Source organism: Odontesthes bonariensis, chromosome 5 (assembly GCF_027942865.1).
Source record: "Odontesthes bonariensis isolate fOdoBon6 chromosome 5, fOdoBon6.hap1, whole genome shotgun sequence".
NCBI classification, from domain to species: domain Eukaryota; kingdom Metazoa; phylum Chordata; class Actinopteri; order Atheriniformes; family Atherinopsidae; genus Odontesthes; species Odontesthes bonariensis.
Window position 1 is genome coordinate 7,499,492 of NC_134510.1, and position 127,163 is coordinate 7,626,654.

The 127,163-nt window shown below is 40.5% G+C and overlaps 4 protein-coding genes and 1 long non-coding RNA gene across 8 annotated transcripts; 2 read left to right on the forward strand and 3 right to left on the reverse strand.

Moving 5' to 3' along the window:
* Nucleotides 1-3,912: 3,912 nt before the first annotated feature.
* Nucleotides 3,913-45,825, reverse strand: taf2 (TAF2 RNA polymerase II, TATA box binding protein (TBP)-associated factor). Of its 2 annotated transcripts, none has more exons than XM_075464724.1 (28): nucleotides 45,466-45,825; nucleotides 45,211-45,384; nucleotides 44,920-44,974; nucleotides 44,222-44,382; nucleotides 42,508-42,626; nucleotides 41,949-42,090; nucleotides 41,626-41,857; nucleotides 38,494-38,678; nucleotides 38,287-38,400; nucleotides 34,139-34,238; nucleotides 33,838-33,923; nucleotides 33,609-33,744; nucleotides 33,341-33,495; nucleotides 32,829-32,943; nucleotides 31,315-31,424; nucleotides 30,992-31,057; nucleotides 30,682-30,808; nucleotides 30,179-30,304; nucleotides 23,718-23,858; nucleotides 21,568-21,678; nucleotides 20,529-20,722; nucleotides 18,192-18,331; nucleotides 17,502-17,571; nucleotides 17,120-17,229; nucleotides 10,452-10,681; nucleotides 9,235-9,399; nucleotides 8,928-9,030; nucleotides 3,913-5,184 (listed from the first exon to the last, which is right to left on the reverse strand). In XM_075464724.1, the coding sequence occupies exons 2-28, from the start codon at nucleotides 45,258-45,260 to the stop codon at nucleotides 4,889-4,891; spliced, it is 3,639 nt and encodes a 1,212-aa protein (XP_075320839.1). In that variant the 5' UTR covers nucleotides 45,261-45,384; nucleotides 45,466-45,825; the 3' UTR covers nucleotides 3,913-4,888. The 2 variants fall into 2 exon arrangements, with proteins under 2 accessions (XP_075320839.1, XP_075320842.1); XM_075464727.1 differs by having other exon boundaries at nucleotides 45,462-45,825.
* A 1,942-nt stretch (nucleotides 45,826-47,767) lies between these two features.
* On the forward strand, nucleotides 47,768-65,804 carry LOC142379651 (dysbindin-A-like). Of its 3 annotated transcripts, XM_075464729.1 has the most exons (11): nucleotides 47,768-47,907; nucleotides 48,119-48,163; nucleotides 53,534-53,587; nucleotides 54,535-54,585; nucleotides 54,795-54,855; nucleotides 55,471-55,603; nucleotides 57,310-57,442; nucleotides 58,555-58,577; nucleotides 60,299-60,445; nucleotides 62,084-62,212; nucleotides 64,127-65,804. In XM_075464729.1, exons 2-11 carry the CDS (start codon nucleotides 48,156-48,158, stop codon nucleotides 64,384-64,386), a joined length of 999 nt encoding a protein of 332 aa, XP_075320844.1. In that variant the 5' UTR covers nucleotides 47,768-47,907; nucleotides 48,119-48,155; the 3' UTR covers nucleotides 64,387-65,804. The 3 variants fall into 3 exon arrangements, with proteins under 3 accessions (XP_075320844.1, XP_075320845.1, XP_075320843.1); XM_075464730.1 differs by lacking the exon at nucleotides 48,119-48,163 and having other exon boundaries at nucleotides 47,769-47,907; XM_075464728.1 differs by lacking the exons at nucleotides 47,768-47,907; nucleotides 48,119-48,163 and adding an exon at nucleotides 50,481-50,659.
* Nucleotides 65,805-68,767: 2,963 nt separating this feature from the next.
* Nucleotides 68,768-106,185, forward strand: LOC142379652 (aldehyde dehydrogenase, mitochondrial-like). The gene is made up of 13 exons (XM_075464732.1): nucleotides 68,768-69,081; nucleotides 83,594-83,698; nucleotides 84,605-84,745; nucleotides 85,925-86,004; nucleotides 88,167-88,278; nucleotides 91,272-91,400; nucleotides 91,637-91,750; nucleotides 92,131-92,233; nucleotides 92,957-93,141; nucleotides 93,269-93,433; nucleotides 99,196-99,353; nucleotides 102,434-102,548; nucleotides 105,761-106,185. Exons 1-13 carry the CDS (start codon nucleotides 68,959-68,961, stop codon nucleotides 105,791-105,793), a joined length of 1,563 nt encoding a protein of 520 aa, XP_075320847.1. The 5' UTR covers nucleotides 68,768-68,958; the 3' UTR covers nucleotides 105,794-106,185.
* A 5,556-nt stretch (nucleotides 106,186-111,741) lies between these two features.
* LOC142380646 (uncharacterized) lies at nucleotides 111,742-118,652 on the reverse strand. The gene is made up of 4 exons (XM_075466549.1): nucleotides 118,591-118,652; nucleotides 114,630-114,715; nucleotides 113,843-113,913; nucleotides 111,742-113,613 (listed from the first exon to the last, which is right to left on the reverse strand). The coding sequence occupies exons 1-4, from the start codon at nucleotides 118,621-118,623 to the stop codon at nucleotides 112,274-112,276; spliced, it is 1,530 nt and encodes a 509-aa protein (XP_075322664.1). The 5' UTR covers nucleotides 118,624-118,652; the 3' UTR covers nucleotides 111,742-112,273.
* A 517-nt stretch (nucleotides 118,653-119,169) lies between these two features.
* LOC142380647 (uncharacterized) lies at nucleotides 119,170-123,310 on the reverse strand. Its single transcript, XR_012769851.1, has 3 exons — nucleotides 123,171-123,310; nucleotides 120,881-120,993; nucleotides 119,170-119,229 (listed from the first exon to the last, which is right to left on the reverse strand). It is a non-coding gene; the product is annotated as an uncharacterized LOC142380647 (long non-coding RNA).
* Between the last annotated feature and the right edge of the window lie 3,853 nt (nucleotides 123,311-127,163).

Below are 127,163 nucleotides of genomic sequence, written 5' to 3' on the forward strand. Positions count from 1 at the left end.
CTGTGAATCTTTCCATGAATGGCAACACGTGGCACCGTCTCTCTCACATGAACTGAAACACACATTTTGTCAATGTAATGTGTGGTCTACTGTTGCTGCTGCTGAAGCAGCACATCTGTGTCTGCTGGCTTTTTCGCCCATGTCAAAGCAATGGTCTTTGTCTTTCAATGTGTTCGTGTCATGTCTCTTTTTGTATACAATAAAATATAATATTTTTCCAAGACTTTAGTCACTGGAAATCAGCACAAAGTGACAAAACAGTTGTATCCTGATGGAAGTGGTCTCATTCAGTCCGTCAGGGCTTCCAACCATGAGACACAAGGGTTCTCTCAAGTATTTGATGAGCGTGAAAATGATGTGAACTGCATGCTGCATTATCACATGTACAGCAAGTTCACCAGCACAGGACATGCACACATATGGATGCACCAAGCCATAAGGACACCTTCCTTCCGCCATTTGAACAGGTAGTTTAGGGTCTGGATTCCAGACAAAGCTGATCAGGAAAGAGAAAGCACATCCCCTCACGTCCCATCTCTTAAAACTTTCCACAGTGGCTGTGGCAAAGCTGTGTTGGTGGTGATCCACCAACTGGAGGATCAGGGGTTTGATCCCCTGTCCGTCCACATTTCAATGTGTTCTTGACCAAGGCAATGAACCCCACATCTGTGTATGTGACTGATTGAGGCAAAAAAAAACAACAAACAACCCATAAAACTACCAAAACAGTATTTAAATTTATGGATGAAAAAAGAATACATCATTAATCATTTTGTAGAACCTAGCAAACGTGGGTGCTGTATACAGGAAGTGTGCATCATTTAGCACAGAGGGGCTTTTAATTAAGCAGTAGATTCTAGAGCATCCTGCTGCCAGTCATGAGTTAGCCATCTTTGATTTAGCTGGTAGATAATCTTCCAACCAGAGTAATGCTGCAAGTATGGCTTCTGTGACTGAAGCCCTGTGGTGTTGGTAACTGTTGGTAACAGTCTTTCCATTAAGACCAAGTCTGAGGGAGTGAGCGGCTTCATGATGCGACAGGAGCTGTGATGGTGACCCCTGGAAAAACAAAGTATAACAAAATACTACACACACACGTTGTTTGTATTTCAACCTACTGAATAAGGGAATTGGTGCAATTCTTCTTTCAACGGTCATGGTTTCAGAGAAAGATTCTGCTGCTTTTTAACCTGGGTCTCATTTTTTCAACCTCAAAATGTGCAAAACCAGCCGAAAATTGATCCGGAAAGTTTCAGGTTTCATCAACCATTAATTGGCTGCAATGTACCGATTGTGGCAAGGCTAAATTTATTATTCTACATGCCTGACATTATGGATGGGATTCAGCAGAGACAGGGAATAGTAGCAGATCAGTTGTTAAGGAAAGAACTAGAGGAGGACTGATGCAGAATGGGGAGTCGAAGCTGATCCACCGCTGTTACGCCGTTGTTACGCCGTTGTTACGCCGTTGTTACGCCGCTGTTACACAGCTGTTACGCCGCTGATCCACCGCTGTTACGCTGTTGTTACACCGCTGATCCACAGCTGTTACACAGCTGTTACGTCGCCGTTACACCGCTGTTACACCGCCGTTACGCTGTTGTTACACCGCCGATCCACAGCTGTTACACAGCTGCTGCAGTTTTCGGATCATTTTAATTTTTTAATTCAGTTAAAAGAGGTGAAGGTTTGAAGCCCCCGGCATCAACAGTCTCTGCCCTCTTCTTTGCCTATACGTATCTGTCCCGTAGCTTCTTCCACACATTCTTACAGAACTCTCCCTCTTTCCCCAAAGTTCTGCCCATCTCTGTGCACCAGATTTGGGGAGTTTACGTGCTCCCTGTACTGTTTCACTGCAGTTTCGTACAGCTGCCTGTACAAACGCACCTCCTCACTGAGCCTGGTCTCACATCGGTCCATCCGGTTCGTTGTGCTTGGCGCTGCCAAGTTACAAAAATCGACTGGAGCACGACAACGCGCTGCGCCGTCTTTTCAAGGGAAGCGCCAGGCCTGATCTGTCATTTTGACGTCACGGTGCGACACCGCCGTGACAGACGCGGCAACCATGCTACCGCCTTTACACAGCTGTTACTCCGCTGTTACGCAGCCGTTACGCTGTTGTTACACCGCTGTTACGCCGCCGTTACACTGCTGATCCACAGCTGTTACGCCGCTGATCCACCACTGTTACGCAGCTGTTACGCTGTTGTTACACCGCAGATACACAGCTGTTACACAGCCGTTACGCTGTTGTTACACCGCTGTTACACCGCTGATCCACCGCCGTTGCGCCGCCGTTACGCCACCGTTACGCCGCTGATCCACAGCTGTTACTCCGCTGTTACGCCGCTGTTACTCCGCTGTTACGCTGCAGATCAGCCGCTGTTACGCAGCTGTTACCCCGCCGATACACCGCCGATACACTGCTGTTACACTGCCGTTACACCGCTGTACCAGCAAGGGAGGTGGTAACAGTGGTGAAACGATGCTGCCTCATGTGTGCCACTCTACCAGCGGTGCTGCCGTCATAGGATTCTGTAAGACCAGCGTCATGTGCGAAAGGGCAGCGATGAGGGCCTGACATGCCTCTTTATGGCACGTGTGAATTATGAGGAGGAACAGCAACGATAAGGCAGAACCCATGTGTGAAAAAGGCTGAAGGGAGCAGGGAGCAGTATCCTCATAGCTTGAGTACAGGAAGTTCAGTTGTGTGAAAGATTTGGGGGGGGGGGTCAGACAAAACATGGTTTGTGCTCCTCTGAACGGTGGCAACAAAACGGTGCCATGCATTAAAAAGCTTTCACAGAGAGCTTTCAGAGGACTGAGAGGTGGAAGAACACTTCTGTCTGCAGATAATATTCCATCATGATGCAGTGACCCATATGTTCTGGTCCTGTAATAAACCATTTAATTTTTGGACTACAATATTTCGAACGTTATCTGAAGCTTTTAACAGAGATATCCAACCCAGTGCTGAAATGGCTATATTTGGAGTCCCAGGGGAGGGTATACCAATGACAAATACAATTAAAAATGTGCTTTTTCAACTCTCCTTGCCCGGAGAAGAATCCTACTTGAGTGAAAATCTGCACATCCACCCAAAGCCTCCTCCTGGTTGAAAGGCCTGATTCTATTCCTTAAGTTAGAAAATATCAAATATTGCATTAGAGGATCGATCTAAAAATCCCATGAAACTTGGACCCCACTTTTATCTTATTTTGAGAAGCTTGAAGCCCTCCCACATGACTGAAAAGTAAACGGGAATGAAGACTCAGAGACAGGTCTTCTCCTCAGAAGACCTGTGTAATGACAATTAAAGAAAGCAAATAGCCTACTGGTACTGTCCTGAATATCCACCTTTTCTTTATTTTATTTTCTATTATTTTTAATTTGTATCATTATCGTCTTTTTTTAAAAATTATTTTAATCTTGTATATTTTCATGTCTGGAACTTTTTTCTAGTGTAACATTTGGGGTGTACTTTTCACTCGCTATGTTTATTTTTATTATTGAGCTTTTTTTTTGTATAGGCAGCATGGTGGGGTGGGGGGGAATAAGAATTATATTTATGTTGAATAACTCTGATCAATGCTCATTCTCTCAAATAAAAGAAAGTTTAAAAAAAAAAATTGATTGCAGTGACAACGATCACCAACACCCATACTGTCAGCGAAACAATAAAAATAACTCCAACAGCACCTTCTACTGCAGAGGAGACCTGCAGCTGACACAGTTGGGTCTTTTTATTGAAGCTACTTACTGGACCTGGAATCAGAAGGAGAATGCTCTTTAAGTGGGTTATTGGAAAGCCTCGTGAGAAACCAGACTTCTATGAAGCTCAAATGTGACAACCAAAATATTTGACAAAGCATAAATACATTTGCCTTCTGTACAAAAATAGAACAGGAGATCTTATTGATTTATCTCACAATCTATTATATATTTAGAAACCAAAACTGCGAAATAGAAAATATTATACACATAAATGACAATGCATCCCCATGACGGGTGTTTTCTGCAACAATTGTCTTGTAGCTTTACTACAAGCAGCAGAGTGATAGGATTTCAACATTTAAGCAACAGTTTGTTCACAACCTCCAAACACACAAAAGTCTAAAGTTCCAAGAATAAATCTCTGTGGGATGAATATTGAATTCTGCTGGTTCTTCTCATTGTTTAAAACCACCTAATTAAAGCTAAGAAACTCTGCCAGAGTAAAATCAGCCAGAGACAGGAACGGATCTGGACCCAAGCTAGTTCAAATAATTTGCTGACACGAAGGCCTCTTATATCAATGATGACAACTGGAAACAAAAGTATTTTTAAAAAAACACAGGTATTATTGGGGTTTTAGTTGGTTACAGTTTGATTCCATTCTGTGAGCATGAGGCTCACCAGAGGTTGAGCCCACATAATCCTCACCACTATCCATCGTGTTTGCCACCAGAAGCCGCTCACTGAATGTTGGGGTTGAACTGTGGGCATGAGGCACACCAGAGTGGTGTCTCTGCACGGAGAAAAGTGCACGAGCCTGGCTGAGACTGTATTTGACTGTTTGTGGAGAGAAGTGTATGTGGCTGCATGCCTGAGACGCTCCACTGCCGGGTCCGTGTGCGAGGACACAGAGAAGTCTTTGAAGGTTCGACTTAATGATGCTTCAGCCTCAGTTAAGTTTGCTTCTCCTGCGAGCCAACATGCACTGTCGGTTCTGTTCATCTCTCTGATGATTAAACTCAAATAACAGCCATTCTGTCCACACTGGTCAGAAAATACTGCAGAATAATGAAAACTAGACTATTCTAATGAACATGGAAACATACATGTGTCTGTGTCCTCCTGTGGGACAGAAGCTAACCCTGCAGGAAGCTGAACCCTTCGCTCCAGCTCCTCAGTCGGACAGGGAGGGCGAGCGCAGGGACCGGCCGCTGGCTGGGCTGTTGCTGTAGACGTGCGAGTTGTCCCGGTCTCGTTCCTTCTCCTTGTCCTTGCTTTCGTGTTTGTGCTTATGCTTGTGTTTGTGCTTGTGCTTTTTCTTCTTCTTCTTGTGCTCATGGTGGTGGTGGTGGTGATGGCTGTGGTCACCTCCGTGCTTAGAAGACGAGGAGGTGGTCTCTTTGGAGAAGGAGGGCAACGGTGTGGCAGGCATGGAGAGCAGGGCCTGTTCGACTAATGGTGGCTCTTTACCTGAGACGAGGAAGAGGATGTGTGCGTTAGCAAAGATCAAACGCATTCAGATATGAGCCAGAAAAAGGAACTGTTGTGCATCTTTGTCCAAAAATAAACACACAAATTTGACAAATTATGTGAAAGGAGAAATGGAAAATAGAAGTGGAAAATACTTCCTGTGATACTGACTGATAGAAGTTTGTTATATGGCACAGTATGCATCCTCAGAATTTATGAAATAGATAAATAAATGTCAATTTCACAAGTACAGCAATTTCAAAACACGTTTCCCAAAAAATGGTCTGCACAACAGGGCAGTAAAATAACCTCCCATAAAAACACTGTGAAATTGAAATGGGTGATCAATAAAACACAGACTAAAAGAAGTAAAGAGTGTTCAATGCAAACACAGTGTCAAGCGCTGCCTGAATTGAATGCCAAATAAGAAGTAGCTGCGCTTCAACGGCATCTTAAAAGTTTCTATGGTCTGAGCAGTTCTATGAATCTGTAAGTTGCTCCACAAGCCATTCCAATACATTCCCCTTCAAGGTAGAACTGATGTGCCTGTAACAGAGAGCCAGCATCGCCGAATACGAAGCTCCTACCAACTGCACCCACTCAGTGGGGTCACATGGCACTGAAAGGATCGGATAATTGGCTACATTATAATAAGAATGAGCTGAGCAAGGGTAATTAATTGGATATTGGATATATGGCGGTGAATGAATGGGATCAGAGGCACAAAGCATGTCATACTCCGGTACGATAGGTGGCGCTGTACCCATTTCAACTATTGCTAATAGAGCCACTTCCGGTTGACCCCTTCAACACCAAACTCAGGCATTCGAGAAAATGGCGAATGAAGAGCAAGATGAAGCTACGTCCCTCTATATTTCGTTTGTGATGAGCTGCTTGTTGCACAAACGCGATGCACAACGGCGCATTCTCCATCACGTTGTTTCTTTCTGACAGCGACAACAACAGTAATATCGTCTCTTCCGACTTCTGGTTCCCGACTCTGGGAAAAAATCTTGAGCATGCGCAGAACACAAAGTCTAATTCACCACGTGCTTCACCATCTGCAAACACGTTTAATTTGACTTTCCGATCGCGAGTAACTCGATTCGATCCAATTTCTGGTCAGATTAAGGGTCTACATGCACTTATTAACTCAATCTTATTGTAATTTAGCCAATTATCTGATCCTTTCAGTGCCATGTAACCCCACTGAGTGATGTGTGCCAGCACACACAGAGGCTGCTTCTGTTTGCTCAGGGGCAGCCACTGAAAAGGTACAATTACCTCAGTTTTTCTGATCAGATCTTATGATATGCAAGAGCATGTGGTTGGTGGACCTCAGTGTTCTTTGAGTATGGGGATGTAAAAGTAAACCTGGTCTGAGGTGCTTTGAACAGGAAAACTCCAGAAACTCCAGTGTTCTCTGAACTCCAGTGTTCAGGTTCTCTGAATGATCGAGTCCTAGTTTGGCAAGCTTCAAGTGGAGTGGTTTTTCATCTAGACCTGGTCCCTTTTTGTGTTCTTGCATCAGTTTTGTTGTAACAGATACATGTCCGATAGGTGCTTGTCCTGATGGACACTGATGCTTTGCGGTAAGACGTATTGCATCACTTCCTTGTTTGTGTTCTGTGGAACTTCTTGCTCCTGTTGGATTCATAAAAATCACTCAATTTCTTCTAATTAGTTACACATCGTTTCATAGTTAACTCTATCGCGTACTTGTTCTATTCTAACGCTCACTCCTATAGATCTTTGGTGTTTATTTTCACTTTTTAGCCGTGTGTCTGGTTCTCTAGGTTAGCAAATGTGGGCTTCAAAGATAATTGGCTATCTTTCTGGAGAAAACATGGTCTGATGAGGAGAGACGGCATCCATCCCACTTTGGAAGGAGCAGCTCTCATTTCTAGAAATATGGACGAATTTATTTGTCCCCCTAAAACATGACAACCCAGGGTTAAGACCAGGATGCAGAGTTGTAGTCTTACACACTTCTCTGCGGCTTCCCGTGAACAGTTAACGGTGTTCCCTCATAAGCCGGTCTTATTTGACCATTTTTTGATAACCTTTGAGTTTACATTACTTGACTACACAGTTTCTGAGAAGAAATTTACGTATAGAAGGTGTCTATCAGAGGATGCTGTAACCAGATTTAAAGAATTAATTCCATCATCCTTTTCTTCACTGCCATGTGCAGATATGGCAGACGACAGCTACCTTAACTTTACTCCTGTTGACAGGATGTGTGCCTCAGACTTTTAAGGTTGCTGTAATTAAACCTTTACTTAAAAAAACCTACTCTTGATTCAGGAGTGTTAGCTAATTATCGACCTATATCCAATCTCCCTTAGCGGACTCCTGTCTGTGCTTGTCCTGTTGGATCTCAGTGCTGCATTTGATACGGTCGATCACAGTATCTTATTACACAGACTTGAACATGTTATTGGGATTAAAGGAACTCCATTAGGCTGGTTTAAGTCATATTTATCTGATAGATTTCAGTTTGTTCTTGTAAATGAAGAATCTTCCTCACACACCAGAGTAAGTCATGGAGTTCCCCAGGGTTCTGTGCTTGGACCGATTCTTTTCACTTTACACATGCTTCCATTAGGTAACAGTATTAGACAGCATGGCTTAAATTTCCATTGCTATGCTGATGATACTCAACTATACTTATCTATGAAACCAGATGAAACCAATGAGCTGGTTAGACTACCAATTAATCAATCAATCAATTGAATTGACAACTGAAGGCTCTGCCTCCCATTCTACTTTTAGAAACCCTAGGAACCATAAACTGCAGTTTGGATCAGCTGGTGGGTTTCAGAAAATTTGTGGGACAGCCCAATAATAAAGAATTATCAGTAATCCAAAACAGCTGCCAGTTTGGGTTGAGGAACTAGACATGCTCTCTAACTTTAAGACTAGGCTTAAAACTTTACTTTAAACTTAAAACCTTTTTTATAAAGCTTATAGTTGGGGATGGCTCAGGTGACCCTGAAACATCCCATAGTTAAGCTGCTATAGGTCTAGACTGCTGGGGGGCCTCCTGTGATGCACCTCTCCTCACTCTGCTCTTTTTACCCCCCTTTTATTTCCTCATATGACATTGTGAACATTTGGCATTATTGTGGTCATTAACATGTGTTTCCCTGTTCCAACAGGTATCCTTTGAATGGTTTTACGGTGTTTGTTGTCCCCTCTTTTCTGTCTTCTCAAACCCCAGCTGGTCGAGGCAGATGGCCACCCTTCCTGAGTCTGGTTCTGCCAGAGGTTTCTTCCAGAGGTTTCTTACCGTTTCTCTCCACAGTCACCTCAGGCATGCTCAGGACGGGAGATTGGACCGAGGAGAAGTTTCGGTGCAATCTGTTGGTTTCCTTGGGAAATTGTTTTTGATCTGGCTCTATATGAATTGGACTAATTTTGAATTTAATCAATTGGATTTGCTAGGATTATGATTACAATGAATTGGACTGTATTCATTGAAGTGCCTCAAGATGACATTTGTTGTGATTTGGTGCTATATAAATAAACTGAATTGAATGGAATGTTTTTACAGTCAGTGTGTAGACTGGCCTTCTGTGTCAATCATTAAATTTTAGATTGAAGATTCTGTTCAATATTAACATAGAGCTGAGGGTAGTATGCTACAGAATGTAATATATCATTGAAGAGTCCCAACACGAAGACAAGATTGTGTGTGTGTGTGCATGTGGGCGTGTGTGTGTGTGTGTGTGTGCGCGTACCTGGCGTAGAGGGCCTCTCTAACAAGTTGAGATGGTGATGAATGAATGCCTGACTATCATGAACCGTCTCCATATCAATATCTTCCTCTTCCATTGTGTTGAACTGGAACAGAACACAAGTAATTTATAACACTTTAGAAAGAAATGAAAATGACTCGTCTTATTTTCCAGTAGAATCAAATTGTCTGTGGACAACAGTTGTTTCATAACAAAACATTGCAGATGTTAGCAATAAAACAGTCTACAGTTAGGGTCTGAATAAAAACCACAACTTAAAAGGAAGCATGTTGGCAAAGCAGTGTCTCACCCTGATCTTGTAGCGTCCCCCTCTTCCATCATCATCCTGTTGCTGCAGCACCTGTCCTGGCTCTGGAGGAGACCCCAGTGGGGTCTCAGCCTTCCTCTTCAGCCCCTGGGGGGGCTGCCCGACCCCACACACACCCAGTGAAACAGGATCTGGCTCTTCATCCATCTAACACACAAAGACACCTTATTAAGCAGGATTATTCAAGATTCAAAAAGCTTCATTTATCCCGAGGGAAACTGCTGTGCAACAGTTAAGGTACAAGAGGGAAAGTACTAAAGTAAAATTAAATAAAATTTAAAAAAAGCTAACATAAAATAACATAAGTAAATGAATACAATATGTGCAATGTGCAAATTCAGCAGCCTCAATAAAAAAAAACAATATATACAAATCAAAGTGATCTTGAGAAAGTAGCTGGGCTGGTTTTTGTCTTCAGCATCTTTTAATCTCAGTGTTTTGTGTTTACAACAGTCACATTGTGAACATTAAAATATTGAGAACATTTCATTTTAAGCATAATTATCAAAAATAATTTTCTATTACTGAGAAACTATCACCAGTGTGCTGGTCAGCCGTAGAACAAAACAGCACGATGGTGTTATTTTCTGATCCTGAGGATGAGGTACAGTCAAATGCTGTTAACTGGCAAATGAATTGTACTTATATCGTGCCTCTTAGTGTATTTGACCACTCAGAGTGCTTTCACACTACAAGCCACATTCACGCACACTCATACAGCACTTCTAAGACTTTTTTCTCCATCATACACATTTACACACCGATAGCTGCATCGAAGGCAACTTCGGGTTCTGTGTCTTGCCACAAGACAATTTGACATGCGGAGCAGGAGTCAAAACCAACAACCAACTGGCAGATGACTGCTCTTTCTCCTGAGCTTTAGCTGCCTTCTGTTGGCAGCACTAACCTGTAGTAGCCATAATCACATAGATCCAATCTGAGAAAAAACAGCTTTTATGGAGCATGTGTCTTCCTTTGGATGTGTCATCTGTATAAATCAGATAATCAAAGTAAAGGATACAAATACCAAGAAGCCTGCTGCTTACCTCATCACTGCCATAATAACCAATGAAAAGTGGCACATTAAACCAACATTGTGACTTATTAGAATACATTACTCTGTTACTGGAGATGCAAGTGTCCTCCGAGCCTCCTCTCAATACTAGTTTTTGTGATCCGACTGTTAAATGACCACTTACAGTTGTGTAGCTCATCCCCACGCCATGGATGCCAATACTGGCAGGTGAGTCCATGACAGCGCTAACTCCCAGCTCAGGCTTGATGGTGGGGTTAAGGACAGCTTTCTTCTCCTTCAGGTTGAGTACCAGACCCAGCTCTGGTAGAGGCAGGCATGAGGGCCGAGTCAGACCAAACAATGTGTAGTAAAGATTCACAGCGTCGCAGCGCAGCCGCCAGTCATGGGAGGTACCTGGAAAAAGGGACAGGAAAAGAGCCAGAGAGGTGTCACTCTGCTGTGATTTAATGGGTTGTAAGGCTCATTCTGTCACTTTGTAACTGGTATATATGTGCAATGACAAGATAAACAACACATGGTGAAATCCCCTCACCCGCAAAACAAACAGCTACTAATGTGAGCTGGATGAGACAAAGACATTGGCTGACCAATCTGACAGTTTCTGTCCAAAAGAGATGGCCCTGCTCTGTGAGTGGTTGGGAGTTGGTGTGTAAGTAACTTCATATGAAAATCTCTCTCAAGCTCATTTACTTATCATTTTTTTTGCAAATGCAACACTGAACATCTTGGAATAAAGAAAAAGTGGCTCCATATTATTAATTTTGTCCCAGCTCTATGTCGGGAGGCAATTAAGCCATTCACAGAAGCTAACAGCAGTTTAGCTGGCAGATATAGCAACGATACACAGAGCTTTTTATAAAGTAACCGCCAGCAATTAGTCTTAAACTCTGTGCTCTTCAACAACATATCCAACTGGATAATCTTGGACAATACAACCACAAATAAACAGAAGACTATCAACTGTCAGTCACACAACTGAATGCATCATTATGCGAGTCATTTGAGTAGTTGGACTTGGAATGAATCAAACATCAAATCTTGCTGAAGCTGACAATCCAAAGACCAGGCGCCGAACAATGGGGGGGGGCAGACTGTGGCTTTAGAAAGACGGTTGAAATAAATTCAGACCAGCTACGGAAAGTGTTTTGGGTTGTTTTCGTAAAGAATTGACCTTCAGCTGGTGAAATATTGAGTGAGAGTGTGTGTGTGTTTAACACTTGGGGGTCTAGAGAATGCAGAGGAGGGGACCACAACAACTAGCACATCTTAATAACAGTGTTTAAGGCTACCACACTGGTCACTATGTATTTAGAATGGCAGCACTGTCCAGGAGCTCACCACAGAAACATGGCCAACAAATAGGAGTTCAGTGGAAATAATAATCACCAGCATGTCTGTCCATCCTCCTTGCTTGTAAATCACAAAAATAAATAACATGCTGGTCATCAGGAATCTGAAGCTGTGAACATATACTTGTATTTGGCTTTTGAGGTGGAGGGTATTTGGACTGGCAGACTACAATTTTATGACCTGGTTAGGTAGCTGAAAGGCACATAGGACCCCCTGAAAGAAAAATAATGAAACCCGAGGACACAATCGAAGGCAGAACTTTGTGCGCAGGAGGCGCTTCACCACAAAGTAGACCCTTTTTCAGTTAATGAAAGATGGAAACGGTCATAGAATAATGACAGAAAGACTGGAAACTTATCTAACCTGAATCACACATTTAGCCAGTCTCTTCAATTAGAACATAATGGTTCCTCATACCCAAGTTCTTTAGCTCTTACTGTATCTGACAAGAAAATGAACCATCTCAGATCTACATGACCATAAGCATGAGGGGAAGTAGTTAATAGGCACACCAAATGGCCTTGCTTTATGCCATCGTGTACTCTAAAGGAACCTTGCATGCTTTTAATGGAACCACTGAATGCCAACGAAGAGGACGTACACAAAGGTTGAAGAATTTCTTCTGCAGCCTTAGGTGTCATTGAGGTCATTTTCATTTGGGTGGTAGCACTAAAATACTCACACAATAGTAAGGAAAATGCATCAGTGTCTGAGTAAAGCAAAAAAATGGATGCCCATCAAAGAACTTATCTTTTCTCTGGAAAAGACTACAAAACATGGGAAAACCAATGTTGACAAGAAATCAACATAATAGCCCTTCTTTCAACAATACATTTATAAAGTCTTATGAGTGAAAGGCTCCATATTCAGTCGTGGAAGCTTTTGATGGCAACTTTTCAATGCAAAATACTTGTTTCTCACATCATTTTAGAAACTCACCATACCAATTCCACCTACAGTTTTTACATTAGTTGTACCTGTGGAACAGAGCTAAACAGAGAGCCAGTAGCTACTGTGGTGGACATCCACAAGAAGAAAATGGAGAGAGCTCTTCTTCAGGTATTACTTTAATCTCTGGGAATATTTGGGGTATTATATCACATCTGGGAAGATGTCAGTCAGTTGCTGATTCTGTTGCGAGTCCGATAAGAGCAGAAATGGCTGGTGGGTCACGTTATTTTAATCTTTGCAGGTCAGATAAGATCAGGCCTTAGATGTCACTCCAGCTGAGTTTAGTTCATGCTTTCTCCCTGGCCATTTTCTAATAAACTGTAATTACATAAGTCAGTTTGTGCTGAAGAAGCATCTAAAGAGCTGCATTCTGTTAACTCTATTTATCCTTGAGATGTTTACAACTTACAGTCCACATTTAGTAAACTGAATAACTTGGACAGAGTTAAGGAAGATGTGCAGCTTTTTAAGATCCCATATTTCACTATAAAGTCTAATGGACAACCTTTCTCAGGGTATCACAGTTTGCAGCGCAGCATTAAAACTGCCAAACTAGATGCTCCCAACTACAATGCTCCTGTTGCGACCCTCTGTTCTACATGGGGAGAGTTTGTTCAAGAGGAAATGGTTACTTTAAAACGAACACAAAAACAACACATAATGAAGTAACTGTTAGAGGTAGGGTAGCTGTAGTAGGTGTAGGGGATGTTCTGTTGACTCACAGAACCACACAAAGGCACAGTGAAAGTGTGTGGTAGATTCAATGGGAATGAGTGTCCAGACCAGAGGTCAACACTACCTTTTTTCCCCCCCACTAGTAGCACAGGTGATCCCACAGGTGATTTTTATTTGAACACATTTTGTATCTTGACTGCATTATTGATAAATTACTCAATTTTTATAAACAGAAAATACGCTAAAATGATCAAAGTTTTAGTCCAAAAATATCACAAAGTACTGCTTTGAGGATAAAAAAAAAATAATTAACTATTCAAACTGTTTTTTTTTTTTTTTAAACATAGATGCCACAATTTAATCTCTTGTCTCAAAATAAAAGACAGTCGGTTTTTTCTAAATTGTTCGTTTATTTCCAAAACATTTATCAAGAATACCGATTAGATGGAATAAATATGAATGCATTGAGCTGAATATCTACTGAATAAGTGGTTGATACATTGGTGTCACAACCAATGAACTACACAAGTGTCGTTTCTGAAAGTCACGTCCACTGTAGTGAAAAGGCAGTTCTTGCTATGGGCCGACAACATAGTTGGATGTACTAACTTTTACTGATTAGCTGATTCCTTCTGATCAAACGCTACCGTGAGACGCACATTTCCCCCTTAAATACAAGTATGCAACACGCTTATCGCAGCTCCTTACAAGTGTTTCATTTTTAAAGTTTGTGCTCAAGTTGGCAATAAATGCTGGTCTGTGGGAGCAGTATGCGACATGCATTTCCTTCTTCAGAATACTGAAAAATATTTTAAATAGAGATCATCAGCTGATTTAATGTGTGATCTTAATCCGAAATGTGGAGCTGTCGTGTAAGATGACGGTCTACCTGATCTTTTGTTTGTTTGTTTGTGTGGTGTTGTTTTTTTTTGTTTTTTTTTTTTACACTTAACATAAGCTTCACTCAGCTGGGCAAATGGTAGCAAGAGTAAGCGGTGCACCAGATGCACGATGGGTACACCCTGGACGGGTCACCAGTCCATCATGGGGCCACACAGAGACAAATGAGACACACAACCGTGCACGCTCACTCACTCCAAGGGTCAATTAACCTGACAAGCATGTTTTTGGAAGGTGGCACGAAGTTGGAATACCCGGAGGGAACTCAACTAAACCCAACTTTATTGATATAGCACCTTTTAAGGCAGAGGACAGCTACCAGAGAAAAAGAGTAAAGATGGAGATAATAAAGTAAATGGCGGACGATTGATTCAGTGTCTGGTGGTCTCAATTTGGACATTTTGTTAGCACACTTGTCGATGTGGGTGAGCCAGGTGACTCAAATTCTTAAGCTGGTGTCCGATGTACAGAGGCTAATATTCCTCAACACAGTCACTTACTAAAAATACATTTCACCACTAAAGTCGCTCTAACGGAGGCATTTCTTGGCAACTATGTACAACTTGTCAGACCTCTGGCAACACACCTCTGATGATTTAAATATCACAAATATACATTAAAAAAATGTTTTTAAAAACCCACAAATGTTAATGCCTAATAAAACCAGCCAGTTAGTTAGACTACAAGCATGTCTCAAATATTTAAAGACCAGGATGACCACATGTTTCTGCTGCTAAATTCAGACCAAACCGAAGTTGTTGTCTTTGGACCTGAGAGCTTCAGGAAGAAACTGTCGAGCTATATAGTTACTTCAGAAGGCATTTCAACTTCAACTTTATTGACATAGCATCTTTTTAACCCAAAGTGCTTTACAAGGTAAAAACTAAATCAAGACAAAACTGACTCCAAGGTTCCTCACAGTAGAACTACAAGCCAAGGCAATGCCATCAAGAGAAATTATATTGCTGTACAGAGTCTCTCTAAGGTTTTCAGGACTGATAACTATTACCTCTGTATTGCCTGAATTTGTATCACCAGATTTCATTGATGGATACAGCTGGGTGTCAAATTTATACTGTGTTTCCAAATGATACTGCCCAAAGGTAGCATGTGTAAGGAGAATAGAATTGGTCCATTCAAGAACCTTGTGGAACACAATAACAGACTGGTATGAGGAGAGGACACGCCATTTGCATGTACAAAATAGAATCTGTTAGATAGATGTGACCTAAACCAGGCCATAGCAGTACCCGTGATCCCAATAACATTTTCAAGTCTATGCAACAAGCTGCTATGGTCAGTGGTATCAAAATCTGCACTGAGGTCAAACAGGAACAACAAAGAGACTAAACCGGGAGAGGATCCACACATGCACGGGGAAAACTTGAGTTTAGAATTTAGCATTTCAAAGAAACATACACATCTGTGGGTGAAAGCAAATTTGGTATAGCAACAATGGAGCAAGTGACTAACATCCTTAAATATCAACTATCAAATATCAACTTTGCAAATTGGCAAAAAGAACACTAAATTGACTGTACTTGTATCGTGCTTTTCTAATGTAACTGACCACTCAATTCACCATTAGAGCACGTCTTAGTCTATAACTATGTGCTTTCCACTCACACACACGCATACACCGTTCAGTCTCTTGCCCAAGGACGCTTCCACATGTGGCTCGGCGAAGCCAGAGTCGAACCACAACTTCCGATTGGTGGGCGACTGCTCTTCCCCCTGAGCTACAGCCGCCCACACTAAAGGAGGCTGTGTTCGAAACCGCAAACTTCTCCTTCTGCCTGCCGACAGCCACGCCTGTTTCACGGTTTAGACCGTGCAGACCGAAGTGCAGACCGAGCAGTAAACACCGTGAAACAGGCGCAGCTGTCGGCAGGCGGCAGTAGGCAGTGATACGAAGGGAGAGAAAATAGCGCCAAGCGATTGTGAGGTCTGACTTTTTCCTGGATAACGATTTTGTGATGCAAATGTATTACTCTTTTGAACTCATATTGTTTTGAGAAGCAAAACGCTTTATTTTTTAAACCCCAGCTAACTAGCCGGACTACCTTCGTCAACCCCAAAACGAGGCGAGCTATCCCTTTAAGAGACATGGATGGTTGTGTCATAACTAGCCACAGACTCCTCGTCCAACCTGAAATATCACAACCCCTATCAAGAACTATAAAAGTTGCTTTGAGTTTTCTGTCCCGACTCTTCCTTGGTTGACCCTTTTACAATCATCCCATTTTGTTTGTTCTTGCTCAAAATTTCGGACACAGCTGACTGGGTTTAGCTGAGTTTTATAACTCTTTCCAATGTTCCACTGACAGCTTTTTAGATGGAGCCATGTTTCCTATATTTCATATGTATATTTGGAAAGCGTTTTAAAAATGTAAATTACAAGGTCATTCCATAGTTATTTTATTCTCAAGTTGTTCTAAATTTAAAAAAAAATAATAATTTGAATTTGCCATGAATTACAACAAGAGAACAAGGTAAGAGTAAACTCTAGCTGGTCATCACCATTTGCATTGAGTAGTTGAAAAAGTCATGTGCTGTTCCCAGCTGTCTCACTCCATCACCACAGTCCCTCAACATTAAGATTAAGATCAGATTTATTGTCATGCATACATACATGCATACACACACATGCAAATGGTCACACACTCATAGATACAGATGCCATACACTGGAGCGGTGGGCAGACATTCACATCCACGGCTGCCCTTTTGGATCTCAGCTCATTGTTAGGTTAGAACAACAGTTTGTCAGCATTAACAGAGCAGGCCAACTGCAGTATGACTGACTGACTTCTTGTCCAAAACCAGCTAACGACCGAACAAAGTTCAGTCTTTGCAATTATTCAAAACTTCCAAGGTTTAATTCCATGAAGGATTTGGATTTGAAATCTTGTCTCGTATTAACAGTGCAGGTAGTGTGTGTGTGTGTGTGTGTCACCTGAGTTCATTAGCTTCCACAGCTGATCAACCAGAGCTTCATTACACAGAGCTGAGTCGGCCGTCTTAGTGAACGGCGGGTTCTTACAGAGCAGACCCAGGATCATATGTCTGGTTGGACAACAAAAAGAAAAGACACATGTTGACTGTCTGTCTATCAACACTAATTATATAATAATGGAAAACATAGAAGTTCTGTAATTGTTTGATAAATACATGTATTTATCAACATTTATATTCCATTTTTTGTACTTCTGTGTTGTAAATATATTTCCCTTTAATGAGCATCACACCCCGGCTCTCTGCAATATATTTCCAGCTTCTCTTCTCGCATGGATGCACACTTTGTGAGGAAACTAGACGTATGTGTGGTGTTAGCTGACCTGACATGGGGAACAGGGTCATTTTGAGCCATGTTGAGCAGCCATTGCAGTTCTGCTGAGTTCCTTTCAACTGCAGAAAACAAAGAAAAGATATTAAACAAAAAGAGAGAAAAAAGGACATTATGGTTAAAAACAGGTTAAAACATTTCTCTTTCGGTGTGCTTATGGTTGAGTTCCTTTAAATAATTTTAAAGCATAATGCTATAAATCCTCTTAATTGTTTTATATTTTTCTTTTTCCCCTCTTCTTTGATTGCTTTTAACTGTGCGTTTTAATTTTTATTCTATTTTTTTATTCTCTTTAAATTGCTTGTTTTTATGCTGCTTTATGCTGTTTGTTTTAAATGCTTCGTCTTTATGTAAAAAGAACATTGAGTTGCTGTGGTATGAAATGTGCTATATAAATAAAGATGCCTTGCCTTGGAACATTATGTTCATGCAAAAAACGTGCCTAAATATAACAAGTATAACCAAACAGTGTTCAAACAATTGATTTGTGGAGTAATTCTACACTTCTTGGTATCCTAACCGTGACCCACATTAGCACCCAAAAGAGTTTTAACTGAAAAAAAGCTCTAAAAACAAGGATTGTATCAGATGTGAGAGCCATAGTAGTATGTATCCATTTTTTAGCTTTAGTTCAATGCTAGAAAATCATATAAACAGTGAGCCACTGTTTCATGCGTCATACCTCTAGTGTAGTCGATCAAAGCTTCCAGCGCAGCGACACGAACATCTACAAAGTGTCCGTACTCAGCGTAGGACTTAAAGAGTGACGGGTCACTGGGAATATGACCATTCCGCTGTAGCTGACGAATAGCTCTCAGACAGCTGCAGAGAGAGGACACATGTTACTCCAGCTGTGTCAGATCAATTTAGAAAGATCGCCAACAAAAAATTACTTTCCTAGCCTAAATAACAATTAAATATGAAAATGAAAGTTCTACAGCCTTCAGCAATCTGCCCGCTGTGATAATCCAACAAGCACGTAAAAAAAAGAATACTTTTAAGTAGGGCTGGGCGAGTTAATTCGTTAATTATCTAACGTCGATAAATATTTTTATCGCGCATTAACGCAGGTTTTTATTTATATAAAAAAATCTTTTTACAAAAATTACAAAATAAAAATTTGGGGGGGCTTTTGTGCCTTTAATGGATAGGAAAGTTCAGAGAGACAGGAAGCAGGGGGCAGAGAGAGGGGGAACGACATGCAGCACAGGACCGTCCGTTGAAGAACTCGACCGGGGCCAGCTGCAGCGAGGACCATAGCCTCTGTAGATGGGGCGCCTGCTCAACCCACTACCCACCCTTGTTTTATTATTTATTTTATTATTGTAAAAGTCTGTTGCTCACAGGCTTTTATGTTGTAAAAGTCTGTAGCTGTCTGCTGCTGAACCAGAAAAGAAAGTTATTGGCGGATCCACCAAACATGGAGAAGGGTACGGAACTTTTACTCGGCCATTTTCATTTTAAAGTTCTTCCAGACGGCGGAGTCGACAGAATCAAAGTCATCTGTAAACACCGCCAAGTTGAATCGTCTTATCACCGTAGTAGTTCCAGTCTAAAATATCACTTAAAGGCAAAACACACAACTGATAGCAGCAAGTCATTCAAGGAAACCGACAGTGGAGCGAGGCTTCTACATAAAAACTACAGAAAGATGCTGATGTTAAAAGTGTGTTTGCACAACAAATGTTTTGGCACTTTCATTCATATGGCAGCACATTTAAAATAAAACTAAATGCTAAAAGCTATACACTACTTTTGAATTCATTTTTGGATTTTGCGTACAAATGCGATTAATCGTGATTAATCAGGGAAATCATGTGATTAATTAGATTAAAAATGTTAATCGTTGCCCAGCCCTAATTTTTAAGTGATATTTCTACACTGAGTGAACAGAAAGCTTTCCAAATAAGAACAATAATATTTTGTATTTTATGCTTGATGATATGCATTTCTCTACAATCACATAATAGTAACGAGCAACTAGTTACTATTAACTAGTAACTCTTATCAGGTTAATTGGTACATTTAATGCAGAGGACTGATATGACTAATTCAACTTTCCTACTGGTGCATTTCAAACAGGTCTCGATCAAAATGTTGTAACAATGTTTCCTTGTGACAGTCGAAAGTAGTACACAGAGCTCATTTAACTATTCCTAGATTGCAAAATATTGATCCAAACAATGAACCATCATGCCCCCGATGTAGAGGCCAGCCAGCAGATTTATTACATGTGTTTTGGCGATGCCCAACTTTCCCTTATTTGTCCAGATATCTTTTACTGAGATGTTCGGCATACAACTTGACCCTGACCCTGTTTGGGATCGTTTTGCTTTAAAGGGATAGTTCGCCTCTTTTGACATGAAGCTGTATGACAACTAGCCGGACTCCCTTTGTCAATGCCAAAACGAGGCTGGAACTCGGCTCACAGGACGCAGCAGGGGGTAAGTCAATGTTCATAAATGATATTGCTAATATGGGATGTCATACAGCTTCATGTCAAAAGAGGCGAACTATCCCTTTAAGTGAAGGTGAAGTCCTGTGATATTCTACCAAATAAAGCTGATGGAGCTTTCACTACACTCCTTGCAAGGCGTTTGATTCTTTCCAAATGGAAGCAACACCCTTAACACTGTGTTTGGCCACAGAACTCCTCACAGTTAAAATTCTGTACCTATTGTGTAAATAGGATTAAAGTCAAATATATGTTTTATTTTTCTTTGTGGGGTGAAAAACACTTCCTTATTATACTGACGAGTTACTGTGATAGAACCCATCACATGTACACTTGAAGCTATGTTCCTGAGAGGATGAATGGCCCCAGTGGTAGAAGATAAAATCACTCTAAGAAAATGTGTCCACAAGATTTAAAGCTTGCAACTCTTTGACATTAAGACATAAAATGTACTTTTTAAAAAAAATAAAATAAATCCCATTGCCCAGGAAAACTGCAAAAAAGAGTTACCAGCAGACATGAATGTTAGTAGAACATTGCTAACATCCACTCTCCACTCTGTACCTGACAGTGATGGTGTTCCTGAAGCTCGGCAGCAGCTTCTCCATGTTTAGGAATCGTGTGATCTCCTCCAAGATGAGACGGACGTCAGCATTTAAATTATCTACTGTCCGCACCTCATTGCTGATGCTGATGGCTGGAGTCAGAGAGTTGGTCAGTGCTTCGATTAGATCTGCACGATAGTAGTTATCTGAAAACTGCAGACAGAACAAGCCAAAAGGAAGAAAAAAAAAAGGAGAAATTCAAACCCGTTTGCCCAACAGACTGAAGGAAAATAAACTGTCATACTGCTTCCTCACATGAGCTCAGCTTGATTAAACTGCACCAACATACTAGATTATTAGCACCTATATGTGCTGCTGTGGAAAAAAAAAAAAATAAAAATAAAAATAAAAATCAGCCTGAAGGCCGTTAGATAAAATGGGATAGGTAATGATTCACTCGCCTGACTGATAAAACTGAGGATTTCTCAAAGGTTTTGTTCAAATGATCTAAAATTATGGTGAGTTAATAAGGTTGTAAAGACTCTGAACTTTAATAGCCTCATACAACACGAAAAAAAGAAAAGCAGAAATGTATATTCATATGATAGGACGTTTGTCTGATCGTTACAGTTTGAGTAATCTGTATTCAGATTACTCAGTTACAGGATTAAATAAATACAAAAAAGATTCCCACTATCTACGACTTTTTACAAATGTATTACTTTCATGTTACACAACTATTTTCTCTCTGGTCACACAACAGAACAGTGCAACAAATTCACGGTTTTAAATCTGGAAAATAACTTGATTTAAATATATCAAATAAGAGTTTTTAAGTATTCGGGCTTGTGACACCACTATAGAAACCATTTGTACCATTCATTTGTCAGGGATGAAAAACATATGCGAGAAAAGCTGTGTGATTTCAATCAGCAAACCCTGAGCCATTACACAAAGCACTAATATAAACAAAAATAATTTAAAAAATGTGGCCTACTTGCATCACCAACACCCTAGAATATTCCATCATCTAGATATGATAACTGAGAAGACTTTACTTTGTTTTTTCGGTTGTCATTATACTTGATGAGGTCAAGTATAAAGTTGAGGACATCTCTGGGACAGAGGTTCTGCACATCTCTGAGTAATGCCATTGCAACAGGCATCGTCTGAAACACATACACAAAAAAGACATGAAATATCCCTTCAAAAACAGATGGAGAAACTTAATTTGACAATGTGCTTGTGTGAAGTATGTGGCATGGTCATCTTGCCCTATTGATAACAGAATTAACATGCTGTACATCATCATTCAATATTTAGCAGAATGTCCCCGCCCTAGAGACAGGCAGCCTGCGGCAGCAGCTCTGGACATAGTGCGTCTTTCTTTGCATCTTTTTGGGATTTTCCACTGAGAGTTCTTAAGTGAAAACACAGATTTCTGAAACATTTTTCTGTACTCCTTTGCATGCTGTGCTGCTGGAAGGACTTCTGCTGGGAATTCATTTTCTTACATCTGTTATGATGCATAACCATGGCAACAGGATAATTGTTAACCTATTGGAGCAGCTAACAGATTTCCAAAGTCAAAGTAATGCCAAATCAAGAGGAGTTGAATAAGACACATCTGGGTTGCAGAGCAGTAACATTATGGAGAAAAAGGTGAAAAAATGGACAAGGTTTGACCCCTTATGAGGAGACAGCAGGAATATCAGCATGACAATAATTCTTTCATCGAGGCCTGGCTGTAGGAACAACTAACAGCTCTCTGCTGAGACTGCAGTAAGGTGGAAACAGTAAAGGAGGAGGATCGCAGAGCTTGGCAACAACAGACGGTGTAATCCTGGACGTGTCACTGAGAAGGAGCGTCTCTGCACCCCACATGTTGAACTGTTGGCTGTGAGTTTCTGTCCATGTTGTCTACTGAGAGAGTTCACCTGTGTTACCTGCTGACGCTGTGTGACATCATCAGATATAAATTTTAGTTTGTTATACATCTATAACCATAGCATACTGTATATACAACTATAATAATTCAGGGGAAATAGAATTTCACTACAGGGATTAATAAAGTATAATTGAACTGAATACTGGAGCTTTTAAAGTTGACAAATAGAACAGAATAATACTTTATTATAAATAAAATATATAACTAGAAAGCTGCAAGCAGCTGTATGCGGGACTGAGATGTGCGTACGTTGGGGCATGTGCTGGACGTCGTAATCGTGCAGCTCTGCCCACACGCACGATACCCTCTGCGTACGTACGAGCACATAATAACCCCAATGCAGAGGGGTTTTTGAAAATTTCTAGGGGGCGCCACTGAGCCATTTTGCTCCGCCCACACACGATACCCTTTACATACGTACGATGTCGACAGGGTGGGCGTGTGTGCCAAGTTTCATGGCCTTTCGATGATGATAAGGCTTTCAAATCACAAACGCCATCACACGATTTTCACTGCCTGGCCACGCCCACACCGTTCAGAGTTTGAAAAAGTTTCTCCATGATTCTTTCCCCCCCATGTCTTAAGAGTAACCTGGCAGAGTTTGAAGCTTGTAGCATTAAATATGTAGGCGGAGTTCGATCAAATGCGAGGTCTGGAAAAAAAAAAATACTTTAAGCCGAATGATGAATGAACGCGTACTGTTGCACTGTTAGCTCAGAGCTGCCGTGTTGTTGTTATTGGAGCTATCTGGGGGCTTATAGGAAGCTTTCTACACACGCGTCTCGTGGGATGACATCATCGAGGCGCGCCACTGCAGCACAGCTTATTTACTCCGTGCTCTGTGACGGTCGGCTATTTTAACACGGAGTTAGTTGCTAGTTTTGTGCAACATGGCAGGATATGTATCAGATTTTGACGACGTGGACGACGACTTTGAGTATGATGGAGGGAATGAGCTGTGCTTATTTAAAAAAAATAAATAAATTCTAAAGCCTCCTCAAGTTTCAGGTTGAAGGAGAACACAAAGATGTAGCCATTGTCAGTCCTGAGCTGGTACAGTAGAAAAAGTAAGCCCACAATTTAGCACTAGTAGTAGCAAAGCCACGAGGAGTTTTAAAAAAAAAAATACTAACACAAAAGGTAGGCAGAACAGGGCTAATGTGGTCTCTAAATCCACTCTGGATTTGAATTGTCAAGACATGATGTATGAACTGAAAAAAAAGAAGTGAAGGAGGGTTTTGTTTCATTTGTTTGATGTACCTTCTGCAGGAAGTAGCTCTGGAAGTTGATGAAGTTGTTGGTCTTGATGATGTTGGGGCAGCTCTTACAGCAGAACATTCTGGTGAAAAGCGACTTCATAGCTGGTGGACCCTGCCATGTGCTCACCATGGCGTTGGCTATCTGCAAAGTCAACATGAGAACCATTGTACTCGAGTTTCTTTACTGAGGAGCCGTCAGATGTGCTCCATCTGCAGCCATCACAGTAAAATAACAAGTGGAAAAAAGAAAACACTGGAGATTACTGTAAACAAGATCAGAAATCAAAAACAGAATAAGACTCATTTAGAAGTTGTAGCTACTATTTGAGAACCACCAAAAGTGAAGAATGCTGTGGCCTTTCATTCGATGTTTATTTATTAATTTTTTTTTTGTACACATGAACAGCACATGAGGTTTCTGTGGATATGAAGAGCAGAGGCTCCAGTGGTCTTTGAGCTCCAACAGGATATTGGGGAATTTATGTTAATGTCGTAATACAGGGCCAAGGGCCACTGACACAGGATGTTGTCATTTGGTTAGATACATATCGGAGGGCATGCACACCTGATGTGTGTTTGGATGAATTCATGAACAGATTAGTATATTTTGTGTGTTTTGAATGTGCATTCATTTTTTAGTTTTTCTGTTGGCCTTCATACCCTTATTCCCCAGAACATGCAACCAAAAGTGATCCCAACCAATCACAATGCAGTACGTTAATGAGAGGATTGAAGTATGTTGAAGTGTGCCGTACTGCATTCTGTGGTCAGTGTCAGTCAAAGTCTGTGACTGCATGTGTGTGTGCGTGTGTGTGAGAGAGAGAGTGTGAGCCTGCATGTCCATGTGCATGTGTGGACAATGTACACTAAACGCCATAGCAGTATGCTGGAGTTCTGTGGCCAAACACAGTAACTTAATGACATGAAGTGCAGCCATTTCCACCCCCACTCAGTCTATCGCGCTGTGAAAATATTGATTCAGGTGGAACCTGAGGGGTGGAAAATCGGTGGGGTTCACGTTGGAGCAGATCAAATCCAGAGAATAGAGAATTTCCTGCAGCCACAGAATGGGATAATTCAGTCAACTGAGCTTCAGCTTAGCACGAATTAAAATGATGGGTGGCCTTGCTGGCTGGAAACTCATGTTTTTCTTTTCCTGTAGCCCCTTTTGCTAGATTTTCTTTTCTTTTTTTTACTGGATAATTAAACTAATAAACATCTAATAAAACATCTTTGCTGAAACACTAACAGGACAGAGGTAAGAATGTGTAGGAAATACAAAAAAGATTTTTTTTATGTTTTACCGGAAATTATAAGATCACAAAATATCTAATCAAAGAAAGTCCTGTTGTAAACCTTTCTATTCATTTAATTTATAACCGCCTCGATGAATAACTCATTCAGACCTTCCACTCTTCATTCATAAAACTACCCCAATTAATTTGTTTCTCATTTGTTTCCTAAATTTCTTTAATCTATCTATCTTTAAAAGGTTGCCACATTACTCATCAAAAAAACAAATTCAATCATTTTCACGATTAACACTTCTGAGCAAAATTCTTCTCTTGTCCTAATTGCAGCCACATTGTTGTGTTGGGGACCTAACATCATGAAATACTTCATTTGTGGGCTAAACTAGACTTTTACTCTAAAATATCAAGATCGTCTTTCCAGTTAGCCACTCCCCCAACTCGAAACATAGGATCCCCAGAACCTTACACCCTTTCTTTTTCCTGCCAGACCTTCCCTGGGGACAGTAACACCAGCTCACTCCCTGTAGCCTCTACGGGAGTCAGCGAGTCCCCCTCTTCAACACCTCTTCACACCAGCGGAGAGGACAAAACCTGCTAAGTTCAAATTGCCCTTGAAAGCCTTCAGGATCGGTGTGGTCTGGTAGGTCTCTCCCTCTTGCAGTGGCAATACAAAGCTTGCACAGACTCTCGTCAGCTGATCAAATCACAGCTGAGATTTTTTAGAGAAGAGATGACACGAAGTTAGCACTCATGCCAACTCCACCAGAAAAGGAGTTTTGAGTTTATTTCATGACCTGGCAGGCAAACTAGCCATCCTCCATTGCTTAACCTAGCCCCTTAAACACAAATGGCACATAAACATTTGTAGTGATGTCTTGACTAGAACTGGACCTACAAACAGGGATTTAAACATCCCGCTCTACTTTGTCATACTGGACCACGTGTCCTGAAGCTTGCACATGCTAAAAGAGCCAATAATCGGCAGTCAACATGAGGACTACATATCCTTCGTTTTCTTTTTATCAGATCACAGTTTTCACTCTTCACAGAAACTACTATTGTAGTGGCTTGTGTATTTTGTACATAGCGTGGTAGCAAAGTAGACTATAGAGTTTTTTATTCAAAGTTTCATGAATTAAACGGTAATGCTAACTTTATTAAATTCTGTTGTGCTATTTTAACTGAGAAGTTGTTTGCTGTCATTATGGATGACGTTTCTCTCCACAGTCGCCTCAGGCACGCTCAGGACGGGAGATTGGACCGAAAAACAAAAAGTTTTCAGTGCAATCTGTTGGTTTTCTTAGCTAGGAAATTGTTTTTGAATTGGCTCTATATGAACGAATTGGATTATTTTATGAATTATGATTATTATTAATTAATTGAATTCCAATTGGCTTGAATTGGACTTACTATCTAAGTGCCTTGAGATGACATTTGTTGTATTTGGCACTATATAAATAAAAATGAATTGAATTGAATTGAATATTGTAATAACTGCTGATTGCTGGTCAGTGCTCAGATTCATAGCCTTCGGGGTGGTCGGTGGCGTAGTGGGTTAAGCAGACGCCCCATGTACAGAGGCTACAGTTCTCGCTTTAATTAATTCTATGCTTCTTGCATCAGTCCCATATGTTCCTTCACTCAAACAACTATGCACGCTGACAACAAATCCATTCATAAAACACACTTAGAAATTGTGGTCTGATTTACGTACAAAGACCCAAAGCAGTCAACCCTTATATAACCTTACTCCCTTTCATGCAAACCCTTTTCTACTAAAGGTCCTAAGAGATCACCCAAGTATGGTTTACAAAGGGCATTAGGACATTCGGGGACTTATACAAAAATGGAATCCTGGAGTCATTTGAAAACCTTACAGCTAAATACAACCTTGATAAGAGGCACTTCTTCAAATTCCTGCAACTCAAGCATTATATTAGAACGGAACAGGGGGGCAGACTTTTACCAGTTATAAAACAACCCTTGGATGATATATTGGGTAGTAAAAAAGAACTCAAGGGGTTTATATCTTGCATGTATACTGGCATTAACAATCTGTTAGAAAAAGAGGGGCTTAAGGTTAGGGAAAAATGGGAGGCCGACTTGCTTCATAATTTTGAAGATGCTGATTGGACTGAGCTATGTGAACAGGCCCAACGCTTTTCCTTTAATAGTAAACATATATTAACCCAGTATAATCTGATACATAGAGTCTATCACACCCCCGAAAGATTACACAAAATAAAATCAGAAAACCTCTCAATACTGTCCAGGGTGCAAATCTGAAGTTGGCTCTCTTCTTCTTTATACGTTCTGGTCCTGTTCACAACTGTCCAATTACTGGGAAACAATACTTAGAACCATATCCAAGATAACAAAAACAAATATTCCTCTTGAACCAAGGCTAACTCTATTAGGGGACACGTCGATGCTGCCTGTAAGGGACAACAAAATCAGATTCACAAGGATAGCTTTGACAACAGCCAACAAATGCATAGCTCTTAAATGGAACAATGAACAACCACCCCCACCCTCTCTTTAGCCGCATTCGGACAGAGCCGTTCTAAGAACGTTGTTCTTATTAAACACGTGCAGGTTGTGTCTGTGTGGTATGAGGAAACATTTCAGACGTGACAGCATGACAAGGGGCGTAGCTACCAACCACCAAACACCTTCATCAGATGTGTTCCTATAGAACCCAGAAAAGACCCAGCCTCGGAGAAGGAGCTGAAATGGTTCCAGGAACTGAGGGAGATGGCCCCGAGTTTCTGTACGTGCGAATGCGGGAAAAAACGGCCCCGTTCCTGAAAAGGTTATAGGAACTGCCAAAGGTTCCTACAGTGGGAATGCGGCTTTAGGCTTAGTGAACTGACCTCTTGTATCCCTAACGAGACAATAATGTACAATCTAAAACAAAGACCAGATAAATTTGAGGGAATATGGGGTAATCTGATTGAGCATCTGAAAAAAGTAGACATAGTGAAGGGCCACACCAAAACCAGATATAGCTGCTAACTAGAGAAACTATTTTTATTTTATTTGTCTTTTCTTTTACATATTTATCTATGTATTTTCACTATGTACTTCTCTTCGTGTGTTTTATTATATTATTTATTTTTTTGTTTTTGTTTGCCTATTTTATGTTATGATCCTATTGTATTATAATTTGTATTTAAGTACATTTCTGTAGACTTATATACCAGTAATGGGAAATGGGGGGAGGGAGTGGGAGGGGGGCTTGGGTTGAAAATATGTTCACAATGAGTTATTCAAATACTTGTCTTGAATACGGAAAAATCCAATAAACAGAATGTTCAAAAAAAAAATGTTTTTATCAATTCCAGTTCCATTATCGATATCGAATCTCTTATCGGTTCTCATCCGGTTATATATGGTACAAATGCCTTTGGTTGCAGTAACACTTTAATCTCAAGTATACACCAACATTTTATCTATTTTTGCCTCTGTCATTTTACTTTTCCCTGCCTCGATGAAAGGGATAGCTACAGGGAGCCTGCCTCTGAGCCTGCCTCTGAGCCTGCCTCTGAGCCTGCCTCTGAGCCTGCCTCTGAGCCTGCCTCTGAGCCTGCCTCTGAGCCTGCCTCTGAGCCTGCCTCTGAGCCTGCCTCTGAGCCTGCCTCTGAGCCTGCCTCTGAGCCTGCCTCTGAGCCTGCCTCTGAGCCTGCCTCTTGCAGTCCTCGTCAACTAAATGTTAATATCAGATGGAAATTATTCATACAGTATGTTGCTAACATTATCACAATCAACAGGACCTGGGAGTTTTACGTTACAGGGCTCTCAAGTTTTGAATGCAGGAAAGAGTGACATCTCTCCCCCTTTAAAATGTTGCACGAAAGTAAAAGACTTTACATTTGTGCAAAGTAACTGCATGCTGTGTGGTCGAATGTTTCAGCATGTTGGAGGTATTTCCTCCCTTTGATGTGATCAAAGTTCTGCACATGTTGCAACTGGCCCTAGTATTGTCCTTTTTGGTGAAATATAACCAAACTTTGAAGCGCTTCTGTCTCGACGCCATGTTGGAAAGATTCTGAGCCAAAATACGAAGCGTGCACAGGCGGATTAACGATTACACGGAATCTAACTACAGGGAGCCGGTTCCGGAAGAGATCGATTCCCACCCCGACAGATGATGAAAACAGGAAGTGTGGACTGTAAATGGACTGTACTTGTATAGCTCTTTTATAGTCTAGCTGATCACTCAAAGCGCTTTGACACTACATGCCATATTCACCCATTTATTCACACACTCATACAGCATGTCTTAGGCTGTGCTCAAAACCGCATACTTATCCTACTACTCCCACTACTCATATTAACTTTTTGAGTTAGTATGCAAGTTTGAGTAAGCGAGAAGTTCCCGGATGCATACTAGATTCGCCGAAATGTTGAGTATGCATCATGAGGTTACTACTCATACTCAAACTACCCAAGATGCAACGTAACGTGACGTCGCTGATCGTCATTTCCTGTCAAAACGGCAGTTTCAAGCTAGCTACAACGAGGGTAGGTTCACTTCCCGTTTCCAAAACAAAAGCACCAATTGTATCGTAATGGCTTTCCCTATGATAAAAGGCAATGGTATTTAATTTTGTGAAACTAACCGGAAGTGTGTTGCTCACTGCGGCTAGCTTTAGTAGCGCCGAATTTGTCCGAACAAAATTGTAAATAGCAGGTATTTTGTCAGATTTTCAACACGTTGGGGATCTAAACGACTACTTTCTCGCCTGAAAATGTTTCAAATGTTGCTAAAGTTTACAGAGTTTAGAGCTTAAGAGAAATCAGCTTCAGGCCGGCTGATTTTGGGTCGGGCAAGAGCGAAATGCATTGTGGGTAAACGCTCTGCATACTGTCTGATCGATGAGTATGCAGTATGCAGTATGTAGTATGCGGTTTCGAACACAGCCTTAGTCTATATATGTTCAGTGGCTTGCCCAGGGGCACGTAGCAAGGAGAAGCCAGGAGTCAACCACCGACCTTCCAATTGGTAGGCGACAGCTCTTCCTCCTGAGCTACAGCAGCCCCAGTGTGCGACACTTGTCCCTGCTACTCAAATAGTGGTGAACTTAATGTGACTCACTGCAGCACAACTATCAGAGCAAGCTGCTGCCCAGATGTTTCATTTTGTTAAAATGACGTTTCGAAAACCATAACGCTTCAATTTAGCTGAAACCAAAACAGCAACACATACCTTAGCCAAGCAGAAGCAGGCCTGCATGCGGACTTTGTAGAAACACTGTTCTTGCTCTAGTATATCAGTCAAAGCCAATCTAGAGGCAGGAGTTGAAAATTTTTCCAGTGCTGAGATGGCCTCCTCCTACACAAAAGATATAGTCACCATCAGAGTTATTCACACCAATTAAGTTTTTAAGCTATTTAAGTTATTCAGAATTTTGAAAAATGACATTTGTATGAGCTGAGCGATATCACTAAACTAATAATGTAAATGTGTAAGACAGTATTCCAGAGTAACAGAATCCTTTCTTCATAGTTGTTTCCAAGTCTATAAAATTAATGCAAAACACAATGAAGCATTTAGGCAGCTTCAGCAGAGATACAGATTTTTTTTTAAGTTGAGCCATCTCAAAAACTAAAAGAAAAACTTTTTTTCCCTACACTATGAAGGCAAAAGTTTTCAACAAGACAGCTTCACTTTCTAACAGCAGAATTAGATCTGCAGGAACATTATCATACCTGTGCAACCACATCCCTCTCATAGCGTAGCTGATACTGCCACATAAAGTCTGCTTGTTCAAACTCCACTTTCCTCAGAATGGACATGTCCGGATCAATTCGGATCCAGAGGAGAGGAGAGTCAGCACTGCAGAGGAAAGAAGCGATGGAGACATGTTGACACACATCTAAAGTATACAATCTGTGAATCGTTTGGTTATGGGAATTTGATGCCAGACTAATGATATGACAGACTGTAGTCCACTTTTAGAAACTGTAGCTTAAATACGACAGATTTAAGCGGAGAAGCATTCACAAAATAAAATCTTACTCCATTGCTGATAAATCCATGTCAACTTCCTCTCCATTCATCAGAGGAATTTTCTTTTTCTTGTTTCTGGAAAAAAAAAAACTTCAGTTTTTAAAAACTCTTATGACCGTTCTGTTCCACTGAGGACAGAAATAAAGATGGAATAAAGATTTTACATATTAGCACAATATGAACCAGTTATTAAGAAAGTTTACCTATGAAATTAATTCAAAGACGGTGGCTGACAGATAAATACACTTTATGCTGCAACTTCAGTAGTTCCAATATCACAGCACAAAAACTGACAAGTACCTAAAAGAAATAAGCAGTGTGCTTCTCTGTACCTTCTGCTCTTTGAGTGGCAGGGAATGTCATGCTTGAGGCTGTTCTCCTCTATCTGCAGAGTGTGATTGAAGGACCCGTCCAGTTCTTGTACCGTCACCTTGATGGGACCCTGCAGGGAAATGTTCATAAGACAAGAAGAGACCATAGTCCTGGTCTTAGTGTAGGGATCTAATACGTTGGATTTGGGTTCTAAACATGCAGCAACGTCAAGGTAGTGATTAACACCGTCACCTCACAGCAAGAAAGCTCTGAGCTTGAATATTCTTGTCTGCTGGAGTCTTTCTGTGTAAAGTCTGACTGTTTCTCCGGTGCTGTTCTTTTCCAGGAGCTATGGTCTCCTCTCACAGTCCATAGCTATGTATGACAGGTTCATTTGTGACTTTATATTGATCAGTGAGAGGGTGCGACATTATCCATTCCATCATGGACTGGCTCCCTGCCCAAAGTGTTCCCTGCCTCTTACCCAGCGTTAGCTGGGAAAGGCTCCAGCACCTCCAGTTGACTGACTTACGTCACTAATTACATCACTAATATGCAAGCAGGTGTTCCAGAATTCCACATATATGGAGAAACTAACTTTGTCAATTTGTGGCCTATGACAAATTTTTGATTTGAAAGATTTTCCTGCAGAAAGTGAATTTGATTTTCAAAAATAACCACTATTATGTCCAATAGATTCAGATTTATTCAAACCTATTCAGAATTAAGCTACAAGGGGTGGTCCGTGGCGTAGTGGGTACGAGTCCCGCATCGGACGGCCCTTTGCTGCATGTCGTTCCCCCTCTCTCTACCCCCTGCTTCCTGTCTCTCTAAACTGTCCTATCCATTAAAGCCATAAAAGCCCAAAAAAAGAAAAATTCAGCTACAAAAGATTTAGACAATATAACAAAGAGACAGGCAGGTCCATCTGCTCCAGCTGCCCACAACCAGTTTATGAAAGTGGATTGATGAGAATGGTTGTAGCCTTTTTTAACACATGGAATGCGCTTTATTGCTAACTTAAAGGGATAGTTTGCCTCTTTTGACATGAAGGTGTATGACATCCCATACTAGCACTGCGTGCTGCTACCTGCCGACAGCCGCACCTGTGGTACAGTGTTTGCTGCTCGGAAGCAGGGGACTGCTCGGTCTGCACAGTCTACACAGCAGGCATTGATACGAAGGGAGAGAAAATAGTGCCAAGCGATTGTGAGGTCTGACTTTTTCCTGGAGAACGATTTTGTGATACAAATGTATTACTCTTTTGAACGCATATTGTTTTGAGAAGCAAAACGCTTTATTTTTGTGGCCCCAGCCAACTAGCCGGACTACTTTCGTCAACACCAAAACGAGGCTGGAACTCGGCTCACAGTACGCAGCAGGGGGTAAGTCAATGTTCATGCACGATATTGCTAGAATTAGATGTCATACAGCTTCATGTCAAAAGAGGCAAACTATACTTTAATCTATAGGTTAAAGACACTGGCACACATTTTCTGCTATACATTCTGTATTGTTCCATCTTACAGCTCACCACATATTTCTGAGTTCCCGATGACGTGTAGTCCTGGCGGATCTCCAGTTCCAGCACATTTCTCTTCCTGTTGAAGGCAAAGCTGCCAAAAAATTTCACCACACCACTTTGGTCTCTGGACATGAATAGTTAAGTTAAATCTGAGCAGATAAGTCAGAACAGCTGGTTCGACAGAGATCCTTCTGTTACTGTATGCTAACTTATAACAGTTGGTTTCCTCTGAGTTTAACATGGGGGATTTTTTTTTTATGACAAAAATCGGACTTAGTTTTATCTTATTCAGATTTTTCCATTTCTATTGACAGAAGATGAAGCACAAATAAGTTAATGCTCCAGAAAGGCTGAGTGACTTTACTTTCAAACGCCACATTACACACTAGCTACTATGCTGTATTGCTCCCAGTTGTTTTGTGTGTTTCCAATCCACAAGACAATGGAACCAGTTTATCAGGAATCACTATCATCAATCACAATCTGCCATTAAGTAGGGACCCATAAAGATTTAAGGATACACCCATTGTTTGATGAGGGGACCAATGTCTTTGCCCGAGACATTAGAGATGGACTTGAGGAAAGCATGGGTGGACAGAAGCATCTGACTCCACATGTGGCTCTGGTACTTCTGAGATGAGGCTGTGCTGGCCAGGCTGAGGAGCTTGTTGAAAACCTAAAGAAATAAGAAAAACAAAAGTTTTTTTGTGAAAGCGAGCCGTTTGATGTCTGACAACATCAATGACACAAACAAACAGAAGAAACAAGAATCTCCCGCATGTGTCTGACCTGCAACATGAACTCCATGCTGATTCGATTTTCTATCAACCTCATCACCAGGTGGGCCTTACACTGGAACATCCTGTAGTACTCCCAGGACAGGGTGTGGGGGTGCTTGATGGAAAAGTGAAGATGGGGGGTCGGACTGAAGAGAGAAAGACTTGGTCAGATCACACAGCTGTGATCCAGGAAACTGTTATTAATGCACGAGGACCAAAACTCCATTCTGATTCATTACTTGTCTTTCTCTTTGCCTCCACTGAAGGTGGGGTGCAGCAGCACACCTCCCATTTTCAGCTCATACTCCACAATCTTGTCCAGCTCCTGAGAAACAACAGAGTGAAAATACTTCAACCTTGGAAAATCTAAGGAATACCTCAAACCCTTTCAGTCAGGTTTTTTTATACAGCTCCACATCATTTCATTTATGAACTTCAACACTTGAGCTGCAACTATTTAGCTATCAAAACCTAAACATTTCCAGAGGGAAACCCTGTAAGATTTATCACAAGATGAACTTATAAAAATTAATTGGCTACCTCTTTGATCCAGTGCCGGTACTCATTGACTCCAAAGGTCTTCTTTAAGTAGAGGCCATAGATGTAGCCAGAGATCCCCTTCAACACCCACTCATCAGCCCTATAGGAGTAGTAACACATCAGGACACATGAGGGCGTCTAATCTGACAAACCACAAATATTTAAAAAATATTAATAGTTTAAGCGGGGTTGTCAAAAATCTCAGAAATGTTTTACATGTCTAACATATACAGGCATTACTCACAGAATAAATCACAGCATGAGTAGACCCGATGAACATCTGCTCAAATTTTTAAGTGGATTAACTTTCATTTCAAGTGGAAAAAGTATCTCGCTGTTATTCCAGCACTTTCTTTGCTTATATTGAAACTTTACCACTAGAAATGTCTTACTGAACAGACTCCATATTGCTCCCCCAATTCATGACTAAGCCCTCCCCTGTTGGTTACCAGCAGGCCACCCTTGAGTGTGGCGATTCTGAACGAGTGAATTTAAAGTGTTCAGAGACTGATGAGATGAGCCTTTACGGACTGGTAAACTTCAGGATCCATATCCTGATGTTATGGAACATACCCGTCTGAAGACGTGTGCAGGTACATGCATTTTTAAAGCTGCCGTCGACAACTTTTTTTTTAGTCATATTAGCTTGAACTGTCATGGGATTCTGGAAGTAGAATATTAAATAGGCTGTTTAGGAAAAATCCCGAATTCTGTAGCTCCCTCTGAAGCCTGTAATCATGCTTGCAAAAATCGAGCGCTCCCGGCTGTTTTTAACCAATCAAGTTAGGTTTATTATTTATCTATTATCTGAGCAGAACAGTCACCAACCACATCTTCCATGCTGAGCGTGAGTCCGCCCCAGCTTGTGTGCGCACACTGGTGTGAACTCACGTGCACAACCTCGTCCACAGAGGGGGAGGGGTTTGGGGGGCGATTTGGAGCTTGTTAGAAGTTGGGGGAGGGACCTGAAAGTTGTATCAGTTCGAATTTTCCGACTTTAGACTCGGAATTTTTGAAAACCTGCCGACGGCAGCTTTAAGTATAAACATTTTGAAACTCAGAGTCAGATGACGACAACCCTTTCAGTATCAGTCCCTACAGTTCACAGACTCCGGACTCTCTGACAGAGAACCTTTTAAAATCATCTAAGACCACATTTGAGTTGCTTCATCTTTCATGAGATTGACTTTTTACCCTGGGGTATTTCTTGGATGGAACTTGGAATGATGCACACACTGTTTCCATAAATCTGTCAGCCTGAATTTACTGCCTGCATAAAAAAAAATAAAAAATAGGTGGTTACACCACCTCCCTCTGTGCTGAATCCAGCCTGCCGTATGTAGTGCAGTGCGAGTTGATACGGAGGCAAGGGCGGGGGCCGGGCGTGCCGATCCCCAGTGCTGCAAACTGCCTCTGAGGACGTGGAATGTCACTTTGCTGGCAGGGAAAGAGCCTGGCTTGGTGTGTGAGGTGAAGCAGTACCAACTAGATATAGTTGGGCTCACTTCCACACACAGCGTTGGCTCTGGTACCGAACTCCTGTAGAGGGGCTGGACTCTCTCATACTCTGGAGTTGCCCACAGAAAGGCATCAGGTCAGTCACCTCCGTGTTCTGACTGTTGTTTGTGCATATGCACCAAACCGCAGTTCAGATTACCTGGCGGGGCAGACTCGCCCAAACAAGTAGTTAGGCTGAACTGGGAACGGCTGGTGGAGGCCCCTGTACGCGAGTTCTTCATCTCGCAACTTCGGGAGAATTTTTCTCACATACCGGGGGAGTTGGGGGACATGGAATCTGAATGGTTCATGTTCAGGACCTCCATTGTGATGCTGTTTCCAAGAGGGGTGGATGAGATTCCCCCGGAGATGCTAGGCTCTGGACATAGTGGGGTTGTCTTTCCTTTAATGTCACACAGAGGTCTGGGTCAACACCTGTGTAGTGGCAGAGCGGAAAGATAGTTCCAATTTTTAAGAAAGGGGGCCGGAGAGTGTGTTCCAACTACAGGGGATCACACAGGAAATAAACTGCGTATTTATGGTTGAGCATAAATGAGCCATTAGTCTAAAGCTCATAATCAGCTTAACCATTTGACAATTTTTTTTTGTTTTTCTTGTGTCATCTTTCATATGTGTGACAGACTAATAATCTCAACCTGTTTTCAATTATAGGACCCAGTTCACCCCCTCTCTGATGAATTCCTGGCAGCAGTGTGACACTTTGTTAAAAATCAGAGATTTGACTTTCGTGTGTTTTTTGTTACACAAGACCAGCCTGCTCACCGTACAACAACATATGCAAACCAGAGCCTTGCATGCGATGTTTGTTTCGAGGTCAGTTAGGGTGAGAGGCAGAGATAGAAGATCAACGCAGGGTGAAAGAGTAAGTAAAGAAAGGCATTCGTCCACAGAACGAGGTGCACCTAATTATTTCTAACATAAACAAGACCCTCTAAATGACTCAGGCTCTCATGGACAGCAACCACACTGGAAGAGTTGCTCAGTGGTAATCAGTGATGGGCTGTAATTCGATTACTTTTTTTTTTCAAGTAACGAGTAAAGTAAGGAATTACGATTGCAAAAACAGAAATTAGATTACTGTTACTTTCCTGCAAGCAGGCTGCGTTACTGTGTTTCTGAAACTTGATTTTGTTTGCGAGTGTCTCAAGACGATCATGTATGAGCGGTGTGACGTCAGCGCGCGTGCAGATCAACGAGAGATAGCATGGAGCGCGGGAGAGAGCGGGACCGTGCAGCGTTTAATGCTTGGAAGTACCGACATTACTCTGAGTTTGACTCTGTAAAAAGTGTAAAAAACATTAGCGTCTGCTGTACACTGAGTGGGAAGAAAATTTGTATCTATCGTGAAATATTCCACCTGAAATCTGAGCGAGCACCTAGCAAGCCGGCACAGGAATGTGAAACTCATTGAGAAACCCCCGGACCCCCCACTGACATGACCGCTGCGGCCAACACATCCAATTCTACTTTTGAAAATAAGTAATCAGTAAAGTAATTGGATTACTTTCTTGGAGAAGTCATCAGTTACTAACAGAGGTGGGTAGTAACGAGTTACATTTACTCCGTTACATTTACTTGAGTAAGTTTTTGAAAAAAGTATACTTCTAGGAGTACTTTTAAATCTCTATACTTTTTACTTTAACTCGAGTAGATTTGTGCAGAAGAAACGGTCCTCTTACTCCGCTACATTATGCTACAATGAGCTCAATGAGTGAAATTGCAGCTACATTATGTGTCTTCTGTGTCAACCAAAACAAACGGACATTTCAGCAAAAACTCAACATCTAACTTGAGGAAACACGTAGCGGTAAGTTTACTAAATTGTTTTTTTTCCCCCATGGATAGGTGAATGTTTGTTTTTTAGGTTACATATGTTTTAAACATTTCCTAAGTCTCTTATTTTTTATTGAAGTACTTGAATTTACCTGGATTATTTTTAATTTAAGCTATTTTGTAATTAATGAATTAATTTGAACTTATTTTATCAATTGGATGAACTCTAATTTGCTTAAAGATGATTATTTAGTATTTTTGTCTGTCTGATTGAATGCTTGAATAATCGATTGAATAATCGTGTTACATAATCGTAATTTCAATATTGACCAAAATAATCGTGATTATGATTTTTTTTTTTTTCCATAATCGAGCAGCCCTACTTAGTTCTGTTGTAAATCTCTCATCACCAGCCTTATATAAAGACCTCTTACAGCTAAATGTTACCACACTTTGCAAAAAGACTGCTGGGCATTGTTGAAAGTTGTTTGCCGGTTACGCGAGTACTCTTTCAAACAATACTGACGGTTATTTTCCATAACATAACCAAATGGAACCTGAAGTTCATCACAGTCTGTAAAGGCTGAACTTAAAAACCACTCCATCGCATCAAAGTCTCTGAACACTTTAAACTCACTCGTTCAGAAACACCACACTCAAGCGTGGCATGCTGGTAACCAACAGGGAAGGGGTTAGTCATGGCAATACAGAGTCTGTGCTAGACATTTCTGGTGGTAAAGTTTCAATTAACTATAAGCAAAGAAAAAAAGTGTATAATCTAATAAATCTGCCGAATCAAAAGGGCAAGTGTAATGTGAGATTCTGTTTTTTGCGACACGCCAGAAGTAAAGCCTCACCATGACATTCTGGAGATGAAACAGCCAAAGAACTGTTGAGCCAAAGCCTGAGCCAGACAGCGTCGAGTGTGCGGGGTCTGGTCTATAATCATTGGGCTGTGGAGCAGGTTGGTACTGAAATACAGGGAAATACAGATACATTTCTTATCTGAATACCATCTTTACCTCAGAGGAAAAGAGCAGAGAACACACCGACTTCCTGCCTACCTGAAGATGCTCATGGAAGCGTAGGAGGAGACTTGAACGTAGGCCTCGTCCACAAACACAGTCTTGAAGCAGGCGTAAGGATAGCGGCATGTCAGGATCTCCTCGTAGAACTCAAAAATCTCATGCAGGAAGGACATGGAGTGTTTGAGCAGAGGGAGCAGCTGCGGCAGGCAGAAGTGGGTCACCTGATAAGGACAGCGGTTTTGTTTAGGAGTTGGTCTCTCTTAAAGATTAGTTCCATGAAAACATGTCAAGTTATTTTTCTATTTTACTTAAAAAAACGTTAATGTTTTCAACAATGACTGAGAGACAGAAAGACCTGAGCTTATAGTTGCATCCTGATATTTAAGGACATCTAGTGGCCAGAAGAAGAACACACAGAAAGGTGGAGGAAACAACAGAACCACTGTGTTACAACATATATATATATAGATCCACCAAAATGCGGAGCTGAGAACATAAAAAAGTATGACAGTCAATATCACCAAAGAACAGAGCACATGCACACACACTCCATTCTCTCAGTTAAATGGATGACAGAACCAAATGATAAGATTTAAATCTCATAAACTGACTTAATTCATTGGCTGTTCAAATTAATCTTTAATTTGTGGCAATCTAAAAAATAAAAAAAAATAAAAAACTATCAAGGGTCAAAAAAAAGGTTTAAACTCAATAAAGATTTAAACAGAAAAAGGAAAAAATACATCTGATGTTAAGTGTGTAAGAGGTGTTCACACTGTTCCATCCATCCATGTTCCACATCCTATTCAGGGGCACCAAGGGGCTGGAGCCTATCCCAACTGTCACTGTCAGAGGCCGTTCACATTTTCGTCACTCAGAAAGCTTTTAGAAGTAAAGTTTGTGTGGACGAGACTGTATGCGTGGTTTCTACACCTGGAAACTGGAACCTTTGGATCTAAAGCCTCTTTCAGGCCTGCTCTGCTTTCCATCAATCTGGTGGTAACTGAACATCTCGATGTCTCAATGATCCCACTGGTGCTGTTCCAAATTACTTTGATGGCAATATGACTAAGTGACACCAAGTAACATCCACCTGTCACTTCAATACATGGCAGTTTGAACTGCTGCTTTCACATTAACATGCAGACAGACACATTGCACATGTGGGTGGATCTCACATACGATTGGCTGTTTAGAGGAGTTCAACAGATCACGTTGTTCAATAAATAAATAACACTCATGTTCAAACTTTCCTCCTCCATGGTTTTATCCAAAATTATAATTATTAACTGCAAGTCATTCATATGGCACCAAGTCAAAGGAAATGTTATTTCAAGAAACATTGAAGAGAAAAAATATAATCCAATTCATTACCATTGTATCCATACAATGACAATTCATTAGGTTGTCGAGCTAGGGAATCCAAAGAAACTTCACTTCATTAAATGCCGTGAGGCTGATAACAATGAACAGGAGGACTTTTTTATCCTCCAGCTGAACCAGAACAAGGAAGTTTTAACTTCTGTCTCAACCAGCAGCAACAATAAGCCATTTTTCTCAGGCGCTGGGCCAAACGAACAAAAGAAAACTGTTTAAAAAAAAAACTTCTGCCCTTTCTGATTTTGTATCGATATCTTCAGCAACCAAAATATACCACTGTTGAGTTTAACACAATACTAGTGATGCTCCGATCAGCATTTTTTGGACCGATCACCGATCACCAAAATCATGATCTGCCCGATTGCCGATCACGGAAGGAATCGGACATTTCCATGCCTTTCATCTAGCAGAGAGTGCACCATTTATAGAAATTAAACCGCCAGAGGTAGCTGGGGACATGTAGAACATGAATCTGGTGGAGTTTGCAGAAAACAATTGTTTTTTTAAATTTTCTATTAATATTTTAATCTGCCCATATACTTCATCCATTGGGTATGATTTCAACATCAGATTATTAAAAGATGATGCAGTGAAATGACTTGAAAATCACCACAGAGGTAGCTGGGGACATGTAGAACAAGAATCTGGTGGAGTCGGCAGAGAACATTTTGATTTGGTTCTAAATGAAGTTTTCAAATCTGACTATGCAGAAATGAGTTTGATTCTGAATATGCTTCAATAATTTTGTTCTATCATTTTGTTTTAATCATTAAAAAGAATGTAGTTAAAAAAAACAACCAAGTAATGACAGGTGTATGTATTCCAACAAATGAAAAATCAACTTCGATATAGATTTCTGAGTTTTTCGGGGTGCACTTGAATGCACCATAAATCCGCTCACACGCTTTACCGTACGACGCGATGTAAACGGGCACTCGATTTTCAAATGTAGCTAGCGCGACCGTGCCTCTCCGAAGCGCAGATGGCGTGACCGCAGTAAGTTTCACATCTTTCTGACACACTGAAGAAATTCCAGACAGGAGAGGTCATGTTGTCGAGATGCACTGAAGAGGTTTTGCCTGTTCGGTTCTGTACACACGTCAGGTACCACATTAGAAAGTGGTCGCTAGTAATTTACGTCACGTGATCGGTTTTTTGATCGGCATATTTTTCTGATCGCCGATCAGGCTATTTTTGGGCATTATCGCTAGCGTCAGCTAGCGCGAGCGGTGTTGATGACGTCAAGATTTCATGCCGGCGCAAGTCGATGCGCCAGTAGTTGCAATTTTCTCCGTCACACAGGTGTCGTGAAGGTTACCGCTACTCTACAACGAAGAAAGTCGAGAAGAAAACAATGCCCCTGTCAAGAGCAGGAACACTGTCATCAATGATAGTGCTGCAGTATCTGGAAGATTTACGTGGTCCCTGTGCTGTTTCCCTGCAGTTTCGGACAGGTGCAGTACAAACGCACTTCCTGGCTGAGCCTGGTCTCATATTGGTCCATCCGGTTTGTCATTCTCGGCGCAGCCAAGTTAAAAAAATAAAAAATAAAAATCGACTGGTGCACGATAACGCGCTGCACCGTCTTTTCAAGGCAAGCGCCAGGCCTGAAACGTCATTTTGACGTCACGGGTCGGCTGCGCCGTGAGCGACACGTCAACTGCAAATCCAGCTTTAGGGTGGTGGTGAAGCTTCTCATATGACAACCGTCAGTGATGGTAGAGATGGCGTATCATCTCAGCAAGTCTAAGGAAAAAAGTTTTGTTCAATAACATCATTTTCACCAACCTCGTGCATGTAGGGGTCTACGAGGATTTCAAAGGGCCCCACAGCCAGGGAAATATTAGGAGCCGCTGTAGGGATGGGGAGGACATAGTGAAATGTCTTCTTCCTCATGTCATGAGTGTAGATGGTCTCCACCAGGTCCCCACAAGACACCGCCACCATGGACGCATCCACAGTGAACTCCAGCTTCCAGGTACACAGCTCTGAGTAGGAGTCCACACAGGGGAACCAGAATCTGGGAGAGGAGAGCATTTAATGAGGAAAATATAGAAATAATGCAATGAGCATCTACTACTGTAAAGCAGGATCGGCAACTGTTTGTGCACCTTGTAGAGTTCTGGTATCCAAAGGAGAAAACATGGGCTCCTCTCTCTGCCATGCTGCCCTCCACATCAGGAACAACAAAGTGAAGACCTCCTTTGGGTTGGTCCAGCGAGAATTCTATATATACCTTCAACACTTTCATGTCTGGAGAAAAATAAAACAGAGGACAACATACCAGCTAAGATCTCAAATTTCCACTTCTTTGTACTTCCTTACAAGAAACTTAATAGAATAGAAAAACACTTTATTCATCCCCCAGTGGGGGAATTCAAAATTAGTGAAGTAGTTCAAAATTTAAAAAATGAATAAATACAGTTTTTACAATGATTGTATATAAAAAGTAGTATGTGGATCATATCAATTCAAGCTATTAAGCAAATAATTCTACTTTCTAAACTAGCTGTTCTTAAAACAATCTGATTAAGATGATGCAGTTTTAAAGGACAGTAGATGGTTTTTTTTGTCTTAGATTATCATTTTAACATTGAAACCTAGTTTTAAATGGTAAATTCTACAAAAGAACTGCATGCTTTGCTGAAGGAATTTACGCCACCAGCTCACCATCTCCTTGTTTCCAGAGCTCAGAGGGAACTTTGATGACCAGTTCCCCATTTCCAGCATCAGGGTCCACAGCACTCACTGCTGCTGTGTAGGCACTGGAGAAATAGTTCAGGTTCCTCCTGTGCAGACAAAAAAAAAAAAAACACCAAACATTTGTTACCCAAAAGTTTCATGTTCATCAAGTAGATGTTGATACGAACAATAATGTAAATATAAATATAAGACACATAAGACAGGAGCAGAAGTTTTACTGTGATACGTTAATGAAAAATATCATCATTTTAATGTAACGTGCAAAAACTTGAAAGTCTTCTGAAACCAACTTCATTCCCTGCAAGTGTTAGTTCGGGTGTGAGAAGCTTGATTTCGTACAATTTCAGTCTGATAAATGTGTTTAAGCATTCTAAAAGTCTGGTTTCTGTTGGACTGACACAGTAGTTTGTTTTTCCAGAGTCGTGTAAAAGAGGTTTGTACTATAAATGAAGAAGCTTCAAAAGTTGACCTAATTAAGAAGACTGTGCCACAACGCAATTTACAATAGTTACTGAATAGAGCTGTTTGCTCCTTAATACCTTTCAACATCGAAAGAGATAGTTTCAAAAGAATCAAAGCCCTTTTTCCATAGGTCAAAGAACCCACTAACACTAGCTCGCATATGCTTGGCGCCGCATGAAAGGGAACACAAAACCCAGGTGAATGTGCTGATATTTTTTTTGTATGCTTTTGTATGCCTTTAATGTTAGGACAGTTGTAGAGAGACAGGAAGCAGAGAAGAGAGAGAGGGGGGAGACACGCAGCTAAGGGCCGCCCGGTGCGGGACCCAAACCGGGGCCAGCCGCAGCAAGGACTGTAGCCTCTGTATACGGGGCGGCCGCCCCACCCACTACGCCACCGACCGCCCCGAATGTGCTAATTTTTTACTGAAAATACTTCAGTCAGGTCAACAAGAATTGGCAAAACTCAATTTTTCTTTATAAAAACACACATTTACTGACTGTAATATCTCAAATGGAGGCTTTAAAACTGATGAGACTGACAAGTTTTTAGGTTGTTGTCAAGACAGCTGGCAGCTCACTCTCAGTCCCACTGACGTGTGCGGTTCAGGCAAAAATAATAAGCTCGTCTAATCAACTTAGAGAGTTTGATCACTGAAGAAACTGGGGTAGGATGCACTGTAATGTCATCCTTTCTCAGGCTTGTCCCGGCGGGGGTTAGTGGTTTAGTGGATCAGTAAGTTGTGGTCTTTAGACACTGAGAACAGGCTAACACTGGCAGTGGGGATTCTTTTTTTTAAATTTTTTATAAATGGCTGGCTTTAGTGTGTGTAACAACATTTTAAAAAACTGTTGACACACACTTCTTCTGATGTAAAAACAGTATGAAAGATATAAGATATTTCTCAAGGTAACAAAGTGCACCTTTTCTCAACTCTAATTTCACAGTTTTAATGCCTTCAGTGATGTACTAATCCACACAATACTATAAAACACAGACCTTTGAATCAATCAGTGTATCCAAACACTGGAGCTCCATTTCAAAGTGACACGTGTATGCAAATACTAAACATTTGCTTCATTGGACGAGTGGAGTCCAGTTCGTCCACTAACAATTCAACAATTAAAGAAAAATACAAGCTATGATTTAGTAAATTCACCTTCTGTAGGATGTGCATCCAAAACAAACAAAAAAAAAAAACACATGCAGATATACTCACTGCTTGGACTCGCTGTGGCACACCTCCAACGTGGGGTCGTTGTAAATGAAAGGGGCTTCGAGTTCATTGACTCTGACCCTGTAGATGCGGCACTGTTTACTGTTCAGTTTGATCCTGTTCAGGTTGACCACCGTGGGGAAAATGGTCAGCTCAACATAGCCCTGATGTATGTATGAGAGAGAAGGAAGTTAGTAGAAATTAAAATACAAGCCAAAAGTAACAAGTAGAAAAACAAACTCTTTCCATGTTCTTGTGATGCATGGCTAATATACGCTGTCACACAGTGATATGCTTAAGACTGATCTAATGCATGAGACTCTCATTGGAGCTCCTTTTATCCATCACTAAAGCCTGTAGGCTGTTCCAATATACTGCCTGTATATTCAAGTCAACAAGTCCATGTGTAACCATTGCCAAAACCACCTGCAACTTAGCGGTTCTTCCTAGATGAATTACAAAAAAAAAGCAAATCCAACTATTTGGTAATAGGCACATCTGCCTAAAACGTGTCATCATTTTATATTACTTATTTTGTTTATCAGTTCTTAATGAAAGGAGTAAGATATGTGCACAGGTGGACAAGAGGGAAAAAAAGGAAACAACTATAAGAGGTGAAGTAAATGATGAGGATGAAACTGTGAGATTAGCTGTTGTCCAAGCAGAGCTGAACAACGTTTGGCTGTAACAGGAGTACTTACAATGACGGACTTCCTTTGGAAGTTAATGTTGTTGATGCACACCGCCTGGTGGGTCGTAAAGAAAACAACAGAAAATAATTATTAGTGCATGATGCAAATAAAGTGACGGAGCCAAACTTAGTGAGCAGAAATATCTTTTAAACAGTTTTTTCTGTGAGTGAAGTAACGGCGCTGAACGAACATCCCTGTTAGAAATCTAACGTTTCAAAAAAAAAAAAAAAAAAAAAATATAGAAATCTAACGTTATCTTTCCTTAAGTGAACAATAACAGAATTATACAAAAATACTTATAATTTAAAGGGGCGCGGGCTCTCAAATCCTTTATCCTTCTTCCTGTTCATCCTTGCTCCTTGTTGAATCTTCACCCGAGTGTCAACAAACCATGGATCCGCTTCGTGATATTTCCGTCTTCATAGCCGTACTGGGCTCCTTTGCAAGCTCAGGGCAGCGAGTGAACGGTACTCCCTAATGCACAGTGAAACAGTTTATTCAAACAGTATAATAAAAGCTGGAGTGAAATGAAGCAACCAACACTGCATTACCCACTGTTTCGTGTGATCTCCTTTTCGGTTTACATTCATCCAGAGACAGCTAGTGCTGTGTTTGATTAAAAACCTCATGTACGCATTCTTAAATAGTAGTCACCCAAGACTAGCGGTTAGTATTATTGCGGTAATAAAAGACGAGGTCCACTTGCAAAGTCCCGAAACACCCTAGTGTATCCACTCCATTCGGCTGCTCACAGCATTGTGTTTGTAGCTTTTCCGCGTTCGGCCATTTTGTTAATAACCTTTGACCTCCCGCGTAAAATAACAACAGTACTAATCTGCCGAGAAGACAATCTGCAAAATGTACCTTCAGTACCGTATAGTCTGTCACGTGTGTTTACAAAACTTACAGTATGCGAAAAGCTCGTAAATCTAATTAGTGTAAATAAAAAGAGCACACGTTACGCTGCGTCAGCGAAATAGGGGCGGAGTCTGTGTGTCACGTTGCTGCTGGAGCGCGCACAGGATAAAGTAATGGCTACTTCCGGAAAAATCTGCTTATTGTACAGTGAGTGAATCTGTGACTGTTTACGTCTCCTGATATATTGCGGGTCAAATAAAGCAATAGTAACCTTATAACAATTTAAACAATTTAAATCAATATATATTATTATATGTAATACTCTTTTGCAACCCATCAAGTTTTCGGATAAACTCAAATCTTGTTTTTTTTTTTTTTGGTTAAGTATTTTACTCCAGTGTTTTCAAAGAAAGCCCCTTAACCTAATGGTTTGTCAGTCATTTGGTCCATTAGGAATGTTAATTCACAAAAGCAGACACGTTTTTCTCTTCGCAAGTTTTGATTTAGAATTGTACTGAAAACATATGGAGCTCCATAAAAATAAGCCTATGAAACATTCTGAAGCAACGAACCTCATAGTGAGGCAGCGATGATGTCCCAGAGCGGTGTGAAATATAATATAATAATCTATAAAGCCCTGTGATGTCCGAAGCAGTGGTGTAAAAAAATATATAAATATATATATATATTAATAAAAATTTTAAAAAGTATATAAACATTTTTTTTATTGTTTTTTTTTTTTATCAATACTTCTCAACAAAAACATAAAAATCACACAGAGGAAAGCAGTCATTAATACATACTACATACAAACAAACAAAAAAGCTGGATAGCCAGGGAGGAAAAAAAAGAAAGCCAGGGGGAGTGATGTAAAATAATCATGGATGTATTATTAAAATCATTGAAAGCCCTGCCTGTGATGTCCGACGCCTTCAACGTCATTGGTCACGTGACAGTCGTGTTTTGATTCATACCCGACACACACAGTAGGGCTGGCCGGTGAAGCCTCATGAAGCTTCCACAGGGTTCATCTGATTGTGCCAGAAAATGAACCAAAGTTTTGGGGCTTTGAAACCACACAGAACAGCGACATCTGGTGGTTCACTGCAAGTATCATCTGCTTCAACCAGCCTCTTTGTCCTTGTTATACTTTAATATGTACAAAATAAAAAGCGTAAAAGAAAAAAAATTGTGATTTATATGAGAAGTGCTTGTGTTACATTGTGAATAATAAGTATAAAGTGAGAGGGGGGTGTGCTTATGATGACATTAAATGAAATACAGCTCATTAGGTAAACATGCATTGATACTATAAATGCTATAGAACTACTAGCCACCGTACCTTGAAACCTTTATCTTCCACAATGGAAAATGGCTGCGCATCCATTACAATCATATCCACCAACACAGAATCAAGCCTTTTTCTTCCTTGACACTACAAAACTAAAATTCTGCATATCAAGAAAATAAACGCAGGGCAAACTTGTAAAATGCTGGATTCGAACTCATAACCTTTAGATGCAAAACTCCCGAAGCTAATCACTGAGCTATTAGTTAAGTGACTTTTAGCACCCACCATCCACATCATGTCTAGTTAAAGACATCATCAATAGCTAAGAATAATAGTACATTTTAGTTGTTTTAAATAATTCAGAGACCCTTTGCGTAATAAACACACCTTTCTGTCAGAACACAGACAGAGAGGCGTTTGGTATCACCTTATTAGGAGAAACCAAGGTGAAGTGATCCCAAGCCACAGAACGTTTCTTCCAGAAGCCATGGAAAAGAGCAATGAATTCAATTCAATTCTGACAGGGCAACAGAACTGGTTGGGAAACGTCGTTTGGGATTCATTCTCTTTTTTTCGAGAATAGCGCGCCCAAGTGTTCAAACGATGAGAGACGTCTGAACCGTGGTTCAACCAAACAATGCATTCGGCGCTTCGGACGTCATCAATCACGTGATCACCGCCATCTGATACACGCCCCGGAACATTGTGCCGAACCACTCTGCTTCACGAAGATGAAACAAGCGCCGAAGCGTCCGTGTCAAACGGGCCATCCCTAACACACAGTGTTTCGTATCACTCCGCTTCGGGGAGAGTGACACCGAAGCCTCGGTATTATTCGCCCATCACAAGTTAGTTCTCCAGCCTTTTTCCCAGTATTTTGGGTTTTGTTTTACCAATTTTGGTCTGTATGTATTTCCAGCTCTGTCGCGCTTTGTTAAGTAATATTTAATTTCGCCTTCAACCTCCTTTTCTTCTTCCGGTCATTATTTACTGGTCTGCATTTGGGTCTATCAACATCTTCCACCATAAACCATAACGGATATGTTTTCGCTCCCACAGTTGCTACCATCAAATTGAAGATGCATACATATTTTTCATGAAATGGTAAAATCTCTCCCTTCCAACTTCTTCTATGTGTTCTATGTTATATATCGAGTGACATATTGGTGTTTGAATGTTCTAATCATTGCATTCTGTATTATTTACATTTTACAGTGTCCCAAGTCCACACCTGCTACTTTAGATAATTAATTGATAGGTTCCAATGCAAATGGGATTTCTCCCTCGTGTTTTAGGAACAGTGTAATGTCAAAACAAAGTAAATAAGCGTTTATAATATGAGTGTTACAGTGAGTCAAAAATGTTATAAAAGTCTTAAAAAAGATTCAAAATCACATCCTCTCTACAAATATTTGACTGGAGTCCATTATGTGTACATCCAGCATTCTATTATTGTGGATGGATCTCCCACCAAGGAACCTAATTGTGTTTTATCTATAACTTGAGACCAATTTTTTTTTTTTTTTTTGAGCACAGAAGGGTAAGAACTTGCCATTTATAGAAAATTATGTGAATATTGAAATAGAGAAGTGGCTCGGTATCAGATTATAGCTTTTGGACGCACAGCAAGTGAATCTCCCAAAATCTCGGACAATGTTCAATATCAAGTTCTGAAGTTATGCACAGGTGCTGTTACAATAACCCCAACATTTTCACTGTAAGTGGAAGTGGGAGGAATGCCACAGGGTTGCAGAGCTGGTGCTTCGTCCATTGTCCCAGAGCTCAGCATTAAAACCTACAAAGGAGTCATTGATGGCTTATCTGTCATTTCTGGTTCGAAATAGAACATTCTGCTTGTGCTGCTTTGGCTTGAAGGGATGAGAATCCTGGGAGCAGTCATTTGCTCCAATTCCAGTTCATCATTAAAGGGATAGTTCACCTCTTTTGACATGAAGCTGTATGACATCCCATTCTAGCAATATTATTTATGAACATTTTCTTACCCCCCGCTGCGCACTGTGAGCCGAGTTCCGGCCTCGTTTTGGCGTTGATGAAGATAGTCTGGCTGGCTAGTTGGCTGGGGCCACAAAAATAAAGCGTTTTGCTTCTCAAAACAATATGCGTTCAAAAGAGTAATACATTTGCATCACAAAATTGTTCATCCAGAAAAAGTCAGACCTCACAATCACTTGGCACTATTTTCTCTCTACCTTTGTATCACTACGGGCTGTGTAGACCGTGCAGACCGAAGTCCAGACCGAGCAGTAAACACCATAACAGGCGCGGCTGTCGGCAGGTGGCAATCACGGAGTGATACGAATCGCCATGCGATTGTGAGGTCTGACTTTTTCCTGCACAACGATTTTGTGATGCAAATGTATTACTCTTTTGAACGCATATTGCTTTGAGAAGCAAAACGCTTTATTTTTGTGACCCCAGCCAACTAGCCGGACTACCTTCGTCAACACCAAAACGAGGCTGGAACTCGGCTCACAGTACGCAGCGGGGGGTAAGAAAATGTTCATAAATAATATTGCTAGAATGGGATGTCATACAGCTTCATGTCAAAAGAAGCGAACTATCCCTTTAACAGGTCAGTTTCAAGTCCATTCAGTAAGGACGACAGATCTTTTCATGGAATTGTAATGATTGAATAGATACCTGCACATGTAGGACTTAAAGGAACTGAACTAGTAGACAAAGCCACACACATTAGCCACACTGATATAGCGTACCTTTTAATAAAGCAGAACTGAAACCTGTAATAATTCAAAGACAGCGGTCTATAGGTCAACATAATACAGGAAAATGTGACGACTGTGCTAAAGAAGAAAAACTCACCACATCTAATGCTACCGTAAAAGGTTTGATCATGAGAGATGGAAGCTGATGCGTTATCCTAAAAATGCAAAGTTTCACCTTAATTTGCTAGATTTATTCTAAAAAATGTTGAGGAGAAAAGACCATAGTCAGACTCACATTGGCAGCCTCTTATAGGGAATTTATTAACAGGAACAGCATAGAAACATATTACATGGCAGCATACAAGGAATCCCCAAAGACAGTAGATTGTGGTATTGTCTGATACTTTGTGTGTGTACGTGGCCAAAACCCAATCTCTATCTGACGGCACCGTGTCTTAGATTTCCACAACCATCTGCTGTTGTTGACCTCACCAAAGAACACCCTGACCCTGAAGAATATGGGGGGTGCTGCTCCCTCCCACAGAAAAAGGATAGATTCTTGACAGAAGTGTTACTCCTGCACGTTTAGATATCTCAGGAGGACGAACGTCGCGAAGAGTATTCTGTTTATTATCAGACTCAGTGAATCTGCAGTGGGATTCCTGATCCATTCCAGTAGGTGGCGGTAACGCGCGAAGACATCACTTACCATGCGCCATTAAACCTGGAAGAGGAAGAAGAAGGCTCCACCATTAAACCTGACAGCAATTACAGAATACAGCTGTGCAGTGTTGATAGCTAGTTTAAACTGGCGTCCTTATAACTGCAGTCATCTGAAGCCGAACCGAAAGTGAGAAACTATGTTTGAAAACTTCAGAGAGAAACTTCACCTGGTCCAGCAGGACTTCTCCACGGGGTTCGTAGCTGTTCTTTCAAATGTTATTTTCCTTTGCGAAGCATCACCTTGCTTTTGACTAACTTAGGTTGTGGTGAACGCCTCGATATAACTAAATATTATATCTTGGTTTCGACAGTTGAGCTGGACCATGACCTCTTATTTCTTAACGTGTACACTTTACCTAAACTGGTGAGGACACAACAACCGAACCTGTGCCATCACTAGCTAAAGCTACAGCCCCTTATCTTATTGGTTAACTGTAATTGAGTTTTTTTCTTTTTGGTGCCTTGAGGCTTTTAGAAACCTTTTAAGAAGTGGTTGAAGTGATTGTCAGTGCGTGTTTTCACCACTAAAACGCTGGGCTCGTCATGTTAACGAGTTGTTATTGCTCTCAGCTGATGGTCATGTGATGAAACGTCAGAGAGTCAGAATCCTGTCTGCTCCGCTGGAAGCGTCTCAGCTCAGTTTATCTGAGCTCACAGGACTGTCAGGCAACACAAATGATGATTAGAAAGTCAAGTTTCTCCCGTTACTGTGTGTGAAAAGAGCTGATCTTCTAAAATAACCGAGTCAGACCCTATGGCAAGTTTATTTATATACATCTAAAGCTAATGTGCTGAACAAAGACTGACAGAACCAGACACAAACCAATATTACACAGGATAATGCAGGTTCACACACACACACACACACACACACACACAGTGTAAACAGGAACGTTTTGAGTTTAGTTCCGAATGCACACACACCTGTAACAGACCTCAGATCAGCAGAGATCTGGACCACAGTGACTGAAAGCATCTTTGCAGATTTGGGTCTGATTCTTGGAACTGAGATCTGATTAGGTTATACACATTGGACAACTATGTTTGGCTCACTATTATTAAGCCCTATATAGTCAATTTTGCTGATTATTATTTGCGATATACGGCCTAAAACTCACGTAGGAGCATGTTGGACAATGTTCTGCTGCGTGTTGTGGACCTTAGAAACCCATCGAAGTGCATTATGGGGCAGCGCCACCACAGTATGAAGGCACAAACCAAAACAAAAGATTATTTTGTTTTTGCTAATTATAGATAACAAAATAAACTATAAATCAGTTAACAAACAAAGAGATTTGTTTTGGTAGTTGCTGGTTTCCTGTTGTGGCCTAAGCCAAAGCACACACACTAAGCCAGCTCTACAGTATGTGGTCAGTATAAACAAAGACGAGCAATGACATTATAAGTAGGGAGTCTTCTGTGTGGTGTTTTAGTGTGATTTGTGTGTGTAACAAGCTATCCTGTCATAGGAGAGAAAACACTGGTGTGTTAATGATGACACTATTCCCTTTCTGGTAAAAGTTCTGTTTTGGTGGTTGCTGGGTTCCTGTTTTGGCCTAATGGGACACTTTAGGGTCTTGTCGAATAGTAGGAAGGTTCCTGGCTAAATTAAATGACCCAGAAATATCTAAGCAGCAGCCATGATATTCTAAAAAGCTAACAAAAGGAGCTCCAATGCTTCTATTTTTAATTTCTTTGTGAAAAATAGGCGATCCCAAATCCCACAATTTGCTGCAACTTTCATAGCGATGCTCAATTAATTCCATCCAGTTGTACTTCTTGGGATTTGTGTGGATAAATATGAGAACAGGACGGTACATTTGAGCAGCCTGTGACAACACTTTGTTACTTTTCAGATTTTTTTTTTTTTTTTTTTAGCACTTTTTTAATATAAAACCTTGGTAATAAAGTTATTTTATTTCGTCTCTTTTATGATATGTATTCATAAGATAATCTTCTGTAACAATGTGATAAAATTAAAGTTAAAATGTCTGCTGTGAAACGGGCCTCTCTTTTATTCTCTCACCCCACATAGCCTGTCATCATTTCAAATAGGCCGTGAAAGAGACTAATCTTTTAAGATATTCTTCCTGACACACAATCATACTGATGTTTTTTTTTTGTTTTTTTTGTCCAAGTTACCAGGATTCTGAGAACAGTTGAATTTAATTCAGTTCAGTGATACTTTATTTATCCCTCAAACAGAATTCTATCACTGCAGTATAAATTATTATCAGAGATGGATAACAAAATAAACTTAAAATCAGAGGCCTAACATTTAGACAGCAGAGAGAGGTGTGGTACAAATCCTCAGGACCCATCAGTGGGTTGGGGTTGTTCTGTAGCTTGGCAACAAATTAGCTGATGATGTCACACAGCGTCAGCAGGTAACACAGGTGAACTCTTTCAGTAGACAACATGGACAGACTCACAGCCAACAGTTCAACATCTGGGATACAGAGATGCTTCTTCTCAGTGACATGTCCAGGATTACACCATCTGTTGTTAACAAGCTCTGTGATCCTCCTCCTTTACTGTTTCCACTCTGTCTGCAGTCTCTGTTTTTACCTATAATCTTAAAGCTGAGCAGAGAGCTGTTGGAGTTGTTCCTGTAGCCAGGTGTCAATGAAAAATAATTATTGTTCCTGATATTTGTGCTGCGTCCTTAGCAGGGTTCCAGTCTTCCAGCTTTATATTTTTATGTAAAAGAATTACAGTTATACCATCAATTAATCAGTTTGCGCACCGCTTGAACGTTTAAGTGTGTTTATTTTGTATCAAAAGACATGTAGTTTCATCATAATGGAGATGGAAAACAGTTTTTCAAAACCCAAACCGTTTTTTTTTTTTTTTTTTTTTTGCTCATCGTTTATGTGAACAATTTGACTTCAAGCCTCTTAAAGCTGCATGTAAATGGGTCCAGTATGGTAAATCGCCCAGTGGTTTGTTTTTTCACTTGGTGTGTAACATGTGTCCTGCTACTGTGCAACTGTTCTACATCTTTAAATTCTGACTTCTTCCTCGTGTCCTCACCCTATGCTGCTCTTCTGTGCCTCCCTGGCTTCAGCTTGAAGACCCTAGGAGACGTATCAAGAGACACCAAAATGAGGAGGAGATCGAGGTGATCAGAAAACTCTGTGATTGTGTACAGACAGTAATATAAAAGTCTATCAAACTAAGCATTAACTTAACTTATCATTTCTCATGGACAGAGGTGGTTTTGTTTAGATTTATAAAAAAGTGTTTTAAACAAGGGTTCTAATCTCAAGGTGTGCAAAGTGTCATAAAGCAAGCTTGATTAGAATAGAAAAATACTTTATTCATTCCCCAGAGGGGGAATTCAAATTGGTCAAGTATCTCAAACATTTTTAAATATTTACTACGATTATTATTTTAGAAGAATAATAATAAATGACTAAATAAATAAATTTGAGAAAACCATGTCTGCAGTCATTTGTGGCTTTGGGGACAAAGGCCCTCCTGAACCTCTCAGTCCTGCAGCGCCTTTGAGTTGAGACATCCTTGTTCTCTCGTAAACATGAATTGTGACTTTGCTCAGTTTTATCAAACCGGAAATCTAACCATTGCAGCTTAAGGTCCTTTGTTCTCGAGGACCTTTGGTCCTTTGGTCCTTTGTTCCCACAGCCATAAGGCTTTTTAACAGTGACTGCTGAGTTCTTCTCAAATTGATTTATTTATATTTATTTAGTGATTTATTATTATTAGTTTGTAGTAGTATTTTTATTAGAATTGGTATTATTGTTGTTAATATACAATCATTGTAAATATTAATTATTTTTGAGCTACTTCATTAATTTGAATTTTCCCCCATTGGAGGATGAATAAAGTATTTTTCTATTTCTTTAAGGTTTGAGGAGATGAGCTTCTTCTGTCGAATTTTGGAGCATGTGAATTATTAAATTGACAAATATATTATTATTAATTAATAAATATCAAATTTGAGGGTTACAACCCTCAAATTTTATATTTGTTCTTTACACTACACGATTTGTAAGAGGATGTTATACCTCTGGTTCAATTGAAACCTTGTGTCATTCTCCTGCTCAGGTTTGAAGAATACCTTCCTCATTTAAGTGCTGGGCTGGAAATCCTAAGCAGGTCTCTCACACTCACCCACACTCACGCACGTTTGTTTATGTCAAAGGTGTGTGTCTGTATTTGTTTCTGTAAAAAGTGCCCCCTAATCTCTTACCCTGCCCCTAACCATCATTACTGAATGGATCCCTGTGGTTGGTATGCAGTCACTGCCACAATATTGAAACACAAACATTTTCTATGGAAATAAAGTGTTTAAATTTGTTTCTTAGGTATGAGGAGAGTTGGTTTCTGCTCCATAAAAAGACTAAAGACTGTGCTCAGGCAGCAGAGGTATGAATTTCTTTTTTTCTGTCCTGCCTTGTTACAGATGCTACATCTCATATTTGAAGGTTTCAGGACAAATCCATCTTTTGTGTATTAGGTGTGTGTAGTTTTAGCAAACAAACAAATGTCCCACTCAACCTTCCACTGATGTTTCCCCAACCTGCAGTGTCCTCACTCGTTTGTTTACCTGCATTCAGTCAGTTCGTTATCGCTGTCACATCTTTGCATTTCTCTGTGCTTTAAAGATGGAGCTAGAAAATGTCTGTATATTTCCGACACACTTTCACACACTCGCAGGCGGAGGAGCAGTCACCAGAGTCGGCAACAACAAGAACTTTTGCTCTTTCATCAGTAAATAATCGCGCAGTCATTGGCTGGCTAAAAGTATTATTTGTTTTGAAACAATTTAAACATGACGGAACCTAAATGTATTCATGACAGTATATCTGATTTTTATTTTTTTATTTTTATTTTTTTTATTTTTTTATTTTTTTTTTATTATTATTTATTTATTTATTTTTATTTGACCATTTCCCATTGTTAGCTGTGCCAGTAGTGAACGTTTGCAGCAGCTTTTCATGTTTCTCCGTCTGACCTTGAGAGCTATGTGTTGTGTTTTAGGCAGTAGACGGTGACATAGTGATGCTCTCAGCTCATTGGGAGAGACGAAGAGCGGCTCTGACACAGCTGCAGGAACAGCTGCAAAGCTTGCCTGACTTTATCAATGAACTTGATGCCATCACTACTAACATAGGTATGCATTTATTGGAATTTTTTTTCAATGAATCCAGCCAACTTCATCTTTGAAAAGATGCCAAAACATCAGGTTGAGCAATTTAGTACATGTTGCCTGTATCACCTCATTAACTCATTAAGTACTGTGTAACTCCAAATAAGGACAGTTGAGGGGGTTGTTGATACTTATAGTATATTTCATTGCACACAGTTTTAACCCCATAGATTTCATAGTTTGAAATGTCAACATCATTTGATATATTGAGCCACGTAAAATTTCCAGCTTTACAACACCTAATCTTTAATGAGCAAAGATGGGCAGAAAATCTCCAGTTTGTCAACAGATTTGTGGGACAAATACATGAATGAAGAACAGGAACAAACAGTCCTGAACAGGGGCGCCGAAAAGGGGGGTAAAAGGAGAAGGATTCTAGGGGCCCATGATTAAGAGGGGACCAGAGAGGCCTGAAACTGGAATAATTTGTAAATGATAAAGGTCTCAGTTCCATCTTGTTGCTGTTTTTCATTTGATAACATGAATTATAATCAAGGTAAAAAGAGAAGGGGTCCGAGGCACTCTGAAGTCCTTTAAAAGTCCTTTATTAAATCATGGACATGTCCAAAGGACTTCAGAGTGCCTCGGACCCCTTCTCTTTTTACCTCAAGTATGCTACTTTGGATACCGATGAGCACCTGAAGATTTTTATTGCCCCACAGACGCAACTTATTCTCTTTCTCTCTCTCTCTCTACATGAATTATAATCATATTGACCGTATTCACGGATAAAAACTCTTTGTTTCTGGACTGAAATCCAGATGTTTTGCAGCAGAATCACCAGTCTTCGTCGGTCTCAGTCGATGGATACCGTTTTCTTTTAAAACTCTCAGATTTAGACTTTAATCTTTTTTTTTGGATGCAGTGGAAGAGAAAGAAGTCTGTGTGTAAGGCAAAGGAAACAGAAGTTTTCACATTTTTAAAGGTAGCCTAAAGCTACATTTGTAATGTCACGTTGAGAAAATGTTCCCATAAACGGAAACCACTCAGTTTGGAGGCTTCTTCTACTACTTTGCCTTGTATTTTATGCAAATTCACCCTCTTTAGCTCTGAAACTGGAATCATTTGTAAATGTTAAAGGTCTCGGTTAGACTTTAAGCCCAGAGAGGCCCTAATAAAATTATAATACTGGCAAAAAATGATATGACACTAAGTTATTAACTAACTTGTAATCACAAATATATTTTATTTACAATTTACTGGTAACTTTCTTTGTTTCGGAAACATTACGTTTATGTTTTGTATTTTTCAGGTAGCCTAATTTAGAGTTTAGAATCAGAGTATCAGTGTTGCACCAAATAAATTAATTTCATTGGATTCCTTGTGCTCAGTGTTACCCACCTCAACTGTCGTGTTTTTCTTTTTTCACAAATATGGGAACGATAGTCAGAAATACCATTAAAATGCATAGTTTTATGTAAAATAGCATCACAAATTTTCACCGACCTCCTGGCCGGCTGTTTGGGGGCCCAATAAAAATTATTTTCATGGGGCCCAAAATCCCTAGCGGTGCCCCTGGTCCTGAATAAAATCGTTCTTACACAGAATCATTTAGTAAGGCTTCACCAGTAGGGATGACCTTTGGTACCGATCCTGAAGAAGCTAAAGAAACCTCTGGCAGGAGACACTCTCCATGTTAATAATGTGTAGTTGGATTTTCCTTTTTCCAGCTCATTTGGAAGGTGACTTTGAGGAGATGGAAAGCAGACTGGTGTACCTGGAAACTCTGTGTTCTCAGTGTGAGCAACAGTCTGTCAAAAAACATCATATGAACCAACTAGAAGCCTACAAGAAAAAGAAAAGGTTTGATATGCTCACTATTTATTATGCAGTGACGTCATGCTGTTAAAGAAGATGTTTATCTTTTTTTTTTTTTTCCCATTTAGTCTGTTTTATAGTCCAAGTCAAGCAGAAGTAAATCTACATTCTAAGTGTTCACTTAACAGAAACATTTATTTATCAGCCAAACATGAATGAAAGAAACGATCAAGGAGAGAAAAAAAAAAACAAGGTCTCAAAATCATCAGATTGTGTGTGTACACCCTCGAGATGGCTGAATTTAGATTTCTGTTGATGTTTTACCAATCTATGTATTCTATTAATTCTGTGTATTGAATGCATGACCTGTAACTAACCTCACAAAGGAGGAAAGTGGGCAATCTTGATGCTGTAGGTATGAGATATGAGGACAGGAGAGTGGGAAGCTTGAAGGAAGCATACTCAGGAGAGTGGGAAGCTTGAAGGAAGCATACTCAGGAGAGTGGGAAGCTTGAAGGAAGCATACTCAGGAGAGTGGGAAGCTTGAAGGATGCATACTCAGGAGAGTGGGAAGCTTGAAGGATGCATACTCAGGAGAGTGGGAAGCTTGAAGGAAGCATACTCAGGAGAGTGGGAAGCTTGAAGGATGCATACTCAGGAGAGTGGGAAGCTTGAAGGATGCATACTCAGGAGAGTGGGAAGCTTGAAGGATGCATACTCAGGAGAGTGGGGAAGGATGGAAAGATATGTAGACCTGGGATGAGCTCATGGTTTTTAAAAATGCCAGAAGGATGGAAGAATACAGATGGTTTTGTATATTGGGTCATAATAGTGTATTGAACAAAGGGGAAATAATTAAATAATAAATTGAAAGGTCAGTGATGAGGAGGGGGCACTTGGCAAATAAAAGGCAAAGCCCAGAGACGGAGAATAAGTTTTGCCCCGTCTCACTGCATGTTCAGCTAAATTAATGCACCCCGCTTGAACTTTGCTGTCTACAGAAGGTTACTTTGGACTCCTTGATTCTATATTTACCACTGGTATCATAGAATACTATGTTTGAGTTTTAGAAAATCCTGCATGGAATGATAAACAAAAAATGACGTGACACTGTCTATTAACTGTCTTTTATTGGAATTTTGTCTCTCTTGCAACAGGAAGGAGGTGGAGTCACTAGAAGGTAAGTTGCTGTGTGTGTGTTTGTGTCTTTCATGTCTGAAAGAGGCTATAGTCATGATCCCTTTACGACAACCACTGCTAGCCTGAGTTATCTTTGAGACCACCTTCTTAAAAGGAAGGGTATAAAATTCCTTTGTGGGAAAATTTTCAATAGCGTAAAGTTGATTTTTGGGCCCAGATACAGTAACAGCCGATACTATCACTTATATCTGATCACAGGAACTATCTGAACCTTTTGATTTTTATTAGTAGCAATAACTATTATCATCTATTTATTATTTATAGCAATATTTTATGTTTAGTACAAAATTAATTGAGAAGGTGTCATATAATATAATAGAAAAATACTTTATTCATCCCCCAGTGGGGGAAATTCAAAATTGGTCAAGTAGCTCAAAATTATTATCATTATTTTTTTTCAAATATTTACAATGATTGTATATTAATTATTTCATGTTCTGATAGCTGGTTATTTGATGTCACCACAGCAGCCTGTGCTTGCTTGTTGGGCAACAGCTTAAAACTCAACTCATCCAGTTTCCTTTAGGTATGAATAGAAAAGATAAATCAATAAAGTCACATGTTCTGAAAAGGAAAAAATATAAAAGCAAGATGTGCACATTATAACAAAATAACAATAAATTATGCGTGGGCAATAAAGTTAGTGTTTCCCTGTTGGCTGCTCTATTTTTCCTTTTCTTTTAATATTATTTTCTATGTAAATGAAAACTAGGTGTTTTTTTTTTTTTTTAGTTATTCGTCCTCTGGTAATCTGTAATCAAATTATTTAAGACAAATATCTGTTGATCTGAGTAAAATATTCTTTATTCATTTCTTTCTGTTTCCAGACAGACTTTCTTGTTATCTTTTAAAGTTATCTTGAGCAAAAGCTTTCCAGTCTTTCTGAAGGTCTTTCAAAGTTTTTCTTTGGACATTGGCTCATTTTCAGTCCAGTCCTTGTACCTAACCATTTCAGGAATGTGTTTTTTCTTTGTTAATCCACTTATCTCTGACCTATGAATCATTCAAGCAGAAATAAAGGCACCTAACTCGAGGGATGAACCAGTGTTGTGTCTACACATAACACAGTAGATATATTACAGTTTCATAAAGATAACACAGTTTGACTGACATAAGATAGTATTTCACACCAACAAAGTGATTCCCAAAAAACTATTGGCTGAAAACTTGTCATATCTCAGCATGGTGTGCAGTGTGTCCTTAAAACATTTGAGGAAACTAGACAAGTGGAGGACAAAACAAGAAGTGTCAGGCCTAAAGAACTATCTACAACAGATGAACAAGATCTGAAAGTGATGTCCTTAAAAAAAGGAAAAAATCCAGCAAAGACCTGACACAGGAGTTGAGAGATGCATCTGGACCTTCAGCTGATCCATCTGCTGTTGGCCCAAGCCGCATCAGAAATGGGCTCCATGGAAGGGTGGCTGTCAAGAAGCCCTTCTTAAGGAAGGGAAACGGGGACAAAAGGCTGAGCTGTGCCAAAGGACACAAGAAGTGGACTGAAAATCAGGTGGCAGCAGGTCTGATGGAGGGATGAATCCTCCTCAGAGCCCGGACCTCAACATTACTGAAGCAGTGTGGGATCATCTTGGCAGAGAACGGAACAAAAGGCAGCCGACATCCAAAGAAGAGCTTTGGGATGTCCTTCAAGAAAAAGGTAAAAGAACAAGAAGGTAAAAATAATGTTTCCTCTTGTTGTAGTGGAACTAAATTGTGAACATGCTCAGAGGGTGGCAGAAATGGAGCAGGTTATGCAACGAAAGTTGAGAGAACGACAGAAGGTCTATGAGGAAGCATTCAACCAAGATGTGGAGCAATATCTATCCACCGGATGCCTACAGCATAGAGGTAAGTTACATATCAGTAATAACAAAGTATAAACAGGACTTTAACACTAATGAGAGTGCAGTTACCATACTGCCATACTTTATGGTGACCGACACATGCAAACGCGTTGCGGCAAAACAAGTCCAACAGTAAAATGCTGCAAGAGAAAAATGCGGCTATCACAAAAACGACCAGAGCACACGCAACGCAAACGGCAAAACGACTGCAAGAGAGAAACGCGCTGCAAACTTCGAAACACGTGATGGAGGAAAACGCGCTGCAAACTTCGAAACACGTGCAAGAGAGAAACGCGCTGCAAACTTCGAAACACGTGCAAGAGAGAAACGCGCTGCAAACTATCCTGTGGGATAGGGGATTGACTATGGGAGATCGACCATAATCAATCCCCTATCCCAAAGGTCGAGACCCCCTAATGGCCTGGCGAACTTCCGTTGTGTTTTGATTGAACTTGCAACGTTTCCCTCTTGCATGTGTTTTGAAGTTTGCAGCACGTTTGCACGTGTCGGCCACCGTAATACTTGGTCCAATCCTTCCAAGTCATCACACTTTTAATAACATGCTGGCCTCTATATATATATATATATATATTCAGTTATAATTACAGTGTATCCAGTGGCAAAAGAAAGATACATTTTTATTGTTTACTTTACACACATAAAATCACAATTGCCTCAATTATTGCTCCAAGGGATGCTTCATCAAACACTCTAATTGTGTTTTTTTTTTTTTTTTTTTTTTTTTTTTTTTTTTTGCCAAGAGGTTTGGTAGCACATTTTGATGCTCTACCATGAATCTGATGTTCTGGCAACCTTAGACCCCTAAAACTACCATCTGAGGCAGTTTCACATTGGACTGTTCTGACATACGTCACTCTTCCTGCGCTGTAACAGATTGAATAAGCTTTGAAATTCTACACATTCCATTATATGTAAACCCAGTGTGCTTGACACAGATAAACACAAGAAAACAAGCGTTCTATAAGACATAAATGCACATAGGCAAGTATACCCATATCCATAGACACACACAACTACACACGGATGTGTAAATATGCAAATACAGTTATCAAGTGTCTGCCTGTGTTAACAGAAATATAGTGATTTAGTTTAGAATGCAGACACACCTACAACAGATCTCAGATCAGCAGGTGGTTTGTTCCTGAGAGCTGGGCCACCATAACTGAAAGCACCTTCAGCAGATTTAGATTTACTTCTGGGAGCAGCTAAAAGTCCTGCACCGAATGACCTGAGAGAGACGTGACTGGGTTACAGACAGTGAGCAAGTCAGATATGTTCCCAAAGCAAAGCCCAAATTGGGTGTATTAGGTATTTCTCTACTGAACAAGGAGCCAATGAGGGGAAGATTTCAGTAAAGTACTTCAGTACTTTCTTTTAGTGGTAGATACAGTTGTAAATCATGCAGCCTGATTCACTTGCATACAACCCAAATATTGTGTTCTGTCAGCAGAACTCCACAAGTGCATTCAACAAAGCCAGGTATAAGTCAGTGTATCCACCTTGTACACATGCTACATTATCAGTGAATTCCCTTAGTAAATAGTAATATTAAGTAGTAATATTACACATTAACAAAAGTTCTCAGTACTTTTAGTATAACCGTGTGTGTGTGTGTTTATAGATTCAGCAGGACCTGATGTTTCTATTCTGGATCAGATGACTGTTGCTAACATATCAGACCAGGAGGCCTTTGATGACTTCTTGAATTCCACTGTTGATGATATTAGTACTGGATCATCACTGACCTCAGGTAACCCCAAATCATTTACCTTAAAACATGAAAGACATTGGGCATCATGCAACAACCGTTTGTACGAACAGATTTGTTTTTAAGTCGTGCGTACGAGTGATTTAAGAGAATTTGCGCATTCACCAATTTTTTTTTTTCCGTATTTTCAGTTTCAAGTAAGAACAGAATTTACCAGTGATCCAGACCTGTTGTAGGAGTCACGTAGAATAGTCCGCTGTTATTCGAATCAAGTTTGCTAATGGATTGTATGTTCAATTACTTTGAAGCAAACATATATAAATAAATATAATATACCCCATACTGACATTATTCTGTTTGATTTAAATTATGCACTGATGAAAGTTAATTTGACTCTGGATATAACAAGATCAATGGGAAGTGTAACCAGTGGCTGATTTGCTACTTTTGGATGCCTTAGCAGGCTCTTAGAAGAGAGCGTGTGCTCCGAGACGTGTAGATATCCTTGCGGAGACCAACGAATGGCTGACATCACGATTTAGGTTGCCAAGGACTGTGCTGCTGCAAATATGCAGCTTGCTAGAGCCACGACTCCAGAGAGAAACATGCCGATCAAACCCAATTCCACCACACGTCCAGGTCCTCACCACCCTTGGATTTTTGGCCACTGGAACCTTTCAGAGGGAGATTAGAGACAGATTGGATGTGTCCAGTCCTCTGTGAGTCGTGCGCTCCCCTTGGTCATCAAAACTCTCATCAGTTTATCACCCATGGTACATCAGATTCCCATACACCGCTGTCCAACAAGTACAAATTAAGAGGGACTTTCATGACTTGGCTGGACTGCCAAACATGATTGGAACAATAGACTGCACACCTATACGCATCAAGTTACAGTCATCGAGCGCCTGGCCATGGCGAGACTTTTTTTTTTTTTTTTTTTTTTTTTTTTTACATATCAAACCATTTCCTTTATTTCGGTGACATTACGAACTACAGGTGACACGGAATTAACAGCACTCGTAATTGCTTCCCATTTTTTTCGCTTTAGTTTAGAAGGTCCTGTAATTCCTCTGCTGACACTGCTAAAAAGACAACTTTTCCTTTTTGGATCTCTGAAAGCAGAACTTCAATCTCAGAGCCCGTAAAGTTGTTCTTTTTGCACCTTGATTTCATTCTCATGACTCAACACTTCCTGGCACAGGAGCGAGGAAGCTTAGCCTTATATGGTATAATTTTGGGCGTGGAGTATGCAAATTTACTATTCTCGTGCACTTAAATATGCACGGATGGCATTCATCATTTACGCAAGTCGTTTACACACTTATTCCGATGTTAAGAGCGTTTGTTGAATCTGACGAGTTCATACAAAAAATGAGAGAAATTTGGAATAAAAATACAAAAATGTTCTTGCATGAGGCCCATTGTCTTCTGTTACACTATTTTGGTGGTGAAAGCTGTGTCTGTTGTCTTTTTGCTACTTGGAAAAACATCAAAAAGGTGAATGATTCATTGGGAGCTTAGAAGAACATCTGCATATATTTGTTTCTATGTTACACTGAGAGATGCAAGTATTACCTTGTAGTTTTGTGCTGGTCACCTGTTCTGTGGCTGCTGAACACCAGGCTGGTTATAACATGTAACTGCCAAATGCTAATATTAGGAGGCAGTTACTGGTGTCCGGGGAGGAAAGTAAGATTTTTGTTCTTTTTCTATGAGTTTTTTATAATTATTAGTTAATCTATCATTTTAATTATTTTATGAGTAATAATTGGCAATACAACATAATTTTTTTTTTTTTTTTTTTTAAATCACTGCACCCCTTTGAACTGCTGCAGTAGTCTGTCTCCTGTTTGAGTGCACCACACAAAACTCAGATGTGACTGACTGAACTCTTTAGTTGATCCTCATCCACTGAAAGTAAAACTTGACTTGCGCATTTGTGTTTCCCAACAGGTCCAGACCTTGGATCCTGTTCTTCTGAATCGTCGGACCAAGCGCCTCCTACAAACAACCAACAGTCCAACCAGATTGTTGGGTGGCTGAAAGAAGAAGTTGCCAGTGAAGAGAGTGATGCACAGCTGGTGCAATCAGATGAGGAGGACGTACAGCCAGATATGTCACTGGTTGGCCTGCAGGACGTTGGCACAGTCTGGGGCTCTGATGAGAGCGACTCACCTGGGTTAACTGACGGTCTCCCCTCTGAAACCCACTGAATACTAAGATGTATAACTTCTGTTTCCCCGTGGTTGTCTTGACATAGTCCCAGTTCCCAAGAGGCTTTCCGAGTTGAGACGGATCTCCAAAATGAAAGTCAACAATTCTTTATGAAAAAGGCCGGTGATGTTCCTGTTTTTATTAATGTAAACGGCTTGAAAACAGACAATGAAATGATCCCGATAACAACTATTCTCTTTTTGCAGCAGCTGACATGTCTTACCTCTCTTTCAATAAAAACTTGAAAGTAATATTTCTTTATCCCCCATTTACAAGAATTTTCCATGAAATTGATAAAAAGCTCTTCCCTTGGTGCAACCTCGCAGAGCCAACTGAATGTTGGTTTTCTTCATGGCAGTTGTTGAAAACATGTCCTGTCACGTTTTCATTTTGTATGGCCACTGACACAAATGTTTTGTTTGACAGACAAATAAACAAGGCTGTTTTCCATCCATATCTATTCAGTTATGAAAACTCATGATCTCAATGACTCATCATACTCATCATTTCCATAAGGTTTTGTGACCGTTTATCCTTTAGTTCCAAAATCTGAGTTTTACATCAAACGTTCATATCGTAGTGTGAGTTGGATCTCATTTTAGATCTTGTGGACAAACACTTTAAAACCAGCTTTCCTACTCCGTCGGACAGCCTGAAACAAATAGACTTGAGACTGTCATTGCAACAGTTAAATATACATGCTGTTACAGGCTCACACAAGATGCATGGCTTGATCTCTGGCTTTGTGCCAGGGCAGGGCTGCTTTCAAAATAAATACAGTAGTTCTGCATATTGAAAATGTTAATGCATTTTTTTTTTTTTTCTGTTGCATAGCAAGAACATGGCTGTATACATGGGTTAAATCAATATTGTGCAATTTTTCACATTTTAAGGGTGGCCATGGCCCAGGTGAAAGGATAAAACTGACGTCGGGACATGTGGTCTGTACACTTAGCATGGACACAAACACACAAGTGACTGCGAGAGGTTCAGGAAGAAATCAGTTAAATCCCTTGAATGGTTTTTGTTCCATAATGACGCTGAATGCAACATGTTGGTGTAACTGCACCTTCTGGCAGCAGCAGTTGTTGCTATTTTAGTCCTCTGCATCTGTTTTATATGTGAGTCTGGTTCCTGTCTTTTCTCTTAATCTCTGGCCTTGTGGTAACTGCACTTATGTTACCTAATGCCAAGATTTTGTCAACAGAAACAAACATTCCAAATCCTACTTCTTTGTATATGAAATAAATGTTGATTATTAGGCAGAGAAATTAAATGAAGCTGATTTAATCCTATCAAAATATAACTATTCTACTGAATGATCAAGATCTTATATATTTCTGACCTGAGAGACTTCAGAATGTGCACATCTTCAAGCTGTTGGAAATAATAAAATAAAATTGTTATCCAAGTCCAAGGGCCATGTCGTAAATCGTAAACCTTAGAGGTAACACCCACTGGTCATTATGAACTACAGTTCAACAACAACAACACACTCTCAGCTTAACAGACAATGTATTAGAGTTCATGGACAAATTGTTAAAATTAGTAGCGGGTTTTTTTGTTATTTCAAAAACAACGCATTGATAGCTAACAAAAACATCCCATGTGTCCCACAGAAGAGAGAAGGGAAGATAATACAATGTTGTGAGAGTGATTACTGACCAAGTTGGTAACCTCGGAGTGTTGATAGACTCAGATCTGACTTTCAGCAGCCACATCAAAGCTGTCACCAAGGCAGCTTTTTACCATCTCAGAAACATCAACAGAATTAAAGGTTTCCTCTCCCAAACACACCAGGAGAAACTCATCCATGCATTCATCTCCAGTAGACTCCATTACTGTAATGTTCTTTTAACTGCACTTCCCAAAAAGAGCATTAAACATCTGCAGCTCATCCAGAACGCTGCTGCTGGAGTTTTAACCCGGACTAAGAGATCTGAACATATCACAGCAGTTTTAAAATCTTTACTCTGGCTTCCAGTCAGTCACAGAATAGATTTTAAAAGCCTGCTGATGGTTTACAAATCCCAGAACGGTTTAGGCCAAAAATACATCTGTGATATGTTCAGAGAATATAAAGCCAGCAGAGCTCTTAGATCCAAGGACTCAGGTCAGCTGGTCCAGTCCAGAGTCCAGACTAAACATGGAGAAGCAGCATTTAGCTGTTATGCTGCAAACAAGTGGAACAAACTGCCAGTGGAGATTAAACTTTCACCAAATGGAGACATTTTTAAATCCAGGTTAAAAACATTTATTTTCTCATGTGTCTATGCATGAAATCTGCACGATATCTTTGAACTTATCTGGACTGTTGCTTGTTTTTAAATTCATTTAAATGATTTTATTTGTTTCTCTTTATATTATTTTATGTATTTTAATGCTTTTTCCACTCCCCGCTGCAATGCTTTTATTTTATGTAAAGCACTTTGAATTGTTTTTTACATGAAATGTGCCATATAAATAAATTTGATTTGATTTGATTTGATTTTGATTATGACAATGGGTTAACTGTTTCAGACCTCAGTGAACACACTCAGGGAACAGACCACTGATTTGGTTGCAACCTGAGCAGTCACCAAGCTACACTGCTCACAGGGTTTTAATTTAAAATCACAGATGATACAAGAGGTACAAAGGACTGAATCTGTGAGCAGTTTGTTGATAACCTCAGCGAATCAGGGAGAAGATCCATTCTGTACAACTGACAGCAGGCTGATAAGTTTGTTTGAAACATTTCTGGATCTCAGCATTCTGGATCAAAGTCAACCCTGAATACTGAGACACAAGAGCTGTGAAAAGGGCTTCCATTTCCAAGAACTCTGAGATGCAGGGTGTTCTGAAATGACTTAAACTAAACTGGCAGGGGACTGGACATAATGACCATGTGAATGCGTCACTATCAGACTTGACAGGAGCTTCTGGTTGGAGGGAAACGCAGTCAGTGCTTCAACTGATTCATTGAAAGAAAAATATTTAAGTAGTATAAAATGCTGTTGAAAGGTTTTAAGCATTACTCACATATAAATTATTTACACAAATATGTAGCTGTGTTAATGAACTTATTACTCTGTGGAGCTGTTGCCTCCGCTGTGTAGAAAAAGGACCTCGGAATTTTACAGGCCATTCAGGAAATCACTTCTTTCAGTTTATATTACCAGTACAGTTTAACACAGTTGACGAACATTAGAGCGCCACTGAGTCAAGCTGCCTTTATCCCCATAATCTGTCTGCATGAGAGACTGAGAAATGTACCCTATCTCTGCCAAGTTTCTCTGGAAACCCTCTGGTTTTAGGAGGTTGTCTTGAAAAAATGCTTATGTTTTAGATTTTTATTTTACTGTGATCAGGTCTTAATGGGTTAAAAGGAGAAATAGTACTAACAGAAAATGTCTTAAAGATTTGGGTAGACAAAAATGTACACATTATTCTGAACAGTCAGATTCAAGACAGAGACACACAAAATTTAATATGTTGTTTCTGCTAAATGGTTTTGTTTACGAAGAACATGCAATTTCAAAACTTTTTTTAAAATGTACATTTCTGATTATTGAAATAAATGGGCTCAAATAAAAACAAAAAGCCTACAGGGAAGCAGACTTTCCCAGGAAGGCAGCTCAGTGTGGCACGTGTCATACAGCTGCCTTTTGAGTGATGATACCCAGGTAGTCTGTCTCCAGACAGACTTTCACAGCTGTACCATTGAGTTGGGGAAAATGAACTAAGTGCTTGTTGTTTGTGCATCTTATGTGAAAAGCCCACAATTCTGGTGGTCAGGGAGCAGGGGCGAGGCTAGGGCATTTTTAGTGGTGCCAAGGCACCACCGTGAGATAGCTCAGCACCCCCTGGCTCAGCACATCTTTTAAATATTATATCATGCAAAAACACGTTTTTTTTTTGCTCAAGAGTGCATTATTTTAGTGACCATTTTATTTATTTTCTAGCATTTGTTTTTGTTTTAACTCTTTACTCCCAAAATAATTGTAGAGTTATCTTCAATATTAGTCTCAGGCTCTCTGTTATCCCTGTCAAGCCACAGTCTTTTGAAATGAAGAGGTCAAAATTGAATGTTGTAGGGGAAAACACAACTCAAAGCAAAACTAATACGGCTCCAAAATTTATAAATGTACTAGTTCGCCTCAATTAGTGAGAAATAATGTGCCTCTGTGAGCACTGGGCGCTGGGCACCCCTAAAGACCAGATCCTAAAATCGCCCCTGTGAGAGAAAGTCAGCAGCTCTGATCATTATTTCACTGCTGTTTATTCTTTACAGAATGAGTGTAGCAGTGAGTTTTGCAGGGTCATGGGAGACTTTGAGGAAGTGCTGAGAGTCTGAGATGTGGGTGGAGCTCATTAACATTTGAGGAAACTGGACACAGTGCAGGATACAGAGCTGGTGTTTCATGAAAGGTTTCTGGACCAATCAGCTGACTGCAGCAGAACAAGAACCGTGGCGGTGAAGCCAGAGGGAGGCAGTAATACAACCAGGAGGACACCGTGAAGCTCTGAAGAAGAAGTGTGGCTTGTCCAGTCCTGAAGTTTTTAAGCTGCCTGTGCATCGTGCTGTCACCATGAACATGCTGCGCACCGTGATTTCTCGGGCTCTTCCGCCGCTGAGCCGAGTGTCCGCCTGCCGCTTCTCTGCAGCCGCCGTCCCGGCGCCGAACAGCCAGCCCGAGGTCCACTACAACAAGGTACCGGGGGGTCCAAAGTCTGGAGGGGGCGTCCAAAGTCTGGTGGAGCCGCTCTGTTTTCTGTCTTCTTTTTGGGAAAAATGCGTCTTATGCCTAACTAAAGCGTGTTTAAACCGTTTTAACTGTGTAGCTGTAGGAAGTGAAGGTTCACTGACAGTCCAAGTTTTCCCGTTCAGAAATCGTGTTACATAAAGGTTGAAATCTGCGCTCCAGATTCCAACTTCAGATTGAGTTCCAGTAATCATGTGCCTCTGGGCTGCTGCAGTCTGACTGCACTCATGTGAGTTAATGTTAGATCGTGTTAGAGGAGGAAAAATGGACAGTCACTTGACGAAGGTTTCTCCTCTAATGGTAATGATTGACAGCGCGTCCTTGTTTTCTGCAGCTGCAGAATAAGCACGGGCGCGTGCCAAGGTGCATTACCTTATCAGCACGACCAGGGGCGTTGCTCCATCCAAAGCTCTACCGGGCCACAGGCCCCCTTTAACCAGATCACATATTTTTTTATTGTAAAGAGCCCGGCTACTTTTGTGAAATGTGCAATGCAATATGCTCCATGAACTTCCCTTGCAAAACCCAATATTACCGCTACTGCCAAACAACTGTTGCTGAAACTGCCGTGGGTAAAGGCTGGTTTATGGTCACCTACGGAGAGCTACGGAGATCCTCCCGGAGACGCTTTCTGTTGCTTGCGTGCGTCGGCCAAAATTCCTATCTATCCGTCGAGGTGACGGAGACCGCAAGGGTTGCGATTGGTCGGCTAACAACGTCATTTCCGGAATCACTTTTCCGGTTTAGCACCTTCCTCTCAGAACAACAACAGCGTCATTTTTGAAAGAGTTTGGTCAAAATTATTTGCATTTCAAAATCAATAAGCTCCAACTCCAACAACAGTCTTTCTCTCTCGGTCGCCATCGTTCACTGTGAGGAGTGGAACGGAGCCGGAAGGTGAACAATCAATCTATAGCCCCTTTCACACTGCCGAATAACCCGCGTTTAATTCGCGAATTTAGCGTGTCCGCTGTTGCGTTCACACTGCCGACCCGGGCTGCCGCGTCAACTCGACTCGCCTTTCGACTCGCGTCGGACCCTAGTCTTTTTGCCGAGCCGAGTTTGGTGTGAACGCAATCGACGCGGGTCGGACGTGGGCGTGACGTGAGGAGTTTAAAAGACAGAATGGACAGCTGATTCAGAACAACAGCGACAGGTGAGGACAAGTTTTACTCTGTTTTAGCCTACATCAAGTTGGAGACACTTTTTAATATGGCCAACTGGGGAGACAAGGAGGTCCGCGAGCTCCTCAGCCTCCGAGCAGAGGACGTTATTTTCCGCCACATTTCGGGGACGGTGTTCGCGTTCTTCTGCTTCAAATTGTAGCTGGATTTCCTCAATTTGGAGGTTATAGTGCTCCCGTATTCTCCGCATATGTTCATCGGCGGCATCCCACGTTGTAACCATCCAGTAACATCTCCATGAACTGCATTGCATAAACGATATCTCAAGGTGTCCCGCCATCGTTTGTTTGAAAAATTTGATGCAGACAGGTGTATTTAACCCTACCTCCGACGCATGGCTTGTGCCTACGTCATTGTACACGCCCAGCATTTTCTGTGTTTCGTGTGATGCTCTGCCACTAGGCAACGCCCCCTGAACTCGGTTTCAGGCGACACGGGTCACCCTGACACGCCAAGCGTTCACATTGCTCGACGCGGGTCGAAGGTGCAATTTGGACCCGCTAAGGTAGCGGGTCGCAGTGTGAAAGGGGCTAAAGACTTTCACCATAGACGTCGCGAGATTGGGTCGTTTAACGTAGCGACGCCTACTGATCGGGAGGTGAACTGCCTTGCGTATCCGACAGCCCGACGAAGAACTTCGAAAGGGCGGAGAGCCTCTCTGTGACTACGGAGACGGATTGACGGATAGCGATGCAGAAGCATACTGAGGCCTTTAGACAGAAAATTAGGCCTGGGGTATTGATTTTTGTTTAAAAAAAAAAAATGACACAGTAATAACATGGATAAACATCTTTAGACAGAATGCTTCAAACAAACTAACTAAAGTCGAATGTTGAAATGAAATCTTAAAAATACAGAACTTTTACTGTGCAAATTTCAAACATCTTTTATGAAAATAAATACAAAAAAGTAGTGCAACTTGCAATAATTATATTTTTGCATCAATATGAGGTATTCACATTCAAATAAATGAGGTAGATTCACGTTCTAACTCTAGCAAACGCGTCTTTAAGTGACATTTGGCTCGACTTTTCTTTTGCTTTCCCCGTGTTATCTGCTGATGTGGCGGGTGCTGACCTTAACTTCATGCATTCTTGATATTCTAAGACATGCTTACGGCTAAGGTGATGGAGCAAATTGCTCGTGTTGCCACCTCCAGCGACAACTGTAGCCCGACAACACTTGCATAAAATGGTTGTTTGGTCGACGTCGGATTTTTTTAAACTAAAAAACTTCCAAACTACAGGCACGGCTCCTTTTTTTTGGCACAAGTTCTTCTGTGTCAGCATGTTCTACTAGTTCTGCAGCTTCGATTTCGGAACTTTCCATGTCTATCCTATCCACCTTCACCTTCGCGTAACGCAAGTGCTTATTACCACCTCACACCCATAGACAGTAAACATGCGTGTTTAGAAGCGCAACACTGAAAAGGGTCCCGTCTCAAACAATGTCGCGAGACGCAGCGTTCCCCCCGTTGTGTAATCAAATACACCGGTATGGCGGTATATTAAAAATTCATATCATAACGAAATTATAAACCGGTATTCGGTGTGAACCGGTATACCGCCCAGCACTACTGTGGGGTCAGAGAAGCGCACATGTAGCGGGTCCCGGCTTGGTCGCCGCTGGCAGATATATAGATAACCCTCTGATAGGAGTTTTCTGTAAATCAGACAGAAATCAGCAAAGCAGGACAACTGTTGCTCATTCTCCATTCATCTGGATTATATTTATTCACACATTCATTTTAACTTTTTCACTGCAACCAGTAATTATTTCTGTTATTTTGTCTGCATTAAAGCACTAGGACTAACCATCTTAGACAACATTCACATTAAATGTCTGTTTTTACATATTTCCAAGAAATACACTTTTCAACATTTGTATTAATCCAAAGATAAACATTTTCCCTTTTAATCATGTCATCTGTCTATCATCAATCATGTATGCACTTCACCCTTACACACATCATCTCTGTTCTCTCATTGAAAGAGTATTCCCTTCATATAACTGTATATAAAATACATTAGGTATATTAAGTGTTTACTTAGTATAACAGAATAAATCTCCTTTGCAGTTAAACTATTTCCCGTTTACTATATATATATACATATACACACACTGAAACAAACATAGCTGGCTCATAGCTTGCCGCTTTAACCCTTTAACTCGATCTTAAACTGTATATTAGCATTAGCTTCAACCTTCGAGCAATGTATTATACACACACTGAAACAAACATAGCTGGCTCATAGCTTGCCGCTTTAACCCTTTAACTCGATCTTAAACTGTATTTTAGCATTAGCTTCAACCTTCGAGCAATGTATTATACACACACACACAACTGATTTTCACACACACAGTAATAACCCGCAAATGTTCAGGAGCCGAAAGAAACAAATGAAAGTACACGGCGTCGGACGCCATTTTCACCGCTACAATCGTCACGTACTGTGACACTTCACTTTTATTACACATCTGACGAACTTTTGGCTTATGGACAACACATCACCAGGGATTCATATTGGCTTATTAACAGCTGAGGTCACAGAAAAAGGTGAGTAACTAATCTGTAAATCAGACAGAAATCAGCAAAGCAGGACAACTGTTGCTCATTCTCCATTCATCTGGATTATGAGCCCTTCTTTCGCGGTACCTTGCAAAGAGTCCAGGTGACGCTGCCAGTAAGTGCTGCCAACTAGTGGCCATCTCATGCAATAGCATGTCCGTGTGTTACTCTGCTTGGCTACTTATGCTGAATCAGACAGAATATGATAAAATAATACAAAAGCAATAAACAAAAAAAAGTAACTCTGAGAGAAAATAAAACAATAAAAGTATCTCAACAAAAATACTTATTTTGTGGGTACCACACACACAAGCAGAGGTGAAGAAGGAGTGGTCCGACATTAAGGTGGATGTGAAGCGGAGACTGGCTGCCCACCGCCGAAGTGTGGTCAAAACAGGCAGGGGGACAGGAGAAGAGGGCCCCACCCTGTTTGAACAGAGAGTCGGCGCAATTATGGGTGACACTGCTCTCTCTGGGGTGGTGGGAGCACATGTGAGTAACTCTGATTACCCCAAGGTAAATACTGGGAAGAACCAGGCCACCTCGCCACAATGTTGGTTAATTGCATTTACGCATCACATATGATCTGTACATTCATCGAATGAAAATGTTTCCTGTTAACATACAAATTCATCATGTGATGGCGCTTTTATAGCAATGTGTGCGTAGTCGATAGTTCCGATTACAAAACCGGCTCTCGCTTCAAATTGAGCTTTAATGTTGGCCTGTTCAACTTCATTGTATGGTATACCTGGTTGAGATGCAGATAATTTTGTCCCACACGGCTGGCATGGCTCGGCTTAGGGTAGACTGACACAGTCCCAATTAGTTGGCCAGCTACCTCTGGAATGCCCCGGTTGCTATAGGAACCGCAGTGTGCACATCACCTGTGAGCACATCACCTGTGAACACAGGCAGCGCATGGCTCCTCGCTGTGGTGCGCACCAACACCGGCCGCAACTCTGGGCACAGTTCCAGGAGGATTTCCCTCACAATGGCTAATGAGCCAGTTGCCATCATGTGCCAGCAAATCCTCTCTGTCTCTGAACACACGCTCTCTTCAAATTGCACCATTTGCAAAGTTTTCTAATACTGCTAAAGCAGCCATTGTTTTTAATGGTATGCATTGCACCACTTTGCGCATGTTTTTATATCCATTTGTGTAATTGTAGACACATGGGTGTGTTAATTGTTTATCAGTATTAATTGTTCATGTATCTCAAATGTGCACATCACTGTCTGAGGACTAATTGTTTACACATTTATTTATTATAACAGTTTCCCAACATCACCTTAGGTGTTGCCAAAGAATCATCAGCTGTAGAAAAGTGCGTACGCCAGCCCTGAAGGTGGCGTGAGGCACCGCACATTTCCATGGTCTTTTCGCTCTTGATACATCTGATCGTTGACGTGAAAAGGTGCGTACGCCACTATTTTGTGCATACGCACCCTTTGTACATGAGGCCCCTGCTCTCCTTTGTTGGCATTCTGCTCTTAAAAACAGATGATGTATAATCTAATAAGGTGTATAAATTGATCCATATCGATTAATAACATTATTCTAACTTAATATACGGTTGTTTTGATAAATGCAGTCAGATTTTGATCTTCCTCTCCCACCTGAACCTGGGCATTACTTTAAAAAAATAAAAAAGAGAATTGTTTTCATCTATGGAAAAAACAAGACATTAGCAAAGAGTGAGGTTTGATCCAAAACTTGAACTCTTTTTACATTAAGTGAGTTATACAGTAAAGTCCACTTCATTAAAACTAACTGAGTGACAGTTTCTAAAATAATAAAGTGCACACAGCTCGGGCAGAGCCAGATTAATCTGTTTAATCTGTCCACCACATCATCTCTCAGCCGGTTCTTTGCTGCGGACTGTATAAACTGATATTTATACTGTTGGGTAGATTTATCTTCAACAATGAACTGTATTTGATCAAATTTAAGGGTTTGGACATTGTAGAAATGCGCTGTAGTCCGAATGAGAGTTGATCCATGACAGCAGCGACCACCACATCTGCTGACCTCCCTGACAACAACAGAGAAACAATTCATTATCACAGCTGCAAAGTCATGCTGAAAAAACTTAATTAAAACTTTAATTAGTTAAAGACCAGTCAGCTAATCCTCACAATGCTAAAAAAAAATTGTAATTTCATCAACTTACCAGAGAAAATACTTCAGATATACCAAGAATGTATTATATGTATTATTACTATAGGCATATAATAGTATTTTGGCAATGTTTTAAAACCTAACAATCAAAACTTTGCATAATGTCACCTGACAATAAAAAGTTTACGGACTTTAGTGAAATGGTCACGTTAATTACCACACGTTAGTCTTCGTTACCAAGCTTTCAGTTAGGTCCCTAAATCCATTACATTTTTAACATCGACATTTCATGCAAACCAAATGTAAAAATAAGGATGTCTAAGAGTATACTTCTGATAGCTATTGCTTAAAAATGTAAAAAAAACTTTTAAAATGCTGTTATTTCAGTAACTTAAGTAATTGTTCTTGACGAGCAATTGAGATCAACGAAGCTGCGTCGAAGTGTCGTCCGGCATTTTTTTTTACAACGGGAGTCAATGGGAGTGTCGTCACTCTGTATTACTCTATAGCTCTGGTTAAAACTCCCCAGTGAATTTACACTTGGACATGTTCCCCAGTGAAAGGGGTCTGACGTACAACTGACAACTGACACAAACCAGAAGTAACTCGTTTTTCCTCCGGACTCTGGGTGGAAAAACAAACACACTTATCTGAACTTCTTTTTTTGTTTATGCCGACAGAACCGGACAGCACTACGTTAAGATAACACACTGTTTTTGTATCGGATAATATTATCTTTGATAGTTTGTTAACTCATTGGCTGCCAGCCATTTTCAGTTCAGAGCCACCCATACTGCCAAGTGTTTTTCAGTATTTTGACTGATTTTCCAAGACCCACAGAAAAGTGTGTCTTATGACTATGTACACACCGAAATTACCAAAAGAAAGAGTAGACTCTCTTCTTTCATCAGGAAAAAAAAGTTTGACCCAAAAAAATCGAGAAAACGAGCTCTTTTTTTTTTGTGCATAGTGGCACTGCTGCCACCTAGCGGGTAATTTTGCCAGTATATTCTCTGTTTAGTGTTTACAAGCCTAAGATTTAGTGACGAACTCCGCTAGATTGTCCCCCAGCCCGCTCCGTTAAAAAACGCAATTGACGTCTATAGACGTCTTTGGCAGTGAACGTTTTTTTTTTAAATTGACGTCTATAGACGTCAATTGCACCGAAAGGTAAAGGATTCATAACATTTTACTTGTTCTATTATTTATTTATTTTTTTTCCTTACTGAGATATAGCAAAATTCCACAGCTTACTGACCTGCACTTAAAACAAAAACGTGTTTTATATCAAATGAACGTGCTGGTGCTGTTAGTGTTGTGCAGCTGAGTGACCACAAAACAACATACTGAAGGGTACAAGAAGACATTTGGTTTATATATCACCTCAAATCATAGAGGGTGTGCACATGATGTCATCAGACACATGACTGTGGGTTACGCCCAGCTAAGTGGCAAAAAGACGGCCATCTCAATGACCGCGGACTGTTAGACTGACTTGAAAAGCGTCTGAAATGGTGAAGAGCTGCCATGCAGTAGATTGTAGTTATATCGGAATGTTTTCACAAAACATTCCAATTAGGGCTGGGACTTTAGCGTGTTAATTTCGATTAATTAACTACACACATATTAGTGCGTTAAAAAAATAACGCATTTTAATCGCACACTATAATTTTTTTTTTTTTTTTAAATACAGACGGATGGAAGCGTCGACAAGAGCGTGGTTGTGTGCAGATTATGCAACAAGGAATTCGCGTATCACCGCAGCGTATCAAGCCCAGAGGCGGCGCTAAGGGGTTGCTTGCGGTTGCTATAGCAACCCCAAGAATGTGCTCAGCAACCCCATAGCTACCCCAACTTTGGGGCTAGAGGCAGGTTTACTGCTCACAAAGAACAGAAGTGCAGTGCAACAACGACAACAATATTAAGAAGTAAAGAATCACGTATGTAGCCTATCCCCATTTTTCGTTCTTTAGCTGATAAATATACATATGGAAAGGTATAAAACACCAGCTTTACTGGTGAAACGGCTATCCACATTGTTCCTAGATCTACAGTAGCTGTGGTGATGTCATTCTACAGTCAGCCAATCACGTCTGTTCTAAATTACCCGGGGAAATCGAAAATAATATTTCCATAAAGCAGATTTATGAGATAAATAGAAACCGTATTTAATTGTATTCTCAGTTTAATTTGTTTTTGAATAGTCATATGTTACAGTTTTCCTCTCATTTTAGCACCCATTCACTCATAACATAGCTTAACTGCAATTCTAACTGGAATATGGCGATTTTGAGAATGTCCTTCTTCAAGTAACACAAATAAGGTAGGAAATCCCAGTTGTTTTTCATATGCTCGCCGAAACACTATTATCAAATAGTCTTCTTGTGACTTGGTTTGTTAGTCGACTCTAGGTGCTTGCAGTCTATCTAGAGCTACTTGCTAAGTAGCCTAGTGTCAGTGCAGTTAGCACCATCTTTTGAAAATAACGGACACACTTTTTACTTTATGTTAGGTTGCCAGCGTGCTTCCTCTGCCATAATGTGATGCGAGTAGATTGGCTTGAGTAGGCTATGTGTCCGCTGTGGCAGCGGACAGACTGGTGTGAGCAACAAGTTTGAACGTAATGTTGTGCCTGTGTGATTTAGCACTGTACGAGGCTACTGTTGGAAGCCCGCCAGGTAGAACTATCTCTTGAAAGTTGTCGCCTACAACTGTTGTGCGTCAGATGAGATGAAATAGAAAGTCCGCACTGTAGCTCATTCACTCCCAGCTATTTTTTTCCAAGATGAAGTTGATCAAAACTTATTTGAGGAACACAGTGGGCAAAGTAGCCTTTGTGGATTGGCTATTTTATCCTTAGTGAATGGGCTATGAATGAATGAGATGGACAGGAATGCCTTTGTGCGATTAATTTCGATTAATTAATTTCAAAGCCTGTAGTTAACGCGATTAAAAAATTTTAATCGAGTCACAGCCCTAATTCCAATGTAAACTGTCAGCCTCAAAATGAACCGAAAGGTCAAATTTATCTCATCAAGGAAAAATGAACATGATTCAGAGGCTTTATAGCATTGTTATCACCCTTTTTTCTTTACGTTTTCATTGTATTTTTTAAAAAAAAATCTATCTGTCCAGATCATCTTAAAAACTGAACATATAACTCCACAAGTGAAAAGTTAAAAATGAAGAGATTTCAGTAACCTTGTGGATAATTAACAAAAACATTGATGGCAGTATTTAGCAATGTTTGAACGTCTGGTTTCTTTATCCAATAGAAACAGTCCTGTATGTTGCACTATATTTAGAACTCATTTATTCATTCATTTTGTATTTTTATTTTAAAGGCTAAAATAATTTAACCTATGACACACCCAGAAGATATTATTCCAGTTTATGTTGAGCTGTATCCCAGTTCTATGTGGGCTATACTTGAATTTTATGACGGGAACATGTTGCATGTTTACATTCAGAAATTTTACATGGCAAAGTCAGACTTTGAACTTTTGATGTTTTCTGTGTTCACTTGTGAAAAAAAAAATTGGTTTATAATATTTGTGAATCTTTCACTCTGATCTTATTTACATTTTACACAGTGCCCAACTCTTTTGAACTTGGGGTTGTTGATTTTACAGTTCCATCTCCAGAGGCCATCGTATGGGTCCTTGAGAAATCGCAGATGCCTTTTTTTCACAGCAGGCAGGAGCCCTTTGCATAAAACCTTTTCAATCCAGAACGACTTCAAATTTATAGCGCTTCCCTGTTCTGTTTGAGACTGAGTGGGGATTTAAAGTTGATGGGGATATCACGGTTTGTGTGTGAGGGAGAGCTGGCATGGCAGACATGCCCTTCTGGGAAACAGTACTTTTGTCACCTCTGTCCCTGATTATGCAAAGCTGGCATTAAAGCACGCACTAGTACGACACTAAGCCACCTCGATGTGGTCAGTACAAACAAAGACGAGCAATGACAGGAGAGAAAAAACAGATGTATTAATGATGACACTATTCCCTTTCTGGTAAAAGTTCTGTTTTGGTGGTTGCTGGTTTCCTGTTTTGGCCTAATGGGACACTTTAGGGTCTTGTCTAATAGTAGGAAGGTTCCTGGCTAAATTAAATGACCCAGAAGTATCTAAGTAGCAGCCATGATTCCCCAAAAGCTAAGGAAAGGAACTACAATGCTTCCTTTTTAATTTCATTATGAAAAATAGGCGATCCCAAATCCCACAATTTGCTGCAACTTTCATAGCGATGCTCAATTAATTCCATCCAGTTGTACTTCTTGGGATTTGTGTGGATAAATATGAGAACAGGACGGTAAATTTGAGCAGCCTGTGACAACACTTTGTTACTTTTCAGATTTTTTTTTTTTTTTCAGCCCTTAAATGCGCTGTAGTCCGAATGAGAGTTGATCCATGACAGCAGCGACCACCACATCTGCTGACCTCCCTGACAACAACAGAGAAACAATTCATTATCACAGCTGCAAAGTCATGCTGAAAAAACTTAATTAAAACTTTAATTAGTTAAAGACCAGTCAGCTAATCCTCACAATGCTAAAAAAAAATTGTAATTTCATCAACTTACCAGAGAAAATATGCCCTTAAGATCATGTAGTATGTGAGGTTACAAACTTGGTCAGTGATTGTAAGGGCCCGAGTCTCAAGATATTTACCAACGCTGACCCTCTTCTCCTTACTACCAAACAGAATGATCTCAGTTTTGTCTTCACTTAATTGTAGAAAATTCTCTCTCATCCAGGTGTTTATTTCCTCCAGACACTGACACAGTACGTCTGCTGGGCTGCAGTCGTCTGGTGACAGAGACACATAAAGTTGTGTATCATCTTCATAACTGTGATAATTGATGTTAAAGTTCTGCAATATCTGACCCAAAGGGAGCATATACAAGTTAAACAGAAGAGGTCCAAGAATTGACCCCTGGGGGACTCCACAAGTCATGGCCACTTGCTCAGATTCATAGCTGCCAATTGTCCCAACAAAATGACTCTGGCGTAGGACCTGAACCAGTTAAGGACCGCTCCAGAAAGTCCAACCCAGTTTTCCAGCCTGTGCAACAGGATTCTGTGATCTACAGTATCAAACGCAGCGCTGAGGTCCAACAGAACCAGGACTGAAACATTACCAGAATCAGTATTCAACCTGATGTCGTTTAACACTTTGACCAGAGCTGTTTCAGTGCTGTGATGACGTCTGAAGCCTGATTGAAAGTTATCAAGACTTCCACTTTCATTCAGAAAGTCGTTGAGTTGCTTAAATACAACTTTCTCAATAATCTTGGATATAAAAGAGAGATTAGAGACAGGTCTGTAGTTGTTCATCATAGAGGCGTCTAGAGTTCTCTTCTTTAGGAGTGGCTTAAATGGCAGCTGTCTTTAGTGACTTGGGAAAAATGCCTGATGCCAGTGAGCTGTTAACTATTTGTAGGAGATCACTTTCTACTGAGGTAAAAACAGTTTTTAAAAAGTCGGATGGTATTATGTCCAGAGAACAAGTTGTTGATTTCAGCTGCCAAACTGTTTCCCTCTAGGATTTTTAAATCAACAATATTAAATTGTGACATAACGTTAGTTATTTCTAGGTTTTAGACACAGATTAGTTTTCTTGTATGTCTGTGTTGCGTGAATGTTTTGTCTAATTGTTTTGATTTATTTATTTTTTTTTAGCTAAAAAATTTGTTGCATTTCTCTGTAGAGAGGTCTGGGTTTGACTGTTAAGGAGGATTTGTAAGTTTTTCAACCATAGCAAACAGAGAATTGTTGACATTCTTATTAATCATTTCAGATAAATGCAGCTGTCTGGCCGTGCACAGCTCACTGTTATAACTACACAGGCTTTGTTTGTACAGCTCCTAGTGAATCTGAAGCTTTGTGTTCCTCCATTTACGTTCAGCTTTCCTGGTTTTTGACCGTAGTGGTGTTTGTCCATGGTGTTTTCTGTTTGCTCAAGGTGCTCTTGATTCTTATCGGTGCAACAGCTTCCATTACATTCAAAATTTCCAAGTTGAAATGATCCAGCATTCCTTCAACCGACTCTGCTCTGATTGTTGGTAACATAGCTATGGCCTCCCTAAACTGAGCACTTGTTTTCTCATTAATGTACCTCCTCTTATCTGAGAAGCTGGTTGTTTGAACATTCTGAGTGATAAATAAATCAAATAAAATACAAAAATGGTCAGATAAGGCGAAATGACCAGGTCCAGAATGTGACCTCGAAGGTGGGTAGGTTCTGTTACATGTTGCCACAAACCAAACATGTCCAGCACAGAAGAAAATTATTTGGCATTACCATCCGTCATATTATCTATGTGAATGTTAAAATCCCCGGTCAAGATAAAATGGTTAAAATCAGTCAATATAACAGACAATAATTCAGAAAATTCATCAATAAAACTTGCACAGTGTCCTGGAGATCTGTAAATTGATTAAGAACAGGATTTTAGGAACACCCTTTAAAATAAAACTAAGATATCTCATTTGGCTATTTCACTTCTTTTGAATCTCTTTACACTGGAATGTATCTTTAAATAAGGCAGCTTCTCCCCCACCTTTTCTCCCATAAAACTAAAGTTTGGGGGGGCTGCTTCATTGAGAACAGTAGCACTTGTGCTCTCTGTTAACCATGTTTCTGTCAGAAAAAGAAAATCTAAATTATGTGAAATTATGAAGTCATTAACTAACAGTGACTTATTGGACAGAGATCTAATATTAAGTAAGGCTAGCTTTGTGGAGTTTACAGTGGTCTCTGTTGTATTCTGAGTTGTACGTGGTACCGTTAACAGATTAGATAGATTCACCCAGCAGGTTGACTGTTTTGGACTGTTCATCCTTCTTTTACTAACTAATACAGGAATCCTATTGGGTCCCAGCTTGTTCTCAGAACAGCTGTCTGAAGTAGGGCTACTACAGCAGGGACCCTGAACACATCATGGCATGTTATCTTTGTTTTGAACTTTGCTGCTGCTCCTTGAACATCCTGCACATCTCCTTGTGCCCTGCTCTGCCAAGATAGATGATGTAAGAGGAGGAGAAGGGGGAGGAGGAGGTGCCTAGCATAGCGCCATAGACCACTATTCTCTGTTGTATTGTAGCCATTCAAAACAACTGTCCCTGTCGAATCAATTTACAATCAGTATTTATGAATGTTGTTTAAGAAAAAATTAGCACTGGGAAGTAGCCTGGCTGACGCGTCCACAATCTCGATGAGATGGTGGTCTGGGAACTAGGTGTGCGTTTTCTCATATTTGAGGCGTGGTTTACGAATGCCTAGAGCCGTTTATTGGGCGCTACGATTGTCTATCAAATGACGTCAGGTTCTTCCCATGCTGCTTTGCGCGCGATTCATAGCCAATTGTATCACTTATACCAGATGACGACAGAAATTCGACGAGGAAGAAGAAAAAAAATGGAAAATAAAAGTAAACTTGCGCTCTAAGCTACTTAAATTTAACAAAGTAGGCCTATATGCTATATTATACATGAATTTTTATGTTGTAGAGTTGTGAATTTATTTTAATAATGGAGAAATTGAGCAGCCTTGCTTTGTTGTCTACAGTAGTAGATCAACCCTCATCTTACTTTGAAGCTCCCGGCTCCCAGAAGTGACGTCAACGAAGCTTTAGCAGCAGAAAAGCTATCAGGCTTGTGTTGATGATAATAATAAACTCCTGGACTATGTACAAACTTCCAAATGCATCGTTTTGTGAGTACAGACCATATTTGTACAACTGTAGAAGTTTGGTGTCATGACATGTGATTCTAGTGTGGTAATTTTGGAGATACTGCCAGGGTCCGTTAGCGCTTGTACTAAGCTTTTCGGGATAACTCGGTAACTCAGCTGATGTTCAGCCAATATCGGAAAAACTTCGGGTGGGCTACTTGGCTGGATGTCACGGTTCAAATGACCCTAGGGTGAATCTACTCCGAAACACTTTCTAAGGCTGCATTGAACGGTAACGTTGTGTCCGCTGTCATGTTGGATTAACGCTCTACAAGCTTTGGTGTAGCGCATAGACGTCGTCATCGTCTTGCTGCCCCCCGTTCTGTGATTGGTTCCCAAACTCTAGCAAAAATAAGGGCGGTGGTTTCCAGGCTGACTTTGCAGTGAGAATGAAATCGAGCGCAAAGCAGCATGGGAATTCCCAGGCTAACTGGGAAGTGCATGCATCCAACATTATTAAGAAGTATGTTGTCATCAAATAAATGTTTAGTTAAAGATGTCTTCAGCACACATGTTCAGATGCATGTTTTATACAAAAGAGGTAACAGTATGGAGGAGATATGAGAAAGCTCATTAAATATTCCAACAAAAAACCTGATCTGTTTTTCCTCTGAAAAGAAACAGTAATAACCTCCTGCCTGGACGTTTGAATACAGGCTCTGAACCTTAGGAAAGTGTTCAGACCGTCAAACGTCAAGGAATTTTTCAATAATGGTTTTAGTTTTTTCATGAAAAAAAAGAACTCTGAATATTTTCTTTCTTTCAGTAAAGCCTGTAAATAATTCAACTTTCAGATAAATTAATTGTTTTGGAACAGTGCTGTATGTGTAATGATGTGTTTGATGTTTCAGCTGTTCATAAACAACGAGTGGCAGGATGCACTAAGTGGGAAAACTTTCCCGACCATCAATCCAGCAACGGGGGAAGTCATCTGTCAAGTTGCAGAGGCTAATGAGGTAAACAACCTGTTCAGTGAAAACTACAAGATTACTATCAGTAGCCTAACAAACAAGACACTCAGGTTTATGTAAATAATTGAGTTATTGTTTGCCTTAATGTGCTCTAATTACCTTTTCTTATTAGAATATGTGCTGGGGTTAGGGAAATATTTTTATTATCATACATTTTTCCCTAGTTTGGGGCAGCAGTTCCCCTGATGAAATACTTTCCTCAGCTTGTTTTAGCAGGTGTACCCACATTTTAAAAACCTGTCTGAACACGCTACTTTTGTTGTAAAAGTGGTATAACACTGTACCTTGTCCTGTTTTGTAATGTTAAGAAAAGCTATTGTAGCATTTGTTTGACCATAATTGGGGGGGGGGGGCATTAGGTCAATTAAGAGCAGTCTCTTTTTTTTTTTTTTTTTTTTTTTACCCTTTTACATTCATAAACAGTTTTTGGGCGTTTCATGTTAAGTGACCTCTGTTCTGTGAGCCCACCAGGCATTATTAGAGTTTAACTGAATAATATTTTGTTCAACCCAAAGTGGGAAATTGTGCGGAGCTACTGCAGCAGGCAGACAAAGTGCCATCCTAGAATATACGTAAGCTAACTAGTCCACATGGAGACGCTTGGCATACAAACTTTGACATTGGATAACCAGATCACACAGTAAAATCTGTCCTCTTGGAAACCCTTTCAATTGGGAACTCAGGTTTTCTAAGTTTATTTTCAATTTAAAATTCCCAGAATTTTTCCAGAGTGGTATGTCCCAAGGTTTTCCTGATTGGATTGAAAAAAATGCCCCCTGGTTCTTTGGGCCTAGAGAATGGATGCATCTTCTTTTAATTATAACAGTTATTAAAGACAAACTGATTGAGATCGGTTAACCAAAATTTAACAAATCTTTATTTATATTCCAGGCAGATGTGGACAAGGCAGTGAAGGCAGCACATGATGCCTTCAGGTTGGGGTCCCCATGGCGTCGTATGGATGCCTCTCATCGTGGCTTGCTGCTCCACAGATTAGCTGATGCAATTGAGAGGGATGCTGCCTACCTTGCTGTAAGTACTGATTAAGTGTAAAAGCATGCATAGCCAAAAACTGTCTGTAGAAACGGTTCTCTTCCAATACCTTAGACAGTAGCACAGATGTTGTGGGTCTCTTGGGATACCACTGATGTGTTAACCGGTAAAGACCTCTGTGGTATGTGAAAAATGATGATTTAACTCAACTGATCTGGTGGAGAAGAAGACCTAGTTCACCGTTGTGTTACTGCCAGAGCATGTGGACTTTTGAATGAGATTTACGTACCATAGTAAATTAACACCTACTGAATATCTTTTAACTAAGTATGCTGCTTCCACGCACGCCTATTAAGTATGTCTGTTGCCCAACCTGTCTCAGGTATGTTGTCATATTGGACTCAAAACCTTAGCACAGTGAGAACAGATCTGATATTCATTATCTTTTTATGGATTTTTAGGGTTGGTTGGATTTAAGGCTGTAAAAGCTGACCCCACCCCCTCACTGTAATGTGCTGTAAAACCCCTCACTAGCATGCCCAGAGATTAAGCCAGAGATTAAAGTCTGCACTTAAAGTGTAGTCGAAGAGCCAATGAGCAAACAAACTGTTCTACTTTCATCATGGAAATACATCTTCCCTGGATTCCAGAATTTCCAGAAACAGGGCTGCTTACTTAAATTAATGTGGAGTAGGAAAAAGAACTGGATAAATTTAGTGAATAGTGAAGTTTTTTTTGTCATTCAAATTTTTATTTGTTTTAACTTAATATCTTCACAGACATTTCAGATGTCACAGATGTAACAAACAAATTGAATTAAATCAACAGTCTGTTTAAAAAAAAACAAAAGGAAAGTAAAAAGGATAAACAGAATAAAAATAGAATATAACATTGATAAACAAAAATAAAACACATCTTACAACTTAAAGGCAGCCCCCGTCCCTGGCACCCCTCAAATCGTGAATAGTGAAGTTAAAAAAAAACGCATTGCAGATGTTTGAGGCGCTCAGAGAATCCCTGAGTTATGCTCAGTGTGTTGAAGGTCTTCATTAACAGTCTTGTGCCACTCGCCTTACAAATAACTGTCAGTAAGTAGGGCTTAAACCATAAATCCATCATCCATCATTTTGAAGTGCATGACATCATTTCACTTTGTTCATGTTTCTTACAAAGATTTCAGGTTACTATACATGTAAATTAATTGTGTTATTGCTACAGGAACTGGAGACTCTGGACAATGGGAAGCCATATGCAATTTCCTATGCCGTGGATATACCGACTGTGGTTAAATGTCTAAGGTAACAAACACAGAGTAGCGCCTTTTCTGGTTCTGGAAAGCTTATCCTCCACCTGAAAATGTAATTCTACCTCTGACCTGGGTCTGTACTACAAAGCAGGATCATTTATTAGCAAGGCAGCTTTGTATTACGAAGGTGGTTTAGTAAAGGGGATATACTGTATTACAATGGAAATTTATGCTGACTGAGTAAAGACATGCAGAGCCTCATGACCAATCTGCTCTAAGCTGTAAAAAAAATGTACTTGCTGTATTCTCGCACTTGTGCAGCCTCAGGCTTTAATCTTGACAAAAAAGACTGAATGCATGCACAATCAGAATTGCTGTCAGATATTCATGTGCCTCCATAGGGTAATAACATTAATGATTCTCCAGATCCATGCTTTTCATTGGCCAGCTAGTGTCAACACTGTCTTTTTTGGGTTAAGGGGCTTATATTAAGAGTTGGAAGCTTGGATCGATTTACTGAGTTGATGATCAGCATCTTGACACCACCTTCGGCTGGCTTCACACCACCAGCATGGCATGTGCATTGTGGCTGCATATTTGTATTCACACCACCCACCTTTCTGTAGCTGCTCAGCTCCTGCCTGCAGAATCATTTCTTCAAGCCTTTGACTTTGTTGATGCCCACAAATACCAAAGTTTGTGTAACTGATGGTTCATATGACTCAAATAGTGAAGACATAGGAGCTGCCCAGTAGTAACTTGAAAAGTCACGTGGTGTTGCCAAAATTGATGGTGCATCATCACCAGTCCTCGTCATCATCATGGGTGAGCTCTATTCTATAATGCCAGTCACATGTTATATACAAACTGAAACTACAGAGAAAGGTCTTGGTTGAGTATTTTGCTGAGAATGGCTTCACTGACATTCCCCTGATGCATGTGAAAGAGGTATCATGTCAAAACTGGCGTATGACTTACAGAAATGGGCATCAGTCCTGATCCAGCCTTCTTTTCTTTCGGTTTATAGCCAGACTTTCTTGTAATCTTTTAAAGTGGTCTTGATAAATAGTTCTCCAGCTTTCTGAAGACTTCTGAAGTTTTTCTTAGGACGTTGGCTGCTTTTTCACTCATTTTCAGTCCAGTCCTTGTACCTGACCATTTTCAGACGAATGTGTTTTTTCTTTGTTAAGCCACTAAACCCTGACTTTCAATCATTCAAGCAGAAAAAAGGTATCTAAGTCAAGGGATTAACCAGTGTTGTGTCTGCACATCACAGACAACTTAGCAAAGAAGCCATTTTAAACTGGATCTTTTTGGCAGTTTGTATGCTAAAAAAAAAAAAAAAAAGAAACAGTTTGACAGACACCAACATCCAAAGTAGAGCTTCGGGATGTCCTTCAAGAAGCCTGGAAAACTATTCCTGAAGACTACTTAAAGAAATGACAGAAAGCTTGTCTGATAGGGTTCAGACTGTGTTGGAGAATAAAGGTGCTCAGACCAAATATTGGCTTTCAACCTCCTTAGAATTGTACAGACTCTGTTTTTGCCTTATATACTCTTATTTACAGTTATGTTTAAACATGTTCCAATATATCACTGCATCTGTTTCCTGTTGAAATGTATAAATGAGGGCTGGATCAAGACTTTTGCTCCGTAGTTCATACCTCCAGCACAGGGAATTACAACCACCTGGCAGCATGTTGAGATTGGCATAATGGCAGGTTGTACCATCTACCCCCTAGCTTTTACCATGGCAATAGAGCTTGTTTCACGATGGGTCGTTGGAGGGGAGCTCATGGAGAACCCAGAGAGGTAGAGTGTACAGCACAGTCAAGCAGGGGAGTAGGTAGCCCTGTCCAGCCCCTCTTCCTGACTCTGCCTTCCTCACCCTCTCTCTCTCCTCTCTACTACTATTCCTCTCTTCTCTACTACCTTCTGTTCACATTTAAACACTCCAAAGCACTCGAACACATCTCTATACAAGGTAAGTGCTGTGCGGAAAAGTTGGAAATTTAAATACCTCGTCCTACTAGGAGAACTATCAAAGGCTATGATGTCTATGATGCCACACATTATGGTAATCATGATATGGTACAAAAGCTGCATCAATGAAAGGTTGAGTGTTAAAGGAGCAAAACATTTGTGTTTTTGACTATAAAGTAATTGTACTATTATTTTACTGTGTAAAAGAACAACATTATTTTGTGTGTTTAGATACTATGCAGGTTGGGCTGATAAGTGGGAGGGTAAGACGATCCCCATTGATGGAGATTATTTCTGCTACACCAGACATGAACCCATTGGAGTCTGCGGGCAGATAATACCAGTATGTGTGTGTTCTTAATCTATCAGCTTGTGAAAAGGGGCAGAATATGTCTCCTTCAGTCAAATGTACTTGATTAAGTGTACCTGGGTGCGACTTACATCTTAATTTCTATGAAAGCATTAACGGTGGACTTAGTTTTTCACACAGGGCCTAATATGCCTGTACATATAGGAATATTATTAGGACTAGGCAAATTCTGTTGAATAGTGTCAAAGAGAGGCAAGGTGATTACAAGTGAAGGAGTTGAGCTACCAGAAGACAACGGAGCAGATGTTCAGGACCGCTACAGATACCTTGGGGTCCCACAGCCAAATGGCAACTATGAAGAGGTCACAAGGAAGTCAGCCACAACCAGTTACCTATAAAGAGTAAGGCAGGTCCTGAAGAGTCAGCTGAATGGAAAGAACAAAGTCCGAGCCATCGACACATACCTGACCAGAAGAGGAGACAGAAGTCACTGATGTTAATACAAGAAATCTCCCCACAAAACACAGAGGGCTTCACCTGAAGTTCTGCACCCTGAGATTTTACTTTAAGAGGAAGAAGGGAGGCCGGGGGGCTAATGAGTGTCAGAGCTGCTCTTCAGGACAGGAATACATCAGTAAGATGGCCCCCTGTGATGAACTGCTAAGTCAGTGAATGAGACAGCTGAACTTCAATAAAAGAAAGAAGGAAGTGGAGGAACCATTACACACGACATGTACCACCGACATGACTGAAGACGTGGCTGATATCGTGAAGTCCTATTGGTGGCTCGAAAAGGCGGATCTGAAATTCAGTTTAATTTTATTTATATAATGCCAAATTACAGCAAATGTCATCTTAAGGCTCTTCAAAGATACAATCCAATTCAAGCCAATTAGAATCCAATACATTGTATTCCAATCATAATCCAATCAAATCCTATTCATTAAATTCCAAATTAGTCCAATTCATACAGAGCCAATTTAAAAAAAAAAAGCTGCTCAATCCCCCATCCTGAGTGTGCACAAGGTGGAAAGAAAAAACTTTCCTGTCACAGGATGAAACCTCCATCAGAACCAGAGACAGGAAGGGCGGCCATTTGCCCCAACCGGCTGGGGTTTGAGAGGACAGGAAAGAGGGGACAACAAGCACCATAACACCAGGCCAGGGATACCTGCTGAGAGAGAGAAACACAAGTTAATGACAACAATAATGTTATATGCACAAGGAGAGTAAAGAGGGAGGAGGGGTTATTAAGAGCTTTATATGCGATGAGAGTAATTTGAAATTCTATTCCGAATGCAACAGGGAGCCAGTAAAACTGGAGAAATATGATCTCTCCTGCTAGTTCTCATCAGAACTCTGGCTGCAGCATTTTGAATCTGCTTTTGGCACTATAATCATGGCAGCTCTACAACAGGCCCTGAGCCCAAGATCAATAGAAGCTGGGATCTACCACACCAGACAGGATCCCAGGTGCAGGCTGTACAAAGAGGTCTCTGAGACAGTCCAGCACATAATAATGGAATGTAAGATGCGGGCAGTTATGGCATACATGGAACACCATAACCAAGTGGGAATAGTGTACATGAACATCTGTGCCGAGTATGGATTGAAAGTCTCAAAGTTAAAATGGGAGATGCCTCCAAAGGTAGTGGAGCTAAGATCCTGTGGGACTTCCAGATCCAGACTGATAAGCAGGTGATGGCTAACCACAATTGTTGTGGTCGACAAACTACAGAAGAAGGCAGTAGTGATAGATGTAACAACTCCGAGTGACGGCAACATCAAGAAGAAGGAGCACGAGATGCTTAAAAAAAGACGAGGGCTGAAGGAGGCATTTGAAAAAATGTTGGAAGTGAAAGCAGCAGTGGTACCAGTGATCATCGGAGCACTCGGGATCGTAACCCCTAAACTGGGAGAGATCCCGGGAACAACATTGGATATCTCTGTCCAGAAGAGCACAGCTCTAGGAACATCTAAGATACTGCATAGGGTTAGGATTGGGGACAATATGAGATGTTGTGTTATAGAATACAATTATACAGTACAATTGTTGAAAGTGAGATGTTTTACTGTTTTATGAAAAACATGAGCTCATCTTGGTGGCAGCAACATGTCTCAGGGGCAACAAAAGGTTGTAATGGTAAATGGTACTAAAATTAAATGTGTTGCAGCTATTTAGGTTAACTGGCAACAGGTCAACAGAGAGACAAGAGACAAACACTCACACTCAAGTCTAGGGCCAATTTAGAACTGCCAATGAATCTAACATGGATTCAATCTAGCATGAGTCAGAGTATCCGGTTAGAACCTACACATGCAAGGAGAGAGCATGCATGCCTTGAAACTACAGTGCTGAGCACCATGCAGCGCCAGAAAAATGTTCCTGGGGCACCGGTTAGCTCAACAGCAGGCATCCCATGCAAAGAGGCTTAAGCTCCTTGATCCAGCCATCCCTGGTTCGAATCCTGGCTCGGGGCATTTGTTATACGTCCTTCCCCTCTCTGTCACTCTTTGCCCTCATTTCCGATAAAGTCCACTAGTGTGCAAAAAAAATCCTTAAAAAAAAAAAGAACAAAAGAAAAAGTGTGAAATTGTAAAGAAGTTGAAAATATAACAAAGAAGACCCAGGACTGTTGAGCAGCTAGAATCTTATATCGGACAAGAATGGGGCAACATTCCTCTCCCAAAGGTCCAGCAGCTGGTCCCCTCAGTTCCCAGATGTTGTTAAAAGAGGGAATGCTACACAGTGGGAAACGTGGACCTGTCCCAACTTCACGTGTTGCTGCGATTAAATTCAAAAAGAGATATTATGCATCATCAAACAGTAAAATATCTCATTTGCTACATTTATACAGTTTTCTATGGTCTGTTGTGATTAAAATATTGGTTTATTAGGTTTGTGAACCATTACATTGTTTTATGTTTGGTTTACACAGTGTACTACGTTTTTATTGGAAACCATTAATCAGAGTACAGAAACTTAATCAGACCATAACTTTACTTATCTTTCCCCCCTCCTGCAGTGGAACTTCCCTCTGTTGATGCAGGCCTGGAAACTTGGCCCAGCCTTAGCAACCGGGAACACTGTGGTAATGAAGGTTGCAGAGCAGACCCCACTCACAGCCCTCTACGTAGCCAGTCTTATCAAAGAGGTATTTTTCTTCTTTTTTTGTCTTCATTTAGTCCCTTTCACTCGCAAGAGTTGATTTCAGGTTGATTTTGGGTACAATCCAACAAGCAACCCTGTTTGGTACTTACAGTCTTCTGTTGTGTTAGTCTTCTGGTCTTGTACATAATGGGATTTTTTTTCAGGAATTTATGTTCAAATTGTCCATTTTGAAAAGCTTTGGCATATTAGATTTGTGACACAGACTGCTTTTATATACAGGTGGGTTTTCCTGAAGGGGTTGTGAATATATTGCCTGGAATGGGACCATCAGCTGGTGCTGCCATTGCAAGGCATATGGATGTTGACAAGGTGGCCTTCACTGGATCCACAGAGGTAATGTGTGTGTATATATATATATATATATATATCTCACACACAGATTGATAGATAGATGTGTGTGTGTGCCACAACACCTCCAACTGACAAGGCAGGTTTTACATGTTAACTGTAAGAGAGAGACCATCTACCACCGGTAAGGACTGCAGCTCCTCTCTGTTTGTAACATTTAATTTAGTTTAATATTTTACTTCAGAATGTGATTCAACAACCTCAGAAGGGTCAGAGCCACTCAAAAGCTCTGCCTCTCTGCAAAAGCTTTTATCAAGACAATGAAAAGATCATGTCTTTTTATTGTGCCAACATTTTTTATCATTCCATTGATTGCAACTGAACTGAAGGTGTCACCATCTTCTTTCTGTATCTCTGTCCATCAGGTGGGTCATCTCATCCAGCAGGCTTCAGGCCTCAGTAACCTGAAGAAAGTCACCTTGGAGCTGGGAGGAAAGAGTCCTAATATCATTCTGTCTGATGCCGACAGTATGTTTTCTTTGTGTCTAACTACTCAACAGTGTTTTCATTAATGATGGACAGAGGTGGGTAGAGTAGCCAAAAATTGTACTCAAGTAAAAGTACTGTTACTTCAGAATAATATGACTCAAGTAAAACGTAGTCATCCAAATAATTACTTGAGTAAGAGTAAAAAAGTGCTTGGTGAAAAAACTACTCAAGTACTGAGTAAATGTTGAGTAACATCTGATTTATTTGTTAACACAAGCATTCAATCAGACAGACAAAAATACAAAATAATCATCTTTAGGCAAATTAGAGTTCATCCAATTGATAAAATAAATTAAAATTAATTAATTAATTACAAAATAGCTTTAAATAAAATAATCCAGGTAAATTCAAGAACTTTGATTTAAAAAAAAAAATAAATAAATAAAAAAAAAAAATAGGCTAATAGACTTAGGGAATGTTTAAAACATATGTACCCCATATGTAACCTAAAAAAACAAATAAGTACCTATCCACGGGGAAGAAAAACGAATTTAGGAAACTTATTGCTACATGTTTCTTCAACTTAGTTAGGTAGCTGGGGAGAGGGAGGTCCTGGGATTTCTGCCAAGACTGTTGCTCTTATGTCTTTGCCCCGTATAAGTGGCAGGTAATGGATGGATGGATGGATGGATGGATGGATTGGACTGTTCAGAAATATTTTCAGAATGAAGTTGAGTGCATCTTTGTTGCTTTCTCATTCAGTGGAAGATGCTGTGGAGCAGTCCCACTTTGCTCTGTTTTTCAACCAAGGCCAATGCTGTTGTGCTGGCTCTCGAACTTACGTCCAAGCAGACATCTATGATGAGTTTGTCGAGCGCAGTGTTGAGCGTGCTAAGAAAAGAGTGGTGGGAAACCCTTTTGACTTGAAGACTGAGCAGGGACCTCAGGTAACACGCACCCCTCGTTGGTCCCTGTTGCTTCTTTGTGACAAATAATGGGTTCCTTTTGGAGTCCACATACTTTAGCATGCACATTTGTATACATTTGCACTTCCCTCTGTGATAATCTATCTAGGTTGATCAGGAGCAGTTCAACAAGATACTGGGCTACATCAGCATCGGGAAGAGAGAGGGTGCCAAGCTGATGTGTGGAGGAGGAGTGGCTGCAGACAGAGGATACTTCATCCAACCTACTGTGTTTGGAGATGTCCACGACAACATGACCATTGCCAGGGAGGAGGTAGGGTTGTATAGATCATTTTGATATACCAAGCTAATATTTTTTACATCACACATTATTATGGTTTGGTAAATGGTATGTTCCCCATTGGGGTAAATCCCCAAGTAAACAGTAATAAAAGAGAAAAGCTGGGTGTCATGGCCACCACAACCAACTGTGGACCATCACTGTTGACCTCCTTTCTCCAACCTGTTGGTTGGAGACAGGAGAACAGGATCTCCTTAACTGAACCCTTCCTTTGGGGTCCTTAAGAAGTGAGGTGAAATTGCTCTCTCCTTTTATACTCCATGCATAAGGAGCATAAAAGGAGGTTTAGAATACCACTAGCTTAAAGAGACTCCCCTCTATACACACTTTCAGAGTGTTTTAAGAGTTTCACTGAAAGAAATGTGTTGGTGTTTTACACACTTTTAACTGGAGGAGAAACGTGTTGGTATGGTCCCATCTTTGTCTTGTCATTTTATATTGTGCTAGCATTTGAAATCTTTTTTTTTTTTTTTTTTTTTTTTTTTTTTTTTTTTTGTGAAACTTTAAAGCCATAATGTGTAATATTTCACGTCGTTTATTAACAAATTTGAGTCTTATCATTCACAAGTATTACCTCAATCGTTATTAATTACCTCCATCACAAAAGTGCAGTGTTCTTATATTCTTTATATTCAGCATTCGAATGTACATAAGAGTGTTACACTCCAATGAATGTCTCCATGTTGCTCCGCCATTTTAAAACTACGGGATTTGTAGAAGGACATGTCATCAGCTTCGCATTTTCCGTTTACACATTGGAAACGGAAAATGCGAAGCTGATGACATGTCCTTCTACAAATCCCGTAGTTTTAAAATGGCGGAGCGACATGGAGACATTCATTGTCCGTGAAATATTACACATTATAGCTTTAATGTGTCATATTCAATTAAATTCATTTTTATTTATATAGCGCCAAATACAACAAATGTCATCTCAAGGCACTTAGATAGTAAGTCCAATTCAAGCCAATTGGAATTCAATTAATTAATAATAATCATAATTCATAAAATAATCCAATTCGTTCATATAGAGCCAATTCAAAAACAATTTCCTAGCTAAGAAAACCAACAGATTGCACTGAAAACTTTTTGTTTTTCGGTCCAATCTCCCGGCCTGAGCGTGCCTGAGGCGACTGTGGAGAGAAACGACTCCCTTTTAACAGGAAGAAACCTCTGGCAGAACCAGACTCAGGCTCTGCTTCCCGGACATTTACTGGCAGCTTATTCCACAATAGAGGGGCCTGATAACTGAAGGCTCTGACTCCCATTCTACTTTTAGAAACTCTGGGAACCTCAAGTAAACCTGCAGTTTGGGAACGAAGTGCTCTGTTAGGAAAATATCTTACAATGAGATCTTTAAGATATGATGGAGCTCGGTCATTAAGAGCTTTATATGTAAGGAGAAGAATCTTAAATTCTATTCTGAATTTAACAGGGAGCCAATGAAGAGAAGCTAAAACTGGAGAAATATGATCTCTCCTGTTAGTTCTCGTCAAAACTCTGGCTGCAGCATTTTGGATCAACTGAAGGCTTTTCAGAGAATATGTGGGACAGCCCAATAATAAAGAATTACAGTAGTCCAATCTTGAAGTAACAAATGCATGAATTAGTTTTTCTGCATCACTCTGAGACAAGATGTTCCTGATTTTAACAATATTACGAAGGTGAAAGAAGGCAGTCCTAGAAACCTGTTTAATATGCGAGTCAAATGATAAGTTCTGGTCAAAAATAACTCCAAGGTTCCTCACTGTAGAACTAGAAGCCAAGGAAATACCATCTAGAGTAACTATATAGCTAGACAATTTCTCCCTGAAACGCTCAGGTCCAAAGATAACAACTTCAGTTTTGTCTGAATTTAGAAGCAGACAGTTCTGAGTCATCCAGGTCTTTATGTCTTTAAGACATGCTTGTAGTCTGACCAACCTATTGGGTTCATCTGGTTTTATAGATAAGTACAGCTGAGTATCATCAGCATAGCAATGGAAATTTATGCCATGCTGTCTAATAATGTTACCTAATGGAAGCATGTATAAAGTGAAAAGAATCGGTCCAAGCACAGAACCCTGGGGAACTCCATGACTTACTCTGGTGTGTGAGGAAGATTCTTCATTTACAAGAACAAACTGAAATCTATCAGATAAATATGACTTAAACCAGCCTAATGCAGTTCCTTTAATCCCAATAACATGTTCAAGTCTGTGTAATAAGATACTGTGATCGACCGTATCAAATGCAGCACTGAGATCCAACTGGACAAGCACAGACACAAGTCCGCTATCAGAGGCTAAGAGGAGATCATTGGTAACTTTCAGCAGTGCAGTTTCTGTGCTATGATGCACTCTGAATCCTGACTGAAACTCTTCAAACAGATTATTTCTGTGTAAGTGATCACAAAGCTGAGCTGCAACTATTTTTTCAAGAACTTTAGACATAAAAGGGAGATTGGATATAGGTCTATAATGAGCCAACACTTCTGAATCAAGAGTAGGTTTTTTAAGTAAAGGTTTAATTACAGCAACCTTAAAAGTCTGAGGTACATATCCTGTCAACAAGGCAGATTGATCAAATCCAATATGGAAGTGTCAATTAATGGGAAAACCTCCTTGAACAGTCTGGTTGGGATTGGGTCTAAAACACAAGTTGATGGTTTAGAAGAGACTATTGCTGTTGTTAGCTCAGAGAGATCAACTGGACAGAAGCCGTCTAAATACAAATCAGGTTCTAAAGATATTTCTAAAGCTGCTGTACTTGATGATACATCACTGATAATAGTGGGAAGGACTCCATCAATCTTCTCTCTGATAGAAACAATTTTATTAATAAAGAAGCTCATGAAATCATCACTGCTGAGAGTTAAAGGAATAACTGGCTCAGCAGAGCTCGGACTCTTAGTCAGACTGGCTACAGTGCTGAAAAGAAACCTGGGATTATTCTTATTCTCTTCTATCAATGATGAATAATAAGGAGTTCTAGCTTTACGAAGGGCTTTCTTATACATTGTTAAACTATCTTTCCAGACTAACTGAGACTCTTCTAAATTAGAGGAACGCCACTGTCTCTCCAGCTTTCTTGCAGTCTGCTTTAAAGCACGCAGCTGTGAATTATACCAAGGAGCCAGCCTCTTCTGACTGATTACCTTCCTTTTCAGAGGGGCAACATTGTCCAGTGCTGTACGCATTGAAACTATAGTGCTGTCAACAAGAGAGTCAAGTATTGCTGGAGTAAAGTTTAGGTAGTCGTCCTCTGTCATAGCTGCACATGGCAGTGAAGAAAAGGATGATGGAATTAATTCTTTAAATCTGGTTACAGCATCCTCTGATAGACACCTTCTATATGTAAATTTCTTCTCAGAAACTGTATAGTCAAGCAATGTAAACTCAAAGGTTATCAGAAAATGGTCAGATAAGACGGGGTTATGAGGGAACACTGTTAACTGTTCACTCTCAATGCCATAAATCAGCACAAGATCAAGGGTGTGATTAAGGCAGTGAGTCGGTCTGTGTACACTCTGAGAAAATCCAATAGAGTCCAATATGCCTCCTGCTGCCATCTGGAACAGGAAATCCTAGAAGACGATATCTTTTATTACAGTAGCAGCTTCCTGGTTAAATAAATGGCAAATGAAAATTCTACTTTTATGCTACAACTAGTCACTTAATGATTCAGTGACGTTATGATTCAGTCACTTAATGATAACACAGGACAATAATGTGCAACCTTGTGGGAGAGCTTTCATTTACAACTGACAGGCTCAGTTTGTTGTTGTAAGAGTAACAATTTGTTTAAAAGCATCTTTTTACTAGTCTTGCTGAAAGGAGAGTCCAGCTCCAAAACCTCGTGAGAGGTGAGCTGTTACATGAGGCGTTGAATGTAAATGTGACTGTGAGTACAGACAACTGAATTTGTATTTTTAAGCTGCTTTCCAAATGGTTCTTTTTTGGGAATTTTTGAATTTCCAAACTGTGCCCTTAAAGTAGGGACGTGTAAACATTTAGATCAGAAGGACCAATCCCATTCAAATAGGAAAATAAACTCCACTTGAGGCATAGTTTCCTCAGTGCAAATGCATTTCCAAAACTGGAGAGACCTTTTCCAGATAGTCGAGGTCATTTTAAGAGCTGAATTCCGCTTCTCATCTCACTCTCCTCTCCTTGTCCTCGGCTCAGTTAGAACTCTTCTTCAGTATATCGTGGCTTCAATAAGTAGCAATGGCCATCCAATTCAAATTTGTTATTGCAGTGGTCAAAAGTTCACTTAAAATTCACTTGCAGAAATATTTTAATACTTGTAGTTCCTTTGTGTCTGACGTTTTGATCACTGAAATGAATTGTCAGCTCTAATTAGAATCTCTGTAACTTCCCCCTGTGTCCTTTTCTGAAAACACTGGGACGTATAGGAACAATGCACTGATACCAGAGGAAGCTAAACGTAACTTAGAATAACAGTCTGGTTTGTAAATGACAAGGCACACATGCTTGTATTTCACGACTGACGAGCTCAAATGATGAATCAGTCGGTGTGCTGTGTAAACTGTAAATAAAACAGAATGCGATTTTTAACTAATCTCATAAATGTGTTATTATTATCATGACGATAAAAGGAGACATTTTACTATTTCATGAAAAATATGAGCTCATCTTGACTTTGATGCAGAAACACGTCTCAAAGAAGTTGGAATAAAGCAAAGAAAGTCTGGAAAAGTAAGTGGAAAGAAAAAGAAACAGCTGGTGGAACGTGTTGAAACCAATCAGGTTTATTGGCAATAGGTCAGTAACATGATTGGGTATAGAAAGAGCACCTAAGAGAGGCAGAGTCTCAGAAGTGACAATGGACAGGTTCAACGGTCTTTAAAAAAACATTGTCTACGAATTGTGGAGCAATTTAAAAGCTGTGAAGACTTTGAATATTTCATCATCTATAGAACATATCACCAAAAGATTCAGAAAATCCAGAGACATCTGTGTACAAGAGACTCAGTTGATAAATCATTCCTGGATGTCTGTGACCTTCAGGCCCTCAGGCAGCTCCGCATTAAAAACAGACCTGATTCCGTCCTGGAAATCACTGCATGGGCTCAGGAAGACTTCCAGAAATCATTGTCTGCGAACACAGCTCACCGTAACATCCACATGTGCAGGTTAAAGCTCTGTCATGCAGAGAGCAAGCCACATGTGAACATGATCCAGAAACACTGCCATCTTCTCTGGACCAAAGCTCATTTAAAATGAGCTGAGGCACAGCAGAAAACTGTTAACTGTGTGTCGAAATCTGAAATTCTTTTGAAAATCATAGACGTTGCGTTCTTCAGACTAAAGAGGAGAGGGACCATCCAGTTTATCAGCTCTCAGTTCAAAGCCTGCAGCTCTGACGGTATGGGGGGGCATTAGTCTCTATGGAGCGGGAAACATGTACATCTGGAAAGGCTCCATCAATGCTGAAAGGTGTATATACAGCTTTTAGAGCAACATTTGCTCTCATCCAGATGGTGTCTTCTTCAGGGAAGGCCTATTTTTAAACAACCTCAAATACTGCATCAATTACATGGCTTCGTGGTAGAAGACCCGCCTGCAGTAATGTCTTTTCGCCATAAAGAGAGGAAAAACTCATTAGCATTGGTTGCTTTCTTTTATTCTTGTATTGTACCTTACTTTTATTCTTTGCTCATATTAAAAAAAAACTCTTACATTGAAAGTTCCCCTCATCCATAAAGTCTTTTATGTTTTTTTTTCTTGCAGATCTTTGGTCCAGTGATGCAGATCTTAAAGTTTAAAACATTGGAGGAGGTGGTAACAAGAGCCAATGATACTAAATACGGACTTGCAGCTGCTGTTTTTACTAAGAACATTGATAAAGCCAACTATGTTTCCAATGGGCTCCGTGCCGGCACAGTCTGGTAAGGGTGCTATTCTAAAATCATCTATAGCCGCTTTCGGACTGTAGGAGCCTTTGGCAGTTCTAATAACAGTTTTAATCCGCGGGGCCGTTTTCTCCCGTGTTCGGACATACAGGAACTCGGGGCTTTCTCCCTTAGTTCCTATAACTATTTAGCTCCTTCTCCGAGGTCGGGTCTTTTCATAGTTCTTATAGAACGAATCTAACGGAGGTGTGTGGTGGTCGGTAGCTACGCCCCATGTCATGCTATCACGGCTGAAATGTTTCCTCATAGACACAGACACAACCGGCGGGTGTTTAATAAGTTAAACTTACACTGGTCTCATTGGTCTGCAGCGCTCTGCTCTCCTTTCTTACTTCATGAAATGAAAAAGTATCGTCTCCTGACTCTCTCTGTGAGCTTTTCCAGCCTCGATATTAGACGCCTGATGTGATTGTCCATGATTAATATCACCATCATGCAGACCATAAACACAGTGGCCTCCCCACTCTCCATATTAGCTTCTTGGTGGTGTTTTTTCTACTCTCCTTACTTTAACCGTTTTGTTTTGTGTTTGAATGTAGCGCTAAACGGCTAACGGCTAACACGTCACTGAAGCAGACGGCTGCGCGCGGCGCATCAGTCCCTATCAGGTCCCGACTCATGTGCGAATGCAGACTGAAACAGTTCCGCAGGGGAAGGATAGTTATCAGAACGAAATTCGAGGAGGGTAGTTCTGATAACTACTTTCTTAGAACAGTCTGTCCCAAAGCGGCTTATGGCTCCAGAGGTCCAGTGGACACATCATTTGTATTAGCATGTCCTGCTTCGACTTTGCCCCACCAAGAAGTTTTCTACTGACACTATCTGAATCTGTTATTGGAATGCAACTCACCATGTTTCTAAAAGGGCGGCAAGCATCGCATAGTCCAGTTGATGTACAGACCATCCCTATCTACAGGGTTCCCCCTCAAAATAGGATCTATACCAAGCAAACTGTCTGTAACAGATGTGCCAGATGTTGAGTTTTTGGAAAGAAAAAAAAAAAAGGATGTTAGAAGTACACTTATAAGTATGCCTCGCTGCCAAAATGAATGAATTGATTAAGCTAATAAATAAAGAACCATCTAAGAAGCTTTGAAACACTCATTTAGCAGGCATCTCAGTGGGCAGCAGCAGTGTTGGCCCCCTGAAATCTGTTTCAGAAATGTTGTCGGTGTAATTGCAGCAAGCAATTAATAATTAATCCTTAATTATCAGTAATATTTTTTTGTATAGTGGTCTTTCATGCTTGAGGCTAGAAGCATAGTTGTCGAGCCAAATGTTTGATTAGCTGTGTGCTGTGACTTGTGGTGCTGTTTGGTGTTTTTTTTTAGTTTTTTTTTTTTTTTTATAGGAATGTTTTTATTCATTCTAAATGAGTTTATAGGAACCCAGTTATTTTTTGCCTTATATCCTCTTGAGTGTTTTGTTGTCACTTCATTACAGAGGTGACATGATAGTTGAATGGTTACAGTATGTGCCTCCAAAGGTCATTGATGGCACATGCTGTATTATTATTTTTCCAGCATATTTCCTTTCTACCCTTTTCACTAGTCACGTTACTCCCCAGTGAAGACATTTCTCTCTCATGATTGTTCTTGTGAGCAGAGGCCATTCTGATAGAGGGGGTCCTCTGTAGCTCTGAGCTCTGCTGCAGGTCCATGAGCCTAAACTCAGTCTTTTAAAGTTGTTCCGAAGGTGCCAATTTGAAATGGTAAATGGTCGGCTCTCATGTACAGTAGCACCTTTTAAACTCACACAGACACAAATACATCACTTTTTTATATATATTTGCACTCTATTTATAGCATGCAAGGCTTTCATCTACAATCACTCACTGATGAACATATGGGGGTAATGTTGGGATCAGTGTCTGTCCCATGGGCGCTTCAACATATGGAGGAACTGTTATCAAACTCTGAGCTTCTGGTTGGATAACAAAGATCCTACCCTTTGAGCCACGTTGGTCTGGTATTGTGATGGACGGATGGTTGGATGAGCAAAAGTCTTGCATTTTTTATTTTTTTTATCATATTAACATTCTTTACAGAGCTCGAGTGGTGCAAATTATCCCTTTTATCTGAGAGGATGAAAATGGACTGGCTCCCCCTCTGAGCTGTCCAAGGAGTACTTCAAGATTTGTGAAGAGCCTTGATTTAGTTTAATAATGTGGAAATTAGAACAAGAGAGAGTTCCATTAAGCCCCCGTGCGTGCTTTCTCAGATATAGCATTTCACCTTCTGAAAATGGATGTCCTCTTCATGATGCATTAGGACAAATTATTTTAAAAAACGCCGAATTCAGACTTTGATTTTTTATTTATTTTTTCCTATGTGCATATGCAACAAATTAGTGCAAGTATTGTAGTTATTTTAGGTCTAAACTAATATTGCTGTTCATACAGCACATTGTATTTTGTGATGAATTCATATAATATGTTTTGGAATATTCTTTTGAGTATCTTAGAAATCTGTGGAAGTAATAGGCCTACAGTTGGTGTGTATATGTTCGTCTCCAGCCTAATATATTGGTACCTTTACTCGAGTAATAAACCAGTTTATAATGATAGGTTAAAGATGTAGGGAAATGGTTTCACAACACATTCCATGATGCTTTTGACCAAGTCCATATCAATACCATCACAGTCTGTTGATTTCTTGGCCTTAAATGATTGAACTATACCAATAATTTCCTTTTCATCTGCTCCCTTTATAAACATTGAGTCTTTCTACAAGTTACTGGTGTCAGTTTCTAGCAACTCCTTTTTGGACAAAAGAAACAAAAAAAGTCACCATTGGACTGCTGATACTAACCTCTCTGATTTTGGATTTTATTTTATTTTAGATCATTTATTTGAAATGCATGTTTGTACAATGAGTTTGTACATTTATTTTGTGATTTGGTCACAAGATGGACATCTGGCTCCTGCTTCTTCCAGTCCCTGTCTACATTTATAATCTTCTTGATGTGTATTACATATGAACAGGGTTACTTTTATGGTTTTACCTCCTTTCAGTTGAACATCGATGTAATGTGTTTGTGTGTGTGTTCCTCTGCAGGATTAACTGCTACGATGTGTTCGGTGCTCAGGCTCCGTTTGGAGGTTACAAGGCTTCAGGTAACGGCAGAGAGCTGGGAGAGTATGGCCTGGACAACTACACAGAAGTTAAAACGGTACTTACTGAGCAAACACCATCACACAACTATGTTCAGCCCATCAAAAATAAATGAATGTTCCTGAATCAGGATCTGTGGGATTTGGAGCAGGTGGTTCTACCTGTCAGTAGCTGGTTTGCTCAAATGTTGTCAAATAAATAATCAGCTTTGATATAATCAAACATGATTCATCACTAATATGTTCTTATTGCAGTTAAGTATTATTATTAAGTAATTGTTAGTAAATTAGTAATTGTTTATACTATTGAATAACTATTTTGGGAAACTCTTATATATCATGACCCATACATTTATTTTTGTATTTATCAGACAAAAAATGTACACATATATTTTACATAATGTGTGTGTATCAAATCAAATCAAATTTATTTATATAGCACATTTCATGTACAAACAATTCAAAGTGCTTTTAGTTTTTATACAAAGTTTTTTATTTTTTATTTCTTTTTAATGATTTTATTGCCTTCTTGTAGCTGTAAAGCACTTTGAATTACCTTGTGTACGAATTGTGCTCTATAAATAAAATTGCCTTGCCTTTACATAAAATAAAAGCATTGCAGCAGGGAGTGGAAGAAGCATTAAAAATACATAATTTAAAAACAAGCAACAGTTAAGATAAGTTGCAGATTTCATGCATAAACACATGAGAAAATAAATGTTTTTAACCTGGATTTAAAAATGTCTCCATTTGGTGAAAGTTTAATCTCCACTGGCAGTTTGTTCCACTTGTTTGCAGCATAACAGCTAAATGCTGCTTCTCCATGTTTAGTCTGGACTCTGGACTGGACCAGCTGACCTGAGTCCTTGGATCTAAGAGCTCTGCTGGCTTTATATTCTCTGAACATATCACAGATGTATTTTGGGCCTAAACCGTTCTGGGATTTGTAAACCATCAGCAGGCTTTTAAAATCTATTCTGTGACTGACTGGAAGCCAGAGTAAAGATTTTAAAGCTGCTGTGATGTGTTCAGATCTCTTAGTCCGGGTTAAAACTCCAGCAGCAGCGTTCTGGATGAGCTGCAGATGTTTATATGTATGTATGTGTGTGTGTGTATATAACACATATATATATATATATATATATATATATATATATATATGTGTATGTGTGTATATATATATATATATGTGTGTGTGTGTGTGTGTGTGTGTGTGTGTGTACACTTTATTGCCTAAAGTATAAACTCACCTATCCAAATAATTAAATTCAGGTGTTCCAGTCCCTTCCATGGCCACAGGTGTATAAATGAAAGCACCTTGGCATGCAGACTGCTTCTACAAACGTCTGTGAAAGAATGGCTCGCTCTCAGGAGCTCAGTGAATTCTAGCGTGGTACTGTGACAGGATGCCACCTGTGCAACAAGTCCAGTCATGAAATTTCCTCAATACTAAATATTCCACACTCATCTGTCAGTGGTTTTATAACAAAGTGGAAGCGATTGGGAACGACAGCAACTCAGCTAAATAAAATGACAGAGCGGGGTTAGCAGATGCTGAGGCGCAGAGGTCGCCAACTTTCTGCAGAGTCAGTCACTACCGACCTCCAAACTAGAGGTGGGCATTGGATTAAATTTTCTTAATCGATCGTCAGGAGAATTAACTATCAATTATCGATTAATCATTAAAAAAAAAAAAGTATTAATTCAAATCGATTATTTAACATTTTATTAATTAAAAATGCAATGTAAATACAAAATACAGCGTACTTTTCCTCGATGAGATCTTTATTACGAGAAGAACAACTCTTGTGGCAGTTAAACTGACGTTTAATGGTAAACTGGAAGATGTGCGCTGCGGTGGTCTAAAGCAGAGGAGCCTGCAGCTGCGCGCCGGCGCTCCTAAACACAACTGACCCTCATTCGTTCCAAAATAATAACAATAACTTAACCAAAAACATAATAATACTTAGGTCTGACAGAGTTAGGTCTGCAACTCAAAAACTATCCAAAAGGCACCGAGTCTAAAAAGAGGGTGAGAGGGATGGATAGCCAACCTAACAATTAATTAGGCTACCTAACAAAGCCTCGTAAAAGTAACTAGTAGGCCTAACTCACATACAACTTCAGCACCGGTCTACTGATTTATTTTATTTTTTTGTTGATAAAGATACGCATGTTAACATGCTCTGGTGTCAGACGCGCCCGCAGCCTGGTGGCTGTCGGGGTTTAGCTCCAGAACAGTGTGTCAGAGAGCTTCATGGAATGGGTTCCCATGGCTGAGCAGCAGCATCCAAGCCATACATCACCGAGTGCAGTGCAAAGCGTCGGATGCAGTGGTGTGAAGCACGCCGCCACTGGACTCTAGAGCAGTGGAGACGCGTTCTCTGGAGTGACGAATCACAGTTCTCCATCTGGCAATCTGATGGAGGAGTCAGGGTTTGACACCTTTGGGATGAATCAGAGCGGAGACCGTGAGCCAGACCTTCTGGTCCAACATCGGTGTCTGACCTCACAAATGCGCTTCTGGAAGAATGGTCAAAAATTCCCATAAACACTCCTAAACCTTGTGGAAAGCTTGCCCAGAAGAGTTGAAGCTGCTATAGCTGCAAAGGGTGGGCCGACGTCATATTAAACTTATGGATTAAGAATGGGATGACACTTAAGTTAATATGTGCGTAAAGGCAGATTGTGAGGGACCGAGCCGGTCAAACATGAGGACACAAAAATGATTTTAAAGAAAGAATGGGTTTATTCCCAAAAAATAACAAAACTTTAAACAATAGTTACAGGGCCCTTAAAAGAGGTCAAATAAGGAAACTAAATTTAAAGACAAAAATCGAGATTTTAACATAACCTTAAGCCAACGGTTCAAAAAACAAACAAAACTGACCTGACACACAAGAAACGAAGGGGACTTAAAAGTTGGCCATGACACACTGAGGAAGATGGAAGGGAAACATCAACACAAATTTAACTAACAAAAGTAACTAAACCCAGTTAGCTCAAGAATCAACTTAAATGCCTAACTAAACCAAGTCAACAAAATAAACAAATCACAAAAGCAAAAAGAACTAATGACAAAAATTAAAATGAAGACTCCATAGTCTTCCCCTCTCCAGTTAGTATCACCCAATCAATCTGGGATTGGAGTCGAGTGCTTCGTTTCAGCCCAGTCCAAGTGACTGTGTGGCTGCAGGTGAGGCCATCACACAGATGAACGAATACTTTTGGCAATAAACTGTATATAGTTGCTAAATGCTTGTGTTTTCAGGTCACTATCAAGGTGCCACAGAAGAATTCATAGAGGTGTTGATCAAAGCCGGTCCGATTGCTGCCACCCAGGACGTTGCTGAGGCGACACATTAAAGTGGGATTCTGCTCTTCTCATCTTTTCTGGATAATACAGTTTTTTGTTTTGTTTTTTTTCTTCTCATACATGTAAACAGTGCACACGTTGTTAGCAATGACAAATCCTGCACTATAAAGCTTTATTTTTCGGCATTGAAAAGGCAACACTTAAAATTCACACTTTGGAGATGGAGATGCACCTTGGAGTTTCCAATCTTATTTTAGAAAATGCCTATATGCCCCATCGTAGATGATGAAACTACAGCTAGAATCGGCCTGTAGTCTCTGGGCATTGTTTTTCAATTTCCTCTTTTCTTGTAAGTTTTCCTAATAAATGCATTTGAGAAACACAGCTTCCTGATTTCTTGGTTTATGATTTAGGAGGAGCTCACTTACAAATGAAAATGAAAGTGACAAAGAAGTAGTATAAAGTTGGTAAAAGTAAAAGTTAAGCCCGGTGAAGTCTGAAACTAATGTGATCATATTTTTTGTGACTGTGGCTTTGAATAAGAAATGTTCAGCTCGTTCAAGAGATTTCAATGACATGGAAAGCTCGTGTAGTGGCGGCTCCAACTGACAGAAAAAAGGTTTTTAACCGGCTGCTGTGTACACAATTTTCAACTCGTATAATTTTACCATCAAAATGTAGGTAAACTTGTCCTCTCACTCACAATGTGACTTTCCCAATACACTGCAATACAAACGAGGAGCAGGACGTACTCTCCTCTCAGCTCATGACAGTTTTTTTTTTTTTTTTTTATTAGTTTCTTGGTCTATACATAATTTGGGCTGTTTTGAGGTCAACCGAGTCCTTTGAGTGGTTTTGATTTAATAAAAAGTAAATTGGGGTCTTCTGTTAATGTACTTTAGTTTTTTGCAGTATGTATATTGGATGCGTGTTTGTTCTGTAGGCATTTCCCCAAACTTCCACAAAGTGAGCCATTGAAATATAAAGGAACAGTAAAGAGTGTGTAAGGATTTTTGGTTTATAACTTCTTCCAATTGCCTACCATAACAGAGGAAGAGTGTCTTCACTCTGGCAAGATCATCACAACCGTGTTCATTACTAAGCACAGGAATGCTTAACGGTGTATTTTAAATGTTTATCCTAACAAGTTCCCTAACGGATTTTACCAGATGAAGTGCATGTTTTCATTCCTAATCAAGATTCAGGATACATCTATTTGTTATTTGCTTACATAATTGCACACATTTTTAAAAACGTATTTCTTTATACTTATTTATCATGAAAATTGAGATCATCCCAGTTTTTTTTTAACGTAGTCATTAATCTGGACCCACAAAAAAAAAAAAGACATGTTCATAACTGATGCCCTTTTGACGGTGTGACTCAAACTGTTCCATGATGGGAAAACTGGATGGAAACGTGTTAAGCTGACTGAAATCGGGAAACTTTCTCCTCAAAAGGAGACTAACTAACCCAAATACTGCAGTTGGGGGTGGAATCACTCTGCAGGCGTAAGCCTTGAGCCATAAATGGTGAATGGACTGTATTCATATACTGGGCTTTTCGAGTCTAGTGGACAATTGAAAACACTTTTACACTACAAGCCCCATTTACACAGCACAGCTTTGTCTGTATGGTGTTGCAAGCTAATGCTATACACATTCACACACTATCAATCCTAAACTTAAATTGAAGTTTAGGATTGAAGATATTTCACCCGTCATCTGAAAGGCTTCTTCAGTTCCTACCAGCTGGGGGGGGGGGGGTTACATGCTTATAAAATGCTGCTGGGACATTAGGAGAGTCACTAAGGTCACATCTGAGTCACTGACCCACCCAGCCAGTACCACCAATAATCACAGGTGATGGCAGACATCTTGTTGTAAAACCCATGAAGTGTAAGTGTATATTAATCCAGATGATATCCCAATAAAGCTGCTCTCATTCACAGCGTGCGTAATGTTGGCACAGTGCCAGGAGGCAAACGACCTGTCACACGATGGAAGACAGAAACACAGATTTATGACAAGAACCACATGTGGGGGGGTCAAGTCTTTTGCCTTCTCAAATACATTAACAAGAGCTGACAGAAGTGCTCGTGGTTAAACTGGAAGGTACTGAAGTAGACCGTCAGTCAGCTGTAAGTGAGGCTGTGTGAGTCTGCATCATGGGAACTCTGGTGACACAGCCATCATTGGATGTGTGTCAAAAGGGAAAGAGATTAAGTAGGGGAGAGTCGTAACCACCTTTTTTCATGGTGTGATGTGAACCACCTGAACATCAATGCCACCAAGACAAAGCAGATGGTGATAGACTTCTGCAGAGAGGCCCCTCTGACCTCATCAGTGAACATCCAGGGGTTAGACACTGAGATAAGTGGATGTTCACCTCAACAACAAGCTGGACTGGTCCATCAACACAGACATCCTGTACAAGAAGGAACAAAGTCATCTCCATCTGCTGAGGAGACTGAGGTCTTTTGGAATGTGTAGGACGCTGGTACAGATCTCCTACGACACTGTGGTAGTCGCTGCTATTATCTGTTCAATTCAATTCAATTCAGTTTTATTTATATAGCTCCAAATACAACAAATGTAATCTCAAGGCAATTAAATAATATAGTCCAATTCAAGCCAATTGGAATTCAATTCATTGTAATCATAATTATTTTCAAAATAATCCAATTCATTCATAGAGAGCCAATTCAAAAACAGTTTCCTAGCTAAGGAAACCAACAGATTGCACCGAAACTTGTCTTCAGTCCAATCTCCCGTCCTGAGCGTGCCTGAGGCGACTGTGGAGAGGAACGACTCCCTTTTAACAGGAAGAAACCTCTGGCAGAACCAGACTCAGGAAGGGTGGCCATCCGCCTCAACCAGCTGGGGTTTGAGAAGACAGAAAAGAGGGGAAAAAAACCACTGTAACACCATTCAAAGGATACCTGTTGGAACAGGGAAACACGAGTTAATGACAACAATAATGTCACATGTACATAATATCATTTGAGAAATTAAACAGGGGAAAAAGAGAGTAAAGTGAAGAAAGGTGTGACAGATGAGGCCCCCCAGCAGTCTAGAACTATAGCAGCTTAACCATGGGATGTTTCAGGATCACCTGAGCCGTCATATGCATTCCTCTGCTGTGGAGGCTCTAACAGGGACAGGTAGAGTCTGAACAAACAGGTCAGGAGGGCCAGTTTAGTCCTGGACTATCCAACAGACTCCATGGAAGACGTGGTTGAGAGGAGGATGTCAGCAAAGCTCAAATATATCATGTACAACAGCTCTCATCCCTGATATGACACTGTGGGGCCCTCACAAACTCTTTCAGTCACAGACTGTTGCACCTGCACTTGGATCTGCTCCCTGCAGATGGCATCCCATACGGTACAGCTTTAAAACAAATCTTTATTGTTGGCTTTTTAGAAACATACCCTGTTAAGTTTTCAACCTCATTATGGTCCAATCAGCAGTCCTGATCAATCCTCCGTCCTCCAGCATACCTGTAAAATCACTGCTCCTGCACTGTACAGAACCAATGGTTTAAACAGTAGGTTTCTAATAAATACTAACATTAAATCTGCACATTTAAGTGAATTTTATTTCAAGTTACCATAACCATAACATATTGCTCACGAAAGGACCTAAGGAATTTATAGGACGTGTTCAGTTAGCTCAGACCCAGATGAGTAAGAGTCTTAGCTCAACACAACAAATAAGAGCCTCCTTCAGAGGTTTCTGATTCCCTTACTGCTCATATTATGATGATTGACAGCTTATAATCACTGACAGACTATGATTGTTGAGATAAAACAATGCAACAGTGTAATTTTATATTTTTTTCGTTTGTTGAATCTAATTTCATTAACTCATATAATTATTCTCCTGAAATTGTTAAAAAAAAAAAATTCCACGAAATAAATATCTTATGGCGTTAATGTTGCATAGGGCTTGGCTCTCCAAGTTTTCCTTCATCCAGTAAGTGGGGATCTATGAATATGCTATCCAGCCACATCTCAGACTCTCAGCACTTCCTCAAAGTCTCCCCTGACCCTGCAAAACTCACTGCTACACTCATTCTGTAAAGAATAAACAGCAGGGAAATAATGATCAGAGCTGCTGACTTTCTCTCCCTGACCACCAGAATTGTGGGCTTTTCACATAAGATGCACAAACAACAAGCACTTAGTTCATTTTCACCCACTCAATGGTACGGCTGTGAAAGTCTGTCTGGAGACAGGCTACCTGTGTATCATCACTCAAAAGGCAGCTGTTGACACGCCCCACACTGTGAGCTGCCTCCCTGGGAAAGTCTGCTTTCCTGTAGACTTTTTGTTTTCCAGGGACACCAGTGAATACAGGCGGTTTGAGGCCAGGCTGCTGGTGTCTTTTTCCCTGACAGATGTTACATCTGTTCATAATCTTTATATGTAGTATGATGGCACTTTTATCTTAATCGATTTTATTACATTTTATTGCTTTCACTGTTCTTTTGTTTTTATTTGTTTTTGCTTATTCTTCTCTTTATTTATTACCTGCTCTAAAGCACTTTGGTACACCGTAAGGATTGTCTTTAAAGGGCTGTAGAAATACATTTACATTTTACATTTACATGTAAATATTAGCATTTTTGCTCAATAGCTTCCAGGTCACCTGATCAATTGACTCCAAATCAGTGTGGGAACATGTAACTACACTGGCTGCATGAGATACACCTTTTGTTTTTACATTTTAGATCTGTTCATATTTCTTATCAATTTATATATGTAAATATTAGCATTTTTGCTCAATAGCTTACAGGTCACGTGATCAATTGACTCAAAATAAGTTTGGGATCATGTAAATACACTGGCTGCGTGAGATACACCCCTTGTTTTTACATCGGTTCATACTTTTCAATAACTTTAAACACATCTCTACTTTATATGTCCCACATTTTTATTTTGAAAACAGGAAGTTGGTACACGCTGCAGTCGTCCTCTCTGTGTGTTTACTGAAGAGTCTGCAATACGGTTGTACTGAAATGTTGGAGTGGCTTGCGAATGTCTGTCGAATATTCAACTTAAAACTAACTTCACCTCAGTTTTCATTGGACCTGTACCAAACTAAAGTTCTGGCATCATCTCCTTGTCCAAAGCAGATTGGTGATTCATCTCTGAATATCACTTTCATCCAACCATCCACAGTCCATGACTGCTTCTCTTCAGCCCTCTGTAACCTTGTTGTTAGTGATGGGTTACATTTGGCTTTTCTGGATGGAAATCTCATTTCCTCCAGCCGGTTTCTTACAGATCTCTCAAACATATTCTCCTGTTTCTGTCCATTTGTTTTTCATTTCTTTTGTTGGACGTTTTTTGTTTTCAGACAAATTGCTTTTTGTTTTCTGTCCTGACTCTTTGACATCTTTCTTGGTCTTGGTACATTTCCCTTTTACAACCTTTGTTCTTTCAGACACAGTGTGGCAGAAGATGATGGTTGTTCCCAGTCAGCTGAGTTGAATGATCTTTTCAAAGGATTTTTATGATCCTTTTTATCGTTTCAACTGACATGTTTCACTTTTAATCAGCAGCTGAAACAGCTCCTGTAGCTCTGCAGACATCAACTGATTATCAGCTGATTATCTGTTAATCAGTGCATTTGATTAGCAGCTTCTGGCTGCTACTTACCCTCTTAATGCCCAATGAAGCAGCAAGGGTGGTTTTTCACACATTTGTCTTAGCATTTGTTCATTAAATGTTGACATCGTATAATGTGTTGCTCAGCCGAGGTTGTTTTTATCTCAATTTTTCTTTTCCACGACTGTATGCAATGAATTTATTATTTTTTTTTTTGATGAATAAAGTTTATACCCACAGTATTGACAAAAGCAGTAGGTAGAACTCATTAGGCATTTATTTGTTAACATTTCACAATAGAACAGCCAGTAAACACCAGTTAGTGTAACTACATGTTTTGCAAAAAGTTTCTTTTTTTCCCTCTTGTCCAACAAGAGCACATAGAGATTCCTGGTCAATGTGGGAACCTCCCTGAGCTTCTTATCATGAAGGCATTCGTGGAACTCAGCAGGATTTTCACACAGATTAATTAAAACCTACAAAGACTGACTGCATTTCAGGAACCTTGTGATCTCCTTCCAGTCCTTACATCAAGGCCCGGATGAATTCAGGTAACGACACAAGCATGACCTTTTACTTTACCTCCCTGAAAAGCTTATTTATACACCTTTTATTTTTTTTTTTTTACATCAATTGAACACTTATACGACCTTCAGAACAACAGCTCAGTATTTTATATTTAGGTTTTGTAGCTTTTAAACTCCATTGTTAATTTAGTGGCTAACATTACACTCGATATAATTACACTCCACACCAGACAACTGTTAAAATTGAGCTTAACAACATAAATTACAGGCTGTTGAAAGCTCACATCTCTCAGTCCATTCCTTCAACAAGAATTTTTTGTCGCATCACTACTTTGGGGAAAGACGATCAAGCCTGCTGAAGAACAATCGACGTCCCAGTTCCTGTTCAACCTCAGTTGGCTGCTTTACCACGAACCCTAAACTCCGCAGGCCCCATTCTGGCAACACTTCAGGCCATAGTTTGTCAGTCATTTGGTTGCTCTCAGAGTCGTGCAAGGTATTAGTGACCGTCACCACAGCAGAATGACTGGGCTTCACTTGCTCTGAAGGAACCGATAAAGAGCCAACACTGTGACGTGGTGGAATACCACCAGCTATTTCTGGCTGGCCCTTTACTTCTCCAGCAAACCGATTCAAATGAAGAAATCCACCTTCTTTTCCAGTGTCAAAATCTGACTCACCAACTTCACAAATCAGATCTGTGAGCCCAGCTGAATGAGCAGACTGGTCTGATTCTAACCCTCTGCTCTGTAGATTACCATCTCCATCTGATCCTTCACTGTTAGCAGAATTGGCAGCTCCAACTGGTATTGTGTGAGACATGGGGTTCACGGTTTTATGAACACACTTTATCTGTTCTAACAACAAGATAGAGTCAAACGTATTGGGCCCAATCCCACCCTTTCCCAACATTCTGACTTGAGGAGAAATACGAATGTCAGTTTCAGAATTATTTGTGGCGTTTCGCTTCCCTTTATCCCTCACACCAGAAGGAATTGTATCATTTTGGGGACTAAAGTTTTCTACACCAACAGCAGAATATACAAGACCATGTCCGCTATCACTTCCCCTTTCTTGATGAACTGTACCATTATTTGAACTACAACTAATGTTGGCACTGGTAGGACAGATTGGAATGATGGGATTTACTGCTTTAGAATGATCACCCGTAGCATTATACTCTAAACTAAAAGGGGAATTTCTCAGAGCAGCAGTGGTACTAGAACCATCTTTTCCATCATCACTGGACAAAACGGTCACAAAATCATTTCTAAAATATGGGACCTTGTCATTGGCTTGAGCAGATTCTTTTTTTCGTCGTCTACTTTCATCTGACATGATGTTATCTGGTGGCTGATCTTTCAGCTGGCTGGCTGCCTCTTCCAGGACCTCTTCGCTCTCACTCCCCTGCTTCTCCGATGTTCTCTGCCGGCTCCCTGTAGCCACCTTCCATTGTTTTTTGTCAGTGAGAGCTCCTCCCATTTCCTCTTCACTGTCAATCTTGGTCCAAATGTCTTTATAATGCACATCCATTCTTTCTTTCCCCTTCTCTTCTTGATCCAACTTTCTCTCCTCCTCTGCTTGAAAGGACATATCTGCCATCCTTGGTTTTGCTTTCTCTTTTTGTCCCACAAGCCAGCCCACACTTCTGACTCGGTTCTCGAAAGCTGAGGAGAATAGACGCATTAGAGACAAGTCAAATAAGATAGAGTAGATTTCTCATAGTTTGTTAAATGAGCACATAGACTGCACCAGTGAACAATATCACAGAACCATCTATACTGTGACTAAAATGAATCAGTGTTAGCTTTTTATGATTCATTTTTGTAATGTGGTACCAAATCTCCATCTGATGAGGCAGAATTAGCTTAATCTGATGACATTCTCAGAACTTACAGCCCTCTGTGTCAGCGCACACAGAATTACAGCAGGAGCACACCGATGATGAGGCTGCCAGCTCCTCCCACCTATATGCCAAAGAATGAAGCAGTCTGTTCATTAGTGCAAATTGATTCATCAAGCAGACACAAAACAGTGCAAAACTTGACCTTTTTTGGGGCCAGGTAGAATACATTTTAACGATAAAGCATATTGAACCAGTTTTATTACTATACAATTGTATTAACATTTTAAAGTACTGGCTGGCTGCTCCTGTTAAAGCCTGGCTGCTCCTGTTAAAGCCTGGCTGCTCCTGTTAAAGCCTGGCTGCTCCTGTTAAAGCCTGGCTGCTCCTGTTAAAGCCTGGCTGCTCCTGTGAAAGCCTGGCTGCTCCTGTGAAAGCCTGGCTGCAGCTGTTAAAGCCTGGCTGCAGCTGTTAAAGCCTGGCTGCTCCTGCTGCTCCTGTTAAAGCCTGGCTGCTCCTGTTAAAGCCTGGCTGCTCCTGTTAAAGCCTGGCTGCTCCTGTTAAAGCCTGGCTGCAGCTGTTAAAGCCTGGCTGCTCCTGTTAAAGCCTGGCTGCAGCTGTTAAAGCCTGGCTGCTCCTGTTAAAGCCTGGCTGCTCCTGTTAAAGCCTGGCTGCTCCTGTTAAAGCCTGGCTGCTCCTGTTAAAGCCTGGCTGCTCCTGTTAAAGCCTGGCTGCTCCTGTTAAAGCCTGGCTGCTCCTGTTAAAGCCTGGCTGCTGCTGTGAAAGCCTTGCCAAGTACAAACAATGTTTTAAAAACAATTTTAATGAAAAGTTACTAACCTGCCAAATGCCTTGTTGTAACTGCAGGACTTTGTGATGTGGGAAACATCAAGACCGATTGACAATGAACAGTGGAGGTACTGGACCTACACACACACAAACAAACAAATAAATAAATAATAGCAATTAATCAATCCTCTCAGACATTCTTTCATGCATTCCTTCTCCTGATCTCAGTCTCAGCCTTTTCCAAACTGCCTCCACCAGCTTCTAGACTGACGAGTGTCCTGTTCCTATATTAATCCAAGGCTCCGATGCTCAATGATGTTGCAACTAAGAGTCTTACCACAAAAATGATTCATCATCCATGTCAGTGTTTTTCAATAAGTATTTCACTGGAAATTAAGTCTGGACCAATATAAGCTATATTTATAGTACCAGTGAAATGTTTAGATGTCCTCAGTATTGTTCTGAAAGAATAATACATTTGGAATCAAATGGTAAATACAATAATAAAATATGTTTTATTAACCATGACATCCTTCCAATGCCGGTTTGGCAATGGTATTATCCGGGACCTATCCCGGCCCAAACCATCGACCTGGACTGCTTGGCCCATGGGGAAAATAGTTGTAACTAATTTTTGTCACTTATCTTATTCTTGCATTAATATCAATTCAACTGTAGTCTGCATAAATTCACCATTGGAACGCAGCCGCCTGCTGCATCACAGCAGATTAAATAGGTTCTACCATGTAAGGGAATTCTCTCCTCCCAAATGTTTCAGATGGTTTGGCCCATGGCTCGTCTTTTAAACAACAATGGCGCGAAACAGAGCGCGTCAGTGATGGAGGGTAGAAAGAGGCCAAGTGGAACAGAGAGGGCTAAGCTCAAAAAAAAGACAGGAGGTGGCACCCAAATGTGCCAAATTGACAGATATTTTCTCAAGACAAGCTGGTAGGTTACTGAGAGATATGGATAATAGGCCTGGTTGTGAATTTGATCAAATAGACTATAACGTGGCGAACGTTTGCAATGTCAACTCAACTGTCATCTGACAGCTTTTGTTGTTAAATATGTAAAATCTCACAATTTATATGATTTAGAAGTGTATTCCTATATTCAAAGAAGAACCGAACACTTTCTTTACATTCCAGTTCTGATGAATAATTGCTTAATGCTTTATCACGCTTTATCTCCTCATCAACTGTAGCCTGCATTCCCACAGGCGCGCACATGTGGTTACTAATGCAATATTAAATAGGGGCGATCACATTTGTTGTTGATATTTGTTATTAAATGCATCTCAAACATGCAATTAAAATAAATATAATTATTTAGAAGGACTGTATGCAAATATTGTACATGGTTCGCGTGCGCAGGGACAGGGGCAGTATGGGCAGCACGAGCACGTTGGGGTGTTTAGTTGCCTTTTTTAATTACTGGAGAGTCTGCACGTGCGTTCTATCCGCGGGAATCAGCATCATGTTTCATGTTCAAGCCTTTCTAGCATCAGATCAGCAGACCACTTCCAGTGCTACTGATGATCCCAAGGAGGGCACGACTCCTGAAGGGCCAGGTAGAGGAAGATACTGTAGTTAGTCAAGATAGACATTTGTGATGTAAAATATTGGCATAGAGAAGAAAACCATAAGGTGGTAGGGTGGTAGACTAAATCATGCAAATCATTTAACACAACCACAATTAAATAAATAAATGAATTAATCAGTGAATGAAAGGATAAATAAAGTGTGTCATGTTTTCCAGCAACATAGACAACTCTTAATGAACATTTTCTGTAGCCTCAGAGGATCAGGTGCAGTCTGAAGGAGAATGCACTCCATATCAGAGTGGCCTGAATTTGAATTAAATTCCTGGAGTGAGAAAATGGCCCACCCCGGCCCTGCATCCTTCTCTCTACCCTGGAGGGAATGGGGGTTTCTGGCTCTGCACTCTCCATGTTCTCATCCTACCTGACAGATCGCTTCTACCAGGTCACACTGAGAGGGTCTGTGTCGAAGCCACGTGGGCTCACCACCGGGGTTCCCCAAGGTTCGGTCCTGGGACCTCTTCTTTTCTCCCTCTACACATCATCCCTTGGTTCTGTCATCCACTCCCATAACTTTTCCTACCACTGCTATGCAGACGACACCCAGCTGATTCTGTCTTTTCCCCCTTCTGACACCCAAGTGGAAGCACGCATTGCTGCGTGCCTGGCAGACATCTCGGGGTGGATGTTGATGCACCACCTTAAGCTCAACCTGGACAAGACTGAGCTGGTGTTTCTCCCGGGGAAGGCCTGCCCATTCAGAGACCTGGCCATCACCATGGATGACTCTGGTGACATCAACCCGGACCGCGAGGAATCTGGGTGTGACCCTGGACGACGAACTGTTGTTCTCGCCAAACATTGCATCAGTGACCCGTTCCTGCCGATTCCTCCTCTACAACATCTGGAGGATTCGCCCCTTCCTCACCGACAAGGCAGCACAGGTGCTCATCCAGGCTCTTGTCATCTCCCGCCTGGACTACTGCAACTCGCTCCTTGCTGGCGCCCTGGCTTCTGCCATCAGACCTTTGGAGCTGGTTCAGAAAGCTGCTGCTCGTCTGGTGTTCTACCTCCCCAAGTTCTCCCACACCACTCCCCTTCTCCGCTCTCTACACTGGCTCCCTGTCGCTGCTCGCATCCAGTTTAAGACTCTGGTGCTGGCCTACAGGGCAGTGGAAGGAACAGCTCCATCATACCTCCAGGCTATGGTCAAGCCCTACATCCCCGCCCGACCACTTCGCTCAGCGGCCACTAGGCGCCTGGCTGCCCCGTCACTCAGTGGTCCCTGCGCACCATCCACACGGTCACGGCTTTTCCCTGTTCTGGCACCCCGATGGTGGAACGATCTCCCGACTGATATCAGGACAGCTGAGTCGCTGCCCATCTTTTGCCGCAGGCTGAAAACCCACCTCTTCAGGAAAACTACCCTGATCCGTCCTAGTTCCTTACGCACTTATTGTTTCCTCCACCACTGGCACCCTCTATATTTTCATTACCCCCTACCCGAACCAGGGTTTGCATCCCCACCCCGCTGTGACTGGTGTGCAGTTGGTGAGAGGCTGAGGTACCTGACTTATCGCACTTACTCTAGCACTAGTTTTGCTCTTAGCTGTTTGGTATTGGAAGGAAATGCACTTATGATTTCTTGTGACCTGAAGTTCTTTTGCCTACCGATGTTGAACGCACTTATTGTAAGTCGCTTTGGTTAAAAAAATGAAAATGACCGTAATGTAATGTAATGTTTCATATTTCGGATTCTTTAAAAGAAGTGCCCCCCTTCTGGAAAGCTGATGGCTGTACACTCAGCAAGGCGAGCACTGCGTGCTGTGCAGACCGAAGTGCAGACCGAGCAGTCCCCTGCTTCCGAGCAGTAAACACCGTAACAGGTGCGGCTGTCGGCAGGTGGCAATCACGTGATTCAAGGGAGAGAAAATAGCGCCAAGTGATTGTGAGGTTTGACTTTTTTCCTGCACAACGATTTTGTGATGCAATTGTATTACTCTTTTGAACACATATTGTTTTGAGAAGCAAAACGCTTTATTTTTTAAACCCCAGCCAACTAACCAGACTACCTTCGTCAAGGCCAAAACGAGGCTGGAACTCGGCTCACAGGACGCAGCAGGGGGTAAGAAAATGTTCATAAATAATATTGCTAGTATAGGATGTCATACAGCTTCATGTCAAAAGAGGCGAAATGTCCCTTTAATTACATTTGTGCCACATTAAGTGTGACTGAAAACGTTTGATTCTGAAATGACCCACAGGTTTAACCCTTGAGTAATGTTTTGGATAGATTGAAGAAATGCAAGGCGAGCAAACATGTCATGGAGTAGAGAAAGTTTTTGAGAACAGAAAACATTCAGGGTCTCTGGGAGGTAATCGACAAACAGGCTAACATTTATACCATTGCATAACCTGCCGCTGCTGTAACCCCCCCCCTCCCAAACTTGCACCAAATTGTTTTGCTCTTACTTGTGAGACTCCTCTGAACAGAAAGGCATCCATTGAGAACTTCAACACACTACCCCCTCCTGACAGGAACTGAGAGCTGCTGCCCTCCCTCTGGCTGTCCGTCATGCAGCTGCAGTGAGAACACACAAGCTAAGCAATCAGGTCAGGGAAAACAGCTAAGCAATAACTGCTAACCCATGTGTATGGTTAATCTTACACACCCATAGTTGCTAATAATATCCACTGTTGGCGAGCTGTTCGGATCTTCAGAGTTTGTAGCATAACACGAGTCCACAAAAAGCCTCTCTCCAGCCAAGAGAGTTGATGCCTGAGCCACAAAATACACGGGTTCCCCTAAAAAGAAACTGTGGCCTGGAGGGAGGGGCTCCCACTGGCCTGACAAAAAGTTGGAAATCTCTTATCTGAAGCACTTTTTTTTCCCAATCCTGCAGGATTTGGGATTTGTGGTCTATAGTCATAATAATTTAACAAATCTGTCAAAAGTTAAAAAGGAAAATCAAATACGAGACAGAAAGGATATGGAAATGATACTTACCATTACAGACAGTGAGACTGAAAGTTAGTTTACTTCTGAGACTCTTCAGTAAGGTTGTCTGCTGAATTTGTGGTCTGAAGCCAACTTGATAAGAGTAATGAAACCTGAAACAATTATTTTCACATTAAAACCAACAGAGACATACAAACCACAAGGTCCACCATCTTAAAGTTTTTGGTTTTGGTTTCTACAGCACTTCACTGTTGTATTGCTCTTGATGTGCAGATGTAGGTTATCGTGGAAGTCAAATGGTTTGGTCCATTAATGGCCGTCTTTCAAACCCTCTCACAATATGACCTAGGACCACCCCATTTTGGTCAGTATGCAATCAGTTTAAAATTCATTGACTTAAATTATCAGCATCATGGGAGGTACCCCAGCAATCTAGGCCTAAAACAGCTTAACTATGGGATGTTTCAGGGTCACGTGAGCCATCCCCAACTACTTCCTGAACTCAAACTGGCAGCTGGTTCCACACGAGAGGGGCCTGATAACTGAAGGCTGAACTGAAAGCAGCATCTCTGAGTGTTAAAGGGATAGTTCGCCTCTTGACATGAAGCTGTATGACATCCCATACTAGAAATATCATTTATCAAATTTGACTTACCCCATGCTGCGTCCTGTGAGCCGAGTTAAAGCCGAGTTTTGGCGTTGACGAAGGTAGTCCGGGTAGTTGGCTGGGGCTACAAAAATAAAGCGTTTTGCTTCTCAAAACAATATGCGTTCAAAAGAGTAATACATTTGCATCACAAAATCGTTCTCCAGGAAAAAGTCCGACCTCACAATCGCTTGGCACTATTTTCTCTCTCCCTTCGTATCACTGCGGGCTATGTAGACCGTGCAGACCGAGCAGTCCCCTGCTTCCGAGCAGTAAACACCGTAACAGGCGCGGCTGTCGGCAGGTGGCAGCACGCAGTGATATGAAGGGAAAGAAAATAGTGCCAAGCGATTGTGAGGTCTGACTTTTTCCTGGATGAATGATTTTGTGATGCAAATGTATTACTCTTTTGAACACATTATTTTGAGAAGCAAAATGCTTTATTTTTTAAACCCCAGCCAACTAGCCAGACTACCTTCGTCAACGCCAAAACGAGGCTGGAACTCCGCTCACAGGACGCAGCAGGGGGTAAGTCAAATTTAATAAATGATATTGCTAATATGGGATGTCATACAGCTTCATGTCAAAAGAGGCGAACTATGCCTTTAAGCGTTGAATGCAGCTTGTTGAAGGATTGCAGATATGTATTGCTAAAATACCTCCATTTTATTTTTCTGCCGCAGAGGCTGAGAGCGACACGCATGAATATCTTTGTGATAGCACAAGCAGGCGCATCACGTTAATATCCCTTAAGATCATCCACTGGCCCTCTTGTTATCTCTAAAGTTGGTCATCGTCTCCAAATGTTGGTCATGTTCAAAAATATAAATTTTTTTCTGCATTTCCTTTGCCACTCATTTATACAGCCAACCAACACACAGTTGTCTAAAAAAATTCAAGTTGCATAAGGCAGAATTATACTGAAAGTCTCGGGTGTAAAATGTTAGTACTACAGCAGTTTGTGTAGCTTTCTCCATTTCTCTGCAACAAAGGACTTTTCCATAATCTGGCTTGTTCTGGTGCGTTCTGCTGATGTTAGATCAGATTGTGATGTAGGAACTGGAGGCAATGTCATTGCTCCTGGGCTCTGGGTCACTTCACCTGTCAGTGGTGGTTTTAATCTTGTTTAATAGAAACCAAAAGGTTGAAACAATTACCTGTTGTAATGGCAGTGGATTGGAAGGTTAAGTGGAAAAACTCTGATGACATAGTCCTGTGGAGGTGAGGCATAGCTCATTAAATGGGTATACACCAGCTGACCACCAACAACCTGGGAACAACAAATTGAATAACCATAATCATTTTCTTTTTCCATTTCATAGAGATTTAATGCTTCTGGACAAATCATTAAGTCTCACATTTTATTCCCTAAAAAAAAAATTAAGGTCAACTGTTATGCTTGGGCAAGATGAGCTGACTGAGATACATTAAATAAAAAATAAATAATTTAAAAAAAACAAACAAACAAACAAAAAAAAAACAGAAAACATGCTGTCAGCTGATAAACTGAAGGACAAAGTTGGAAAATTATAATCAGAATTTATGTACTTGGAGTTTAGTAAATGAAAAAGTCTCTGAAAAGGAAAACATTTATGACTGGCATTTAATACAGTTGTCTCCACTTCACTTCATAGAAGATTGTTTTTTAGAACTAAATACCAAAAATCAAATGTCAGAGTTAAATCAACTCATGCATTTATTTCATAGCTTGCACCAATCATATTTCAGAATGGCACCATGTAGATGAACATCTGCCTAATGGGACTGTTTTCAAGCTTTCCAAATTCAATTCAGTTTTATTTATATACCGCCAAATCACAACAAATGTCATCTCAAGGCACCTCAAAGATACAGCCCAATTCAAGCCAATTACTGTATCATTCATTGTAATACAATTATAATCCAATTCATTAAATTCCAAATTAGTCCAATTCATACAGAGCAAATTAAAAAAAACAAAAAACAAAGTTGCCTAGTGAAAGACACCAACAGATTGCACTGAAACATTGCCTTGATCCAATCCCCCATCGTGAGCGTGCACGAGGAGACTCCCTTTTAACAGGAATAAACCTCCATCAGAACCAGAACCATGAACAGCGCAATCTGCCTGGACCGGCTGGGGTTTGAGAGGACAGGAAAGAGGGGACAACAAGCACCGTAACACCAGGCCCGAGATACCTGCTGAGAAAGAGGAACAATACTTACTGACAACAATGATGTCATATGTACATAGAGAGTAAAGAGAGCAGAAGTGCATCATGGGAGGTCCCCCAGCAGTTTAGGCCTATTATAGCAGCATAACTATGGGATGTTTCAGGGTCACCTGAGCCATCCCTAACTATAAGCTTTATCAGAAAGGAAAGTTTTAAGCCTCATCTTAAGGTAGAGAGGGTGCCTGCTGGGGGACCTCCCATGATGCACCTCTCCTCCCTTTACTCTCCATGTACATATGACATTATTGATGTCATTAACTTGCATTTCTCTTTCTCAGCAGATATCCCTGACCTGGGGTTATGGTGCTGGTATGGTGCCCTTTTGGATTTGGTTAGATTATCAATGTATTACAAGAAATTGTACATTAATCGGCTTAATTTAGATTGCATATTTGAAGTGCCTCAAGACAAGATTTGTTGTGATTTGGTGCAATAAACTGAATTGAATTTCAGACAAACTCTTCTCCCCTGCTGGCAACCTTCATAACATGAAGAAACTTTCAGTTCAAACCGCTCAGTTGGTCTTTGACTTTAGGAGAGTCGGAAACTCCCTGTCCCTACACTGATGCTTTATTTTCTCAAAGAGACGTGACTGCAGCCCGTGCTCCAGCATCAGATGCCATGGGGAGACGACCCAGTAAGAAGTTAACCAGCTCTGTGATTCCGAAAATCGATTTATATACTTTTCTTTCTTTTGCTTGATTTTGTGATATTGGTGTTTCGATTGACAGTGTGAACAAAGTGCTGTATGAGCGAGTGTGTGCGAGTGAGAGAGAGAGAGAGAGATTTGGGGTGTAAAAATCTGAGTGGTGGACAGGATTAACTGTCCTCTGAACAGGTATGTTACCTTCACCTGCTGTGATGTCAGTGGTTTATTTGTAGATGTAAATGTACTTTATTTATACAGCCCTTTACAGACAATCCTTACGATGTACCAAAGTGCTTTACAGCAGGTAATAAATAAAGAGAAGAATAAGTAAAAACAAATAAAAACAATAAAAGAACAGTGAAAGCAATAAAATACAACAAAATCGAATAAGATCAAATAAGATAAAAGTGTCATCTTACTACTGGGTATTAAAAGCAATCCTAAATAGGCTAAGTAGGTTTTTTAGCCTAAACAATTTTGTTACTTGGAAAAGTTCCCCAAAGGGAAATTAGAATGTTACAGTATTTTTTCAAAATCTAATGTGTTGGGGTTAGTGAGGACATGTGCTCTCAGTGGTGTCCTGACCTTAAGCTCTCCGCCACACTCCATCAGGCCATAATGGAAGTCCAGGTAGCGAGAGGTGACTCTGTTAGCTTCACACGAGCCCAGTCGGAACCGGGACGGCACGCTCCAAGCGCGCAGCTGGAAGCGGTCCACGCGCACAGTGATTGTATCCATCCCGCACCAGACCTCCACAGCGCGGCTACCTCCGTCTTGGACGCTCTGGTGTTGTGTTGTTGGCGGTATCAGCAGCGCGGAGAGTCCGACAGGAAGAGCCGTCTTATGGGGAACAGGCTGAAAGAGCTCCGGTGGCACCAGTGGCCCCGGTGCGTGCAGGAAAACGGGCAGGCGGTAGAATGAAGGGCGGGAAGCCCCAGCCTCCTCTGCCTGCATGGGCTTTGCCTCCTCCAGCCATACCTGGTGCGGAACCGGAACTCCCAGCGTACCGTGAAACAACCTCCACAGAAGACAGACAAACGCCAACATGATCCGAAAACAGGAACCTCAAGAGCACCGATGCGAGTCCAGCTGGGAGCGCGGGAGTCAAGCCTGGAGCTGATCTCAGCCCACGCTTCAACTTCATTATCACACCTGCTGCAAGGTTGATTGGACCTGCTCTGCGAGAGGCGACGGAACCTCAGAATGTTGTGGACAGAACCACTGTGGGAACTGTTGCTGCTTCAACAGGAGGGAAATGAACTGAATGGGAGTGTTGGTGCTCTCTGAGGCTTTGCAAGAAATGAAAGATAATTCAGTTATCAATGACCAAGCAACTGATCTATGTGTATAGCACACACACACACACACACACACACACACACACACACACACACACACACACACACACACATACATATATATTTATATATGTATATATATAGCACATCAAGTAGTCTCTCTCAAGTACAGACAGGAAAAGCTTAATAATCAATTAACTTTTGTCCGAGAGGAGAAGAGATTTTTTTAAGACAAATTTCTTTTGGAGAGGGAAAAAAAACAACAACTCTGTTCTATTCTCTGTAAAATAATATGAATTCTCACATTCACACACGGAAAACAGTGTTCTGATGTCCTGCCTGGTGAAAACTAAATGTGGTAATTATATTCAGTTTCAGCATACCTGAATGTACCTGCAGTCAGACTGGTTCTTAGTCAGCTCAAAGTGTGGCAATGATAAGTTAACTGGAAGTTTACTATTTTTTAATAACTATTTATGTTCTAAGTTTATGTTTTTGTTATTAAATCGTGGAAAAGCAGAGTTTGAAGTGTATTTATTGTACTTTTGTGTGCTAAAGTGGATCAAATTAAAGTATGCTTAATACACTTCCTTACATGGCTGTGTGTGTACTAACTAATGTTTGACCAGTAAAATAAAGGTTACTTTGCTTTATAAGAATACTAAAAATCTATTGCAAAAGTGTCACCAACATTATGGCAATATGTTCTTAATTTATGAACAGTATGTTCAATAATACTTTTTGCACATTTCTATCAATAAAAATCAGTACTTAATAGTAACTTACCAACATACTCCTTTACTACTTGATGGGTTGAAATACAGGTGTAAAAAGTGCACGTAGAATTAGGTTCAAATGTATTTTAGAATATATGAAAACTTTAGGATATCCAAATATCTATTTTTTCAAATTTACTTTCAGTTCACTGCAACAAGAATTATTCTGAGAATAAAATTTTAAAATAAACATAATAGATAGCTTTATCTGGAAGTATATTTTCATTCAATTGTGTAGGATCCATGTCAATTGTATAGGTGTTGCCACGGTGATACGCTGGGTTTAGATCACATGGGCACAGCTATAAAGAGGTGCTCACTCACTTGTGCTCAGGTGGAGAGGAGGGAGGAAAGGCATAGCCATCATTTTTGTTCATGCATGTATGCACGTACGCAGCACGCAGTTATATTGCCATTTAATGTTCTAATGTAAAAGTCTTTATCAATATGCATATGTGCTGGTGAAGAAACGCATGAAATATATATACAAAATAAACATCATATACACGCACCAGGACTTACAAACGCAGCGTCATACAGGACCTAACTGCTTTTCCCTCTGGTGACTTCCAATATAGTAGATATTGGAAGTCGCCTGTACAAATAAAGTGTAAGATGGATAGTACAATTATATTAAAGTGTGTGAAAAGTGTAGTTATGAAAAATAGTTTCAGAGACAAGTGATGCCACTCAGCAGGTAATCCTGCAATCCTCCATCAGTTATGGACCTAAACGTCCAACTGTCGATCAGCAAGATCCATATTGTTTATAAAGGGGAGAGAACATAGATCAAGAGATCACAGAACTGTTATCTTAAAGTAATACTATGTAACATTTCTACCTTAAAATAACAGCTTGAAAAAAATTGTGCAGCTAGAATGAGTTAATATTACGATTGGCCTGTCTCCTATGCCCTTCGGGGGTCTCAGTTGGAATAAATGCGCTATGTAACTTTGCTGGACCGGCCCGGGAGCTGAGCGGAAGTACTTCGACTTGCTTTCTGGCACACCTACCGCAAAAACAAATAGACCCCTCTCACGCTCCCAGGTATAAGGCTAAGCTAGCGCAACATTGTCAGTACGATCATCGTGGCAGAGGCACCGAAGAAACAGAAGAAGACGTTGACTGATGAAGCAAGGAAGAGAAAGAGATTTACGACAGTGTCTTAACCGTACATTACCTCCAAGTCTGTAGGGGGAGCTCCATAATGGCCTTTTTGAGAAGTTACATAGTATTACTTTAAAGGTGGGGTATGAGATGTTTTCTGGAGCATTTTTTATCATATTGTCTGAAAACCTCCTCACGACCCCATTGCACCCACTAAAATAGAATGTTTGGAAAAAAATATATATATTTTAGTCCATTGTAGAGGGTGTAGCAAGAGGAAATGTCTGACCAATAGAAGTAATGATGAGAGTTACTTCTATTGGATTCTGACACGCCAATCAACCGTCAGCCCCCCTCCCCCCTGCGCGTTCACAGACTCGTGACTCGTTCATGTGTTTTGAAGGCGTGGTTTCGAGGGGTGGGCTGAAGGGAGAGGCAAGGTTGTGTATTTTCAAAAATATAGCTTGCAGGAACCGTTTTTCAAAGATCATACCCCACCTTTAAGTGGTAGAAATGTGGTAGTCATAGATCTTTATTGGGTTTTATCTTTGAAATAGCAGCTCTTACCATTAGAATATCTCAGGTCACCAAGCAGTGGAATTCTACCATAGCAGGTGAAGATCTCGTAAGGTAAGGATTTTTGTTGGTCATTGGAAACTAATCTGTTCCTCAGAATTGTACATTTCAAAGTTTTTAAAAAGTCCCATGGCCAAACAAATGGCTTTGGCATGACTACAACTTTTTCCTCATTCAGATCTTTGAATATGCTGGCCCACAAATACATAGCCCAACCAGCAGATGCCCCTGCCTGCTCTGCCTCTGAAACCTCCTGCAACTGCTGGGACCAGTACTGTGGAAGTTCAACTATACGTGTTTGAATGAGAGCCATGAGAGGTGGCTTTTTATGTACACAGGCTATATTTCTATATTTTTTATATTTCTATTTTATTTAAGAATCCTGTTGAAATATTGTTGTAGCATGCTTATTTTATCTTATCTTTTATTATATTTGGACATCCAGTGCGGGCAACAAAGCAAAGAATTTCATTGTACAGGGAAACACGTTTCTAACTGCACATATGATAATAAACCTTTGAATCTTGAATCTTGAATCTTTCTCTTATCTCTTTCTATGGGATTCTGACCCATGTTGGACTGGTAAGAAATTAGGAACTGACTTTTGAGCTAAGCAACCAATAGTCTCAATCAGTATTCATAGAAATGCTATAAAGTGGGCTGAAAGAAAAAAAAATACATAATATGTGTACATTTTGGTAAGAGTGCTGGGGCATTAATGACGCAGGAGACAGCTGTATAATGTCTAAAGACAAGCTGGACTGAGTAAACTGTGGAAGAAAAAGTCATCACTCATCTCTGACTAGAACGTAATATGAAAT

Excerpts from the sequence above, each read along its gene's own strand:
- taf2 (XM_075464724.1), bottom strand. The coding sequence starts at position 45,260 with ATGAACAGGAAGAAGGATAAAGGATTTGAGAGCCCGCGCCCCTTTAAA. Across the intron at positions 42,627-44,221 it reads TGCCACAGCGAGTCCAAGCA|GAGGAACCTGAACTATTTCT; the intron begins GTGAGTATATCT and ends TTGTCTGCACAG. Across the intron at positions 5,185-8,927 it reads AGAGAGGCCCTCTACGCCAG|GTAAAGAGCCACCATTAGTC; the intron begins GTACGCGCACAC and ends TCCTCGTCTCAG.
- LOC142379651 (XM_075464728.1), top strand. The coding sequence starts at position 50,604 with ATGTTTGAAAACTTCAGAGAGAAACTTCACCTGGTCCAGCAGGACTTC. Across the intron at positions 54,856-55,470 it reads ACTGTGCTCAGGCAGCAGAG|GCAGTAGACGGTGACATAGT; the intron begins GTATGAATTTCT and ends GTTGTGTTTTAG. Across the intron at positions 58,578-60,298 it reads GGAGGTGGAGTCACTAGAAG|TGGAACTAAATTGTGAACAT; the intron begins GTAAGTTGCTGT and ends CTCTTGTTGTAG.
- LOC142379652 (XM_075464732.1), top strand. The coding sequence starts at position 68,959 with ATGAACATGCTGCGCACCGTGATTTCTCGGGCTCTTCCGCCGCTGAGC. Across the intron at positions 84,746-85,924 it reads GGGATGCTGCCTACCTTGCT|GAACTGGAGACTCTGGACAA; the intron begins GTAAGTACTGAT and ends TTATTGCTACAG. Across the intron at positions 99,354-102,433 it reads CTCCGTGCCGGCACAGTCTG|GATTAACTGCTACGATGTGT; the intron begins GTAAGGGTGCTA and ends GTTCCTCTGCAG.
- LOC142380646 (XM_075466549.1), bottom strand. The coding sequence starts at position 118,623 with ATGGATGCCTTTCTGTTCAGAGGAGTCTCACAA. Across the intron at positions 114,716-118,590 it reads TGTTCAGAGGAGTCTCACAA|GTCCAGTACCTCCACTGTTC; the intron begins GTAAGAGCAAAA and ends GTGTGTGTGTAG. Across the intron at positions 113,614-113,842 it reads GTGCGCTGACACAGAGGGCT|CTTTCGAGAACCGAGTCAGA; the intron begins GTAAGTTCTGAG and ends TATTCTCCTCAG.